The sequence below is a fragment of the Hirundo rustica genome, chromosome 2 (genome assembly GCF_015227805.2).
Source record: "Hirundo rustica isolate bHirRus1 chromosome 2, bHirRus1.pri.v3, whole genome shotgun sequence".
Taxonomy (NCBI): Eukaryota; Metazoa; Chordata; class Aves; order Passeriformes; family Hirundinidae; genus Hirundo; species Hirundo rustica.
In genome coordinates, this window is record NC_053451.1 from 25,986,374 (window position 1) to 26,128,876 (window position 142,503).

Sequence of the window (142,503 nt, forward strand, 5' to 3'; positions counted from 1 at the left end):
GATATCCATGTTCTACAGCTTGTCTGATTTGCCACCATTTGAGATACATCAACCTGTGACATCCCTCAGACACTTAGTACCATTCCATTCCATTCCATTCCATTCCATTCCATTCCATTCCATTCCATTCCATTCCACCCTTTTCTTTCAGGAAGCACTAGCAGGAGTGGTTTTCCCAGGAAGCTAATGGATTCTTCCACTTCTCATGAGTGACACTGTGCCACCAATTTATATGGGCCAGCAGTGTCCTTCTCTGGCATCAGACTGCGCTCACTCTTTCACACATCATGATTCAGGCCTGTGGGAGTGGCCACTGGCTTGCTGGCAAGCTCTGTCTTTATAGGTCCAGATCACATTTTCCTTCTTCTGTATCCTGTCCTGTGCTTTCTCGTTTTGCTCCTTAGTGCAGTCCCACAATACTTTCCTTGCTCTTGTGAACAATCACTGTCTCTGCTCTCCACTGGTTGCTGCCAAGAGCTGCTCTTTCCATGCTCTTTTGTCAAAACAAAACTGTTCTTCCCAAATTTAGGGTTATTTCTACTGTTCTTCAGTTTCTCCTTGTAGTTTGCTCTTGTGTCAGGCATTTACAATTAATTCACTAGGCAAAAAAGCCATTTTGGATATATTTAATTTTTATCTGTGCTTGTACTCCTTAGTGAGCCAATGCTTTTGAGTTTGAGAACCAGAGGATGAAGTAATAATACTTTTCTTGCTTTGTTGGCTAACTAAGACTTAGAAAAGCTCTGAGAAATTTGAATAAGCCAGTTCTTGGCGTAGGAGAGGCTGGAGTGGGCCACAGCCTCCTGAGATAGGTGGGCTAAATGTGCAGACAGAAAATGAGCTGCAAGTTCAGGATGCAAATTTATGGGAAAAAACTGAGTTCAGCTGAAATGGAAAAAAAGAAAAAAAAAGAAAAAAAGAAAAAAAAAAGAATAAAAGAAACAAAAGTGGAAGGTATATATATACCTCTGCTGAAGGGAGGTGAAGCCTTAGGGCTTACAGGCTGGCTGATAGGACTCTTGGATATGAGGGCAGGAGGTAACAGGCTGTAGGGAAGTACTTTCTTGTGAGAGAAATCTGCTAGCTTTCCCGGTTTAACCAATGGGAAAATATTATCTAAAGAGCAGTGAGCTCTGTTTGATGAGGGCCATCATAGGCATCATTTCAAGAAGAATCCTCACAAGCACTGTTAATTACCTATCCAAGCACAGTGACTCATATTTTTACACCTGAGTGAATAAAATTAATCTCAGATCTTAACATCTAAATAAAAGGGTCATTTATCTCCCACAGCAGCTAAGGCTAGAGAATTTATGGATGTACAGGAGCCCTGAAGATAAGGCCCTATTTGTTTCTCTGTTTTTGGGAAATTAACTATGGTCACCCAAACCAAGATGTTCTGTGCTCTGTTCCTATGGATATGATCTTGTAGTCCACAGCAATTTAGCCAAAATAGAGAAATCTACTACTCAGAATTTCTCTCAGACACCGAACATGCCAGTTTTCTTGTACTCCTATGTCACCTCATTATAGGATATTGATTTCCATCACCATGTATTTCAGAAAATTCCCTGGGTAATGCTCTGGTGATTTGCTCCAAACAGGGCACCTCAGTAATCTTTTGGCAGGCAGGAGAAACTGTCAGGCAAAACCCTGTCAACCCAACAGGCCAAATTCAGCCCACTGCCCAGTTCCAGGTCCTCTTGCAGTATCTCTGAGGTGGAATTGAGCTGGTTTTCATATTTGTTCAGAATGAAGTGAGATTCGGGATCATTTGCTTAACAATGCTGTATCACATGTTGCCACCTCTGGGTGTGATAGCCCAGTGAAAAAACATTGCAGCAATAGTGTTGCCCTCTAGCCCTGAGGATAACAAATACCCAGTTCTGCTGGGAGATAGATGCATTGGTAATTAGCAAATGTTTGAACATGCTGAACCCTGCCAACTTATACCAAACCTGATGCTGCACTTCTCATTTACATTTTACATCTATCCTTGCTGCTGATGAAGAGCCCTTAAGCATCTCTTACTGTATGATCAATGTCAGTAAAGCTGTGGTACTTCTCTTAAGCTACATCAGTTGACACAATATGGGAAAGGTAGTGAAGAGCTAGGAAGTTTGATATGAGCTCCTGGTGGACACTTAACAGAACCAGAGCCATTAATTCTGTCACAGGTTTTGGACTTGTTATACCGGGAAACAAATATCATGGGAGCTGGCCATGAGTACCAAACTTGTTTAAGCACCAAACACTATTCAAACTCTTGCAGGAGAACAGGAAGACTGAAAAGCAGACAGAGACACTGATGTTTAGGGAGGTGGTCGTTCTGGTCATATAAGGTCATAGAACATTCTGGTTAATCGAGTTAATAGAACAAATTTTATCTGAAACAATACTTGCCTTTAGACATGACACTGTTCTAGCAGTCCTGGAACTCAGCTCTTTCTGCATGTGTGATACAGTTCCCATCTGTTTCAACAATCCCACACAAGATAGCTGGACTCAGCCTTCTTAGGGCAATTTTGTCCCTCAGCTAGTGACATTAATCCAGTGTCACTGCCTTACACTCAGTGAGATGCAGGATACTCCTGGTGAATGACTAAGGTTCAGAGGAATAACCAGTGTGGTCAGGGAGATTACATTAGACCTGATCAAACTGCCATGAGATTACTTCTTATGTTGTCTTCTCAGTTTCTTCATTGCAAATCAGAGCAACTTTATCATTGCAGAAATATTCCACGTGACTTTTTACAGGGGTGCCTCAGAATAGGAGATGACTTTGTGCCTTCATCTTCCTTAAAGGCATCTAGAAAAAAATACTGTCAGAACTATAGTTCACCATCTCCAGCATCTTCTTGGCTTTCTGATTTGCTTCCTTTCTATGCTTCCTTGGGGACAGGTAAATAAACCTTTCTTTTAAAAGGATTTATTCAGAGAAGAAACCAGGAAATCTGTCATTTCTGAAAATAAGGATTTGGGCTGTAGGCCATCTTCAGGATTTGCAGAACTTCTCTGAATTTGATAATCCTCATGGGGTTTTTTGGGTTTTTTTTTGCTGAAGTTTGGATTGTTGTGTCAACTAGAGTAAGGGTCAATCTATGAAGTAACATTAGCTATCAATGGGGCCAATATCCTGTTTCAAATGTTTCACAAAACTCCAGGAAAGAGATCATGCACATGACTAATCTTTATGGAGTGTGACTACAGATCTGATCCTCCCTACCCACTCCTTAAAGTAGAGGCAGATTAACACCTTCTTGAGAGCTGGTCTCAAAGAAGCCCAACTTCAGACATCCATCAGTGCCCTGCTCTCTCCTGCCTCCCCCAACATCAGACAGGTACCATATTTAGAAAAGAATGATTGTAATTTTGCTATTTAAACTAGATACGGTTAACTTCAGGTGCTAGCAGCTACCAAATTTTCAAGTTGTCCACTGTTCCTGAGAGCAATTTTCAAGGTCATCTGAGTCCCCATGCTTTGAACATGAGCCATTTTCCTCATGTGACAGTGTCCTCACAATGAAGGTGTATCATCCTCACCATTCTTCACAAGCATCTTGGGAAGGGATCCCTAGGTACCAACTCCCATTTGCTGAGATGTGACTTCATGTGTGTCTAATGGAAGGAATAAAGATGAGCTATTTAGCAGGAGCCTTGGTGCTATTGACACGCCTGGAGTGGGATTAATCTCTGTTAACTTCTTATGTCCCCACTTCATCTGAGATAGTTCCTCCTGGCTCCCTTTACACTCAGCAGAGAAAAGAAGACACAATGATGATGTGACAGATCTTGCCTATTTTAGATATTTGTGGTAGAAGGAGGTGAAATACCAGAAGTTCCTGTTATTCCCCAGTAAGGGTTGTTCAGACCGATGACTGGAGATGGAGATGCTCAGCACTGATCACATAAATCCCACCCCCACCTTCCAGAAGAGACCCATGCAAGTCACACACATAGGTCTGGCCTTCTCCTGAACTGATATTCTGCACCTTGCACTTTGCTTCTCCATCCTGGGCCTATTCATTTTCAAATCAGTTCACAATGAAAAGGAGTTTCCATTTCCACTACAACTGACAGCAGCAGAAAAAATGGACACCCTTGCTGTAAGATTTCAGAGAGGCTCTAACCTGTCTCATTTTTGTATCAGCATCTCCCTACCAAAGTAATGGTCCAAACACCAACTTTTTTCCTGAGATGCTGTTGGGATCTTAAGCCAATATTTTGTCCTACATTTCCAAGACCCCTTTGTGGTTTCTTTGGTTATTTGGCATTTCCACAGGGACCTTCAGCAGATGGAGAGATGCAGTTTTTCTAAGTGTTGTACAGACATAGAAGTTCCTGCTGTGAAGGATTTCAGCAGTTTTGCTTCTGCCAGTCACCTCCAGGCTAGTGAGAATGTCCAGACAATGCACAGGTCCTCAGAGGTAAGCTGCATCCCCATAGGATGTCCAGAGGGTAGCTGCAATCTCTTGGTGGCATGGAGCTGGTGCTGGAGTTCTCAGATTATACCCACCCACCTGGGGTGGGGTGAGAAGCTCCGATCTCTGTTTAGAGCCCTTCTCACATCCTTCAGAGAGACTTTATTTGGCCTGATGGGCTGTGAGGAGGGGTTGGCTGTTGCAAGGGCAGAAGTGCACGAAGGCACATTTACCGCACTTCCATGGGCTTTCTCTTGGATCTGACCTGGTGTTTTTATACTTCTCTTCCCTGATCTCTCTCAGCCTCAGTCTCCACCCGGAGAACAAGACAGACTTGCAGGCAGTTTAAATGGTGGCTGCTCCACCCAAGGCAGTCCCCCAAAAATCACAGCAGCTGCAGACCCTCTTCTCACCTCTCCCTCTTTCCTTTCTTTCTCCTGATCTCTTCACTTCTTTGTCTCCCTCCTCCCCACTTTTTCTGTCTTTGTTTTTTTCCCCTGTTCCCTCATGATCCCCCTCCGCCTGTGTCTCTCAGTCCCTCTCCCCGGCTTGCTCTCTCTGGAGACAGGTCTAGTGGCCTGGTTGCCATCTGCTGCCTGGGCTGTTTTTTGTGTGAGTGCGTACGCGTATGCGCGCGCGCGGGTGCACGTGGGGCTTTTTTTATGAGGTTGAGATCAGATGGCATCTAATCGATCGTCATGGTCTCCATGGTTACCTGGGTGACAGAGTAGTTGGGAGAGACACATACTCCAGCCTGGGGCTGTCAGACCATTCCTGAGAGAAATAATACAAAAAAAAAAAAAAAAAAAAAAAAAAAAAAAAAAAAAGGAAGACTAAAAATCAAAGCTCTTCCATCACATTTTATGCATTTACATCTTCCTCAGATCCAGGAAAACGTAGCCTGCGCTTCTGTTTTACATTGTCACCCTTTGACTTGGCTCGAGGAAGAACAAAGCAGACTTGTTTTTCTTTCTGCATGGCACAGGCACAAAAGTGAACCACATCTTTGGGAGAAGCTTCCCTTTCCCCTTCTGCTTCTCTGAAAGGTTTGATATTTTACTTTTTTTTTTATGCCCCCCGGTCAATGTTGTAACTGTAATGATTATTTTTATTCTTCTAAATTGGTGAGTCTCTTGAATTGACTAAAGGCAATTTCCCAGGTATTCTCTGGGAAAAGAATTACAGTTTATTAGTATGAGCAGTATCTTTTTCTCCCTGGCGTAAGCCCCTAACACTAGACCATCTTCAGCTCTTGTTGTAAGAGATCAATCAATCTGTATATGATTCTATGTTTGAAAGCAAGTGGAGTGTGATCCTAAGGATGAATTATGGAATTGGAGTTTGTTGTCTTTAAAAGCAGATTGAGTTGGGCACAGCAACATCTCTGACCATGGTAATTAGTGTGTCAGGAGCATGGGAACTAAAACCACACAGTACAGAATATGAACCTGCATGAATCAGGGGAGGAGAAGGATACTGCTGCATTTCAAACAGTCTCATTGTGGCAGACACCCCTCAATAATCAAACAATTTCACAAAGTTTGCCTACAGTGCACCACCTAGGTACACCCTGTCTGGTTCCCTGATAGCCGTATTCTGCCTGGTGCAACACAAATTTGTGTTTGATTTGACCTCAGCATGGCCCCCAAAAGGCAATCAGGTTACATCTTCTGTTGTCTGGCTGCAGCCAAGGCATTAGCGCTCATCAAAGCTCACCCATTGCAGTGCTGGGGCAGCTGCTGCCTGGCCATGTTCCTGCTCATGGAACAGGGCTTTGGAAATGGCAAATGTAAACACAGGCAAAGGGAGATAATAGCAGCAATGAGCACGGCTGTGATGGGCTGGGAGGCTGGAGACACATCAGAGTTCTCTAGAGATCCAGAAGTGCTGACTGAATGCTGCTAACTATGAAATACATCAGATCAGAGCACAGCTTTGCTTTGCTGGACAAGCAAAGGTTTGAGAGCTGGATATGCCTTTACTTTTCCCCAGTTCTGAAATAAACTGACTTTTAGTTGGAGCCTGTGGTCTCGCTTTGCTTTTTTGCCTTCCTGGTAGAAGCACAAGGTGCCCAAGTTGGGTCACTCAGTTCAGGCTGCAGATAGGCACTGAGGGTGGCATTAAGTTGTCTAAGGGGTGTCATTGCAGGTGACATTCTATCCAGTGTGCATGCACCACCCCCAAAAGGCACAGGTCTTAAACTGTGCTTATGCATGATCTGCCAAACTCCGTTGTTTTAAAAAAAGATTACGCCTATTTGAATTCTGATTCTGCTCCCTCCCAGCAGCATAACATCCCTGCTTATAACCAGCAGGGTGGGAAATCCTCTGCTCTTCATTCCCTAATGTTAAATAACACAGGCCTCCTAGATTTTCATACTGTACAAACACAAACTAATTAAGGTCGTACAAATACATCCCAGGCAGAGAATGAGAATCTGCTCACTTGAGGGAAGACCGCTGGCTTCCACGTCCCAGGGAAAGCTCCCTCACAGTTTACATTGTTCTTTTTGCAAGGGATAATTTATGGTAAAGCCAGTTTCCACTGAAACAGCAGACGTGCACAGAGAGGGGAAAAAAATGTAAACACAACAGCATCTTTGTGAATGCAGCAAGGTGCTGGTGCCTGCCTCTGCATGCTCCATAATATATTAATACACACTGGCTGGCCAATCCCACTGGAGCATTCAATCATGCCACATTATAATAGAATTTAATGGAGTTGACAGCTAAGACCTAGTTGCTGGAGACATGTGAAAGACCTTTGCAATGAGGATAACAATTAATAAAGGAAAGCGCCATAGATTTTTGGAGAAGCTCATAAAAAAGTAAAATATCGACATTGATCACGGCATGCAAGGATATTAGACACGTAAATCGAGCTATTGCCTTTATTTATTTATTTGCACATCTTTAATATTATAGGCACAGGTTTCCCCAAGGCCAAAATGCAATTTCTCTCTCCATTTCTCAGCAGGAGCTTTTCATCTCCCTATTCACCAGGTTTTGAATTGCACATTTAATAAGCGATAAAGAATTCCTGTCTCTTTTCCTTGGGCTTTCAGCCCACAGTTTTTCCCTCTCTTCTGTCTTGTGATGGAAACAACAATTCCCTTTACCTGGCAGTAGGTTGATTAGGGATGTGGGGGTGGTGTAAAAGGGGACCTGGAGCCCCCAGTGAGTATCTGGACTTCAGTGTCTGCTGATGTGCTTTGTATGCCAGGATAAGGCAAAGAATGCATGGGATCAACATAAAAAGAGGGAGAAGAAGTCTACAACACTGTAAACCAGCATTTCCCCATCTGCCTCACCAGATATTTTTGGTAGGAGGAACAGCTAATGTCTTTCTTCACTGCTTTAATCCCTGTCTGGGGAGAGACACTCTTCACCCTTCATGGAATATTGTGGTCATTTTAAATAATCGGTTCTGTGGGTAAACTGCACCTAGCTCAATCCTCTCCCTGATGGAGGTGGCAAAAATTTCATCAGCCTGCAGCTGGGAGCATTGCTGGGCTCCCACAGGCTCAAATCTCTCTGGATTTCCTTGACTGTGCTCAGTTAACACACTCCTGAATCTGGCTGGCTCCTTGCCTCAGAGAAGTCCTGAACAGCATTTCCAAGAGTATTTAGGTGTGAATTGGTACCTGGTAGGATATCTAGAAACACACAGGCTCCTCACTGCTCCAAGCCCCTGATGCTCGCTGTCCCTGCATCTGTAAATGCCCGTGTAGCACTGGAAAGCTGCCCCCACAGAATGACAGCCTTCAGTTCCTTCTGGCTTCAACTTTACACCACTACAAGCCCACTCATCCCATTGGGCTTCCTCTTAACCTCCCCTGACGAACACCAAGGACAGGATCAGCCCCAAATGAACCCAAGCTTCTGGTAATTTAAAGGTCCAGCTTCCTTAAGTTAGACTAAGTGATCCTTGTGGGATCCTTCCAACTCAAGATTGCTTCATATGATTCTATGATTCTACGAGTCCAGCTGTGCAACCTCGCCTGCCCTGCAGCTTGGGGCATTGAGCTCACAACAAAGCCATTTGGAGCAGTCAGGAAAAAAACTGAGGGGTCAAATCCACCCCTGGTTTAGGACTGTAGAGACTGATGGTGTTATAAAAGGGATGACTTTAGCATCGTGTTTAGAAATTAAAAACAACTGAATGGATACTTGAATGTGCATGGTGCAATTGTAAAAAAAGGACTAAATAATTAGATGCTTCCATTTTACAACCAGCTGCAGTTGGTTAATTTCTTGTCAGGTAAATCAACCTTGTTTTTCTTTCACTTATCTATGCACAGATGTACTTCCTCCGGACAGGTGACGTCTTGCTTGGAACAAAAGAGGCCATTTGTCCACATCAGAGCAGCAGCGACTGCACCATGTCATCTCACGCTCTCCTCCAGCAAATTGAGTTTGTCAGTGCTCAGCCACGCAGCTGAGTGGAGTGCTGCGTGATGCCTCACCTCCCCTGGGAGAGAGAAGTTGGCATAAGCCATATCGTAATGGGATCCAGAAACAAAGAAGCGTGAATGAAGTGCTAATTGCATTCATAAAGACATTAACAAAGGAATTAAAATGGCAGAAGCTTCCTTTCCCCCTCAAGGTTCATATAAACAACCAAAACTATATTAATAATCACTGAGGTTTACACTACTTTGAAGGGATTATGTAGAGATAGGGCATCAGGGCTTAGAAAGACCATTTCAGTGGTGTTTTTTATGGGATTCTGTATCAGAAATGAGACACTCCACTGCTACCGCTTATCCAAATTTGTTCTTTTCTTTCTGTCTTTTCTCTTGTCCTCATGCTCCCTTCAAAGAACCGTAAGACTGCTCATCTTCCCCTGAAACTTTTAATATGTTGAAAAAATAATTACATCATATTAAAAACTATAATTTTTCCTAAAAATTCCCCAAAACAAAATGACCTGAGAAGTTTGGCCAATGGCACAATGGAATTTTCTTGTATAAAATGGCCTGAAACATCCTGTCTGGGTTTTAATCTCATTCAGTTCTGATAACCTTTTCATGGAAAAGGGGAAAAAAAGTAATGTTTTCTGCTTTTTTCTCAGTCAGTTTCTACATGATTTCATTCTTCCATTACAAAACTCTAGCACTCTGTTCTTATTTGCATTGCTACTACTGAGAAAAAAACATTTCCTGTTAAAATTCTCTCCAATCAATGGGGTCTTTTTTCCCCCATGAGAATAGTACTATTAATCTTGAACATTAAAAGAGCTCATTTCACAGATCCTAAATTCTGAGGCTACTTTAAATCACTTGTATCAGCAAAATGATAGCTCTCACTTTTTCAACTACTTAGCTGTATTTATCACACCTCTCCAACTCCTGCGCTCACCTCCTTTCCACCTGCTGATGTGGGTGTTGTGCTAGTGACAGCTACAGCTAAAGTCAGCTAAAGAGTTTGTTCTGTTCACTAGTTTTCAGTCACTCATAACTTTCTAGAATGTTTGTTCTGGAGGCTGCAATCTGCCAGTTTCTCATGACCACTCAAAGGCGGATTTCTCCAGGAAGGATGAGTCCAAGCCATTCAGCAGTTCTGAATGTCGCAGTATGAGACACTTCTGTCACCTTAGTGCTGAGGCTGAGGTGCCTGCAGAGGCACCATGCATGGAGAAGAGGACCCTGCACTGACACAGGGAGGTTGCCAGCCCTGTGTCTCTAGGAGTGCTCCATGCCCAGCTGAGACTCAGGACTTGTGAGTGCCAGGATTGGCATTTCCAGCTCTGGAGGGCAGAAGGCAGGGAGAAGTAGGGAGCACATCCAGGGAGATGAGATGGGATATGCCACAAACACCTGAAGGAATGAAGCTCAGAACTTCATGCATGTGGGAGGTGTGTGGGAGCTTGGGGATGGAGTTTCTGACTGGTGAAGGGGAAAGGCACTAACCAGTGGGGATGGGTTGTATAAGGTGGGACAGGGTAGGCTGAGAGAGCAGAGGGGCACAATCCTTCCAGTATTCTCTGCCCTTGGGAAGAGGGTCATCTCCAAGCAATGTTGGGACACGAGCAAACAAGAGAAGCCTTACCCAAAAACATTTTGAAATAAGAAAGAGAAGAAAATAAACCCCTTTGTGCTGCATGAAGTATAGAAGGAGAGTATATGCATCTGGCTAATACCCCAGCCCCTTTAAGGGATTTGAACCATTCAGGAAAGTATCCTTGTTTCAAGAGAATACCTCTTTCCATGGTGTGCCAGATTTGGGATCATTAGGACAATGAAGACTATTGGAGTTCAAGCACATACAATGGAGGGGTAGTTGGTATTAAATCCTAATTCTGAGGTGAATTTAAAGCCTGTAGAACCTCCGACACTAACGTGACATCTCCCGCTCCTCACTTCTCCATCTTTTCTTCCCTTTACTCCCAGACACAACAAATTCCCTCAGAAATACACTCGTAGCCCATCCTTTCTCCTTTGCCCCTGTCCTGTCCCCAACAAGGTCCTGCCAACACTTCAGTAGAACCTCCATCTGTGGGGCTCTCTTGGCACTACTGCACTGCATCAAGAACTCCTGAGGTCATGTGCTAAAAGCATGATGGAAGGAGTGATAAAAAGAGTTGGTGCTAGGATGAAGAATGAGCAATGCTCCCACATTAAATGTAAAAACTGAAATTAAAGCAATTTTTCATGTTACTGGAAAACTGGCTACCAGTTAGCAGCAGCAGAAATTTTCAGGAGGTGCTGGGAGTCAGGGTGGGGCTCCGCTATTCTTCTCATCTCAGTATCCCCAGTTCAGGAAGGAAACATATTCCTGGCTGTGATTTCAGTGCAGATGAGTGGAGTGCAAGGGCAGCCTCAGCCCAAATCTTGTTTCTGAATAAATGAAATGTATATCTTCCACGTTTTCAGCTGGGAGGGAGAAGCCTATCTCAGGAGTGATGGCAGGTGCTGCTGAGCTATTTCCATTTTCCAGCTCTACAACCTCAGGAACCTCTTTAATCCAAACCACCCGCCAAGCTCCATTCACTGGCCCTGAAGATCAGCCAGTGGATTTGGATTCATTTTTAAGGCTGTCTTTAATTTTTTTGAGGTATCTTGCTGGCAGATTTTTGGTCTCACCTGTGACTCAAGAAGAGATTTGCAAATCTCATTCTCACATTTTCAGTCATTTAAAGGGGCACATCACACCAAGAATTTAGGTTCTGCTTTCAATAGAGGAAACAGGGGGGTAAAGGTATATGAAAAGAAAACCAGGAGGTACAGAAATGCTTTGACAGATTTGTTAGAGATGAAAACATTCTTTATTTGATTTCTGCATTCCCCAGGGCAGTGAGGGGAACACATATGCAATTGCAGTGAACTAAAGTATGAAAATCAGAGAGCGAATTTGACAAGAAGCTCCACCAAATCCACCCAGAAGCTCAGTGAAGTGCAAAATGTAAAGCTAACAGAGGAAAGAGTGGTGTAACTCAGGGGCAGGATTTTGGTTACCGTGTTCTAAGGCCTTGACAACAGGAACGGGGATAAGAAAATACACAGAAGGTACAACCCAGTGTGATCTTACTTGGGGGTTATGCTCCACAGTGCTGACAGCTATTGAGAGATGTCAAAGGTAGACAGTAATTTTTTAGTCACTCATGCAATTTTTTAGTAAATTCTCAGAAGGAAATAGGCACACATGGACATGTGTGTGCTGCTACTGTCCAAGCGCCTTTTGGTGTCTAGCTTGCTGAAATGCTTTCAATTAAGGTTTGGAAACGGTTGCCTCAGTCAGCCTATGTGACACTTGCCAAAGACAAAATTAGTTTCAGTCATTGATGTTTTCCTTCCAAAAAACCAAAGCATCACTCTCCCTTTCTCCCTTTCCCTTTTATTGTGGGAGACTATTTCTCAGGTAGGTGTTTAGCAGACTTTTAATGTCATGGAAACTTCATCTGCAAATTTGTTAGAAACTCTTTAGTAAAGCAGCCTAGTAAAACAGATGATTAATATTGGTAAGCTCCTCATTTGCATATTAATTAGTCTCTGTACTCAACTAATTAAAACAGGCCTGCCTGTTTGTAGACTTTCTGAATTCCAGATTGTTGCTATTGCTCCCATGTAAGTGCATTTAGTGTGGCTAAGGCAAGCCCTTGATATTACAAACCAGGCACCCCAAGCAGCAGTAGCAATATTTTAAGACATTTAAGTCTATAAGGGAAGTACTTTCAGTGTTTTCTTTTCAAAAAAAAACAAAAACAAGACTGATGCTTGAAATGGCAGGATGTAATGACTAAGCAGTGCTTCTTCTTTCCTGTGATGCTCTTGCAGAGCAGGACAATTCCAAAAACCAGACAAATCCAAGGCCAGAGAGGGAACAGCATTGCAGGGCACAAAGAAGCCCAAGATGAGCTGCCCTTAAGCCTTGCGCTACTCACTTTTCTCCAGAGATGCAGCCTAAAATTAAGCTCAGGCTGATGACTCAAGACACAAAAATTCGTGGTTAATTCTGACCTGTGTTGCTCTGGCAAGAATTCTGTTCAGTCTTCCAAGGCCAGGGATGGAATTAGGACTTGGAGTCCTTGCATGTCAGCTGGATCTGCCCTTACAAGCCTAGTTCATGGCCCCACGTGCTCTGCAGAGATGCTGCAGCCAGGCACTGGTTGAACTTTTATAGATAAAGAGCTGAATTTTCCCCATTCCACACTTTCTTGCTGGCTGTGAGGATGGAACAACAAAGATATTCCCCTGTTGATTCCTTGCTTTCAAGCTTTAGCACACAAAATGCAGCCCTCCCATCAGCCACAAAGTCCTTTCCATCCTGGAACCAGACAGTGCTGCCCTCTCCAACAGAATCTTGCCTCCTCCTCCCTTTGCCTGCCTTGAGTAGACACCATTTCCTCCTCTGCCATCCAGGCCAACAGGCAGCCTCCTTGTGTTTCTCAGCCAACACACCCGCTGGTGGCCATGACACTCCTCTGTCTTCCTAGTTCTAACTCCTCCTGCTGTTCTTGCTTCTGGACCTTGGCTCTTTATCTTCTTCACCTTCTCATGCACCTAGTTTTTGTTCCTCCCAGCTGTTACCATTCCCCACTTTGCTATCCCCACAGTTGTGCTGGACTCCTGTAGAACTTCAGGGATTGAGGATAAAACACCCAGGGCTCAGAGACACTTTTGGATGTATATTTACTGCCATAAAATATTTTGCATGGCAGTGACAAGTAGGTTTTCTCAAACTGTCTGTGCACTGAGACTTTTCCTCACCCTAGCTGCCAATAGCAGTTTGACAGGTTTTATTATACTCCATTATTCACAACAAGCCAGGTCGCTGTGCCATATGCTGTCCAGTCCTGCTAAAGCTAACCATGTGCCCATGTTGGCTGCAAACCAAGGCTGGTTAAAACCTGCTCCTTTTTTGCATGCTATTTGTTTTGAAAGAATTGGAGACGGGCTTCATGTCAGATGTTCCAGGGCATCTTATCACACCACTTTGCTTACCCTCAGCAGCCTAAACACCAAAACAATTGGAGAGTCAGGGATCCTGGTATGGTTTGGACCTGGGGTTCTTCTAGAAACATGTGCTGTTCTGGAGCTGACGGAGTATGAGGCAAGAGAAGAGCCTTAAATGTCTCTGGGGCCACTGGCAGTGTGTTCAGCTTGGAGTGTGGCTTTAGATATGGCTTCATGCACTGCTTAGTAGGATCCACAGCAAAGAGAAGTGCAATGTTTCTAAGACTTAACCTGTGCTTCACCCAACAACAGCTGTTTTAGAGGCACTGCAGCTACAGCAGTCATTGTGTCTGCATGTGGCTGGACAGACTTCCTAGTGCATTCTTCAAAGCCCATCCTCCTCCAAGCCTGCAGTCACAGCTCCATGGCCCACACAACTTGCTGTTTCTTGCATTTTAGCTGCTTTTGTTGGTCTGTTTTGTTTGAATGTTTGCTGGCTTGCCAAACCCTGCAGTTACGAACACACAGCTCCACTGAGAAAGAACATTTATTGCTGCCTTTCAAGTCTGCCAGACCTTAGATCCCTCTCCTACTCATTGTTTGCACTGTTCTTGTTCTCAGATGGATGTTTTCCTTCCTCTTGATGCATCCATTTAGCTGATCCTTCTTGCTGTTCCCACAGCTTTTTCTTCCTAACTCCCCATCAAGTAAGCTGATGGCAGAGGCTACTTACAAGTTCACCCGTGTCTGGGCATAGCTCTTGTTTCTTTGGGTGTGCTGTCTGCTGGTTGTCTTGCATTGCCTTTGATGGTGTTTTCCATTTTGGGAAACGAGCAAAACCTCAAAGCTTTTGCAAAGTGGTACATTCCTGTCACTCTGATCCATGTCCATCACCAGCCTGTGATGTCTCTGATCACAATTACCAGGGACCCTTGTGGTGTGTGGCACTGTAAGGACCAAAGAGAAGTCTTACCTGCCCAACATTGTCCATTTAGCATCACTGTGATGGTACATGTGAATCACGGTGGCAGCCTCAGGCTGGAAACTGTCTCCCATTGCCCACAGTGAAAGCAGACTTAGGTCTGTACTGACAACATGAAGTGTGTTTGATTTTAATTATATAATCAGGTTTGCATTTGAAACGATGTGAGGCCTGATTCTTGCGTCTTCTCATAAGGTCCTTGATTTCCATCACATCCTTAATGTATCTCAGTTTCTAAGAGTTTGGCCATTTGCAGAAATTATCATTTTAATGCTGTGTAGGATCATGATTTGTACCAGATTGCATACTTTATTTTTGTTATACAGCCAGGGATCTTATTGCCACTGTATTTTTCTCTTCATGTTGTCATACAACATCTATAGATGTTCTTCATTGTTTTCTGGCTTTATAGTCAAGGCCGGCAAAACTCTCAGCTTCATTAGTCTCACAGATGGCACTAAGGGGTTACTATCTAAATTTATCTTAGTCTTGAAGGGCTTTCACCTTCTTGAAGTACTTTGGTAGAGAGCTGGATAAGATCTACAATAACCTCTTCATCCTCACTTATGACAAGGATGTTCTGGCATTCCACCATGATCCCATACAATAAACTCAGTACTAGCACTTCGCACAGCCTTTTTTAGGCTGTCTACCACAGGCCCAAGGTAAGCTCAGGGCACAGATGCTCAGATCTAGATTGAGCTGTACCTCTTCCTTATCCTGCCTTACTGGCGGTTTTCCAGACCTATATTGTAACTAGCTTTGTCTTAGTTCTGACTCCCTATCCTACAGCTTCTGACTGAGCTCTCTGACCTCACTTCATCTTGCCTAGGACAACTAGTGGACAGTCATTGCTCTGCCCTGCTCCAGAACTGTGAGACCGCATGGGTGAAGGTGCTGTTCTGCCTATGTTGAGGTCATCCCCAGCTTTCTGCCTGCCCTCCTTAGCAGAGCAGCCATCATGCTGCTCCTGGACTGGTATTGTGTTGGTGCTGCCAGGCACGCCCTGTTTGGTCAACTCCACAGCAATAAAAAGCAGCCAGCTTTCCAGTTATTATCAGGAGAAATGGCCCAACGTTGTTGTGGCAGATCTAGAGAGACAATTAAGTCATGATGCCTATAACCTTCAGGGAGATGTTGGCGCCCAGGTAACCTTGCTTTAGTACACTGCACACATCAGCACTGAAATTCTGCCTGCTGTTGTCTGCTCTTAACTCTTCTAAAGCATGTTTGTTGCTTTCTTAGAATCTTTCCTGAGATCGGGATGTGTTTAGCTGTTTCAGGCACATAATAGGTTGCTGTTTCTTGTACAGAATAATGCATTTTCTACTATGAATTGCATTTACCTTCCACTGGCCAGTGCATAATCAGCACACGGATGCATTTCTCCCAGCTCATTTTCCTGCTTATCATTTTTGTTAGTATTGCATGGCAGCTGGGTCAGCAGTCCAGCAGAAATCAAATTGGTCATTGATCCTAGAGCAGAGTCACTACAATGGTGGCTGAATGGCAGCCTTCAGAGATGTGCCTTGCATATGTGAATCTCCCTGGCTCTGTCACACTACAGAAATCCTTTGCACTGGAAGTCTGTGTCATGTACCCTACCATCCATTACACAGCTGTGCTTTCCTTCTGCAGAAGAGATCCCACTGGGAAGTGAAATGGTGCTGTTTCTCCAGCATCTTCCACACCTGCTCATGACCTGTATGTTATCCACCTTGTCTCTTGAATTGTTTCTGTGGGATGTGTCCTTGATTATGATTTATTATTTGGCTTTCCTGCTTCATGAAAACTGTTAGCTCTGGCAAATACACGTTCTTCTACATCAGCCATTGTTTTGATGCTGCTTTTTGTTCAGTTCAGCAGCCCATGCTACTCTTCCCCTGAGTTTTCCCTGGGTTTGTGTCTTTGGGCAAGCTGGAGTTCTCTCAGTCCACACATAGGATCACTTGCAGGGATTTTTAGTGTGGCTCTCTGAGAGTTTTGTTGTTGATGGTGTTTCTTCTCTGCTCATATTTTTAATGCATGGTATGTCTGTATAAGCACCAAAACATTGTAACTTCCCTAAAAGCAGCTCTCTCAGCTCGTATTGCACAGGGGTTACTGTACTCACCAAATATATTGCAGGTTTTCCCATATCATGGGGGTATGGGTGTGTTTACCCACAAGTGTATCTCACTCACTACTCAACCTTTTACTCCAGTGAGATGTGAAAGGGATAGTTCTGACTTCTCTGTCCATGTGTCCCATAACCAATGATGATAAAAAAATCAAAGCAAGAATACTTCCTTGCAGGCTAGAGCACATAATTTTGAGACTTGAAGCAGACTACCCCTGCACCATTTCTGCAAGTTGCTTTCTTTCCATGTAGTCTCTTTCTTGCTGTAGATCCCACAGGGCTGCAGTCATCCTCCTCTATATTGCCACAAGCTCACAGGGTAAGAACCAGAAAGGTTCCAGCTATAAAAGAGAAGTCTCCTTAGGGATGAAGACATCTTTTTACAAATAGCATTAAAATACATGTGCAAACTGACTTAGCAGTTCCTCCAATATTTCCTTCCCACTTCGACACAGACTGCTACATCAGAAAACATGTCTTTTGCTGGATCCTCAATATCACTCCAAATGCTGCCCAAGGAACTGTGAGCCCTCAGCCCCAAACAACAGATGGATAGGTTTCAAAGGCTGGAGTCTCCACTTTGTCTAGCAGCTATTTTATTAGTGCCAAACAGATGTGTGTGCAAATGCCTCCTGCTGGAAGCAATGCCTTTGATCCCTGATATCTAAACTATTCACTGGTGGAAGGAGTCAACAGCACAGGTTTAATAATGAGTTATTGTTACCCATTTCTTTCTTATTCCCTGGATCCTCTCCAAGATGAACCGATGGCTTTGGTAGAACACTTGACAGACAAAAATAAGACACTGGCAGCTTCTACAAAATACCCCAGGCTACAGAAACTGAAATCTTCAGCTTCTGCCCTTCAACCCTCAAGAAAGCAGGATGCAACACACTATTGTAAAAGAATCTGAAGATGATCTTGCTTATTAACAGACCACAGAAATGTGCCCTAAATCAAATTGATCTCTGACCTTTATCTGACCATAAATGCTGCCCCTCTTGCCCAGCCCTGGGAAACACCTTGAGGACTGGCATGATTGACCTTCCCTGCTTAGCCACCTGACACGGTGCAATTGTATGAGCTTACAGAGGATTCTCTGCATGTGACACAACTTCTAGGCCAGAAAGAAATGTCTGCTGTGCATTGCGTGACTCCAGAGTGGCAATTCAGACTTGGGAACTCCTACCTCTGTCTTGCTTTGACAAGTAATGTTACAGGGTGAGTGATCCAAAGAGCTTGCTGAGTCTCACATACAGGTCAGTGCCTTTGTTTAAACATTCAACACACTTCTTCCAACTGCCTGGCAAAAGGAATGTGTTTGGAGGTGTAAATGATTTTGACAATTCAAGTGTTGTGTGTTAATACACTGATCAAAACGCTGAGAATTTTTAGGTCAGGGCACATCTGTTCATCTCGGCGATCTTGTTAAGAGGTAAACCCTTATAGCCTGGGAGACACCGAGGAAGCATTGCAGGATTTCTCTGTCTGGCGGGATTCCTTTCCAGTATTAACTAGTGCTGGTTCATAACCACAGAAAGATTCCTGTCAGGGCCTTAAGCACTAAACAGAGACCTCAGCAGATCAGTGTTAAACCAAATGGGACCGAAAAGGCCAGAAGCGCCTCCACGCCGTTTCCCAGCCTCAGCACTGATGAATGGTGAAAGTCGACAACCATTCATCAACATGGCTAAATGAATGCAAGGAGTTTAGACAATGCTAAAAGAAGGAGCAGAGTCATGGGGCCAATCTGCAGAGCTATTCTTGCTTGTGTGAGCTTTGGGTCAGTTCCCTGCCTGTGCTGCCGACTCATTAGATAAATCTGGGCACTTTTGAGGCTAACAGGAGGTTTCCTGTTGTCTGACAGCAGTTTGGCTTTAAACCGTCATTGCCTTCCCTGCTTAGGAAATATGGATACTTCTGCTCACTAGGGAAGCTCCGTTTCAGCTTGCACCACCGAGGATGTAACAAAAAGCTAAATCTCCCTGCCTGGGTGCAATGCAGCTTGTCTATCAAGAAATATCCCTGAGAATAAACACTTCTGTTGAGTTGCTGCACTTCATTCCTAACAAAGCAGAACAATTTGCATTACAGCTCAGTTGTTTTAGAAGACAATGGGTGAAATCTGGAGCTTGACACTTGGCTTTCACTCAGTCTGTCTTCTGTGGGACTATTGCCAGCTAAAGAAGAGACAGAAGACAGTGTAAGATGCAGTAGTACCCACAGTGCATTTTTATAGTGCTGTTTGTCCAAAGTCTGCAGAGTGAGTATATTTATAAACTCAGGTAAAGCTCAGGGAAATCAGTTGAAATCTTTGCATTGACCTTAAGTAACTTTTGGATCAGTGACAAAATAAGGAAATATGCAGGTTCTGGAAAATCCTGGCATTAGGATGAATACTCTGGTTCCTCTTGGAGGGTAGGGGGAGGAATGGAGGCACAGAGGTGAAATGGCATGTCTGGTAATGCTTGGATAATCTGAGACTGACACAAGGGAAATGCATAGATCTTAGAAGTACTGAGCATGGTGTGAGGATGTTCAGTTGATGTAAAATGGGATAAACTTCAAAATGCAAATTCAAATTTCTTGAAGAAACTTTTTGATCTAAAAAAATCCCAATGTCTCATATGGATTTGGTGCAGCATGAATTAAGGAAAAAATTCTCTTAATTGTATCTAAAAATCTCTCTTGACTATTCTCTCTTCCATTTCTGCCTTTATCCTCCTTTGGTGTCATTGAAGCTGTTATGTCTTATTTACAGATAACTGGAAAAGGAACATAAATGATCCCAACTTGAACTCCAAAGAAATCAGCAATTTATGAGTGTTTTTAAAATATTCTTGCTTGGAGGCATTACTGATGGATGGACGGATGGATGGGGTGGCAAAAGGTACACTCTGACACATGGGGTGAAAATATCTTAGATCTGGCCCCAGATTTTCCTGGTTTAGAGAAAAACTAAATCCTCAAACCTAAAATCTAGGAACTGACTTCCTTGAGTGTTTTGTTTTCTGTATAAGATTGACCTGCCTCTGATCGCAGCTCTCAACTGACTCAATTGACAAGTCTTTATTGACTTTCAAATAGCTGAAAATATAGATCCTTGTCTGAGTTATGGAGTGTTGTTCCTTCTTTTGGTATTAGGAATATAACTTAACTGGTAATATAATTTAGGTGGTCATGATGGGCCAGAACATGACAGAGAACACAGGACTCTGGTCACATGACTAAAATTACAGTGAGTTTTGAAGAAGAGGGTGTTGCATTTTACCTCAAGTGTTGCATTGCCTTTCCTGGGAGGTGTTTCATCCATGCTGGCTGATTGCTAGGTTTCGTGTCCTCCCCATGGGCAAATCTGTGGTTCTCACCTCTTGATTATTTGCTTGTAGGTTTAGCAGTGCATCTCTGCCAAAAAAAGAAAAAGTCTAAATTTCCATTTTCGCTTTTTCCCTTTCAGTCTACATAGACGTAGATGTAACTTTTCTCACTTAACTTCTTTCTGTTGATTTCTTTATTAGCAAGTATTGAACTATAGAGAAGTTTGTACTGAAGTCCATATGGCACATATGATAAAGTTGTTTCAAGTGGCACTGTGGACTAATCACTTCCCAACTGTTCTCCACTCACGAAGAGCAAAAGCAGCTCTGCCTGTATTCTTAGCAAATCTTTCCTTGCTTTTATTGGCAATGCTTCTGTTTTGGCAGCAACCTGTCAAGTTTAGAGCTGGCAACCACAGTTTTTTCGCATTCTCAGATGAAACGTAGGCAACATGTTTTCGATGAAAACACCCTTCCTACTCTTCATTAGTGCTTCCAACATTATTGTTCTTGGTACAGAAAGCAAACATTGGTAGCTTTCCCTCTCCCAGCACTGTAACTTGAATGGAACAGGGCTGAACTGACATGAAGTTTTTGAAGTTTGTTCATTGAAGAAACAACAATGAAAGTCCCGCTTAGCAAGGCCAGAATGGCTGAGTCTGTTATGTAAGTGCATACCAAGTCTAAGAGTTGTAAGCTGGTTTTGAATGAACTTCCAGGTCCACAGAGTGCCATGCAGAAACACTTGATTCAGAGTACTGGAAATATTATAGTGTGTTAGCTTCACTGCACCATGCTCCATTCATGTCCCATGCATCTCTTTCAGCTTCAGAAACTGATCCTTAGAAACATATTTCACAGGAAGCAGAGCAAGTCAAGTCCAAGAAGTTGGGTTTCTTTTTCCACTTAGTATAAAAAACGTGGCACACATCTGAAGCATCAACAGGATCAGGATACTCTTTGACAGAGAAATGAGCTTGTCCCTACAATCTTTGTTTAAAACCCATCTGGCTCCCAGTGCATCTCACAAATTATTTAAAATCCAAATCCCTGTAGGGACTTTTATTTTATCCTCCTAGATCTCTGTTGTCCTAGTGTGTCTACTCTTGCTGTGAATTTTCTACCTTTGGTCCCCTCCTTGCAAGAATGTTGCCAGCCCTGTCTTTGCAAAAAGACCTAGGATAACGGCAGTCCACTTCATAGCCGTATCTGAAAAAAGATCTCATAACATCTTCCAGCAGTGCTGCTGATTCCTTGTGCACCTCACAGAGCTTACAAAAATCAGCTTTGCTCACAGCCTCCATTTCCCTAAGACTCCTAAAACTGACTTTTGAATTCTTGCTCCACTCTAGCCCCTAAGGCATCTGGTAATTTAGGGTAGGATTCAGTTCCCCATACTCACACATGAGGATTTAAAAAATGAACTGGGAGGCAGTGAGGAAGTTAATCTCTGCTGAGAAGCTTGGAGCCCTTTCTCTCGCCCACCCTAGGGTTAGGATGGATATCCCAGCCCCAGTGAAGAGTAACGCAGCTGTTCACACTTGTGCTTCCTTTATCCCTCCAAATGGAGCCTTTGCCCCCTCGACACAACGCAGTTCAGTGACTGCAATCATTATAGGCGTTGGAAATAGGGCCTGAGACTTCTGCAAACTCCTGCCTCAGGTGTCGTGACCAACGAACCGATCAAAAATGCCAGCTCCTCTTAGAATGCCATCCCTGAATTCATACCCCACGGCAGATCTGTCACACAGTAGCCAAACATGTTAATACAGCTGAAGCCTTTAGGTATACTTGTACCCTCAAAACTCAGCGGAGTTGCTGTCATTCTCCAACTGTTCAGTGGCCTAGATGAAATTAGTCAGAAGTCTAAGTGCAGCTGCTAATAAAGACACTGTATTTCCACCTCAGAAAAAGCACCATCTCCCTTTGCTACCAGATGTCCTTTGTGGCAGCTTGAGTCAATGATGAGCTAAGTGATGGAGAATGAACTCAGTCTCCAAGAGGAGTCCTCAGGCCCTGAACGTCAGTCGTGGAAACTGCAGAAGGGAAGTTCTCTATTGCTGCTCACTACAGGGGCTTGGAGTTGATGTCAGCTCCTACTGATGTTGTTTGTCACCAGAATCTAATATAGTTGCTTGTGTGAGCTGTCTCCTGCTCAGGAAACTTCTTTCCTTGGCTCCACACAGCTCTCCTGGAGATCAGGCTGTGGGTGGATCAGCAGAGCAATCCCATCAAGAATTGCAGGGTCTGAGGCCAACTGACAAGTACAGCTTGTGGATAAGCAGATTTTGGGGAGAAGAAATGTGTATCCTACCTTCCCTGCCTGCTTGTTACTACCAGAAAGAATTAGACTGGGAGACCAAACTCAGCTGGATGGATTGTTCTCACAGGCCAGAGTTCCCACAGAAGGAGGAAATCGAGCAGGAACATTGCCTGAAACCTTTTCTGAGTAGTCTGTAAATACAAAGGTTCTGCACAGCTTGAATTCAGCACCACCGCCACCTTTGACAGCAAAAGTGCTCTCCAGCTTTTACTACATTTATATCAACAGTCCTAAATCAGATTGCTTCAAACGGCCAGCTCTGGACTAAAAGTAGTGCTTTGGGATCTGGTTACAGAAAATCACACACCTGAGAACCTTTTATGTACTTTTTCCCTGCATTTCCAGCTGAGGAGCTTTCCCAGGTAGTTCTTCCTCTGTGCACTGTCCCAAAAGAATAGCAGATATAACAAAGGAGACAATCTCAGAGAGTTGGGGCTGTTCAGCCTGGAGAGGAGAACGCTTTGGGGAGACCTTAGAGCACCTTCCAGTACTTGATGAAGGGAGCCTAAAAGAGAGCTGGAAAAGGTCTTTTCACAAGGGCATGCAGTGAAAAGCTAAGGGAGAATGGCTTCAGACTGAAAGAAGAGAGATTTAGATTGGATATTAGGAAGCAATTCTTTACTCTCAGGGTGGTGAGGCACAGGAACAGCTTGCCCAGAGAAGCTGTGGATGCCCCATCCCTGGAAGTTTTCAAGGTCGGGTTGGGTGAAGCTCTGAGCACCCTGGTCTAGCAGAAGACCATGACTGGGAGGGTTGGAACTAGGTGATTTCTAAGGTCCTTTCCAACCCAAACCATTCTATGAGTCTGTGAAAGTCTACAGAACTACAGGTGGCATGGAAGATGCAAAATTTCCTCCAATTTCTCCAAATGAAGAACAAGGCATTTGGCAGGTGGCGGGTGTCAGGACAACAACAGGAGGTCCTCTTTCAAAGAACATGCAGTTACACAGTAGAAATCCTTGCTACAAGACACAGTGAACAAAAGAGTGGACAGGACTTCCAAAGGGAACTGGACAATGGAAGAGAACCTATCCAGACCTACTAGCCATGAAGGCATCGGCTGTGGCTGAACCAGCCACACCCTGCAAGAAGACTGGGAAAGGGGTCTGGGAAATCTTGGAGTTTACTTTCCACTTTCCCTATAGTCTTCCCTTGATATCTGCAACTCATCAGTGGTAGAGACAGGACTGATTTTTGTTGAGACATCTATATGAGGTGCATACTAATGATACTGGCAAGGGTCAGTGGGACTGGTCAGGTCTTAGAACGAGCTTGTTTCAAAGTCAGACAGCCCACCCTGGCCAGCATAGGTAGCGTGGGCTTTCCCTGTGGCCATAAAACACTTACAGGAACTGAAGTGCAGACATCAATGGCCTTTGACTCTGGATTGAAGAAGGCATCCAAACCCACCCCCACAGAGCTGTGTAACAACTTTTACTGAAGTCCACCCAGGACAGCAACGTGACGTTTTGGAGAGGCATCCACATTTCCAACAGACCTACAGAGTATAGAAACTCTCCTGGAATGAATGCAGCAGAGTCACCAAGTTTGTTCAGGGAATCATCCACAAATTTTCAGGATAGAAACACTAGTAGAAATAAGATCTCCCTTTCCTTTATCATACAAATCCAGAAAGACTGGAAATGTGGTTGCCTCATGCTGAATGTGTTTTGAATTCCTCTAGAATGCATTGATTCAGAAGATCATGTATTTTTAATGTGGAGAAATCCTTCTCTATTTGGAGGACAAGGATGACTCTCAGATTTTAGCATCATCCAGATTTTCTAAAAAGTCTTTGAGTTTGCTGCATGAGACTTGGATTCTACCATTTCAGTTTCCTAGAAGAATTTCTCCTATTCAGCCTACGCTAACTCAAGACAAATTTGCTTCTGTGCTGCAGTCCAGAGACTTAAAAATGTATGGAACTGCCACATGCATTTACCTCCAGGAATTCAGCTATGTGATTTAGACTTGGGGAGGGTCTCACTCTGCCCTTCTCCTAGGTTTTGCCAACATACACAAATTTTGCAGCTACTCTGTACCTATTATGGCAATTTAAAACACCCCTAGAAAATGTCTAGAAAATGTGACCATCATGGCCAAGAGACAATATACAGGTAAGACTGGTACTTATCACTGACATGCTGAGGAAGTCAACCCTTTGTAGAGCAGCTGCTGCTCTCACCTCTGGTAGAAAAATGTTCTTTGGCTTTTGTTGTATATTACAGCTCCACGCTGGCATAGTGTAATGCAGTGATGGGCACAGTGACTAATAGTCGTAGCAATTAAGAACTAGATCTTTACAAGTCTGAATGGCAAATTTGCATATCTTTTGCCAGAAACATCCGAAGAGACCGCTTTCATATTCTGACAAAGATTAATCCAGGCTACAGCATCCAACCCCAGATTTCAGCCGTGCCTTATTTAAATAGCACATTTAAGCGGCAAGATGTGCAAGTTGCTGTCATGCCCTATGCTTCAGGAGACACGCCAAGAGGGCTGATGCTCGAGTGCCGCCCTGCATAAGCGGCTTGCACGGCACTAATTAGCAGCGCTCCCAAGCCCCGCGCAGCGCGGCGCGGCCCCTCCGCGCCCCTCCGCGCCTTCTCCCGGCGCCGCAGCGCTCGGCCGCCCCCTGCGGGCCCCCGCCGGCGCCGCAGCCGCTCTTTGTTCCCGGCGCGCAGGGAACCTCCGCCAGCTGGTCATTTATTGATGGGTTTTGTCCCGTCCTGAAAAGAGATTTAGGCATCTTCCTCGCTTCCTGCCTTCTGTTGGGCGGAAGGGTTCCGCCCTCCCGTTTGTTTCACCCGCGTCGGGCCAGAGTTGGGGGCCGGCAGGGAGCATCTGACTACAGAGCGGCTCGCTTTTTGCCTTCTTCCCACCCTGCCCTTTTTCCCTAAGTGCCAGTTGCCGAGGGTTGCCCAGCAGAAACACGAGAAACGTGGCACCAGGGTAGGTTAAGATTGGATATTAGGAAAAATATCTTCACTGAAAGGGTGGTCAGACATTGGAATAGGCTGCGCAGGGACCTGGAAGTGTTCAAAACAATCTAGAAGTGGCACTTGGGGACAGGGCCTTGTGGTGAAGACAGTGGTGCTAATGGTTGGACTCAATGATCTTAGAGGTCTTTTCCAACCTTAACAGTTCTACGATGCTATGAAACTGTGCCCTGTGTGTCATTTTTTTACCCACAAATGAACTGCGAGGTTGGAACACAAGGATGACTTGAAACCTCCTTTTCCCTTGGGTAATGGGAAGCACCCGGGATTCTCTTTTTCCATTGCCTAGCTACATAAGTTTCAAAAGTCTTCTTTGCTGCAAAGACACTGATTGTGTCACTGTCCCTTCCCTGGTATTACTGAGTGAGGGTTTTCCCTTGCAGACATCTTTTGTAGATGCTCAACAAGATCACTTTGAGAACTACAGTTCTTTGGAGAAACAAAGTCCACAAGACTTTTGTGTCTTTGTGTCTTGGGAACACCCCCAAGGTACAAATCTGTTTGCTGCAGAAATGCCCTACTACTACCTATAAAAACCTCTTTGTGGAATTCCGGTGATTCACATAATGAGTATCTCCCACCTCCCATGTCTAGAGCTAAATATACAGAATCCCATCCTCCATGGCTGCTTCCTCTGTTTTGTGCAGAAGCCTAAGGTACATCTACACAGTTCCTTAGATCATACTTTGGATAGCCCTGAGCTAGTGCCAGCCAGAGCCTGGCAGTCCATACAGCACAGTGTGTGCCTGCCCATCAAGTCCAGAAAGCACAGCTCCATCAGACTTTCCATGGTGCTACCAAGTGCTCCTAGGTCTCCAAACTTTGGATAATATTGACTATTAGCTTCTACCTTATACTCAGCAGGACTTGCCTGGTGTCAGGCTGTCTTCCCACCTTCCTTTTTGAGGGCCGTTCCTAAATTATCGCACTTCTTTTGCAAGAGAAGGACAAGAACAAAGGCTTATTTTTCAGCTTGGAGTTGCTGTTTAAAGATAAGTTACTCCTGTGATAACCTGCAGCAGTGGTGATTAAGAAATTTAATGGGGGGGTCAAACATACTGAGCAGAATACCAGTACAGCACTACCTGGCACACCTGGGATAGAAATGGCTTCTGAAATCCATGAGGTTATCCTTACTTTTTGCATTTTGAGGAAATTGTGAAAAAGCTATCACTTGCCGAATGCCCCCTCTGCCTCCAAATCCAGAGTGCTGTTGCCTCTGCCAGACAAACCACCTGTAAGTGCTTCTGCTTACTTCTGTGGGATCTTCACCAGTCTCCAGAGCAAGAGACATGGTCCAAACAAATCTTTTGCATGCTGGTGATATGGCAGAGAATGAATGGTGTAAATGTCAAGATTATGAGCAGTACTGCAGCCAAATGATGACTGCTTGGAAAGTAAAGAGCCTACAGAGAACACATGGGTTCTCTCAAAGGCAGTGTGGCTCAACTGTTCAAGAGAGCCATTTAGAGGTACGTGCATTCACCTCTCTGTTCAACATTGTTATCTCTGTCCCAGTCACTGCTGGGAGGCCACAGAGGCCAATCCTGCTTAAGGCTACCCTGTTTTACTTTTTTTTTTTTTTTTTAAATGTCTAAGATTTTAGTATGTTTAAGCACAGAGGCACGCTTCATAAACTCCTTTGCTCAACCTGAAACCCCTGACAGTGTTTGTGATGAAAGCAGAGCTCCCACCCCAGTAAGGACGTTGCAGGCAATGTCTAAGTGATGGGAAAATCAGTAGGATTGAGAGTTACAGAGGCTGCTGGCCAAGAAGGTGTTGATCACAGATGTGCACTTTGGGGCATGACCAGGGGAGACATCCTGAGAGCAACTATCCACTGCCAGATATACATGATATGTGAGCAAGCTCAGATTTCTCAGGAACCTGAACTGGATCTGTTTTGCAACAGACAACTGTCCATCTAGGAAGGGATAGGGAATCGGCTTTTAACATCATTCACAGTTCAGACAGAAATTCTGTATCCCCAAGCCTCATCTAAAATTGAAAAGTGCCTCCAAAGGAATTGTTTGTTGCTTTGTTTGCAAAAAGTGCAAACAACACATCAGAGAAGCAAAAATGCCTTGGTGGATTGTTTGGCTGCGCACTTAGTCAGGGTATATTGTAATGAGCCATATGCTAGCTTTGCATAGTATTATGGGGTAAGCCAGCTGCAACGAGCAGCTGATTAGTCTGGTTGGAAAAAAAATCTTCATTTTCTCTAACAGAGGGCCAGCAAAGGCAAGCATTCTGGCAGATACTGTCAACCCTCTGCTCCTGTCATCATGCTGTGGACCAGATGAAGTTAAGGGATCAAGACAACCTCTGCTTTATTGTCATCCTAGAGGAGGAACCCCTTCTTAGCCCTGGGCTTGTTTAATAGTAATGGGTTTTATGAACCACCACCTTTTTATATCCTTGTGGAAGAGATTTCCACCACTCTTCCCACAGCTGCCATTCTCACTGCCGCAGTCAGACCTCAGTCTTTTGCCATTGCGTGTTCAGCATTCAGCTCGGCTGATGTGGTGGAAGCCTCCTGTGAGATAGGGGGTGGAGGCCACAAGGGGATGGGAACCTGATGAAGTGCAAGATCACAAAAGTCACAACAGGACTGCAAATATCCTTTCTGGCCCAATTGCTATCTCCTGCTGTGGCCAAAAGTTAATGCCTACATAGGAGTATCACAAGAGAGCGTAAATATTTCCTTCAGATATCAGCTTTGAACAATTTGTCTCCTGGGGACTTTTCAGAGTCAGAGGTGTTTCCTTTTTGAGATAAACCTCAGAGGAATTTTGTACTTGTTAGTACCTGTTGGTCCTTCACTTGAACTCACTTAACCTTCTGTCATCTACAGCAGCCTGGCTACAGAGTTTCATATCTAACTCACAATATCCACTCATGGATGACCTGAAACTTCCTCCATCAGGAATAGAACTTCTTTAGATCTCATCTGTGCCAACGGCTGAATCAACAATTTGTGTGGACATCTTTGAAGGGGTAAGAAATCTCCAGCCAGAAGGTAGGAACATCAAAAGTTCTTTTAAGGTCTTTTTTAAAACGACTATTGCTTGAAAAACTACTGGCCATTAACAGAATCTACTACAAATGAATATAACAAAACTGAAAACACAACATCAGGGAACCAGAGTGAGCTTTTAGCTCTAAAGCTCTAAGATTTCTGATTTCACTTTTTTTGTTGTTTGTTTGGGTTTTTGGTTAGTTTTTGATTTTGGTGGTTTTGTTTGTTTGTTTGTTTGTTTCCCAGATAGGAACATAGCTTAAGCTTGTCCCTTTGCACTTACATATATGTAGTACTTTGAATGCTCTGGGTCATCATTACATACAGACAGAAAAGTGCAGAATGTATCTGGAACTATTATTTCAGAAAGGCTGAAAAAGAAGCCACACAGCTGTCTCAGTTTTGGGCTGCCCAGATGAATTTAATGTGTAAGCCTCTAATGGCAACAAACCCATGAAGCAGTAGTAACAGAGCGAGGGCTGGGAGCGATGTGGAAAAACCTAAGAGGCACCACATTTATGGCTGAGTAAGAAGCCTGATTTGCTCTCATTAAAAGAAAAAATCCCCACAGACAGGATTATTAAGAGTATTCTTATTTGACACGGTTATTAATAAGGAAGAGGAGGGGACAAATTGTACATTAGTGAACTTCACAGACAATAAGTCTCTGGGAATATCTGAGGGCTCCAGCAGGGACAGGTCATTGGCTAAGCTACTGTTGACTGAAACCTCTAAATATTGCATCCAATCCTCTCCAAAACCACTGAACTCCAAGGCCATTGGGACAGCGGCTTTTCATTGCCACTGAGGTTTCTTTAACTTGTCCCCATTGCCTCTTGTCCTGTTGGGAGGCAGCACTGAGAAGAGCCTGGGCTCCTCCTCTTCCTTCCTCTCCATCAGGTTATTTACACATATTGTGAAGTTCTTCCCTGAGCCTTCTAAACTTTAGGCTAGACAGTCCCAGCTTTAAGCCTTTCCTCACGCAACAGATGCTCCAGTCCCTTAATCACCTTCGTGGTTCTCTGCTGGACTGAGTTTGGGAAGCAGCACAAGAGGAGACAGCTCCATGACAGCCGTTTTCCCCAGGCACAGGGTATTGCTCCACGGTGTTGATATATGTAAGGCCAATGCTGTAACTTCACTATGGCTGGGACTGGAAGCTGCGGCGTTATCTCAGCAGAGGCGTGGCAGGAGCAGAGCAGAAGCATAATCTGGAAGGCAGCACCCCATGGATGTGAATACAGAAAGCTGACAGTTCTTAATTGCTGCCCATATAGCAGGCAGAGCATGGAGCTTGGGTGGCTGTAAGCAAGCAGGGAGCATGGGGAGGAAAACCCCCAGAGAGGAGTGCTGGAGGTCCCAAGTGACACAGAGTTGAGAAGTACCTGGGGAATGCAGGGTGCACACAGCAATTTGGGAAGCAGTACAGTCCTGACAGGGAGACACACACCACCTCCTTCCCGAGGGTCTGTTCACCTTTGCTCAAGAGTCAAGGAGGAGCTGGGTGTTGATGGTAAAGCTCCCTTGCTGGACAAGCTGGAATAAAGTTGTGGTTGCCACAGAGTGTGGCTGAACTGGCGAGAGTGGGAAGGATGCAGGGGAGATGAGTGCAGAGCTCCCAAACACAAGGACATGTCCTCCACATCTTATCTGAGCAATAAAATGAGACAAGTGCAGTTGGGTGAACAGCAGAAAGGTCCTGACATTTCAGAAATCCTTTGCTGTTTTGCCTTTAATCAATCTGTACTAAGCCTCAAATATGAAAAGAAGTGCTTAGAGCAAAGGTGAATTTCATTTTAAGAGTAAATTGCTTTGATGATTGTCGATTTGCCAAGATTTTTTCAGCACAGAAATGGTATTATTTCTCAGGCTCCTGGCATGGTCCTAAAGGTCACAGCTCACGACAACTCTCTTCCTTTCTATTGTTCATACAATAAAAGCTACAAGCATAAAGATGTTGCTGCTGCTTCTCGGTACCACTAGGTAAAAATAGTCTCAACAATCTAAGTTGTTTCGTGTTCCTGGAGCTTTACTGTAAAGGTGTAATGAAAATGGACCATGAAAGGTCATTGCCATTTTGCAAGATGACTATTTCACTTGTATTTATCTCCCTTCCCTTCTCTTTGCAGTAGAGTTCATGCTCCTTCCCAAACCAGTCCCATTACTTCTAAGTGAGAACTTCTACCCCATGTCCACACTGAAGGCTCTCAAAATTCTTTTCATAAAATACACTACAACGACAGTTTTGTGGACACTGGTGTAATGGAGAGATGCATGTCCTCACCAGGCATTAAATCAAGAACAGTAAGGTTTGTGTGGGTCCAGAACTGACCTCTAGTGGCACCTACATAATAGCCTTATGTCAGATTCGTTGGGGGTTTTTTGTGCCTTTTTTTTTTTTTTTTTGGTGTTTTTGTTTTGTTTTTTCCAACTATCGGCAAGTAGGCTATGAAGTATCATTACAGAATATTCCACAGCTGTGGCGTGTCACTATTTTGGGGTCCGCTGTGAACTGATGGAAGCAGCGTGCGCTGTGTGGGTACACTTCCCAGGCACAGAGCTAGCGGTGCAAACCCGCTGAGCGCACAGGGACTCCACTGCGCTTTGTTGGATGAAACCGGACGACGGGAGCCCAGCTGCTGCACGGACAATGCCATAAAACCCGGAACACCTCGCCAGCAAGGACCCAGCGCAGCCTTCTCGCTCTGCCCGCAGGGCCAGCGTGCTGCCCTGGTCTACCCAAGGGTCCAGAGGCAACACCTCTGTGCCCAGGTGTGACCCCAGGAAGCACATGTCCCCGGCACCTCGCAGCCACCTCCCTAGCGCCGAGCCCGCTCACTGTACGGGACCTGGCCGAGGCACCGAGGTGCAGCCTCCCTGACAGCGCCCTCACGCAGCCGTCACCCCGCCCAGCGCCCCACACACCCCATCCCAAACCACGGAATCCCGGGCCCTGCGCCTGCGCTGGGGCCCAGCGCGTTTCCGCTTTCCCGGCGGCCGCCCGGGAAGGAGAGAGGCGGCCGCATCACGGCAGCTCTCCCCGGAGCCTGCGCAAGAGCACTGCATCGCTCCTCCTGCCCTTCCCTCCTTCCCTCCTCCTCCTCCTCCCTCTCCTTCTGCTCCAGCTCCAGCACCGCGAGGGCCCGGCCGCCGCTCCGCGCCCCGCCCCGCCCCGGGGATGCGCTGCTCGGCGGCCGCTCGTAGGAGCTGCGCGGCGGGCGGGGAGCGGGATGGAGGTGGAGGAGGCATTCCCGCTGGTGGGGCAGATGGGCCCTTACCAGGTGTACCTGTGCGTCCTGCTGGCCGTGCTCCTGCAGGTGAGAGGCCGCCCTTCCTGCCCGCTCTTTTCCCCAAGGAGAAGCGGTGCGGGGAGGGGATGCTCTGGGTGCGGTGGACAGCCGTTCCCAAAGTGTTGGGTGCATGTCCCTGCGGTGAGTGCTGCCCGGTGCGAAAGCTGCTGTGGGAGGGCTTCTGCAGAGGGCTGCTGGTGGCACTAACAGGTCTTGCCCTCTGGGTCTGTCCTGCAGCACCGTGCTGCGCTCCTGGGACGCAGGTGAGGTGACCTCCGCCCAAAGGCATTGCTCAGTTCTGCGGAGTGACTTTGGGGCAAGCAGCTGATGCTCTCTGTGCCGCATTGCCTGAGCGCTTACACCTTTTGTCACTCGTGGAGCACATTAGGAGCTGGTCAGGTGAAGGGTTGGCTGAGATTAAACTGAGGTTTCCATGACCTGGACTGGAAGACATGGACTTCTGTAAGAGGCTCTGCTGGGAATCCTGTGCAACCTAGAGTTAGTGGGCTAGACTGGGAATTTCTAGGTTGCATGTGGCTTGATTGTCACTGATGAAGTGACAGGTGGCCCCTGCTACCTCTGTGTGCAGAAGCTCTCATGTAACCAGGTGACAAGTGATGATTGCTTGTGGTGCCTTGATTTGCCCCGACTTATCTGGTAGAATACGGGGCAGTGTCTCTCCACTAAGTATTTGGATGAGTCCCTACATTTTGGGCAGCCAGGTTTGTGAGATGAAAAGCTGGAACTCTCTTAAGTTTTGTGATAAAAGTGGAGTCCAAAGTAACAGTAGAGTGCTAGAAGGGAACACTCTTCTAATTCTCTAGAAGAGCTAGACTCTCTGGAGAGAGAGTTTCAGAGACTACATGAGCAAGTGATGTGCTCTGCAGCCATGTTTGTTGCTTTTCAATTTTGCTTCATCTTTCTGCATATTCCTGTGAGGACAGGGAAGGAAGACAAGAATAACATGTACTGTCACAGTCAGGTGTAGGACTGAAGTATGGCTTGAATGTGATAGAAGTCTGTTTTACCCCATGTTAGCGTCAAAAACTTCATTGTCATGAATTCAGCTAGGCTGGAAAGTGCTGGGTTACTTCTACTGTGGAAATTTAATAGTTGCAGAAAGGAATGTCCTTAAATGTCCTCTCTCCTCTGCTGACCCATGTTTTGTACTAATCAAAAACTTCCAGTCATGATCTGTGAGACTGAAGATGTCTTCTCCGGGCAACCCCTGCTTCCCCTAGGCTGACTGTAATACTAAGAAGCTGTATGAGATGACCAAAGAAAATTCAGACGCCCAGTCCTTTTACATGGGAACTCTATACTTGGTTGCAAAGTTGTGATGATAAACAGCAGAAGCTTTGTAGGTTTCTATTTCCTTGTACTGTTTTTTATCTTTTTAAATACTGATTTAGTTGATTAATTCCTTAAAATTAGGCATTGCTTGTTCTGCTCGCCAGCTGGCTAAAAAATGTATGTGTTCACTGAAGAATAAGAATTAAGTAAGCAATAGTTACTTCTTCCAGTGCTGGTCATGTTCTGGAATGAACTGCAAACCCTGACAAGTGCTCTGTGTTTCCAGAACTTTTAGTATAGGTCATCTGTTCTGTAATGTTTGTGTTCGTTTGTTTTGTTTTTAATGGATTAACTTGCATTTCTCATGGGAGAAGTAAACAGAAGGATCTTTGCAAATCCTGGAACTAATTCAGGATAACTAAGGAAGTAATGATAGCAGGTTTGCAGGTCTGATTTTTTTTCTTCTCATGTTATATTTAATTCTTGAACTGTGCCAATGAGTATCGTCCTCTGACTGGTAGGTTTTCTTTACTTCAGATCATGCAGGCACACGAGTCTGTAAGGGGTTTAGCTAAGAAGCTTGTTGCCTTTCAGTTCATGAGTAGATGTGGACTTACTCAGCTGGTTCCTGCTTGGGTGGTTGATTGCTTTTTGTGTTCCTTTATTGGTGCCAAGTTACATAATGTGTCACTGGGATGTGTGAGAGCAAGACTGAAGGCAGGTTCCACAGCTGGTGTTAGTCTTCTGTCTGGTTTATCATCAGCCTTTGGAGGATGGACCCAGAGGTAAGTAATGTCTCTTGTGTGTGTGATGTAGAATGTAGATGTAGGTAATTGTGGGCTCCAGTAGTAGATTAGATTACCATACGGCAGCAGAATGAGGACTCCTGGTAGTCTATATCACTGGCTGTGCCATGATTATTCCATTTTATTGCTAGTTTCCCTGTCCCTTTATATGTGCTCCCTCAGTTGGCCTATATTTTTGTGTTGGCCTGTTGGCATAAAAAATATTTCTACATTCTTAAAGGTAAGAATACCTGATGTGTGAAAAATGTTTGTCTGCTGTGTCAAGTCCCTTCATCTTTGTTGCCAATATCCAGAGCTTGGACTCTGTTCTTTCCCTTCCCAGTAAGATTCCCAGCTGGTGCACTTTCTTTCCTTGCAGGCTTTTATGCTTTTTCATCTCTGCATGTTACTAATCTCTGAGTTCCATACTTCATAAGCACTTTCCTTCATTCTAGTGTTGGGTTTTTTTACTATAAATTTCTACAGTAAGCTGCTTCCACCATGTAGCGTTAGTGATATGCCAGTGTATCTGGTGTCTGAATCCTAATTACAGACACAGTTTAGCTCACAGACCTTCTCTGAGTCAAGCTCTACCAAATACTTCTGTCTGTAGGGTTGAGACTTACTGACATTCTGGCAAAAACCTCCAGGTTGCTTGTAATTAGAAAAGTTTTTCTATGTTTTTAGTGTAAAACTAGATTAAGTCTAAGTCTTGTGGGCTCCTTCTTTCATCTTCCCTGATTTCTATTATTCCTCTGCTACCTGCTGCTGTTATTCATTAACCTCCTGAGCTGTTACTGTATCAAGGTATGCCTGGCTTATTCACTACCAAGTTAATAGGAATTTGGAAGATTTTTAGGCGTGTTCTGGAGTAATGGTTGCAGGCTTCATAATGGACCGACTACAGCTAATGCAGAAAAATGTTTTTGCAAATGACGTGGAATTACAGAAAGACCAGACTTACCTGGAGAATGTGAAAATGGACTAATGATGTGAAATAAGGGTTGGATTAGTCTTGCATTTCTAGTATATCTTTAAGAAAGTGAAAGAAAGAAACAAAGGGAGCTGATAACTGTTAAAATACTTAGGACTTTATTTTGAGCTAAAAGTAATTCGTTGATTCCTGTTCATTACTAGAAAGTTGTTGCAACTTTTTAAGATTATACAGAAGTATTATTAAAGAATACTCTTTTGGGGTTTGTTTAGTGTGTGTAGCAACATGAGACAAAATCCCACACCTTGATCAGACGCTTGAGAGCATACAAGCATACTTAAAAATAAAAAGTTTCTTTGTCTCACATATGTGGTTGAACAAGTCTGGCCTGTGCCGGTGAATCGGAGCTACAGGATTGCCCAAGCCCAAACTGAGAATGGAGATGTGCTCTTACTATATCTCTTCTGAAAGGCTTTTAAAAACATGGTAGAATTTAAAAGGGAGCTCTTGTTTGCGCACCTGAAAAAGGCTTTGCCTTAAGATGAGTAATGTGCATTGTACAGTAATACAGATAATGACCAAGGGTGGTTGTTCCCATCCATCTTAGGAACCCCTTACTAACTGAAAGGGGGATGTAAAAACAGTTAAGATAGTTACATCAAGTTGCTTGAATTATACCTTTGCCTTAAACTGATACAGTGCAGCAGTCATGAGCGGTGTTGCTAACATCACATTACTGTTGACAACAATATTGTATATGACTTCTGTCATTACAATATCCCAGTGCAGAAAGATGGTCTTTAATCATCCTATCTGCACAAATGTTTTGAGGGAAAGCACATTCTGAGGCATGTGGCTTAAGTGAGGCACGCTCATCCCAAATCTCTAGAAATAATTCAGAAGATACACTGTCTGTCTTCAGACAGGATGCAGATGTGATCCCCTATGTAGTCTTGCTTAACTGTTTCTTGGCATTTCTCATCTATGCCCTGTACATACTCTACCTTTTTTAATGGCATGAGACATCACTCTGCAGTTGCAGTGACAGTAATGAAATAATTTGTCGGTGAATCTTCTTTCAGTACTTAAAATTGCTTGAATCTTTTAAACTTTTCTTTGAACCAGCCAGAATTGATCGTACATTGAACAACTTATTCCCAGTCCTTGATGATGTATACTATATAGATTTTACCTTAATAGGAAGAGCAAAACAAATTGGAAATTTAATGATCAATTTAAAATTAGGAAAGGAGAGGGCTATTTCACAAATTGCATTACAAGTCTGGTATGGTGTGCTGCAGTTGTTCCAGGGGCATCATGACAAAGTTACTTGAGCTGTAACTTAGGCACAGCTCAAGTACAAGTGTCTGTAAGGTAAGTGAGCAAGGTGGCAGATAGAGAAAGGATTTTCAGAATTTCTGTGTAATCTTTTTTGAGTTTGATTACCTCAATGTTTGGGGTTTTTTCTGTATGTGGGAGAAGTATGAGTTTGAAGTCTCTCTGATTCTCAATAAAGCAGTTGCAGAATGTGCGTCAGACATGTGCAGCCACTTCCGTGGAGGAGAGGTTTCAAATGTGGCATGAATACAAATATAAAAAATAGGGACCTTTCTTAAGGAAAGCTTTGTATTCCAACATTTTTGTGCCTTGTGTCTTACTCAGAACATGCTTATGCTGAAGGGTGGTGTTGTTTTCCATGTAAATACGATGAAGGCTTTTAGAGTGTTTGCATCACTGAATATAAATCCTTGTTCTTGTATAGCATACTCCTGTTTGGGAGGACAAATAAATGAGGTGGGTATGAGTATGTAAGCTATTGATGCATAAAGATGTGCTGCTACTCATTTAGCTAAGAATGTTTCCGTCTGAAAGTTGATGGAACTTCTAAGTGAAGACAAATCCTGGCATTTACTTCAACTGGGTGGGGGAAATCTTTCAAGAAAAAAAGGTAGTTCTTTGTTCATATGTGACATTTGATTTCAGTGGTGCTAACCAACAATCCTTGGTCTCTTAATCCTTCTTTCAAATCCATGACTAACTTCCTTAAGAGAGATAATCACCTGCCTTTAATGATATTACATTTATAACCTTAAAAACATGAATGCAGCTGGTGCAGGCATTGTGGTATTTTCTGCAGAAAACCTGAAATAAGTCCTGGGCTGTGACATGCCTTATTAGTAGTGGGGTCCTTAACTCTCAGATATAGTGCAACAAGCATGAGTTTTGGGAGAGGCACAGAGCAGACATTCTGAAGACTTACCAGCAGAGGGAAGGTAGCAGAGTATTCTGCCTGTTAAAAACAACAACAACAACAACAAAAAACAACACCAAAAGCAAGTCAAAACCTAACTTTCTTTTTTTTTTTTTTTTTTTTTAAAGAAAGGAGGCTGCTTCATTTATAGAGTGGAATTGTGCTCTGGGGCTCTTTACTGGAGCTGTGGCTGAACGCCTTGATTTTTGCAAAGTCTTTTTAAGAAAGGGGAATGGAAGGTGCCTGCAGGCAGTGTGTCAGTAGTGATTGTCATCTTTGTATGGGTTGTGGGTAAAACATATGGGGAGATTTTTCAGATTATTAATAATGAAGTTGTTATTACATAGAATATTTGGTGCAGTGGGATGATATTTGGAGTCAGTGGGAGCTGAAGCAATCCCATCTTCTGCTATTTGCCTTTCAGCCTGGCAGACAACAATCCATCTAGCCAGTCTGTCCTCGGAGCACCCTTGAAGAGCAGCTTGGGAGTTAACAGGCATAATTCTACTGGGTAGCAAACACTAGGGGTTAAAAATATTTGTATTATGACACATTATCTCCCCTCCCTTCTTTCCTGCCCCTGTGTACACACAGTCTCTAACATCCCATGTTTTGTAGGCAATAAATTACCTGTGTTTTTCCACTAGCAATATTGAGGCACTCCTCACTGCCACGTCTCCATTTTAGAGGCTCTAAATGCCTTTCCTCTTGGGTGAGAGTGTTAGTAGGTGTGTAATTGAACTCAGAATAGTTGTTTCCCACTTGCATGAGATAGTTGCTCTTTATTTCTGATGCAGATAAAGTTTTATGTTCTCAAATGTCTTTGTTATTTTAACTGGAGTAGTTAATATAACTACTTCTTTATGATAGCACTTCTTGTGTATTGTTTGCATTAAGCAAAGCCTGTTTACTTTTTCCAAGTGTTAACCCAGCGGGACTGGAGTCCCTCTGGAGCAATAACATCTGTTTTCTAGGTCTTGTCTGTTTACAGTATGATCTCTGACTAAGTTGGCAGTTTAACCTGGTTAAACATTCCACTCACAGGGTCATTTTCCTAATCATGGTGGGCTCAGGGTGAAAGGGTGTTAAGAATTTGCCTTGGAGGGCTTGATGAAGGTTTTGAGATCCTCATATAAGGAAAGATGGAGAGGGTTGTGTGTATAGCTTACAAAACTTGGTGTGATGTTTAGTTACAGGTGTCTTAAAAATATACAAATACCAGAGTTCTTTAATATCTTTCAATTTGTAGACCTCTGACAGACATCTTCCCAAAGAGGTAACCCCTTTTACAGTAAATTTAAGAGTGCCATAATTCTTTGTAATAATTTGTAATTCTTTATTATTTTTCTGAGCAGTTTTAAGTAATACCTCAGGGAATTCTGAGGCCTGTAGGCTGTAAGCTGAAAATCAGTGGTTTAGCAAGTTCCACGATGAAACTGAAGAAACATATTTTTTCAGTTCTTGAGCATCATGTTGCCGTGAAATAGTAGTAAACAGAAGACATTTTTCAGTTTAAGAAACCCCATAAACAAAACACAAGTAGATCTAATTGCTTACCCTCAGACAGGTCCTTAGAATGAATAAATAAATGAAAGTAGCTTATAAAAATGTCAGCATTGTTATTTAGTCTGGATACTTAAAAACTTTGGAAGTAATCAGTAAATTACCAAGTTGAATGCTCTAGCCAAGAATATGCTTTGAACTGCCTCTCTGAGACCAAGATGCTCACCCAATATTCCTTGGCAGCGTCCCAAAATGTCAGGCAAAGGTGAAGACTTTGATCTCTTAAAATACTGCCTGTGACTCCGATAAGTTTGTAGCCAACACAGGCTGGAAAGTACAAGAGAAAGAGGGCAAACGTGAAACACAGACAAAAGAATAATCATGCTTGTGGAAGCAAGGCTAAACCCTGCCTGATACTTGTCAGCCCACAGTTCCTGCTTTTTTTTGCCAGCAGTCACTGACTTTTTTTCATGTCGCCCTATAATAATAGGGATTGGGATAGTCCACTCCTGGGCTGCTTTGCATTATATTCATAAACTGGAATAGGAATTTACAGCCCTTCTTTGCTTTATTATTTACCAAATCTTTTTCCTCGTAAGAAGAGTGGAGTGGCACTTTTGATGTGATATTGGTGAAACTATTTAGCTGGAATTTCACCGAGGAGTTGTGGCGCTTGATTGAGCATTAATGTAGTTTGACTTCCTCGAATATCCCTATTGAAGCAGAGGTTGTATTAATAGAGCTTTTTGTAAACAATATGTATTGCCTTGTTTCTTTAACTTACCAGTCCGTGAGCTTGCTTTTTGCCTTGTGTTTTTAAAGGCGGAAAAGTAACACTTCCAACTCCATTATATGTGTTCAGAGACTTGTCAGCCTGCAGTGTGAGCGAGGGTGCTGTGTTCCCATGGCCCTGTCAGGCACAGGTGTGTACATAGGAGTCACTTGGACGGATGTTGCAGAAGGCTTGGACAGTGAAGGTGTTTGCCCTTCACATGCCAGTGTTTGCCTGTGGAAAGTAAAGCAGCCCTTGTCTGAGCATGGCAGCGGTCACCTGACTCATGGGCGCCCAGGCTGAGCAGGAGCAACAAACCCTGCTGCTGCCACTGCCCACCAAAGTAACACTGAGCATGAAACACTGAGCTGAGAGGTGTGTGTTTGGATGTTTGGAACAGGAAGGGGAAGCTAGACAGGCATTTTCCACAAACCTGTAGGAGGAGAGGCTCTTAGAGTTGTGATCTGCTGTGCAGTGTTTGTCTTCATTGTAGATGTTAGAGAATTTCTACAATTAAGTTATGTAAGGTTTTGGACAGACTTTTTGCTGTGCATTCTGGAGGCCAGCAGTCTCCGGCTTAAAAACTCTAAGCTGTGTAGGTTTTCTCTGTTTCTCTGCAGAAACCCTAAGTTCTTTCAAAATATGTGTCCGCTCTGTCCATGGTAAGTCACAGGTGATAACCAACAATGGTTACATTCTGCGTGGGAAGTATTTCCTGTCAGAGTGCGTCTGGGCTTGCTAAGTGACTGAGATGTCATGCTCTTCTGCACATGGTGACTCTTCGTTTTAACTATGACAGCTTTTCCTTCTCTCTTACGGTGTTCCCCCTCTTACCGTGCCACCAGGAAGGGAAGGATACTTTCATAGAGGAATGTGTTGTCAGCAGCAAATAATTTTGCAGCAAGAAGACATTGTAGGGCTTTTCTGCATGGGAGTTATTGAGGAGAAAAAAAATATTATGATTTTAAAGCCAGATCACCCTTTGGAGATGACTTGGAGCAGATGAGATCATCAGATTTTCAAAAATGAGGCTGCCCTCCAGCTTTTCAGCTGCTTGTCATGGGTTCAGAAGAAATTACTCTAATCCTGAACTGTAACCATCTCTTTATCAAAAACTTCTACCAGAGCAAGGTCATTCATTGTTCTTCCTTAATTTGTCTTTCCTCAGGGTGCAGTTTTAAAGTTTCTGTACTGGGAAGGTCAAAAGTTACTGTCTTACTTGTTATTTAGTTCGGCAATGAGTGCTTCAGCTTGTCTAGAATGACCAGGCTAGTTGGGAACTGCTGATGAGCTGACTAAAAAAAGCTTGAAAGCGCCTTTTCCTAGAATTGAAGTCTTGCTTTTGTTTTTTCATTTGTGCTTCATAATGGGTAAATTATGAGGTCTGAAAGAGTTTCTTAAATTATTTTTGTATTCATTTTCGCTATACACAAATGAAACTTTAAATTCATTCTTCCTCTTCCTTGCTAGTCTTATTAGAGGTTCTACATCTTTCGTGGATGTAATTCATTATGAAAATGAACATCCAGAAAGCTGGTCAAGACATGGCAGGCACTTCTATTAATATTAATTTTAAATTAATTTCAAAATCTGTGGAATTTAGTGGAATAGCTTTAACTGGCTAACTAAAATCCCTTCTACGTAGCATGAGACGTGAAAGTTTACAGGTTATTAGGGCATTGCCTTTTAATAAATTCCCTTACATCACAGTCTTCTAATTTAGGCAGACTATATAAAATTTTAACCTAAAGAGAGTATTAACAAACAGGAGAAACCTCAGCTAGCAGAACTCTGAGCATCTCATCATCAGTGAGTGGAAGCTGGTGCCTTGTCCCCCCGTGGTTGGTATTCATCTTGATTAGTACAGATCAGTGCAGGGAGTTTGGTAGGGAACTGTTAACATCCATATAGAGCCAATTAAAAAGTTTTATGAACTGGAATTATATACTAAATGGCATTTATTTGACTTAACTTGGGTTATAGAACAAATGAAAAACAAAGCACTGTGTTTTGCTACAGTGCATATAATATAGCCATTTTATACAGTTGTTATATAACATTTCTATTTGATTTGTTACTGTTTTATGTTATTCACCAGTCTGCACAACTATGTTACTGTTAAGTGCAAGCTTTTAGAATTCTTAAGGGAGGAATCTTCAGGTTCATTAACAACTCTTTATTTAAATGATTTATTTTTATTTTTTTTTTGTAATTAGGTGTAGAGTTTCCTTTATCATGTTCTTAAAATCACTTCTAGAAAATGTTTCTGAGCTTCAGAATTGTCAGTGAATTTTGGGGGTTGTTTTGTGGGCTTTGTTTTGTTTCCTCAATGAAATTGAAATTAATAGGGTTTACTGTACCTCTTGCCCAAAACACAAGGCAGGTGCTCACTAGGAAGGAGGGGTCTGTGTCAGCAGTGACTCAGTGAACTTGAGTATAGAACAGTATTATTTGATAAGATTAAAACACATCTCCATCTTCATATTGTTTGCTGATTGCACAGATCAATTGAAAGTGTGTCTATCTTTGTGATATCCTTGGTTGCTGCACCCACTAGGATGCTAAAGGCTGATTGCTGGGGGTTTTTTATTGAAAAAAACCCTGTGCTGTTTCTCCATGTGCCTGCAATTGCATATTTTTCTATTCAGTTTTCTCTAGCTGGTTTCACCCCGTGCAAAAATGAAGTGTTGTGTTTTCCTTCTTGAAACCAAACACCTTGAAGACTTTGTTTCTTGATCTACTTCAAAAATATGTTTATTTCACAAGACAAAAGCAAGGATTTTATCACTTAGTCCTGACACATAATTGTCTGAGTGAGTCAAAGCAGAGGGATGCACCGCACATCATGACCTGTAATTCTCATTTCTCAGTAATTTCAAGATGTTCTTGAGAGTACTGTATCCACACATCCCTAGCAACATGGCCACTCAGCTTTTTAAAACCCTTTTTCCCATGTGATCTTAGTCATTGCTTTCTTTTCCAGGTGAGTTCTTTTACTTTACATTGCTGTTGATCTAGAAGTTGTTCTTTAGCTTAAATAATAAGAGTTAACTCTATTTTTCCAAATTTCTTCTGCTGTTTGATCATTTCAATGGAAAATGGACAGAGAATTATTAAAAAAAAAAAAAATCTACCTCCTGCCACTAAAGTAGCAGTTGATCATGTAGAATACAAAGAGGGGATGAGGGGAAAAATTGCTTTCAGGTAATAATTTGGGGCTCTGTTTTAGTTTAGTAATAATTCTCATTTAGATATGGGTGTAATTCCAGCTGTGTAGCTGTTATACAGAACAGAGCAGTGTTATTTGGTGTCACTTGCATCAGAATTCAGAGGTCCTCAGGCTGCTTTTTTGTACCTATGGTTCTCCCAGTTTTGCGAATTATTTGTGAAGCAGCCTTCTGAGAGCACTGTGGGGGCTTCCTGTGGGTACATTCTTCCCAAGAATATGGGGAGGAGATTCTGGGAGCAGAACAAGGACTGTTCAGGAGGTACCTAAGTAGGGTTTCAAGAATGGAAAGGCATCAGTGAGGGGGTTTTATGGAGGAAGGGTTTTGTTAGTTTTATCATGAACCACAGTGCCAAGTTACAGTTCCTCAGTGAGGGCTTGAGATGAAGCAGTTTTATTTGGAGAGTGTGAGAGGTTGTTACTAGCAGTGCCTTTTGTCTCTCTGAAGACTTTATGATCCATCTTCTCTTGCAGAATTTGTGCCACTTCTGTGTTCAAACAGCTCTCAAACCACAGGGTTTTAAGCTGTAGTTGTAATGTGACCTATGAAAGTTCTGAGCAAGCAGCAGCAAGCCAGCTGTGGACTAGACTTGAAATGCCTGGGTTTCCAGCAGTTTTATTTATTCTTTCTGAAGCAAAAGCAGCTGTTGATCACTATTTAGACCTTGTGTGTATCCGTAAATATGTAGGTATATAAAAAATACATGTGTGTGTTCGCATGGGTGTCTCTGTCTCTTCTAAGAGTAAAACAGGCCCACAGAAGGTAGAAAGCCAGCAAAGAATTCGTTTTGTCAAAACTGGGAAAGATTAGATATGAAACCACGAGGAGGAGATCTAGTCCAAATACCAAATTAGAGGAGTGAACAACACAGGTGGAAGGAGAGGATATAAGACAAATATACCTGCATTAAAGAATAGGGGTTTTCTTCTTAGTATGTCTAATAACTCTTCCTCCATCCATGATCTGTACCTGCTATGGATGGGAGTTTGGGGCTGTCTGACTGAGGGAAAGGTGTCAGGAGGGGAACTTTTCTCTCAGATACCCGACACATAAAAAGTGCAAGAACCACTTCGTTAAAGTTGTAGTTCTTCAGTGTGTGTTGTTTGGTAGACAGGGGCTATACATGACATCTCATAGTGGTAGAAGGCAAATATAAAAATAGGAATATTTTTAATACTGATTCAATCTGACTGTGGAGGAGACATTGCTTGGATTCAAGCTGAGCATCTCTGATGTTTTTTGTCTTTCATGCCAGCTCTACGTGGCCACAGAAGCCATCCTCATCGCATTGGTGGGTGCAACTCCTCCCTACCACTGGGATCTCCAAGGGCTCTCAGCTAACCAGAGCCATGGCAACCACTCAGTGAGCGAGCAGAGAGCTTTTGGGGAATGGCTTCTGACTGCCAATGGCAGCGAGGTGCATAAGCACATACACTTTGGCAGCAGCTTCACATCCATAGTCTCTGAGGTAAGTCCAAAATGTGTTTTGCAGCCTCATGTGTGAGTAGTAAATCTTACTGAGATGGTTTTGGGGGTGTCCTTGTACTGCATACTAATGCATGTTTTGATTAGAAAATGAAACCTGCTACTTCCAGTTAGAGCACAGGTAATGTGCTCATGTTTTTACTGGCAACAAAAGCTAGCTTTATATTGCTATGCAGATCTTGACCAATGTTCTGCTCCAAAACTTCCAACCTTTTATGTGGGGAGGTTACATATTGCATCCTGCAGCCTGGTTCCGCATTGGAGCTGGAATTGCAACAATCATTTTATTAATTTGCTCAAAATCCTTTATGGACTCTGAGCTCTTTCTGGCCATGCCCTTGCTGAGCTGCAGTGCATGTAATGCATTCATCATGCAGTTAGCAAGCACTTGAGGAACTGGAGAGGAAGTGGCTCCTGCACTCTTTCTAACTCCAGATACAAGAACACAGGCAGTGAGGAGTCAGGTGGACAGAGCAGCTCCCTCACATTCTATTCTGAAACAAGCTTTGGCTTCATTGTCTTGGCCTCTGTGTTTTTTAAGTGATTTCTTTATGGTCTAGCCACAGTCCCTACAGGAATGATTCCAGACTCTGCATTGATGTGTGCAACACCTGCCCTTCCTGGGTCTGTCAGTATCTGTTAATGTCAAATTGTTCTTTAAAAGAGCCCTGAGTGCATTGGTTACAAGGCCTGAATGTAGAGCTGAACTGGAGAGTCAAGTGTAGCACCACTTGATAGTTCATGGCTATTGTCCAGAGGTGTTAATGCTATCCAAATTACTTCTGTAAAGCAGTTTATTGGTTAGGAATATACTAATAAAAATGGCCAGCTTTGGAATTGTACCAAGCCATTGTGTACAAAAGGCATTGCTTCTTATTCTGGCAATAAAGAGGATATGAGTACTTATGATACCATTTAAATTAAAATTTTACTGGATGGTGGATTTCTTATGCATTATTTAAAACTCAGTAAGGTTTATTTCCACTGGGGTTTTTCTTTTTCTTTTCTTTTCTTTTTTTTTTTTTTTTTTAAACTTGCCTAAGAATCTTTTACTTTCTTAAACTTGACAAGTCAGACATGCTTGTAGACCCTAGCATGTGACATAGATGTTGTACAGATCTTTATACATTTTGGTTGCATAAATAAGAATTGCAGGTAAAGAACAAAGCCTGCTTGAGCAATAAAAAACCCTAAAAAACCTCCCCAACCAAAACAAGCAAAAAACCCCAACCCCAAGGCAACTTGTGTAGATTCTGCTTTCTAATTCTTTAGCATGTTTCAGTAGAGACCATTTGAATTAAATCTTCTTAGCTCTTCTGTTTCCCTCTATTGAAATACATTTTTTTTTAAATTTGTTAGTTGAGTATTTGGTATATTTGGAGATTATGTGCTAAGCACAAACATTTTGAGAGAGAACATATATAGCTGGAGAATATTTCACCACTAATTCATTATTAATCTAATTTCATGATTGATTGTAAAGAAGTTTTTTCCTACATATTTAAAGAGGGTATGTCAATGCTTAACCCTGCGGCATCGCTGATAACATGACTATTGCAAATTTACTCTGAAAAATATTCTGATGTAAAAAACTTGATTGTGAATAAGCATATATGTAGCATGTTTTTATGTAGAACAGAAAAGCCTTGAGCTCTCTAAAGGCTTAGACATTGAGATAAATTTTGAGAACCAATTTTGCTTTGCATCCAACCTATCCCCTAATCCCTGAATGATTCAGAAAGCATCTCATGTCAACAGCTTTCATGTTGGCAGCTTTTTAAATTTTTATACCAAAAGTTACTGCATGATTCTTGTAGCTGTTACAAAACAAACTGACCATGTTATTTCAGGATAAAATTAATCTCATGTGCAATTATTCTACAAATGTATTTTTCTGGGAATTGTTTTTAAAGTCTGCAGAAGCTTCAAAAGCTGATTTATGGTCATGTGATTGGTTTCAGTTGAATTTTGTCACTCTTGGCACTTTATGGGCGCATTTCCTACTATTATCAGTCACCACCTCCCTGTTAAAGTAACAATTCAAAATGAAGCAGATATAGAAAGTAAGCAAGTTATTTTCTTGGAGCTTATGAATGATGTTTTGTTAGCATCCTAATCTTTGTGAGGTTTAATTGCATGGCTCTGTTATCATGATGAGGTAGTTTATAACTGAGCTTTGAAATAATATAAGCTTTGCTAGAAAGGATATTTAATGAGATTTTGGTAGAGGAAGAGGAGATTATGAGGAGAAGATTAGAGAGTTATTGCAGGGATAATGACATAATCACCAGCTTACCAGCACAGGAAGAAGAGTTGGTTGTCACTAAAAGGAAACATTATCTCAAGGTGCAAGAGGAATAGAAAAAGAAAAGAACAGAAGACGTGGAGTGTTTAGAATACAAAAGGAAATAACTTTTGAACATTGAGATCATGGCATATTTTCATTCTGCATTTCTATGGGGCAAAGAATTTTGTCAGATTCAACTCGAGACAGTAAGTCTGTAAGAATCAAACATTTCAAGATCAGCTTTGTATTTGGAATTGAAAAGGACTGGAAATGACAAAGTACACTGTAAAAAAGATGAGAGTGTGCAGAAAACCTGACTAATCTGTGTAATGGTACCAAAGCATTGCTCAGGGACAAGACAGTTCATATACAGGAACATGTGCAGGACTATCTTCACACATAAACCACAACTATTTTTTCACTATGTGTGTTCTACACTCTGCAGTGACGCATTTCAGTAGGTAGAACTGAGTCTATTTAGGCTGACAGCTTTATGTGAAAGAAGGCAGAAAAAGGGAAAGTGGGAGAAAGCTGCAAAAATTAGAGTATTGCAAGGAATCTGTTCTTGATTTCAAAATCAAAGACTGCATTTGGTTTGGGAGAACTGCAATTGTTAGTATCCTGTGGTGAGTTTGGGAGAGAGCAGTAGGGACTGGTGATTTACTGAATATGATGCTTAAGAGATTTATGAAGAGTTTGATCTTCTTTAAAGTATGTAACATCCCCTCCAACTATTAGCTGTTGGTGAACTGTTCGGATTCTGATTAATTTACATTTTTGCTGGTTTATTGTTTCTGCTTTTTTCTTCCCTCTCCATCCAGTGGTTTTTAATTGGCAATACATCATACAAAGTCAGTGCTGCCAGTTCTTTCTACTTCAGTGGTGTGTTTGTTGGAGCCATCTCCTTTGGCCAGCTGTCCGATCGCTTCGGGAGGAAGAAAGTCTATCTCACAGGTAACCCCTCGACAGAGTGAATGACATGGAGGTGTCATGTCCCTGAGGATCAGTGGCAATGGCCCAGTTCCTGCTGAGAGCTTGATATGCAGCTGTAAATCATGTGCTTTGATTTTGTTTGTTTGTTTTGGCATTCCAATATGCTTGTGCCATAGAAGTTGAGACAAGGAATTAATATTTCGCTGTTCAGTCACCATTTGAATTTCTGCAAGGTGTTCTGGGTTTGTAAGTTGTGCCATGAAGGCTTCCACCCATGCAACATGGTGCTCATGGGATCTCTGCAAGTTGCAGTTAGTATTTTTAGTAGTTTTATAACAGCATTCTTACCTGCATAACCTGTTAGGAGTTTGTTGCACCTTTTATCCCGTCTGCATGATTTAAATTTTATGTATTTGTGATCCTCATACTGTTTTGAAGCTCATAAGCTTTCTAACTGTCCCTGGATCAAACAACATTTGAAATTGCATGTTTTGTGTACGTATAAAGTTGTGCGTCAGTGGATGAGCATGTAGAGTTTAAAGAAATGCTTTATGGTTTTTGGTTTTCTTTTAAGGAACAGCACTCATTCAAAGCACATAAAGGTGGGCCTGCTCTGCATGCAAACCCACCATGTATTGTCCCCTGGTGACATTTCTCTTCTCTGGTTTCTACACACTGCTCTCTAAAAAATGAGGAGAGATATTTGGTCATGTGTTTAACCTGTGGCTTCTGTATCAGGGATAAATATAAAGCCATTTTTAACGGGTCAGACAATGGTTCTGAGTGTCTAAAAATATTGTCTGCTATGAACTGAATTTAAAGGTTCAAACTGCAAACTGTGTATCAAAAAAATCACTCCTTCTGTGTCCCCTCCTTCTTGATATTGACTCTAGGTATTTAAATTTCTTTCCAGACCGGTGGTGGTGGTGTTGACTCTGCTGTCTTAGGACAGATGCCAGTGGGCATCAAGTAAGGATACTAGTAAACGCTTCTGTTTCTTTAGGTACCCTTATAAAATGAAACTTCTTGCCTTATTTTCCAGGTTTTGCACTTGACATCTTGTTTGCCGTTGCAAACGGATTCTCACCCTCGTATGAATTCTTTGCCGTTTCCCGATTCTTGGTAGGGATGATGAACGGTGGGATGTCACTGGTAGCCTTTGTTCTACTGAACGAGTGTGTGGGTACAGCCTACTGGGCATTAGCAGGTAAACTGCCTTTATTGTCAGAATTCATCGATTTCAATCTCACACACCACTTGAGGCACACAAACCAGTTGCAAATTTAGCTCCACTTGAGCATATCTGTGATCACAGTCTTTGAACTCCGCTTGTTTAATACGAACCTTGGGCAAGCAGGGTAGATGAGTTGGGGCCATTCAGGTCTCTGCATCACTCAGATTGACAAAGATCCAGCTGAAACATCTCGCATGAATGTTACCAGCTAAATACTCATCCGAGGTTTGTCACAACTGAGCTCTATTTATCAGAACGTTGGACTCTGCTAAACAGAGCCAAGTGTTTGTATGCTAAATATAGATTCTTTCCTTCCTGGCAGTTCTTAAAAAGAAACTCTTCTCAAAAGTGTTTTTATATTATAGGAGGATGAGAAAACTGTTGCTTATATGTCATTACAAAAGATGTCCCATATAGTAATTGCCTTTAGAATTTAGAAGATACAGACCCCGTAACTGTCCTGGTTGCTGGTGCTGGACCAATCCTTCAGAAATGTGTGTAACCTGTACTGCTACAGCTCTAGGGCCTGACTTACAAAGCCTAAGAAGTGCTATGCTGGGACTCTTTTAAAATAGGGTGTCTTACAGACCATGGGAGATACAAATGAAGAGTACATATTCCTAAAACTACCAGTTTTTCAATGTTTTGTAGTACTTATTTTTACACATAGAAAGGTGCATACTTACACTGTTTACATACACATTTGGAATTAGAAGACTTCATTGTTCACCAGGCTTTGCTGGGTGTGGAGGATGTAGAAGGGCACTTTTGGGACTTTTATTAGTCTTTGCAATTAGATGTAATACTTCAGCTCTGCATGAATGAAGGACAGGGTGTTCTTTGGTCAATTGCTGAATGAATTTTTACTAATGAAGGGTTAGCTCTAACTAGTGAGTCTGGTCCCATTTGTTGAGATTCACTAATGTTTCTTACTGAAGTGATAATGTTTTGTTTTGTTTTTAACTGTGTTAGGTTCTATTGGTGGCTTGTTCTTCGCTGTGGGAATTGCCCAGTATGCTTTATTAGGGTATTTCATTCGTTCCTGGAGGACTCTGGCTATTGTGGTTAATCTGGAAGGAGCAGTCGTCTTTCTCCTCTCTCTGTAAGTTGTTTTTCAAACCAAGTTTCATAAAGAAAGATGTCAAAAAGAAAAAAAAAATTCCAACAAACCAAGTACCCAAACTGCTAAGTCAATTGCCTTTCTAGGATGGCATGAAATGGTGTAAATAAGGTATTTCTCTCAACTTGTCAACTAGTACACGCCCTCCCCCTCACAAATAGTAGTGCAGCAATATTTGAGCCTCTAGGTCTACACTGTACTGTGTGTGCAGTATTACTGTAGATGGGAACAGTCTCTAGGATGGTGGAGAAGCAAATTCTGTTCTCCACCTGGTGTATGTAGATGACCTAAACTGGTCTGCTACGAGGCACTATAAATACATGTTAAAAAATACAGGAAGAGTTTCATATTTATGTAATAACATGACGCTTCTCTTGTGTTTACACAGAAGGAACAGCATCAGAATTGCTTTTCCTGTCTTAAAAGTGACACGTTTAAAAAAAAAAAGAGTAGCTTCTTTTAATTTTTCAAATGTGACCTTTTTGGAGCTAGTTGGGGCTTTGTGAGTTTCAGCACTGAAAGCTCTGTGATGCAGCATGGTCTTCTTTTCTTACATGCTTTCTGACAGCTAAATCTCAGTAACTAAAAGAGCAAAATTACTTTAGCTGCTGTTTAACCTAGAGGTCTTTGCCTTTCCAACATCTCTTTCACTTCAGTAACTCTTTGAATAAAGATTTTGCTCCTCAAAAAATCCCCACACCCTTTCAAAGGAAGCATCAGAACTCAGGGAAGGGTCTTTGAGGCTGTTCATGAGCTGAAAGGCAGAGATGACACTTTGGATATTTCAAAATCTTGTGGTGATAGGGACCCTTGGGAAAAAATTTTAACTTTCAGATTGGTAGATACAACTTTTTAAAATGAGTTATGCTTGTGACTTCAGAGCTGTGCTCAGAAGCCTATCTTTCCTGTAAGAAGAGGGTTTTTTTAAATTCCAAATTTCACACTGCCTTCCTGCCACGTTGCTTAAAAATTACTCAATGTAGAAAATACTATCAGATTTTTATCCTAGGGAAGAGAATATGTTTCTTTCTAAGCTTTTTTTTTTGTGTGTGTGCGTGAAAACACAGAATCACATTCTTTTAAACTTAGAGGAAAAATATAAGTTTTGGTCTGAGGCAAAAATCTTTAAAAGCTTCTGGCAAAAGGCTAAAGTTTAAATTAGTTCTGGAAACCTGAAAATAATAGATTTGTGTGCTAGACAATATTGGAGTGACAGACCTGTCAAGTGAACAGTGCACGTGAGGAGCATGACCTTTGCACAGTTTCTGCCTTCTTGTCTACAGGAGGGAGTTTGGCAAAAAGCTGAAAAATGGGAAGTGGAAGTTGGTCTTGTGGAAAATGAGAAATGGAACTATTGGGTCTTAAAAAAAGCATCCTTTGTTACTTGTAGTAATGTGTGCCTCCTTAATTCTGAATTCTCCAAAGACAGGATCCTAATTATACTGTGACTTGCAATGTTGTTCTTTCTATGTGTGTATATATGCATACACTTGGTGTCATTTCTTGGTACCTAAATTTCATAAGGCTTACGTTTCCTTTCATGCTTCGTTTCTGTTTCAGTAAGTGAATTTTATACCTGAAGGGTTGTTTGAGAACTCTTTTATTATACTGAAGGGCTTTTCAGCCTTATTCCTTTAGACACGTCCACCGTCATAGAGAAGAAAATCCCTAAAGGTGTCTGTGTGTGTGTGTTTCAGATTCATTCCTGAGTCCCCCCGCTGGCTCTATTCCCAGGGCCGTCTGAACGAGGCAGAAGATGCCCTCTACCTCATTGCAAAGAGGAACCGCAAGCAGAAATGCACTTTTTCATTAAAACTCCCAGCTGAGAGGAGCTCCAGAGAGGCTGGCAGCTTTCTGGACCTGTTCCGATACAGGATTCTCCTGGGGCGCACCTTGATCATGATGTTCACCTGGTACTGGAAATACTCGTTGTAGACCCAGCTGTGCTACTGGGACCTCTTGAAGTCTTTGAGAGAATATGACACTGAGAATTGCTTCATCCTACAGATTGTTAGGGACACTGTACCTAAAAAAGATCCTTTATAGTATTTAAGTATCTATTATGGTATTTCCTTAGTGCATTTCTAGCACAAAGCCGTTTTTGAGGCTTTTGTCCAGTTCTGAGGTGTTTTATCTCTGCATTTCTATCTTGTATTTTGAGTGTCAAAATGGTTGAGAACTGCCCCTTCTGTTCTGACCCACAAGGCTGCTGAGGTTAGTCACAGTGTCCTCCTCTTAGGCCCAGAGCTGTCAGTATCTCTTCACATGGATTATTCCTTGTTTTGTGTATAAGGAGCCCATTACCTTGTCTAATGAGCAGACATCATAGGCAACAGTTCTTTAAGAGAAAGTGCTGGCTGTTGCTGTAGTGAGGAGCAGGAGCCCATGATGCTCTCTCTAGTCACTAGCAGAAATTTAACTCCAAAAGTGCCTGGTTTTTTTCAGGTATCTTGCTAGCCCTGAGGTCTTTTGCTGCTACTTTAACAAAACCTTACGTGTGACATGGTATGCAGGTCCTCGGGCATTACTGCTCATATAGTTGCTTTTATAATGCATATATTTGGGAAAGATGTATCAATTAAGAATAAACCGAATGGTTTTGTCAGCATACAGCACTGAGCTGTTTTCCTGTTGCTTTTCCAAGGGCTTATTGCAGAATAAACAGTTGATTGTTCTGTTCCTTGAATGAGAATTGCTGATTTGCTGCAGAATGAATTAATGACCAGTTTCTTTCTTCTCTGTAAAGACAACTCCCCTTACAGGGGTTAACATGATGATAGGGTTACAAAAGGAAGGTTAAACGGAGGTGGAGAATGAATGAATAAAACTGGACCAGGGCATAGAAATTAAAAGAAGGTTGAAGTGTTTGAACTGCTTGAGAAATTTGGTTAACACACAACTGGAAAAAGTGTGAATGACAGCGTAACCTGATAAAAACAAAATGGGCAAAGACATTTCTGAAGTTAAATAATGTAGTCATAATTGTATTCTAACTTTATACTGATTTATGCATATTGTTGGTAAGTGTAGTCTCAAGTTTCACTCAGCAGTAAGTCAGGAATTGGGTCTTTGCTGAGACAAAAAGGTTTATTTGCCTGGAAGGCATCATATGCTTACAGAGAAACATTTTAGACCTATCTGCTGAAACACTAAATATAGTTTATAGTGTATTCTGCCAGACCAGTGCTTCGATTTGGCAGGCAGTGTGTCATCTCTGATTTCATTTTTTTTTTCCTCCTGTTTTTTGCAGGTTTGTGTGCAGCTTGGTTTACTACGGTCTTACCCTTAATGTGGGTGACTTAGGCGGAAGTATTTATGCCAATTTAGCCCTTTCAGGCTTGATAGAAATCCCAGCATACCCAATCTGTATTTACTTGATTAACCAAAAATGGTAAGTATGGAATTCATTAAGCCACTCAGGGTTTCCTCATGACTTTTCTCAAAGGTGGGTTTTCTGTGCATCACATCTCCTAGCTTATATCTGTTGTGTGGGGGTTCCCACTTCAGTGTGCAAGTGCCATTGATTTATCTCTGCTTCCAACAGCAGTTTAACTTGTTTTCAGTCTCTCCCCTAACGGTGAGCCGTCCCTGTGGCTGTGCGGGTGGGGTTGATGCGGCTCGGAGGAGCCTGTGCTGCTGCAGGCTAACACTAGATAGCGTCCTTCCCAGCGCTGCCCCGTGTTCCCATCCCTGCCCGGACGGAGCTATCCCGGCTCCGCTCCGCTGGCGCTGTCCTGCGCTCTCGTGCAGTAGCAGCACCTGTGTGAGCTGCTGCATGAGCAGAGCAGATGTTCAGCCTTTTCCTGAACCATGATACTCTATACAATGTTTCTCAGTAGAATTTCCTCCCAGTCTCTCCTCTGCATCTCCTGAGGAGGTTTATAAATGTCACGCACAGCGTGCAACCCCAAATCCTAGAAATGGCCAGCCGCTGGATAAAGTTGGCACTCATTTTGTTAAGCGTGCAGCAGAAGCTTGTTTAAAAACGGTGTGAGAGGAAGCGGTGGTGGGAGATGGTATTCAGAATTCCCAACTGCAAATAGAGAGTCAGTGTGAATTCAGAGGGTTCATTACTTTGCAACCCACAAACCTAGTGCAGAGTATAAACCTTTGTTATCTTTGCGTATCAGGTTTGGTCGGAAGCGAACGCTGAGTGCGTTTCTGTTCCTGGGAGGATTGGCTTGTCTTATTGTCATGTTTCTGCCTAAGAAGAGAGGCAAGTATTTTTCTGTTTCTGGAGTATGTGGTAAAAATTAGTAAAAGCAGCATCCTACAGTATAATAATTCGATGGCTGCTGGAAGATTAGGCTCATACCACATGTGAGTCTCAATTTTTGAAGCTGGAGAAGCCAACTCAATAAAAGAATAAGCAGTAACCTCCCTAAAACCCTAGAACAAACTAGGGTTAGTTAGGTTTGGATCTGAATTTTTGCCTTTGGATTCTTCCCTTTACTTCTATTCACATCAGTTGCTCCTTTCCAGTATATTTGACATAATCCCAATGAGTGATATTTCTTGTGGTATCTCCAATAGCTAGATGATAGGTTAGTGTAAGTAGCACCCGTGCAACTTGGATGTATCTCTCCAAGTGGAAGATCAGTGTCAGAAGATCTGAAGAACTGAGCAATGGAGCAAGTTTCCATCTTTGCCACAGAGCTGTGTAATGTTCAAGAGTAGTGTGGTTGTGGTATTAGTAATGTGGCCACATACAGCTCAGAGAGCATTCTGATAAATTTCTGAATTGGGGGATCTTTAAGAAATGTGAAATTAAACATCTTTTGTGTACAGATGCACTAATGTTAATTTTCAGATGACAGCAATTTTTCTTTTTAAAAACAGACAGATAAATTCACCTTGCTTGTAAGATCTATGAATGTATATTACCTTTCATAAAGTGAGAGAATGTTTCATATGCTTGAACAGTGATTCAAGAAACTAAACATCTATGACAGAGTACAGAATTTGCTCTAGATGGCAATAGGTCTAATAGGTAAAGCTTTTTTTTAAGGGGTGCAACTCAAGTTTTCAGAATTATTCCAGGTGCTAGAGCATGGAATGTTGGAAGTATTTGGGTTTGGCTGGTACCAGTCATCAAGTATTTTTTGCATATCATTCCACACATAAGATGTGAAAAGAAAGGACAGAACTGTGAGACCTGAGGAAATCAGCTGTGTACTGAACTGCCCAAGTCAGGCAAGGGTGAAGTGCCTTAGGAAGTGAAAGGGCTCACTGGCTGGAGGGAAGCACCTGTCTCCTTCACTGGGCATGAGCTCTGATTTGCCTGTTAAAAGCAAATAAGCACTGGCTGTTCTGACAAACTAAGCTGGATGGGAAATTTGGTATGATTCTTTACAGCATTTTCCTTTAAAAGTAGTAGAATACAGAAGAATACTGTCATACTATAGAAATTATAATGAATAGGACTCTTGTTAAATAAAAAAAAAAGTACTCATTTTGGAAAATGTATCTGTTATATTCTTCTTCAATTTTCTGATAGAATTAATTTAGTATTTAATTAGTGGTAGACCAAAAACGCTGAGTTGTAGCTTCAGCTTTTAGATTCTTCACTAGATTCCTTTTCACACCATACCACTGTGTGATTGAAATGATGAGAGGTGTATTGGAGTGCTCAAAAGCCTCACAAGGGTCACATCTTCTCTCTCAGATACTGGAGTGTTTGCAGTGGTGAATAGTCGCTCTCTGTCTTTGCTGGGAAAACTGACAATCAGTGCTGCTTTTAACATTGTCTACATCTACACATCAGAACTTTATCCCACAGTCATCAGGTAACACAAGTTCATTTTAAGTCATTTTACTGGTTCTCTTGCATGATCATATTTCATTTATCTTTTTTTTTTTTTTTCTATTAACTGTAGGGGTTTTTTTAATTTTTCAGTTACGTATGATGATTAGATGTAGTTTTACATCTGAAAATTTCTTCCCTTATCTTCTCACTCCCTCTTCCATCAAATTTGCAGTGTTCTCTTCAGCCTAACCATATTTTAATGTAACAGTAAAATAGACTTTTAGCTGCTTGGCCTGCTTACAACTCCCCTTGTACCAATGAGAATAACTATAGAGAATATATAACTAATGAGAATTGCTGATATTTCTTTTAATGAGTGCTTTATAAAACCAGACAGCTCTTATCATCATACATGCCTAACCTGGAGCATTGAAGATGACTGGTCAATAAGCTTTGTAAAAGTGACTTGATGCTTCAAAGGCTGTGTGTGAGCAACAGTAAGGTTTCACTCACTAGAGGCAGAAGTACCCACTGCTTGTGCTGACAGAGCAGACAGGAGCTTCTGCCATATGGGTGGATATGATGGTCAGCCACCAGTGAAACTATACCGTGGTGTTTTTTATGAGTGGGTACATCTGATGATAAGTAGGAGTTGAATAAATGTATTTGGCCAGAGTTTCAGACAGAGGCAAGATGCATGAACTGGAATCACACTTGTTTTGCCTATTTGTGGATGTAAAAACTCTGAATATAAAGGGGATTTTGCTCTGTTTTAATCATAAAAACATTTCATCCTCTCTTGGGATGCTTTCAGCTACATTTGACTTTTCTTTGCCAGTTAATGTGCTGAGGGTCATGACTGATGAGTCTTTTTCCTTGCGCAGTACCACTTTTCAAAAGATTAATTATGGTTTGTGTTTTTGTTTTTTGTTTTGAATAGGAATGTTGGAATGGGTGCCTGCTCCATGTTTTCCCGTGTTGGTGGAATCATTGCGCCTTTTGTCCCTTCATTGGTTTGTCTGAACTTCTGTTACGTATATTTTTGGTTGGTGGCTCTGGTGTATCAGAGGCTTACAGAGATAGGAATGTTTGGGAAAAATTTCATATATAAATTAAGATACATAAATTGCCTATCTTAACAGTATCATGGTAGGCCAAAGGCATTGCAGTATTGTCTGTGTGATTAGACAAAACCTGAGCATTATTTAATTTAGATGGTATTTTAGCTCTGTAGGAACTTTGGGACCTAGCTAGTGGACGTTAAAATATAATAATTTCAGATCACCAAGATGGTGATACAAATTTTAAACTCTGCACAAGCAATAGCAAAAGACCCGTGGGGGTAAAATAACTAATGCAAAATTAAGGATATGGGCTCAATAACTCATATTTTTGGGAAAAAAGTTTGTTTTGAAATGTCAGTGCACTTCATTAAATATCCATGAGTTATAAATACCAGCAAAGGAGTTCATCTTGGGGATGATACTGCTTCTTTCCCATGCTTAGAGTGTTACGTCTATGCAGGTAAAAAGTGTGCCAGTTTTTCCCAGCTGTTTGCTGAGGCCCAGTGACAATTCCTTTAATGTGACAGATTTCATCTCAGGTAATTTTCCTCTCTTCCATTTGCCATTTTGCATGTGAGGCAGAAGGTTAGCAAAAGGGCAGGTGAGCACAGGGATGCCTTTTAATCTGCAGAATGGAGCACTGGGCAGGTGAGAGCGTGAGCACCTCTGGGGAACAATAGGCAAAGCCAAGACTGCTGCCAGTCTACCAGGTGGATTTAATAGGCAGCTTTTATGTAGCAGTTGGGGCATCCATTATATTGTGGCTGCCAGAGATTTGATACTGCATGAGACACGAATCTTGGATCATAATGTTTTTGAAGGGGTTCCATGAAAATGAAAGTAGTTCTGGTTGAATAACAAATGAACCCTGACTTGAGAAAATAATCAATTATTTTTGTGTTTCATAATTTCTTCCAGTATTTTAGCCCATTTTCAGTGTGTTTTGTCTGGAGATCTTATAATAGTAACAATAGAAGTTAACTGCTGAGATGAGATGAAATGTTGGTCATTTATTTGATCACAGCCTGTAATTTTCCTCAATTCAGAATTGTTCTCTACAATGTGAGTTTTTGAAACAAACAGCTAAACTCTTTTCCCTTTTGTAAAATAAGCCTTCTTTACTGTGAAAACAGGGACAGGCATCAAGGAGGAATATAAACCTTGCTTGGGCTGTCACAGGTGATGCTGTGAATCTAAAGCTCAGTTGAAGCTAAAACTAGCAAGGAACATAAATAGGGATTCTGTCAGCTAAAGGAAATCCAGTGAAAATGCCTGTTGATGAATGGGATGGGCATCCTGTTGGTGGGTGACTAGGAATAAGCTGAAATACTTGTTCTTCAGTCTTGAGAGACTATGCTTGAGTCCTGTACTCTGCCTGTCAGCACAGCTGAGGAAGCAGAGGGCCAGCAAACAGTAGGAGCAGCAATAGGTTCAAGAACACTTACAGCTGAAAGATTTCCATTCCATGGGGTAAGATTCTGTAAGAATGATTGTGATAGTGAAGCAAGTGTTCATGATCTGTGATAAACCACTGTTGTAATGAAGGATTACTGGTAGGTGTGGGAGGAAAAAGGCTAATCCTGTGTATGTCCTCCATATCAGAAAGTGGAACCCAAGTATTACAGGCTGAGCACCTCTGACTCAGTCTGTGGCAGGAGTGAGCCATGACCTCCCAGAGTCTGTTTATAAGCATGTGAAGGCAGGAGAGGTAATTGGGATCAGTGAACATGGATTTATTAAGGACAATTCCTTCTCACCCAACTAGATTTGATTTGATAGTCAGCCATTTCATCATGGAAGGCAGTATGGATGAGGAGAGGGAGGAGAGCAGGGAAGGCTTTTGTAAGGCTCTTCACACTATCCCACGTGGTTAGCATGTGTTTATCACAGGTTTCGGCTTGGAGGTTAGATAGGAAATTTGGAAAATAATGTTTTTAGGAAGCTTAATGCAGCCTGGAACAATCTACTTGGAGGAGAAATCTCCATCCTTGGAGTCTTTTTGATATTTGATTATGTGAAGCAGTGATTGACCTGATCTAACTGGGGCTGTAATTGTGATTAGGGTAGGTTGGCCCAGATGATTTCAAGAGATCTCCAAGCAGCGTGTCTGTGTTTCTGCAGTATCTATTCCCTACTACAAAGGGATATTGCATTTGTTAAAATGTTATTAAAATGTTAAATGCATTAAAATGTATGTATGTTAGAGGCAATAATTGACTTCAAATTCAGCAGGTTTTTCTTTTAAAGTTCATGACAAAACCTGTGGGGTTCTAATAATTTTGACAAGATACAATTGACAATACTGGTAAAAAAAAAAACAAAAACAACCAACCAACCAAAAAAAGCCCCACAGCAGAAGGATTGGTGACTTCTGTGCTAAATAGGAACACAAACATTGCCAGGGGGAATGATTCTAAAGGCTAGGTCCTTTAATATGCAACATGAACTACAAGGAATCAATCTGAACCTAATTCTGTTATTTTTTTCCAGAAATCTGTACAGTGGTCTCTGCCTTACATTGTGTTTGGAGCAACTGGTCTGTTGTCTGGGCTCTTAAGCTTATTGTTGCCAGAGACCTTAAACAGCCCTTTGCTAGAAACTATTTCAGACCTGCAGGTGTGCTCCTACTGGAGGCTGGGTGATGAAGCCATGTCACTGCAAGCCCTAGATGGCTCACAGGTATGCTAATTCCTTTTTCCTAGTACTTTTCTGTTGTGTTTATTTCAGCTGTCAGCTTGAATCTGCCACTCTGAATAGATTAGGATAGTGGTTCTTGGCCTGTGGAGGATAGGCCCCAAGGAGAAGATAGTGTAGCAACCCTAGCATCACGTCTGAAATGTTTTCTGGAAATGTAGGGTGAAATATAGCTGGATTAATTCATCCCTTCAAGGCCACAAGCTTGCAACATTTCCCTTTGGGATAAAGTGATGTGTGTGCATCTCTAATCTCTGATGGCTGCAGTGTGCTTCAGCCAAAGCTGGACACTGAAGCTTGAGAAGCCTTAGATGTTAACAAACCCAGCCTGTTTGTGAAGGGCTGCTCTCAAAGGCAGCACACTGCTTCTGACCTGCCCCAGCTGTTCTGCAGTGCCAGTTACCAGGTCTGTCCTAGACAGGCTCTGAATGGGTTAAAGCCAGACTAACCTCTGCTCTCTCTCCCACTATTGACTGGGAGATGAGATTCATTGAAAACATTGGAACAAACTCATTGAAAACTCCCAAGTATAAGCATAAATAAATGTGGCAGCAGGATGTTTTTTCAGTGAGGTTTCCTTGAATTGTGTTTTTCAGATCACTTTATTTTGTTAAACTCCTGGACACCTCTCTAGGTGAAGGTTTTTTGACATGGTTACTTCTTTGTGAATGAAGTGGGATTAGAAAGAAGTAGCTAGAGAGCTGGGAGTGGGTGTTTGAATTTGGGTAAAGTTTTAAAGTTTAAATCCTGGTCCCAAAACTTTAAGTATAGAGGGACTTACAGAAACAGAATAAGTGGTCAGAGAACTTGAAGGAAAACTCATAACAAAAGATGTTAATTGCCCCATTAGGCTGAGATGAGACAGGATCCTTTTAACACCTTTATTTTCACGTGAATGGTCATTGGTTGAGCACACTGAGATTCACAGGTAGTCATACTTACTGTCACAGAAATTACATACTTCTAGAATAGGGACATTTGCTTCCTATCAGAAGCTTCAGTATGTTGCCTTGTTTGCCAAGTTTAGCTGTAATTGTTCTTGATAGGACGGCAGAGTTAATGACCCTTGAAGAAAGGCTGAGAAAGGCAGCCCTGTAGCCATGAATTTTATACTTCAGCTACTTTACCTGCTTAATTTATAAACATTTTCAACCAATGTGTTATGGCACCACATTCTTGCTGGCTACACAAATCCATCATATATGTTTACATCAGCTGTTATTTTGGTAATTACATTATTATTGCATCTTAACTGTGCAGATGGTTTACCAACGAAAGCAATTTTTGTAAGCAGTGCAGGTGTTACAGCAGAGGTGGGCAGTCACATTTTTATCTTCTTTAACCAACTACAGTCAGTATTACCCTTGGAGGTGACGAGTATTGTTTGTTAGTATTCCCACAAATTGGTTTGCTTACGTCAGTCCTCTCAGGTTTAAATCTTCTTTGCTTGTGCTTCTGTAGGCTTCTTTAAAATCCTGAACAGGACCCACAAAAGGGGGCGTTGTTCCAAATGTCCTTCAGGAACATTTTGCCCAGATGGATTAAAATTACGGAATCCGAATGAGAAAGTCATTGGTTCTGGCCTTAACTAATCCTGTAACTTCAGTGAGGTTATATCTGGAATGTCTGTGACGCATTAGGGATTTATTTTAAAGCTCACAAAGAAAATGCTGATAAAATGGAAAGCTGTTAAACATTAACCCTATTTGACAAGGCCATGAAAGGTCTTATGAAGCTGTTGTGAGAAAGATGTAGAATTTATTTGGCATACCCTGAATTCCCCCTGTGGAATCCATTGTCCTTCTGTACCATTTTCAAGATAACATGTGTTCTGATTGCCCACAACCGAGGTTTTCTTCCTGTTAACATACATGGATGTGATATTCAAGTTGGACAGCATCCAGTGATAGCCTGACTTTCCTCAAATAGTTTTAGAAGTCTAGAAAAAAAAGCCTTGCATGATTCCCTTTACATCTTCTGACAGGTCGCAGTGCTCAAACTGCTTGAAATTCCTTTGCAGTTAACACACATTGCTGTAGCAAAGCTCCTCTGAAGAGAGATCTAAAGCTACAGATTTTGCTTGCCTGGTACTGTCAGTCAGGAGCACTATTTCCATTTCTCTATTTTTCACCCTCTCTCTCACTGTTCTCAGCATATGACTAGACAGGCAGAGGTCTTGGGATGGATGCAAGCATACTGGGGAAAAAAAATCCTAAATAATCAAACTAGATGGAGTTTATACTATCAGGAGAACCTTTTTAACTGGAATCATTTTGTGTCAGTTCCATGGAAAAATGCTACACTGGCCAAATAAAAATCAATTAGCTGTAATTGTTGACTTTATTTGGGGTATGTGGTATAAATTAGGTTGTGGAAAGAACTCTGACTGGAGTATAGGTATGCCTATAATAGGGATTTTACCTTTGGAACATACAGCGTGGTAATGGTTTTTCCCTTTGCCATAACACTTCCATTTAGTATTGCAGGGGGAATCTTCTTAATTCAACTTGTACAGTAAAATGTCTGTGCTACCCAAGGAAAAGTGTTAATTTTGGATGGAAAAGCTTTACCTAAACAAGTAATATGTGTGTTCTGACTAGGCACCTTAGACTAAATTTAAGAAAATTTAGTAGATTACCACTTCAGAACCACTCTAGCCAATCTCTCCTGCCTGTATTCTCTAGCGTAGTGGTGGAGCAGAGAAAGTCCATCCACTACAACCATATGTCTTTTAAAGATGCTTTGAAGAACCAAGGATTTAAATCTGAATTCACATGTTGTCTTTTACGAAGTTTTAATACAGTGGTTTGACCTGTGTTTTTTTACTTTTTCTCTACCAGCATTCCATAGAAGTGTAATGGTTCACGCTCGTGTATGTTGATGTTGATTTAGTGGCTTCAGTCTAACTAATGGCTTTTTTTTTGCTTCTAGTCCGGAGACAAAGACAGCTCTACAGGGAGTGGAAGTGAAGATGAGGAGTTCTATGATGCTGATGAAGAGACTCACATGATCAAGTAATGAAAAGAAGAAACGCTGGCCTATTCTATGCGTCTTCTTGCCCACTCAGCCCAGCTGTATGACAAGTACTGGGGACCTTGCTTGCCAGGCAATGTAATTGAGCAAGTGCCTGTGTTTTTCCTTACTAGGAGAGGGATTTGAGTACTGTTCAGACTGATGACATCACTGATGCTCTCCATTCGAGGCAGCCATTCCAATTCTTGTGGTTCAGAATGACAGTGCATGGACTGCATTTGAAGCCAGGTGAGACAGCAAGAGTGGGATGATGTGTTTCAGAAGCCCAGGAAATAAACTAGGCTTGGACAGGTTTGGACAGATCATCAGTACACGTGTGTTCGTGTTTTGTTTTTAAGGTGGTGGATTTTGTTTCAGTACAAATTGGTAAACTTGGAAACAACCACTGTATTTTTCCATAAGGGCAAAAGTGGCCAGAGAATGTGCTGTGTGTTACTCCCATGGGAACAAATGGCTGAAATTGTATGTTAAAATGGCTTTTGTATATTCAGTAGAGGAGAGGCAGCTGTGAACAAAAGGTTTCTCTGTGTGCACACCTGTGCAGAGTTACAGGTGCAGCTGGTTAGTCATGAGCTGGGCTTTAACTTAGTGATAATTGGGAGGCTGAGAGGAAGGATTGCACAAAAGAGCAGCCACAAAGCCTGCGGACATAAGGAGCGTTACTGACTTTTTTTCCTTCTTTTCATACACAAGGCTTTTTCTTGGTCTCTCTTGTGCTTGTGTTTGCCACATGTTGCCCACATCTCAGCATGGCTGTTTACAGTCTTGCCTACTTTCACCTTCTCCTCACTCTGCCATAACTATTGAAGCTCAGCTACTTCTCTGTGGAGTGAAATAATTCTGTGATGGATATAATTTCCTGGGTGTAAGAAAGGTGAGGTATTTATCGTATACCGTGTGTGTGGTGTGTTAGAATGTATAGCTCACTTTTGTGGACCTATCTGGGTCTTTATTTCTGGAAGAGGCTTAAATCTGAAGTGGTGAAAGGAACTGTGGAGTGCTGTTATATTTTGGGTGTTAATGTCAGGAAGCTGGTGGTGTTTATTTTAAAATCTTCTGCATAGCTAAGGTTTTCATTTAAAAAGAAAGCAAATCTCTTTGGACTTTTTTGGTTACTTGATGCTTTTTAATCAGTGCTCAAGCACTTAGTTACTTGACCTTGTTAACGAAAACAACTTCACTTTCCTGTTTCACTGAACTTTCTGGAAGTGCTTCATTAGAGGGATATGGAATCCTGAAATATGAAACATGAACATGTGAAATGTTCCAACTGCAAAAATGAGGCCTTACAAAGATTCAGTTTTCTTGATGACATTGTTCTTCATCCTCTAATCTGTGGCTTTCTCTTTGTTAAGATTGGTTTCCATAAAATGTTCGTCTTCCTGCTTTGAGTTCCTAGCAAAGTGCCACACAATGGCAGCAAATATATTTCAAGCTCGCGAGCCATTTTTGCAGATCTTAGAATTATAAAAGGTTTAAAAATATCAAAAAGCTGCTGAATATTTCCTGGTTAAACTGGGAAGTTCCTTTACTTTGCAAGGAAGTGAAAGTAAACAGCATCTGAAGTTTGCAGGTAGCTGCTTGAACTTTGTTCACTGGGAGCTGTAATGCTGAGCAAAGTGCAGCTGCCCTGGTTGGTGCAGAGGGCAGCCCAGAGTCTGCAGTTTCACACATGCAGCATTCCAGTTGGGTCTGAACTTGATCCAGGTGTTGACTGTGAGCAAAGTTGGGAACTTCAGTCCCTATGGACAGTCTGTCAATATTGTTGTGATTTTTGCCTATTTTATGAGTGTCGCTGGAAGAATTCTCACTCATGGTCTTCACTATTTTTCCCCCCCCCCAGGCTACTGAGTAGTCGTTGTAGATGTGGCGTTTTTAAACCCAGCTGGGTAGCGTTTCTGCCTTATTTGGCCCTTTTGTGTGTAAGAAAATTTCACCAAATAAGGTACTCAGAAATAGCTGGAAAAGTTGAATCTATTCAAATGTTTTTAAATTATTTACTCACACTTTAATTTACGGACAGCTGGGAAAATGACTTTTTATTGCTGATGGCAAAGCAGCAGTAAGCCTGGCAGTATAAACATGTTGTCAAGGGCCAACAGTTGTTTTTCAGTGTTTGTTGCCTTTGTCCCTCTTTGGGTGTTGGGAGGCATAAGTCAGGAACTGTCATTATCTGCTCCTGGCAATCCTGTCTAATGCCACAAGAGCCTCAGTAGAATTTTCACTAACAGTAGGATGCTGTAATAGTTCTGGTGGAGAAGATTACTCTTTGCAGGACCTGAGCTAGATTTTGTGAGTCTTCAACTAAAAATTAAATTTACCTCTCCACTGATGCACTTTTATATCATTGGTACACGTATGTAAAATTACAAAAAACGGGAGTGAAGACAAAAATAGCTTTTTTTTTTTTTTTTTTTTTTTCATAGGAATTGCTGCTCTTTTTTTAACCTTAAATTTGTCTGTTTTCACCTTTGGAATTTGGAAGGGAATATTTAAAAAGGAATTTTAAATATCTTCCATTGTTACTTTCCCATATCAGTTAATTTAGAAAGTTTAGAGGAGAGAATTCCTGCAGGAGGAGCTTAGCAATGTAGCATCAGACTTTGCTCTCCAGCTTTGTGTTCTGAAGTTCAAATCCATCAGGTGCATTAAGTTCCTTTTCTGAGGCTGTTCATTTTTAGTATGAGCTGTCCTTCCGGTACAGGAACCTGTAGGATCACTTCTCACCCATGATGTGTAATGCTTTACAATATTGAGATAGTTGTATCTCAGTGTCTAAGTAGAAAGTTTGCCATAAGGAGGTACTGGAAAGCAGAGGATGCTGCAGCACTGGATACATCAGTTTCCTGCACGTTGTAGTGCTAGGAGTCTGAGGCCAAGGTTCTTACTGGGGTTTAGTGCAGGATGATAATCTTCTGCTGTGTTTTTTGCTAGAGTAGCCAGTACTGTTAGCTATTTTCATGTTGTGCAGGCACTAAGATACCACTTTTCCCAGGATGGAATTTCTTCTCTGGATTCCTTTGGCTGTGGTATTTTTATTTTTTCACGGGTATCTCACTTAGTGGGACTGTGCTAGAGAGAAGAGAGCCTTTCCTATGGTGCTGATTAGCCAGGTCTCAGCAGAATCCCAAACATGCCTCACCTACCTGGGGAGCTCACAAGTGATAAGGGAATACAGCTGAGAGTGAAGGAGAGTGGCAGGTCATGTGAGGCAGCTTGGAGGAGAATGAGCTGGATGAAGTGGAAAAAAAAAAAAGGGGATTCAGCTGAAACACTTTTGGGCAAGGGTAAGGGAAAGCACAAAATAGCAGCTGTTGGGTAGAAATACCCTTCTTGTTCCTTGTCTTGACTTGAAGCTTCTGCTTTCAGAGCTAATATTGGTTCCAGGATATCAGTTTCATAATTTCCTTTTTAATGTCTGCTGTCTCCAGCACTGTCTCGTCAGTGATGAAACATTTCTTTGGATCAAAATAAAATGTGGTCTGCCTCTTTTCTTTTGGACTCAGCTTCTTTATGAAATGCCATTGCACCAAAATAATTGAAATTGGAAAGCCCTGTTTTGGAGATTGTTGTATAACTGGTCATTATGGCTTAATTTGCCAGCTTTCCTTTAGGACAGGAATATTAGAATTATTTGTTGTGTTTGTTATACAACGTCTTGTGAAATTATACTTCAGCCTTCTAAAAGGATTTTGCTACGTGGCTCTTCTGGCTGAAGAGAATACAATACGTGATTAGACAGGCTGATTTTTTTTTTTTTTTTTTTTTTTTTTTTTTTAATTAATTTCTCCTGAAAACAAAGCTAGTTCTCTCTACTTAGGAATTGGGAAAGTGCTGTTCAGAGGCCCTTGACATACCAGAAACTTAGAAGCTCTGTGTTAAAGGAGAGCCAGGGATGACTGTGTGTTCAGGTCAGGATGCTGAGTGAAGAACCTCTCCAGAGACACCTAACTAGCATGGAGCAGGCTGTGGCTTGTTTCCACTGCAGTTACAGTCAAGGCTTTAAGGAGTCCCACGCCCATCAGCTCAAAGCGTGCAATCCATGCCAGCGTTTCCAAACTGTGTGCATGTTCTGGGGTTAGGAGGATCTCATTTACAGAACCATGGGGAATGCAGTTGAGTCATACTTTTTACAGTGTATTTCACCTAAGCATATAAAAGCATTTTGCAAGAGAATGTTTTTCTTGTACTGAGGAAAAGGGGAAAGTGAGGAATTTTTCCTGGAGTATGTTAAAGGGAACATTTGAGCTAAAACTTTTGTTCCTGAGTCTTCTGAATGCAGATAATAATCACTGCATGCAGATTGGGTTAGTATTTTGTTTTGGCTGGAGGTTGGTGTGCTGTTGATCCCTTTTCCCACCCTGAGAGCTTCTCTGGTACATGCTCTTTGACACAGCTGAATCTGTGACTGCAAACTGAGAGCCTTGCAGTAAAGATGTCAGAAAAGCCCAAGAGCAGTGCTATCATTTGATGGTGGAAGTTAGTCTGGCCTGACACAGTGCTTGTGTCAGAAATGTCTGTATTCAGCTGTTTACCAAACAGGAGACTTAGGATCTAGCTGTATTTTGAGTCTCATTCATTGTATCTTACTGCAAGATACATGTTAGAAAGACACCTACCTAAGAAAACCTCTCTGGCAGATCTAAATGTAGAATTGGAGGGTGAACAAGTTTAAACATAATTTTTCCACCCTGTGTATTTTAATATATTTTAATTTTATGTAGTCTGTTGTAGCCTTCAGATTTTCCAGATGCTACTTTTATTTAAGGTTAGTAGAGCTGGGTAAAACTTCTGCCCATATAGTCTGAATTTTCTCATCTTAACTTTGCTGCTATTCTTTGTTTCCATCATTCTGAAAAATGCTTCTGTATTGCCTAAGAGGGAACAGATTTATTGTTGTTGTTGTTCTATTTTGAAGTGCCTGTTTTATAAAAGTGGTCTTTAATTTCGTCAGTCAGTTTTATATGGGACTATGTGTAAAGTAGCATCATAGAATTGGATTATGTAAGTGCCAAAGACAGTTTTTGCTGGAAAGCAATAGTCAAAACTCGTTCCAGCTGCCTTCATTTAGAATTTATCCACGCAGCCTGCCAGAACTGGTATTTACAAGCATCCCTGAAACTATGGGGACAGAGAGTTACCTTTGTTTGCTTGTCTTTCGTTGCTCAGTTCACTTAAGTAGCTTTTGTTTCTGAAAAACCAAAATAATTAAATGAAGGATTGAAGTGTTCCTTTTGTAGAACATTTCAGAATTTATACCACATAGCCATTACAGAGAAATTGCAGAAGCTGTTTGATTCTGAGTTGCAAATGCCAAAGTTTACTCTAAGGCTGATAAAACTTGGTTAAAACCTGCATGCTGGAAGTTGTTAGTTCATTCATCAATCTTACAAATTAGCATTGCTAGTAAGCAGTTTGCCTGGAGCTTCATGTAATCTAGCAGGTTTTTTATTAAATGCACACTCTGTTTGAGGCCTTGCTAAATAATAATGTGTGGATTTTAAATCCCTATTACAGCTAATATTCACTGCAAGTCAGCCTTGTCATGGCTGCATGTCTATCAGCAAAAAAGCAGGTGGATAAAACCTTATGCAGCAAGGGCTGATTAGGCCCAGAAGAAAGATTATTTCTTTCAAGTCATTCTCTGCTGTGTGTACAGAATAAGGGGAGACCATGGGGTGTATACAGCAAGATTGCAGAATGGACTATGTTTAAATACTTGCCTGCGCTCATTCACTAAAGGTTTCTAGAGGAAATCTGTCTTTATCATGCATGTCACTGCTTCCCACCAACACATCTGAGATGCTCATATTATGCCTACTTCGTCAGGAGCCAGGCAAGAAGTATGTTGGTAAGAAAACCTTTGCCAGCGTTGAAAGTTGTATTTACTTAAAATATCCTGGGAGAGGTATCTGGTACATTATCTGGTACATCTGTCTTCAAACAAAACGTTTTTAAATTATGGAAGCCTGATTAGGAGACAGGCATTTCTGATGTTAGTCTGTAGGAAAAATCAGTTTTGCAGATACTGATGGGTATCTGCAAACTGGTATAGAGCAAACAACTGTCAGGTGATTTGTGATGAGAGTTGTATATGCTTTGATTTCAAGTATGCCTCTAAAATACTGGTTTCTAGTATTTGATCCCTTTCACTCTTCAAAATCCAACCCAAATTTTATTTTGTTCTTCTTATAGTTTGAGTAATGTGGAAGTGTGAAGTACATTTTTCATACGGATACTTTTATTGCACTACCTTTGCTTCCTGAATCAAATAGTATTTTGATTTTTTTAAGCTACCTCTTTTTTTTTTTTTTTTTTAATTGTCAGTTTTGTATTTAATAGATGTTGAGGAAACTACAGAATATTTCCTTTTTTTATTTGTGTGGGAATCCATGACTTAAAGTCCTCAAGTCATCCTTCCCTTTTAAAGATTTTGTCAAAGGCCTTTTACCTAAAACTTCCAAGGAGCATCATAATTACACAGTCAGAACATGGCTTTTCTGTATATATTGTTTGCCTTTAAAAGGGACAGAAAGCCCTTAAATTCATACTAATGTCAGCTGAAGACATGACTTTTCAGGGGCAGTAAGTTTTGAGTTGGTGGGGCTTTCATCTATTTAATTTATTGCCAGTTAGAGTTTTTTGGTACTGCTTTGGTATTGGAATTAAAAATAATGGAAACACTTAAGGAATATACTGCTGCTTTTCTCCAGACACTGGTCTTCCTTCTCTCTCCCCATGCCATCCTCCAATTCCTTGGCTGCTCAGTCCCTTCAGCAAGGCAACAGGCGGCACAGGAGACTGGGATCAGTCTGTTGTGCTTCTGTTTATTCACTCCTCTTTGTTTCTTGTTCCGCCGCTCTCTTGTGGGTTTCATCACCAGCCACAGTCCCTTTAGAGTTGTAGCTCCTTTTGAGTCTACTCTCAGCCTGTGCTGAGGCTGATTTTCCTTTGGTGTTTCTCCTGCTCAGCTCTCTCTCAGTTTCTCTCGTGCTGGCATGGGCTTATCCTTTTTTCTCATCCTGTTGTGGCACTATGATCTCTTTTTCTTGGCATTTACAGGACTATCGTAGGTCAAGTAACTGAAACTCCTAAGGACATAAACAGACATTTATAGCCAAGCTCTGTGTCTGTGTGCATTTACATCCTTGCTGATTTCAGAAGACAGAACTTAGGCCTCCTCTTGACCAGAGGACCAGCCAAAGGGGTAAACTATTTTTTTTTTTACTGCTCCACCTTTCATCATCATGAAAACAAATCACTGTGTAGTCTCTGTCCTGTAGAGTTCTGCATTGTTTTCTCATTCCTGTTTAATTTGAACTAACAATCAAAAGTCCTTGCCAGCTGAGAGCTGAGTAACAGGAAATTGGTAACGGGGCAGGGGGAGCAGATTCAGTTCAAAAATGAAGTTGTATATAGTTGATGTGTGTGTACTGTTGAGTATTTAACTTGGATTAATGGAATACTGAGTGTTAATGAGCCTTCCTGTGTTAAAATGAGGACTGATATATTGCAGAGGTACCTTCTCTTCTTTAACTGTATTAGTGTGCTGTTGTTAACTCAGAGCTGTACTGCTGGAAAGTCTGTAGAATACTTAATCTGAGAAGTCACAACTGAAGACAGCATAAGCTTTTCCACAGTAGACCTTTTATGGTGATATATTCATATGTTCTGTGAACAGCTGTTGGGTCCATCTTTTTAAGATGTTCTTTGCCATAGGTGAGGGGCCATGTTGAAAATGTTGAAATATTCAGAGTAATTGCACTTATCTATTCTGTTTTCTTAATGTATTTCCTATGCATACTGCCTTACCTGTATGTATTGTACTTCACTGGAGGTAGGAAAAGTAAATGTCAGGTTCTTAATTTCCAACATGTTAATGAGCTTTTAAAATAATTCTGTAATACTAAATATTTTCCAGTGATCTCTGTCTGCTAAGAGAGGGTGATGATGGGTAAACCCAGGTGAATTTAGTCAAAAGTTAATATTTGTGGTCTTAACTTTCTCTTTTAATTTCTGAATTATTTCAATAATTTTACATACCTCTTTTAAGAATTTTGTAGAGGCTAACCTATGTTAGTAAGACAACTTCTGGGTGATTTGTAACAGCTCTGATACTGCCTCTGACTCGTACAGTTCGTCCAATGTCTTTGTAACTTATTTTGTGCCTTTTCTTCCCCTGACACAAAATGTCTCAATAAAAACAAGTTCTTTTGCAACACCACAAATCTATTTTATTGCACTGATTTTTTTTTTTTTTTTTTTAACTTGCCTGACCCTTTTGTTTTGTTTTCTGGAGGGACATGAAGCTCTCAGAATAGAATAGATATTTCTAATGGACTCTGCAGAAGAAAATTGACAAGGTGGAAAGCAGGTCATTTTGGAAAAGGCAGTGCTACAAAGCGCCTGGGAAACTGGGACTGTCAGTACTAATCAATATATTCCACCATATCTATCACAAATCATTTCTAACAAAAACTGGCACCAGTGGAATGTGAGAATCAATTTACTACTGGCTTTAGTTCTGTTGATTGATGTTGAAAGACTGGAAACACTTGGGGGGGTTTAGCATAGCAAAATGTCCGTGGTGGTGTTACTAACACGTACTGGGGGAGTTCCCATGAGCTCTAGTTGTCTCTTAAACACCCCTTCTTAAAGTGGGATGCAAATGCACAAGGCCATAGTCCCTGTCCTCAGTGCTCCTGCCAAAACATCTCGTCAGGGAATGGCAGAATTTGGACATTTGTCTTCATTACCTGGCAATGAGGTAGTAAATAGCTTGACCGCATTTCCTGTCCCTTGTCCAGTGGCAAAGAAAATATTGTCAGAATCTGGACAAAGTGACTGTGGGGATTAGGGATCAGTGCTCTCTTCTAAACTGCCATTTGATTGTTTCCTCTGCCAGCCTTTGCTTTGTTAGAGAGCGGTTCATGGAGTCCCTGGTAGCAGAAACTGAATAACCCTGTGCTCCTGTGAATGCTGCTCTTCCCTCCTGACCCAAACTGGCCCTCTCCCCCAAGACAGCTGGCAGCATTATTCACCTCATTTCCCATTTGAAGCACATCTGCCCGTTTGCCTCCCTCCACGAAAACCCAAGGAGCAGAGAGATGGCTTGCTCCCTCATGCACTAGCCTGGCCAAGCAACCTGCTCTGCATATTCCCAGTGGTTTTATTCCACTATTGTTCCTCCTCCCCCTGCTCTGCTTTCAGTGCCCTTAATCTGCATTTAACTAGTTCTAGCCCTGGATCTCTGTCTCGTGGCCTGTCACTGCCTGGAGCAGATGCAGCACAAACGATTGACCCTCTCCCTTTGGCACTTTGGCTTTGACTGCACAAAACAGCCAATAAAGTGGAAAGGGCTGGGCAGCTCATTATGGGAATTAGCTTGATGCTGTATAGTTTTATGGGTCTGAGATGAAGGAGGAAGTGTTTGCTTAAGAACGAAATTGCTTGCTTGCTTTCTCCTGCTGCCAGCTCTTGAGGATGACAAAATTTCAGAAGTTTTAGACTAAAAGAATAGCATATGTATTAGCCAGACATAGCTTGGACTGGAGGCTGTTAGCTCATCTTCCAGTGGCTGAAGCTGGAGTGTGTAGCTGTGCAGGTCACTATCTGATCTGTCTAGAAATTCTCTGAAAAGATTTACCTGAAGCTTCTGCAGAGATTCTGACAAGGCTTGTTCTCACTAGTTTGCTGATTATTTTTGTCTGCTTTCTGGTACTTACATCCTAATTGTAATAAAACCCAAATTATTTCTCCCTTCTGCTGGAGCTCTCATTGTACAGTAATTGTTCCCTCATGGCAATTGTTTCCCTCTGGGCCCATGCATTGCAGAGTCACAGTGACTCTCCTTGACTTTCTTCCCACACAAAAATCTATTGGCAAAATCTTCCTTTGATCTTGCTTGCTTCTTCAGCTTCTCCTTTCCAGCCTCTCCACAGTGTCATGTTAGCCCTGGGACACAAAACAGTGTCCAGGTTGACATATCCTAAGGATCACCTGGGAAGTTTGGTATCTTTGACCTTTGTGTATAGAGTGGGAAGCTGAGGAGTTTGATCAGACAGCTTTTATAGTAGATTGGCAATACTGCTGAGCAAGATCATACAAAAACACATCTACTTTTCATGTGGTTCAGACAGAATGTGGTTGTCAGCTGCCTTTACTCTCTTAGGGGCTTTTTGTGGGTTTTTGGTTGGTTTGGGTGGGAGAGGATGGGGGTTTTGCGTCTTTCTTTTTTTTTTTTTAATCTCACCCTCTTTCCACACAAGTATTTCTTCCAGCACTCTAAAATAGCTCCCGTGGACCTGACCAAGCTTTTTTGGGCCTGGAGACCCTTCTCAGTTTCCTTGCTCAAGCTGACCTGTTTGTTCTGCAGTGATTGTACTTTGATCAAGACAAGGCGATAGATGTTACGGGTATGTAACTGTTATTGGCCTGTGTGATATATGAGATCTCGTTTCTAGCTCTGGCTCCAGTGAACTCTTGTACATTTTTTATTAGTCAGTGACTGGATGAAGCACATAAACAGGGATGCCAGTCTGAGTCTTCTCTCTCCCAAGTGAGTTTGTGTTGGAGTGACGATTCTCACTTGGCCCTGGTAATTTACTCAATTTGCTTCAAACTGCCGTGGACTCAAGCAATAAGTTCTGAATTGGGTCAATTTGGACACAACAGCAAAGTGTAAAAATAATACAAGCTAACATAGTGCTCTGAGAGCAGTCATGAAGAAGAATACCAGCTCCTGGAAATGCAGTGATCAAGTCTCATTCAGCCCTTCTTGTTGACAGAGCATCATTGTAAACATGCTTCTTGGTTTGGCTCTTTTAAATCTTGGGCTTGGTCTGTCTGTCCCAAGTTACTGTGCCTCTAGATTTAAAATCCTTTTATTAACACCTGAAAAGAACCAGCACACCTATGCTAAGATCAAAAGTGAGGCAGCTTTTTCTCACCCAAAAAGACTTCCTGCGCTAGAAGTTTTCCCAGTTGCACTGTGCTCTGCCAAAGGCATTTTTTCCAGATACTGTTTTTCTGACTGTGTGTTTAAATCACTGGTATCAAGTATTTCCTTTTTGGCATCCAGGCTATTTACCTAAGCATATAAATAAAAGTACTGGAAGGCTCTCATTTTTTTGGATGTTGGCTTGCAGGTAGGTTTTCAAGACGGTGGGACATCCTGATTGAGACAGTAGAATAGTAGTTGTAGTTTAATGATGGATAAAATATGGAGGAAAAATATCCTTACAAATGCTAGGAAATTGTCTAGTGGAATATTTTATGTTTAAATTATGATGCACTGAACTTACACTGTTTCAGTGAACTTTCAGAGGACAGTATGTGGATTCAGAACTCAAAATGCCAGATTTCCTGCCCGACATCTCAGTAAACTCTCCTGGAAGCGTCAGAGCTGATGCAGGCAGGGCTCCCAGCCTCCTGCTTCTCCTGCTGTCTTCTGAGCTGACCATTTTAAAATTGGAAATTTCCAGATCCTGAGCATGTCACCACACTGGGTCCCAGTGGTGTTGGCAATACTAGGAGCACTGCTGTATGATTTATGTTTGCTGCCCAGTGGCTTGATGCTTAACAGCAGCTGCAAAATGGACTGGATTCTGATGAATTTCCTCGTTGAGCCTGGTCGGTGGTGGGTAGCAGCATTATAATCTCAGCCTTTTTCAGAATTTCCCACATCCTCAGCTGGTGATCCTGGAGTGATCGTTTTCTTTGGAAATACGACACTGCAGTCTGAAAAGATTCAGGTTGTAAATAATTTTGGGTTTCAAATCTCTTCCCAGGTTAAGAGAGCTCATTTCTAGCAAAAGCTATCTGCCTTTTTCTGATGTGTCTGGTATGACCACAAATGGAAAAAAATATATCAGGTTTTTATAAACCACTGGACCTGATCCAATACTGTGCTTAGTTTGGAAAGGATATAAACCTTTAGCTTGCATGATATGAAGTGCAGGCCCAAGGCTAATGTGAGAACGTGTGGCAGTGAGAACAAGCAGCATAGGCATTCGGAGCATTTCTGAGCCTGCCAAGTATTGATTGGTAACGGGAGGGAATGACTGGAGAAGCATTTCAATTTGGCACCCATATGTGATTCTGGTGCTGTCACAGTGAATTAGTGGGACTTTCTTTTCCCTGTAGTCCATCCCAGGCTTTTGTCATTGAAGTATCCCCTTTGTAGTATCAACTTGTTAAAAGACAAAGTGGAAAAAAAACCCCCAAATAAATTCCCAGAACTTTTGCCCCCAAAAAGCCTGATTATGTTATGCTGCTATCCTCTGAATGGAGGCTGAACAGTACTAACGACTGTCACAGTATAAATGTTGTAGAGGATTCAAGGTACAATTACTCATTTTGCACAGTCACTTAATCCACTAATGGGGAGAAATGGGACAACAGTTTAAGAAGGCAAGAGAACTGTCAGAGATTATTAAATCTGTTGGGATCATTTGGTTTAGTAGTCTGTCTTGACCCAAGTACATGCTTCAGCTAATGCAACAGACTTAATGCCTCCGGTAATTAGAGCAAGAAGAGATGGGTCATCATTAGCAACTAGAAATTCAGAGTTGTGTTTCATCTGGAAGGCAGCATCTTCAACAGGGCTTATTTGTTGCCACTGCAGATCATCTGTGAGTCACAAGTGGTACATTGGACTGACTCATTTATGTGATTTAGCAGAGGCTTTTTAATACATGCTCACTGTTCCGTATGAATAGTTTTTCTAAATAGTTGCCCAACAGAAAAAGGCACAATATTGGACAACCCTGTGCTGTTAATACTACTGCTCTTATTTACAAGATGTTGGTGATTTCTTTATTGTTGTGCAGTTCACAGTTCAGATTACTTTTGATTGTAGGTTTGAAATGTCTTTGTCATATCTGTGAAACTGAAGAGTGAGGAAAGGAAAGCCAAGCAAGCATGGAAAGCATCAGTAATTGGCATTTTCAGAAGTTACAAGAGCCAATCTAATACCATTCAAGGCATATATTCACAGAATACTTTTACAAGGGTTTCACAGATCCAAAATCATACTCAATCCTGCCAACAGCATGAATGAAAATGATGTACTATGGATTCAGTGTTTTTGCAGATACTAGGAAATTCTAAATCCTCTTCAAAGAGTACTGATAAATAAATGAAGATGTTGGTACAAAGGAAATTAACCACAATTTGTGATGTGGGCACTGAAATAATATAAACAGGGTTATGAAATACAGCTGAGTCATTTCACATGACCTTATGCAGATCAGCAGGCATGGAACTGTGTCTTGAGAAGACCAAGGTATTGAAGTGTGGCTTGAAAATGCTTGAGAGAAACTGAATAAATCAATGGATGCTCATAAAGCAGAATTTGGGTGTCTGTGGTTGGCTAATTAAGTATGTGATGCTGAAAATCTCCTCAGGAACACCACCAAAGAGAGAAGAAAGGTTGCAGTGCTTCAGCAAGAACTGTCTGGAGAAACTGTCTCTCAAAAACATGCCCAGACCCCAGCGGGGGCTTAAGGCACTTGTAACAATCACTAGAAAACAAAGGGATTCAGAGGCATCAAAAAGACAGCTGTTCTCAGTGTGGATGGGAATCTCCTGAGACACAAGTATACTTGGGAGTTTAATTTTCCAATTTAATCAAGTTCAAAAGCTCAACAGTGCTCATGTCCATGATATCTGATGGATTGTGAGCTAACTAGAACGGAAGAGACCTTTTGTGGCTTTGTCATCCCATGGTGGCCTGGCTTCAGCAGAGTGCTTTTTATCTCCATGAAGCTATTGTGAGCTTTTCACAAAAGGATGGGTCATCTGGTCCAGCCTCCCTGCTCAAGCAGGGTCATCCCAGAGCACATGGCACAGGATTGCATACAGATAGTTGTGGAATATTTCCAGTGAGGGAGACTCCACAACCTCTCTGGGTAACTTGTTCCAGTGCTCAATCAGGGCCATGTTTAAGTTCTTTCTCATATTCAGATGGAACTTCCTGTGCATCAGTTTCTGCCCATTGCCTCTTGTCCTGGTGCTTGAAACCACTAAGAAGAGTCTGGCCTCATCCTCTTGATGCTCTCCTTCTTTCCTTCTGTGCTTCTCGAAGAGTGAGAAAAAAGAAATGGCCATTCCTCACTCCTTGCTCATGTGCCTGGGGAATTGAGTTGTTGTAGGCTCGGAGGAAATATTTTCTCAGGAGATTGTGTTTATCAGCCTTTGGAGCTTGGATCCATCTCAGATTTTCTCCACCTCAATATTACTTTATGCAAGCTCTGTCATGGTAGAATGTTCCTGAAAAGGACCAACCTGATGGAGGTTTGTCTGCAGTAACACTACATCAGCTCAAGTAGACCTCACTGGAGAAGCCTGAATTTTTCCCACTTTGTGTCTACATCTTTTATCTACGCAGATGTTCCGATTTCTGCACTGTCCCTTCTCTTGACTTCTTCCTTCCCATGCAGGTTTTTCCCTCATGGCCATTGTGTGCCTCTACTTTTCTGCTGTGTTCTGTGCTATCTGGTCCTCATATGACAAACACAAGTTCTTGTGAGGTCAAGACTGGCTGCTGCCTCCCATACCACTCTAACCTATATTTTGCTGGTAGTGTAAAATCCTTTATCAGTTGTAGTATTTACTGTCAGCCAAATAGCACCCTTCCAATCCTATAAATAGCATAGGTGCTAATGGATTGGATGAAAATAATGGATGGATTATAATAATAAGGATTATGAACATAAGGTATGTTATTATATAAAAGGAAAATGACCAAGAGCATTTCTTCTCTCTGCCAGCACCATGTCTCTGGACAGCTGTTGTGAGGAGAGACCTTATAGGTGCAAGAAAGAGACCATTAATCTCTCCTTGCTTCATAATACACAATGTCTGAGGTTCTGAGTATTAAAGTAGTGTGGGGTGGTGTCAAGAGTGTTGAGGAAGTTGTCTGCTGTATGTGCAGCTGACTGAGGGGGCACAAGGGACTTAATATTTAGGGGCATGCTTTTAATGGAATCTGACCATTTAAAAGGCTAATTCTCCTCTCTTGTACACTCTGCTTGGATATATTCCCATCCAACCTGCCCCTACAAATTTCATTCCAACCTATTGTTCCGGTTGTCTTCCTTCTTTCAGACCCTGCCTTTTATCTGGCTTCCCCTACAGAGCTCACATAAGCTGCTAGCCCCTCAGAGGAAAGGTAGCCAGTAAGTTTTGAAGTGAGCAACCAAGAAAATCTTTTTTAGTGCCCAATTCTAGTGGAAGCTGGTTTGGGAAGTAAATGCCTACATGTTTTTGTGAAGGAGTCCTCCAGTCCCTCAGCAAAAATGCAATGGCAGAGAAAGGTTTGCTCTGGAGGTGCTGGGGAAGCAAATGTCCTGTGGGTATTTGTGCTCCAATTAATTACTTAAGTTAATGTACTTCATATTTGACTTAATGAAGGATAACTAGCAACAACAGTGCCTGAGGTAGCTCCCAGTGTCCACCCAAGTGCTGCCTTTTGCCAGCTGCTGCAGAGGCAGTAAATTGGTCAAAGGGATGTCAAAGTTCATTTTCCAGGGGGAAATAGTGATGTTACTCAAAAGTGGAGTGTGCCTTCCTTAATAAGGAATGCTTAGCAGCATGGGATCTTATCTCTGTACTCTGTCACTCCCTTCCATGTGCTGATGTAACCTTCTTGCTAAAAGCCACCAAGCTTCACTGGATCAATGAGGCCTGATCAATTGTTTTTGCCTCTGAATCATCCATATGGGGTTGTTAGCTGAGCTGCTGGCAGAAAACGAGAGGCAGCTTTCTCTCTGTTTACTGTAAAGAAAGCGAAGCAAGCTACAGGAGGGGACAGGCTGCACAATATTTACTGTCAATACAGCTGGAGAGAGAGGAGATATAAGGAGAGGGGAGGAGAGGAGAGCAGGGGCTGCAGACTGCAACCCCAGTGAATGATCAGAGTGTAAAAATACCCATGCATTTTCAGAGGGAAAGAGAGTGGATTAGTCAACAAGGAATAACTGAGACCGTTTAAGAAAGGGTGTAGTGAGCCTAGCGAGGCAGGGATGTATTAGTGGCATGCAGAGTAATAATGCTGTGCATGAATGTACTGGAGCTGCACTGCAATCTGAAAAGCACTTCCAGATCTTCCCTGAGACAGAGCAGTTGCTGGGATGTTTTTGTGTATGCCTGCATGCGAGATCCACCATTTAAAAGTAATTAGATGAATAATAACAATTGAACTTAGAGAATAATATTTGGAGCTAGTTTTCCGAATGAGCTGGATGTCACCGTTGTAGCTCAGACCAGAAAAGGAAAATTATTAAAAATCTCCTCTTACTCATCCACAGAGGTATTAGGTGACCTGAGGTTCACAGGGCAGGAAGGCTCTGAGCAGCTCTCTCTGCGTGTTCTTCTACTTCCAGAGGCAGGTGAACGAGTGAAGAGCGAATTCACACTTTAAAGAGCAGCGAAAACCATCTTGCCATGAAACCATTCACAGATGAAGATGTAGAAATCTACATCCAGAGCAAGGTAAGACTTTATCTGACCAGATTTTCTGTCTCCCACACTAGGTGTTGATTCTGAAGGGTGCCAAATTTGACAGTTAGTTGCTCGCCTGCTGTCTTCATTTCTAAGATAAGATTGGGTGAAGTTTCATGAGAACTGTATTTCTAATGAGATTTCTAGGTTTCTGTTGCAGAATCTTATCTGCTGGTAGCCTAATTTTTCAAGGCGCTTGTCCTCTTCTTCTAGGTATCCTGAATTTTTGTTCCTGATCTGGAATTCCAGATGTGAGACTAGCTGTACTTGCCAGTATTTAAACCTAAGGAAAGGTCCTTGCCTCTCTCCCTGTCTGGTGGTCTTGGCTTGACTGAAACAAGACCGACACCAGGCATTGCCTCTAAGAAAGATGTTGGAACTGCAGAGGCAGACTAATATTGTTAGAATTCAGTCATCAGTCTATCACCTCAGCTTAGGATGCTTTTCCATATACCATGATTAAAATAACATGTCTCATTAGCACATGCAGACTGGAATCTCATTTTCTATTTTGTAAGATATTGCAGCACTCAATTTTTCCCCCATCATGAAATGAAATAAAACAGAATAAAATCCTCTGTGAAACAATACTGTTTAATAAAAGCTGTAAGTGAGCCATAACATTTTTTAAAGCTGACACGTTTCATGGCGGTACTTAGCAAGATCCTGCTTTATAGTCTGCTTTCCCCAACAAAATACCAAAGTGACAAAAAATTTCAAAATCAGGAAGTGTAAGGCTTTATTTTCTGTAAAGGATCACATATTCTAGTACAATGAAGGTGCTGGTAAGAAAGACTCTTCTCTATTTGTTTTCTCTATGGAAATGTTTTGGTGGCAAGTATGAGAGTTCTCATAGAAATATACCTTCTTCAGGCATGCAGTGTTGTGCACAGGAAAAGAGCTCCATGAGAATCTGTTCAGTGAGCTATAACAGCGAATGCTTCTCTGAAGATTTAAAAAGCAGAGCAACAAAGGAGGGAACAGAGGGAAGCCATGCACAGGAAGATGCTCATATGACAGCCTTTAGTACAAGGAACAGAAGCAGACTGTAGTTAAGTGAGGCTCATAGTTGCCAGTATTTTAGGTTATACTGAAAGTCTGTTTTCTAGCAGCTATCCAGCTCTGATGGATTCTTAGTTTCTGCCTGCTCCTGAGTCTCTTGTCCAAGAGATGCTGCCTAGCCTTCAGGCAGTTCATCTTGTCAAATGCCGCCTGTTTTTGGAAATAGGTCAACCACCTGGTGCAATGAATCTCTGTAATACCAGAGATTCCATCCTTAAGCCACTCATCAAAGTAAAAATTAGAATGCGTATGGAGTGGATGTGGCTGGCTAAATAAGTGAAAACCCAAAATGTTCTTAACAGTTCCTAATAAATCCCAATCCTGCTTCCTTTCCCCTTAATTAAACCTTATTGACCTCGTTATTCAGGTTTTGTGCATTTGTTTTGGCACAGTTCCCCAAGTTAAGACCTGGTAAAGGGAATGCCAGTTGCTACATAAGCTTTTGCTGTCCAGCAAAGACCTTACCATGTCTCTTCTCCCAACATGTCTGTGCTGGTGTTAGAAGTATCTGAGATAAATGCCTTGGCTCTTCAGACTCACATTCTGTTTTCTGATTTTTTGCCCTCCTTTCTGTAGGAAGGTTGTATTTTCCAACAGAATGATTAGGGAGCTAATTATGGTTAGCTAATTATAGTGAGCACACTGTCAGTCACATGCCCATTGTTTTTTTACCCTTGCTCCAGTGATGGGGAGTACACATTGAAAGAGGTGTTTAGTGGTGCTCTCTCAACTGTTTTCTTGAGTCTGTACTCTTATGAAGGCAGAATTAAATGGGGCCAGACTGGGTTGAATGGATTCTCCCTGGATACTGGAGGTGGCAAAAAATGTTTCCAGCAGGTGCCCCTTAGAGAGAGCAGAGCATGAGCAATGCACACAGGGGGCAGTCTACGTCTCTGTTTGACCTGACCTACTGTGCAATTGTACACTTTTTATGCTTTTCAGTTTCAAAAGTCTATTTTTTTTTTTTGTCTGAAAACTCTTAGAGTTGGACAACTTTCTCTGCTGCTCACCATTCACTTGCTGGGGAAACCATTAGGTTTCAATCTTGTTGAGAAAGACAAGCTTGTTGGACTGCTCTAAGGAGTTTCTCTGGATGAACAAAAAGAAGGTGGAGAAAATAGATACAGTATAGATACAGATGGAAAAGTGTGATAAATGAAAGCTGAGATGAGGAGGTGAAAATGAACATGGGCTAAAATCTTCCAGTGGTTGGTTTGGGGTTTTCTTAAGTATATGTAAGTAGCTAAAACTGCTCTTAGAGAAAAGGATGAATTGGAGTGAAGAGGAGGGTGAATTACTAAGGAAATTAAAGGGCATTATATAGACATAAAGGTGTTAAGATAGCAAAGAAACAGGATGTCAAGGGTGGATGAGAGCCCAGTGAAGGGAATATGGTGCTGCTGTCTGACATATTTCCCATTTTCAAAAGCTATTCAGGCTTAGTAAAAGTACTCTTTAACTTTGTCTGAGGGAGGAAGGAATTCAAACTCTGCTCATCTTCAAGTTCAGTATTAGTCAATTGCTGTTCATTGGGTAATGGATGTGAGGCAAGCACTAGGTCCCTTGCTGTGAAGAGGCAAATCTGTTTGTTCCCTTCCAGGGCCTGGTGACACATTTCAACACACCTGAGTGTTTTTGGCTGATTATTCAACATTTGACGTAAAGGTGTCCAGAAGGACTTTTAAAGAAGTACTTGTCAATAATATTTTTTAAAAGAGAAAAGAGCATTTTTTAGATGCTGAAGAAGATGCTCAGTAAGCAGGACACAGGAACTTCAGAAAGCCACAGGCTGGTTTGGGTCATAAGGCACCTTTAAAGATCATATAGTGCAATTTCCCTGCTGTGGACTGTGGCACCTTCCGCTAGAACAGGGCTCAAAGCCCCATCCAGCCTGGCCTTGACCACTTCCAGGGATGGAGCATCCACAGCTTCTCTGGGCAGCCTGTGCCAGGGCCCCACCACCCTCACAATACAGAATTTTTAACTTATGCTTTTGCTTCCTTTTGGTCTTTGGTAATAACAAAAGACTGTGGCAATTATGTTTGACTGTGGCAATTATGCTTCATCATTCACTTTAGCCAAGTGATGAACACTGTTTCTGATTTTTTTTTCTTGCCTGCAAACAATAAGATTTAGTAGAATGAAATGAGAAAAAAGAAGGCTCAAGAAGAAAGCAAAAGCTGCAACCAAATGAGATGAAGAATAGGATCCAAAAAAGAACAGTAAATGGTCTTATTTGCCTCAACCTTATGGTCGTATAAGTAATGAAAAATATGTTCATGAACTTCATTAACAGTAGCTGAATCTCCTCTACTTTGGTAAATGTGTAAGGATATTTGGGAAATATTAAATGTCCTTCACTAACATGGTTCCTTCATGTTCCTGCTGTTGAATCCCCTTGTTCAGATTGTGACAGTCTGCGTATGCCTCTTGAGATTCAGACATTTCATTGAAATAATTTTCAATAATTCATTATGCTACTACTTCTTGAATTGAAGAGCTACCCTTTAAGCCACACAAACACCTAATTTCCAACTGGACCAGCTTTGGAAAGATGCTTTCACACTGGGAGTAGAATCTGATCTGTACTTCAGCCATAAAGACAGTGTGGATACTTTTGTTGTATAAGGTAGGCATCTAAATGATGCCACATGCATCTACCACCTGACTAATGGACAGATCTGTAACTCTTGATGTCCTGTCAGTTCTTGCAATGAAACATATCTTGGCTTTGAGAATGGCTACCGTATGCAGGGGAGTGACTGGTATTCTGCATCAAATGGATAAAGAATTGAGACTGCAGCTGGAGTCGATAACAAATTTATCCGTGTAATGAACTCCTTCCCTTCCATCCAGTGGTGTTGGCATGGAAATATCAATTAATGCTCAGTAGTCTCGAATATTGACCCTTTGGTGTTCACAGCTCTGTCTCATGGTAAATGGGTTGCAATACACAGGGAACAATTTTTATTCCCAGTGCAGCACAGGCACAAATGTTTCAGGATGCTTTAAGCTGATTCGTCTGCTTCTCACTGGAGACAAAGACTGCAATTACCTGTAACATGAAGTGTCTTTCCTGGAACTGACAGGTGGAACGGCGGCATTACCTGGTTTCCAAAGCGGTGGAGGAGGTGCAGAAAATCATCCAGCAGCTGACCGCAGAGATCAGCTACAAGGCCGTGCGATTCCAGGCTATCTCCAACTCTGGCATTCACAATGAGAACATTAAGGTATGGACAAAAGCTCTAATGCACTCTCTGGCAGCCTGTAGGCATCCACAAAGTGATTTCTCCATTATCTAAGTGTTTGTATGGGCAGGTACCTCACCCAAAACACCACAGACGATGTTCTGACACTTCATGGTGGAGTTCTAGTGGCTGGGTCACTGGCACTCACTCATGGACATCTCACAGCCAGAGGAGCATTGAGGAGAGATGGGTAAATCAGGCAGAGCTTCTTCTTACAGCTGCTGTGTTTACAAAGAACATCTATTGCCAGAGCTGTCAATCCACAAGCAGGAGCCAAAGCTCTTTGGGAGACAGAAAGAAAAACTTATGCAGCGGTATCGTAAGAAAAAATACTCACGCCTTCATGAGCTATGACTCATATTTTCACAGGTGGAAAAGCCATCAACTCACTTAAAAGAAAGAAAAAAATTAAAAGTCCTTCTTGTGCTATGAACATTAGAAAACTCCTTCTGAAAAATATGTTTTATCTTTGTCATGGATCAGAACTTCTTTTTTATCGGGGGGGAAAAAATGCTTATTAGTGGGAGAAGTGATATGCTTCCCCATTTTAGGCCTTCAGACATGAAAATAATAATGCCCTGTCCTAGATATGACAGAAGAAGGCTGCTTATTTCTTGTGACTCCATTACACAAAAGTAACCAGTAAAGACACAAGAAACAATCACAACAATAGCAACGTCAGATGAAAATATTTTTTTTCATCTGAACTAGTTGAAATACTAATGTCAACCATTATACTAAACCACAGTGATCTACAGATCAAAACATGGCAAATACATAAACATATGAGGCAACTTTTGCAGCTCTCTGGGACTGAAAGGGAGGAAGTCTTTGTATGAAGCTGCTGGAAGGGTATGGAGGTGGAAGCAAATATAACCACCCAGTCTGAAATGTGGCTATTGCCCTGGGGATAAAGACATTCAGATTCATAGCTTTTCTGCAATTTTGTGTATCCCAGGGCATGTCGTCTTGTCAACAAGTATGGTCACAGTGATGTAAAACAGTGCCGAATCCTGGTCCACAAGTTCCTTAGTGCCAGGATCTGCCGGCCACCTCTTGTGCTGGAACAAACCTGCTTGGCTAATGAGGTCTGACAGGACCAGGGTCAGGGTAAAATTCTTGCTCTGGAAAGCACAGCAGAACAAAACCACCAAGGCAATCTATTATGAGCAGTAACCTGGTGTTAGAGTATGCAGAGCCGAACAAATTCTGCTTGAAAGAAATCCTCAAAATCTATTTCTTTATAAGGGGCAGATCTGTTGTTCATGCTTAACTGGATCCAGTGTTACAAATCTGTGGAATTAACACTAGGAAGACCTGACTAACTGTCCTGTACATATTGGGCAGCAAAGAATGGGTTGGTGAGAAATTATTTTGGTTTGGGCTGTCTACTTCCAAAAATTGGAAACTTTAATACTGTTGCTGACATACTTCAACGCAGGGGAGACTTGTGTCCAGGGAAAGTCAATGTATTCATTATTCTGTGTTTAATTTTGCAACTCTTTTTTTCTGTCAGTTAAATCTAAGTGATTTTTCAGAACTTTCAGCTTCTGGCTAAAAGGAATCAATTTAACATGGTGTGCAATCTAGATTTGTTGAGAAGTGTCAAGCTCCCTTCTAAATATGAAGGGTTGAGTGGAAAACAGTTAATAGAAGTCTTTAGGTATTCAGTGTTTTCCTGTGACCCACACAGCAAAAAGTCAAGCTTTAATGAAAAACCTGAATTAAAATTCAGATAAAAAAAATGATTAGTTAATTTTTAAAAGTTCTAAATTCTGTTGTTGTTGTTGTGGCCCACCATTTTTGGAGCTGTCAACTGTGCAGGGCTGATGTAAAAGCTGTGGAAGCTTCAGTAAGATTATAATGAAGAGGTCCAGACTAATCACTGGTACTGCGCTGCCCTGTGGCATTGCCAAGGGTTTAATCAAGGTGGGGGCAATGGGGGGATTTTCCTTTAACAAACTCCAAGCATCCAAGGAAGCTTGCAGCTTTGCTCTGTGTAAGAATGACCTAGCACATGCCTTTCTCTCTGTTCTGTGTACTTCTTGCCTTCCTTTCTGCTTCTCTCAGGATCAGCCAGCTTTACTGGCCAAGTGGTCAGCTATGCTTCGGAGGAAGCGCCCATTCCACCCATCCATCCAGGTACAAAGCCTTCCTGGTGCCTGACAATCCCTGTGCTTGCTTCCTCCTTGCACACCTTCTTCTCCAGACAACTTCACCTACCAAACTGATCCTTCCGTGCCTTCCATGACCTTTTTCTTTTTTTTTTTTAAAAGCATAATTATTTTCTTTCTAACCTAATGTTTCTGCCTCCCTGGACAGCCTGGCCAGGTTCACGAGAATGAGGTTGTATTTAATTTGCCCAGCATACTCTAGACAGGATTTTAATACAGCAGAACTGGCCACAAGTTATATACCCCCCAGAACTGGAGACTCTTGCTCAAGCCAGGGCTTTCTGCATGTGAGACCATTGTGTGACAGAGCACAGGTGTGGGACTGGGATTTGTTTAGGCCAAGAGGACACCAACTGCCCAGCTTTACAGTGCTGTTCCCAGCCTTGTGTATTCTGTTGTTTTCTGGTAAGTCCCAGGCGGAGGATGCTTGTGACTTGTATTTGCAGGCACTCAGATAACGTGCAGCTCTTCCCTTTACAATCTATTGGGTGCCAGTGCATACAAAACAGCATTTTGTTATGGGGGAATGGTTGTTTACCTACAAATGTGGCTGAGGCAGTGAAAGGAGCAGTAACTGCATGATGGCCATTGTATTTTTTCCTTATGGAGCCTACTACTCTGTTTAGCTGCCCACAGGATTTCTCAGCTCCAGCAAACCTGATGTGTGCAGGTCAGCTTGATCTGCAATGTCATCCTTTCAGCATCCTCCTGCCTTTATGGTTTATGTTTGACAAAAGAGCAGCTTCCTGGGGTTTTCTTTGCTGTTTCTGTGCTTCTGGCTGGCCATCTTTTGTTTTCCAAATCTCTTGCCAGGGTGCAGAGAAGACCAGCTGCTCCCTGTGAGAGAAAGAGAGAGACAGGAGGTGAGCGCAGCAAGGCAGGCCCTGCCCTATGGTCCCTGAGTGAGACAGACACAAGGAGGGCAGCTGGGTCAGCCAAGGGTCTGGATCATCAGGAAAGTCAGCTGCTAAGTGAGGTCTGAGGTCAAGCCACTCCCCCACTCACTGGAGCCCAGGGCTAACCTGAAATGGGGGTCCCAGACCCATGGGCAGAAGGTGTGGGTAGAAGTCCCAGAAAGGCTGCTTAGGGACAATAAAGCCTGTTAGTGCCCTCAGGGCTCTGGCACCTCTGTGGTAATACTTTAAATCAGCTGAGCTGAGGAAGGCTACCAGAGTGTTTTGGATTATTACAGGAGAGTGACAAGCGTGGTTCGTTCACCGTGGGTGTAACCACCTCGCAGCAGTGGCTGTCACTTCACATCCTGCTCATGCAGCAGCTTCACCTTACTTATGCCAGTGTAAGTTAGGCTTGGTAGCAAGTGGACTTGAAAAGCTCGTGAGCCAACATGGTAAAAATCTGAAGGAATTTGAACACCCCTTCTGGAGCCAAAACTACCAGATGCTTCCAAGGTAGCACTTGGACATGTCTGGCTATGCCCTGGGCCAGACAGATGATGTTTTGTGGTATTTGTGATATACCTTATTCTTTCCTTGCAAATACGGTCTCAGAACTGGTTTTTATTGGAATATGGTTATTCCCCAAGTGAGGCAAATTAACTGGCTTGCAAACAAGTCTGTTTAAGGCTTCCTTGTCCATTAGTTGCTGCCTCCATCCTTACACTGTTTCTGTCACCCTCATCAGGAGATGCAGCTCCATACATTACAGCTGGCCAAGACCTAGACTTATTTCTGAGAGTGATACTGCCTCTGTAGGATCAGGCATGTCACTTGCCTTATGTGTCTGCCCCTTTAGAGGCCAGTCAGAGTGAAGCACTTGTACAATTAATGGGCCATAGCCTTGTTTTGCTGATGTCTGTAGTGGACTTTGAAAGGGATCAGAAAGGTGCACATTTTGCCATAGTTATTACTAGTATTGGACTCTGGGCTTATCTCAAGTAACAATTCCAAGATAATGACTAGCACTATTTGGGTTTCCCTTGGCTGGATCTCAAAACATATTCTCTTATGCCCTCCTGCTCCTTGGAAGCTGCTGGTTATTACATGTCATGCAATTGCATACTAGAAATAACAAGAAAAGGCAGAAAGCATGGCAGGTGTGGCAAATCAGCCAGGGAGCTCTTACCTTCTAAGTGCTTCACATCAGGGGCCTTCTAAGACAATTTCCTTTTAGTCTGCATGCCTCCAAGGTAATCCTTAGACAGGTCCTGGCTGTGTTCAGTTAGTCCCATCATATCATGGTTTTTCCTTCTTTTCAAAGCCCCCAGTTGCACCTAGTTCTTCCTCAACCCTGTTTTCCTTACTTTAGCTCATGGATCTGCCCTTGTCTCCTCTCTCAATCTCTCTGAACTCTCCTAGGTCTTAGCACCCAGCCAGTTCCTGATCACAGTTCCTCTGCGCGGCCTGACCGGTTACAGGGAATGCCAGGTACGGCACTGGCGCTATTACACCGTGCATGGAGCCAAGCTCCTCTCCTCCGTGAGGGACCCTGAGGAATTGCATCAGTGGCTGGAGGTGGAGCAGTTCTCAAAAAGCCTTCAGCAGTGGCATGAAGAGGATGTGAACATCGAAGGTGATCTGGTTCCAGCCAAGGTCCTTATCGTCTTCCGGGAGCTGGTGGAGAAGTCGATTGTCTCCTGTAACCTCTCCAGTGAGTTTGGTGGGGACAGGTGTAAGGGAAACCATCACACACACAAAGTGTTTGGCTTGCGTGGTCAGCAGCTGAGCAAAACCGTCCAAAACCAGGAAGCCTTCAAGCGATTGCAGTGACATACACAGACCTGCACTGAAGATAGAATTCAGTAGTTCTTGGGCTCTGTGAATCCAGGATGTTCCTTCTTTCTTAGGAATTTGGGTAGGGTCTCCAGCAACATCACCCTCGCAGTTCAACTAAGAGGCAGCCCAGATTTTTAGAACATTTATGAATTTGGTGGAAAAAAATCTTTACTGCAGCACCTGCAATATATTTGGATTATCAAGGAAGGTAGTATGGGAAAATTGGATACCAGAAAGATGCCTAAGTGTGAGGAGAACGTGTTTGAAGATATTTCTAGGGCACATGATGCTCTGGGGAAACCGTGGCTGCCCATGGCTGCCCATGGCTTTCCAGCATGGGATGGTGGGAACTAAGTAGAAGGACTTCTACTGAAACAAAATATGTTTGACGAGTGCTCTTTTCCCCAGTGTCCAGGCTACTCCTGTGGTGGCTCTTCCCTAGCATGTTTCCAGAATGACTTTACTCATCAATAGCCTAATAAGTCTTCTGTATTTCAGAGCAATAGAAGCTATTTCCACTCATCTGATTGCACTCTCAATTGTAGTCACAGAAGGCAAAAAAAAAGGTGTTAAAGTTTAAGCTCTGCTAGATAATGGCATTTTTTTTCAGGAAATACTTGTTATCATAGGAATGGAAAGGTGGATAGGAATGAAATTTCACCATCGAGGCTCACAAGAAAGACCAGCTGGAATGGGCTTGCTTCTGAGGCTTTACTTATGTGAAAGTTATTGTGTTGGGCAGCAGTCACATCAAGTTTTTGAGTAAAAGTTGAGTGTTGCAGGAACGGTACTTGCAAGGACCCCAGTGAGTGATGTTTGGGTTGATGATTCTGATGCCTTTTTTGTAAGGTCCACTGGGAGGAGATGAGCTAAGATGAAGTCAGGAGAAGCAATTACCATTTTTGTTTGTTTTTGTGAAGGATGGACTTCCTTCATCCCACAGTATGGCTGAAGTTACAGAAAAACTTCACTGATTTCTCTGCTTCCCTGTTAATTCTTTCAGCACTAGCAAAATCAGTTTTTGAGGTGTCTCACTTTTCCTAAGTGGAAAAATAGGTATAAGCATTGCAATGCTTTTGGAAATGCCACGAATATATTTACATACTGACACAGCTGTTGCTCTAACACTTTTCAGCTGCTAGGGGTCCTTATTGGGAGCTTGGGAAAACAGTTCCTGTTTTGATGTGAGGCTTGGCTCAGCAGGGAAATAGCACATAGATGTTCTGGTTGGGATGGACTCTACTCTTTGCAAGGTTATTCGTGCCATGCATTGCTCCTTAGCCCATGCTAATCAAAATGAGGTGGGATAACACACTGCTCATTAAACTGCATGTGTTCATCTGCTCAGGCTTTCACTTCAGTGGGTTAGAGGATGAACATGTAATTGGCTCAGATGGCAGAGCTGATCCTGCCAGAGTGACTGGGACAGAAACTTCTTCCATAAGCTCAACTGCACCAAAAAGAAACATCCCACAAAGTCCATTAGCTGCAGCTTTCTTTCCTTTCTGTACTCTTAAATCGTGTTGTTCCTGGAGATGAGCCACTCTTCTTTCACACTGAGGAAACTTCTTTACTCCAAATCACCTTGGAACTAACTCTTCCTAACACTCAACACTTGCAGTGATGTAGCAGTCAGCCTTTTCTGCGTGACTGCTCTGCACAACATACTGTAAATTCTGGTATTGTCTTCTGTGCAAGTGCATCTCCAGAAACAAACCTTACAGACACCCCACAGCACATTCTGAATTGTGACTGGGATACACAAAGGAATCACACGGAGTCAAGAGATCTTCGCAGGGCAGAGAGTTCCTCCGAGCCAGTTCAAGGCTGAGCCAAGGTGGAGAACAAGGCGGAGAGCCCCTCTGCCTGTTTATTTCTTACTTTTTATACATTTGTGGGTCTGGCTGTGGATTGGCTTCTGGAGTTTTCACCCCTCAGCCGAATGGCCAGACCAACTGTCAGTTACAATTGTTTTCAGGTTAGAAATATGTAAACAAAGGACAGAGAATGAAAAACAAAGGATTTGTTTATGTTACATGTGTGAGAAAAAGTGAAAACTGCTCCTAATATTGTACAGTAGCTAAAAAGTCTGACTCCATTTTACAAACAATCAAAAGGCTTTAAAAAACTCAGAAAAACCAGGGTGACACTGAATGACTGGCAATGGTAAGTGTGATCTGGCAAGAGTCTGATCTCAGGTTCTCTGAAGGAAGAAGGACATCTTTTGATAGGAAGTGGTTCATCTGCTCTCCAATCCGCAGTGATCTCCTTATAGTGTGCCATTAGAAATGTGAGGTTGCACCACTTGTCTAGCTTTATTTTTTAAAGCTGCTCCTACGGTTTAAGAGGACCCACAAAGAAAAAGGAAAAAAAAAAAACCATGATAATTGAATGTAAAGTTAAGAACTTTGTTCTTTCATCTTCCTGTTCTCATTCCCCAGGATGGACTTGTATAGATTCGGGTTTTTCTTATATTCTTCATGTGTTATTGAAAAGAAGGTGTTAAGACAGACCAATAGAAATGCAACATCCTAGACAACCTCTTGCTTGGCTTATGGAAAAGGACTTTTTTATTCTATATTTTCTTTTCTTCTTCTTTCACAGGTAAAGTGACAGTGCTGGAGAGCTTCAGCTCAGTGGTTCGGGTGGCTGTGGAGACATCAGAATCCCAGGTTGAGGTGGAGCTGGTCCCTGCTGTGGAGATTCCAACTTGCTGGCCCGAGAAAGCCCGGTGGCCTCGTTGCCTTAAGCGTTGGCCTTCTCAGGAAAAAGTGCAATGCATCAAGGTAAACAGCGTGAAAAACACCCTTCCTTAACTCTGGGATGGAATTTACCTCTTAGGTGTCTGAGAGGGTTTTCCCAAAGGAAGAGCTGCATGGTGGTGGCAGTAGGGTTAGAAGATGTACTCTCTAAAGAGAGATGTTTCAAAATATGCTGTCAGATTTTTTTTTTTGGATTTTGTTTTCCCCCCTTACAGTGGTGAATTCTATAGAAAAAATCTGAGCTAACTTTTTATTGCGTGACTCTCTAGCAAACAGTTCTGCCTGCATCACGCAGCTCTGACGTGCATCATTCTTGCTCTGCCTCACATAAGAGTTCAGCAAATGGGCTGCTGTCTTGCAGTTTTCCCTCCAGCTCAATCCCATCTTTCCCTACAACACTCAAGGCTGGATTCTGGCACTTCAGGTCAGCCCCAGCTGCCATGTTCCTGCAGGTCCCATTCCACCTTCCAGTCCTGCTCCCCTCTAATGCAACACCTCCTGCTCCACAGCACAGTGCCTGCAGAGCTGCACCTCTGCTTTAGTGGCACTGCTGGTACTGTGCCTGATGGCTCTAGAACAGGATGTCCCTGCGGTAACTGATACCAGCACACAGGGAAACAATGCGAAAAGCGTGTTTATTCAGCTAGGAATTAAGATGGGAGCACGCCTCATGTTTGCTGCCTCTGCTAACCCTGTTTAGAAAAGGCCTTGAGAGATGTCACACATGCTTTTGTAACCTCCCTCTGCATTGCTGGGGGAAGTTTGCCTCTGATCTGCTGTCACACTTCCCCCATTGTTCACAGTCGCTGGGTTTCGACCTCCTGGCCCGCTCTAATTACCACTGGCAGCTGTGCTTCTCCCGTGCTGAGCACATCCTCATGGAGGGACTTGATGAAGATGGTGGTTGTCGCATGAAGTGCTTCAGGGTCATGAGGCAGATGAAGGAAGATGTCTGGTGTGCTGGAAATAAGCCTGTCATCACAGCTTATCACCTTCAGGTAGGCATCGCCCTGATACCAACATACAGTCGCGGGATCTGTTGCAGTGGCTTCCATCCAGCAACGTCAGAATGTTGTGGTGTAAATCAGCGTAGCATCTGTGTAACTTCTAAGGTAGCTGTCAAAACTGCTGTACCTTTTCATTGCTTTTTGGTGGCAAGGAGTTCACTAAATATGTGTTCCAAACTTCAATAAGAAACTAAGGCCCGTAGGAACATTATGATTGCAGCAACATAAATAGAGTAGAGGCTCCTGCCCTGTTTTGACTTCACATTGTACTGTTGTCTGTGCTTGCACCCTTATGTCCTGCTTCTTGGCTATCCCAGCCATCTATATCCATCTGTCTTTCTGGTGGAAGATGGTGCTTTTTTCCTTTGTGGATATGCACCAAACAAAGCTGTCTCAGGTAAGCATTGTAAATGAATTAGGTGCAAACTACAGTTCTGCTGGTGTTTCACCGGGGGTAGGAAGGGAAGAAAGTGTTAAAGGGGTGGTGGCATCCTCCCTGCACCTATTTCAGAGTTCAAGGTGGCTTCAAATGAGATTTGTGAAGAAGAGGGAGAAGACTCTGCTATGACTGTGTCCCCACATCTGACAGCTGCAGACACCAGTGGGCCACAGGCGGCACCATTTGTTAGATTATAGATTAAAAATCCTGTTTTCATCCTCTTGGAGTTGCCAGGGAGAGGCAGTATTTTTCCCACCTTGAAGCCTCAAGCCATTAGGTTCCTACAGCAGTTACTGATCTTTTGGTTTCCAAAACCAGATGCAATGCTAAGATTTCTCCCAAAGAAAAAGCTGGTGACTACAATCAAATCCTGTTACAGTCATGGCACTACTCTAAGTCAAGATGGAGTAATAAAAAAATTGATGAGGCTGATTATAGCTTAGCTGAATGCAAAACTCCTCAGTGCCTGTAAGAACAACCTGGTGGGAAAACTGTCATATATAAGACAAAGTGGAAAACCATTTAACCATTAGGAATAATGTTTTTCCCTGGCTCAAGGAGCAGATGTGCAAGAAGTGCTATGGCATGGATCAAAGTAAGAAACTATTTAGAAGCTCTTCAGTTCTTTACTATAACTGTACTTCTGGCTTTTATGACACAAGAGGATTGGTTTACGAGACAGAAAGAACTTTTCAAATTTACTCACATTAAAAAGAAAAGAAAAATGAGAGAAACAGTCAGTGGATAAACCAGCAGTTGAGCAGAGGCTTAGTGTTAGGTTTCTTCACATTCTCAGGTTCCCCATCAGAGGTATCCAATAATTAGGATTAAACAAGACCCTCTATGACTGCGGAAATCTGCATCCCAGAAGCTCTGAAAGCCAGAGAGGACCATGTAACTGCCCTTCTTTTGCTTACCTGCATAGGAATGAAGTTTGAGATCTGGAATTTCAACAGGATCTAGGTACATTCTGGAAGCCAGCTCTACGCTGTTGGTAGAAAGCTGGCAGTGAGGGACATAAATGCTGGGGATAGATCACTTGTTTGGGCACCTGACTGAAAAAGCAGAGCAGTTTTCCTTGCCTCCAGAAACTTCATTGCAACTGCTGCCTGCTGAAGTAGTTGTAGTATGTCAGAATGTAACTGCTCTGCAAGTCTTCGAGGAGCAGCTCTCAGAGAGTTATAGCTTGAATTCCTTGCTATGTCTTTGTTCCCTGGTGGCATTTAAGAAAAGGCTTTGTGGTTATTGCAGCTGTGAACAAAAAAAAATTTCACATTTAAAAAACTGTTTGAGGAGAAATTTGTCAGCAGTACAACTGTAGACTAAATTCTACCTGTGTAGAAACAGACAAGTTGAAGAACAAGTTGAAGTTCTGCCACCTCTCAGAATGTCTGTGAGTCTCTTTTTGGGTAGCTGAATTTGCAAAATAAAATTGGGATTCAGAGGACAGTTAAGGGACTTAGCAGAATTACTGAACACAAGATAGGTGATTTTGTACTTTAAAAAGTTATTTCAGGCTGACCAAGGCATTCAGTATGGCCTTTTTCATACAGTAGGTCCAAGTTCCTTGAGAAAATTCCTCACAGTCATGGGAAAGTCTGAGAAAATGCAACATGGGCAGTGTAAAAAAAAATACTGTAAGAACAATAATCATATGCATTTTGCTATTTTAACTATGTATTTCTCAAATGTTAAATTGCATAAAATAGTTTTGGAGGAATAGAACATAAGACATGCAGTAAGTATCATGTGTCAGAAAAAAACAGGCAGCATTTGACCAGAAAGCAATCCTTGCACCTGCAATAGCTTCTTGGAATCTCAGTCTGTTTAGGATGCGGATCTTTGTGTATCTTCAGCACAAATACAGCTGAAGGTAACAAACAATTATATTAATCTCATTATGTTCTGTCCCTCCTTGCATCTACTGGCTTCTACCCTTGTATTATAGGCCATTTTCTACAGCCTAAAACGCCTGACATTTCTACAGAGGCTCCTGCTGGAGGATGGCAAATAGGCCAAGATTATTTTAACAAGATCATTTTCCTTGGGCTCCTGGCTCAGTCAGGGGAGAGTGGTTCCTCTGGGGAAGAGATCCTAACCAGGCACCTCCGAGCTGCTCTTCGTGGTCCCCAGAGGAGACCTTAGCTGGGATCCCTCCACTGAAACGTTAACACAGGGAGGTAGCAGCGCGAGTCTCTGTGTTTTCCAAGGCTGTCAACCATTCACCAGCACTAAAAGTGCCTTTGTAAGCTGTGTGAGCCCTCGACAGAACCTCTAACACATCTTCTCTCCCATCTGCTTCTTGCAGACAGTGCTATTCTGGACGTGTGAAAAATACCCACGCACCAAGGATTGGCGCTGCTTCTCTGAAGCCTTTCTGAGGCTGGTACAGAAGCTGCACAAGTGCGTAAGCCAACACTTCCTCAAGCATTACTTTCTCAAGAACACCAACCTGCTCAAATATGCCAACACCAGTGACCTGGACCTGGTGGCCAGCAAGCTCGCAGTCTTCTTGGAGAACCCCGTTTTCTGCCTGGACTAAGGCAGGCAAAGGTCTCGCCCCAACCCTGAGTCAATCCCGCAGCTCCACTCCCCACCTGTGGCTGCTCTCTGTGTCCTTCCAGTAGATGTTGCAGCTGGCTCTGTGAGACAGTTGGCACATGCAGCGCGAAAGAGAAGTGTCGAGCTGGCAGCGGTGGGCTGTGAAAACTGATGGGAGGTCTCACTTGATGCCCAGCTGATCTAATTTGCTTTCAACAGTGACAGTCTGCCTGGAAGCCGCAGCCAGTGAAACCCAACTTTGTGTGTCAGTCAGAGCAGGCAACTGCCTTGTTCTGTGTCTCCAGTCTTGTGGCGCCTAAGCTGAAAGGCAGCGCAAAGGAGTCTCGCTCTGCTGCCTCTGTAACCGGGCGCGTGTATTGTTGCCGTCGCCTTTCTCACAAGGACAGCAGGTTTAATTGCCTGCTTAGCTCACAGGCCAGCTCTGCAGAGGGGCAGAGGAGCATTTCTGAGGTGTTCTGAGGCTGGAAGCTTTCTCAGAGGAAATTCAATTGAGTGAGATCCTGCTCCGGTAGGACCCAGTAGGAATTTAACCATACTGCTACTGTTGAAGAGCTCAAAGGAAGCAAGAAGAGGAACAGTGGGTTTTGCCCATTCATTTTTCTCTCCTCCACTTACATTTTTCTTCCAATTGCTTCAAGTATGTCTTTTTGGTGTTTGCCTTTGCCAGTTGTGTTAATGCTATACAGTTAGGGGGCTTTGGCAGGGCAGATTTCACTCCCACCCCTGGCTCTATCCAGCACGCTGGACGAGGAGCAGGTCTTTCTCTAGTTGTTAGCACCCACGTATTTTTGGGTGCAGTGCAGAAGGAGAATATTTTTCAAAGGCTCTTAGCTCCAAGGCCACCAGTGCTTTTAATTTTGTGGATGTTTCAAAAGAAAATGGATTTTAGTATTTCAAAAGAACAGAGCTTTAGAAATAATATAGAGAATTCCGGGTTTAATGTTATTAAATTACTGAGACTAAATTACTGAGACTAACCCAAGATAGGGGGGATTTGGGGTTTGGTTTGGTGGGTGTATTTTTGCCACATCTGTGCAGGAAAGTAAGTCCTTTGCCAAGGGGGCTGGCAGAGGTGGGATTGGCATCCGGCGCTGCGGGGAGCCGCACGAAGCGCATCCGCGGTGCGGCGTCTCCCCGCCGAGGCAGATTGCGGTACAGCCACGCGTCTCCAGCACAGCCTCTGCCTCTGGAGCAGGCTGGCTGCTACAGCTTTTGAGCTGAGTAGATATGGGTCAGGAAGGATCCCGGCTGTATGGTCCTGTGTCTCCTTCATCAGATCTCACCATGTACAGACCTGATCCAACCACGTCAACTGGCACCCTCTTTGCTGAGATCCTCGGAATCGACTCTCCAAGTCGCCTTTCCACATGGGTAACTGCGTTGTGTGGAACAGTTTTGAACAATTGACTTCTCTTGCTAAACCTTTGTTCTCCCTAAATGGGACACAAGTGTCAGTTTCATGATGACACCTCCTGTTCAAGTTTGGCTTTCCTGTTTCCTGTGAGCTGAGCTGTCTCAGTAAAGCGCAAGAAGATGCCAATCTGCCAGGCAGAGTCAGGCAGCTGTGGCTATGAAGTAGTGTCTCCTGTTTCATCTTGGTTTTGTCTTGTGGTTGAAGGGCTGGCTTCTGAAGTTAGAGGAGAGCAAAAACAGTTCAAACTGAGGACAGTGCAAAACATTCAGAGCTGTTAGTCCCAAATTTGATATTTTACTGCTCAGATGTATGGTACTTTGGGGATTTAGTTGTGGCTTTTGAAGAATTTATCTCCCTTTATGGCTGGGTGAAAAAAAAAATGTTTTGGTGGTGATACCTTAACTTGGATGTGGCTGTGTATCAGAGTCCTCAGCTGCTGGGGTTCGCAGCCTGCTGTGAAGGGTCACCATGGGCATGCACCGTGTGCTGCACAGCCGTGACGTGGAATGTTCCGCTGCTCTGCCAGAGTGGCAGCCTCTTACAGCCAGGAATAACTCAGCAAAGCCAGGAAATAAGAACAGAATGATGGACCCCTGCTTTGAGCCAAGTCTCATCAGTTTTTGCTCGATTTTCTTCTTGTTTACACAAGCAAATGCTGCTGCAGGAAGTATCCTTGTCACCACTGAGACGTGGAAGGTACATTACTATTGACCACAAAGACACAGGAACAGTCCCACAGCTTTTTCTCCTGGACAGCAAGATGTGACACAGCTGGCCACTGGCAAAGGGAAAAGGCTTTGAGGAAAGGACTAACATGTTCAGGGAAGCGGTTGAATGCAAGAATTAATTCCTTTCAGAGACATCTTTGAGATACTATCTTCCATCATCTCGTGCAAGTCTGCTTGGGCATGTGGGGTTTTGGTGTGAGGCAGTTTTTTGTGATTGTGGGCGAGTTGTTCAGGAGGTCTCTTATTAAAAAAAAACAAACTTGCCAAATATATTTATCGCATTTCTTACTCCAGTAAACTTTCTGCAAATAGCTTTTCACTCATATACCAAACTTGACTGCAAAATCATGGCCTCATCCCGAGACTTTCCTCCAAAAAGAGATACCACATTGTGTTTTGGCTACACAATAAGTTTCATATTTATAATGTTTCTTTTTTAAAAGTGACCATCTGGACAAATACAGACTTTCTTGCAACAGGTTTAATCAGAAGTTCTTTGTTCAGCACACCTGGAAGGAATGTGATGAGCGTTTTCTCTCCTTCTCTTTTTCATTGCTTTTATGAGTATTTCTTGCATTCTCAGCCCTCACCACAGTCAGCATCGCTCTGTCTGCCAGAAATTTCAATTGAAGGTGTTGCTCTGCCATATAAAAGCGTACAAAACTCATGACGTTTTTAGTATTTTTACACAGCCTGCCTTCTAGTCACTAGAGGGCATTGTCTCTCTGAAGCACAAACACCCATCCAGGATCTTGCTCTTAAAATCGGCATCTTGTTATCATCATCGAGCTGAGACGAATGAGCTCGATTAATTTAATGCTGAATTCTGTTGCCAAAAAGGAGAGAAGAGGCCATGGGAGAGCTTTCTAATAAATAGCAAGGCTTGGGTAAAAAGCCTCTAAACCCTGGAAGCCACTCTAAGAGCCAGAATATGGATTTATTGTATCTGATAGTCTTGCAGTAATTCCCAATAGCCTTCGATTGGGAAAGCACCAGCAAGCAAAGTGCAAGCAGGGTTCTGGGAAGGAGGGAACTTGCAGGAATAGCCACTCCCCTGCTCCATTAGGGTCCTGCCCTTCCTCCATGGGGCTAGGCCATGACTCCCATGTGTACCTACCCCTCAGGCTCCTCTGTCTCCCTCTTTTTTCCTCCCTCCTCCAGGCAAAAAGCAAAGCAGTTCTCGGAACAAGTTTTCTGATGCCACCCCTTTGGCTCTGGTGGGAATGGTCATTTTTCAGTGCACATCAACTCTCTTAGTTCATAGGACCCAGGTGTACACAGAGGCCATTACAGACCATCTACTCACCCTCACTTACACTCCATCTTTAGTTTGAAATGGTGCCCAGCAATGCAGTTAGATCACCTTGCAAACTGTATTCCTAGTGGGAGCAGCCTGGCCTCTCTGAGCAAAGCTGGGATAGGGACAGTGACAGGCAGGGTAATTCTGACTTCACACTAAATATTTTTCTGCTTACTGATGCTAGGACTTGTGTTTTTGAGGAGAAACATATTTTTTATTATTATACCTCACCCCCAACACTCATCTGAGGGCCTTGCAATGTGACATGAGATAATGACACAGCAGCCAGTGCTCAAATCCTGGTAAGAGATCCCACTCACCCTATCAGGCCAACCTGTGCCATTACTGTAGGAGGCTGTGGTGCCCTTGACCCCTTCGAGGTCTGACTTCTCTGGCTGGAATAATACACATAATTTCAAAGGAAATAAAACAGCTGCAGGTAGCAAATGTATTTTAGCCTGTTTTGACCCAGACCATTGCAGCACAAAGAAATGGACAACACTTTCATCATGTTGCATGTACCTGTCAGTTCTGCTCCAAGCAACATCTTTGAATTGAAAGAAAGGACAGACAGGATCAGCACCTGGCTCTGAAAACATCTCCTGGATGGGTGATGAGAAATGCACAGATGCCACCAGAGACTAAGCCTATGGAGAGTGCAGAATGTATTTTTCACAGGAAAGATTGCCTAATTTACCATTAGCATTTTCACAAATACAAATTACAAGGAAATGCATTAAGGAAAGAATTAATCAGATTCAAAGGCTTTGTAGCAATTAGAAAAAAGAATGGCATCTTCCTGGGCTCCCCTGGGTGGTGGTAATTACCAGCTGCACAACTGTGGCTTGTGCCACAAAGATTTCTGGACTAAAAATCTTAATATCTTTTCATTTCCATTCTTAGAGAAGCCACTCTTGGAATCAGGCAGCAACACAGGCCAGCAGCTCTGAAAAGCATGAACTGAGCCTGCTTCAGCCTGGGAGGACACCACTTTACGTGCAGGGTGATCCAAAGCCTGATCCCAAGCCATGGCTCAGTTACATCTGGCCCAGCACATTTTTCCTGTTGCCTTGGAGGAGGTGGGTACCATTTGTTATCCAGCAACTTGAACAGCCAAACCTCTTGTGCCACGACTGCAGGCAACCTTACTCCCATCTGCTTCTGCAGCACATCCCAGCAGCAGAGGGCAGGCCACAGCCCCTTTTGGTGACAGTGTTGTCACCAGCACAGCTGGGGGACCCGAAGGGCAGGGCTGCATGCACTGCAGCTCCAGGAAGCCAGCTAATGCATTCCAAGGAAAAAGTCTGCTTAATTCAGGAGAGCTTAAGAAAGTCCAGTTTCAAGTTAGCAATGAACCAAAACAAAAATGCGGCTCAGAGGAAAATTTTAAAAATCCATGGTAAAAATTACTAAGGAAATGAACATCAATGTTGAATTCCTGGGATCCCATTTTTAAAGGGTCAGGTAGCTGGGAGGAATATCATCAGCCACCAAACCCATCTGCTGCTCTTCGTGGTCCTTTCCCCCAAATTAACCAAGAGCTGTGTCAAAGGTAGGTAGATACTCTGCCCTTGGCTCCCGAGGCAGGCAGATTATCTCAGACCCACACAGATCATTAGGAGCTTTCATTGAACTTTCAGCCTAGATGTGTTCACAGCCAGTGCAGTCTGGTTTGTACCAGAGCAAGCTGCTGCTCACCCTCCATGGGGTTTGCTGTCTGTGCAACCATCACAAGGGTAATCATAAGCTCCCTTGCCTTTAGCTGAGCGTGACTAGATGTGCCAAACTCTGTGGTCTCTTTTTCTCTGATAAAACCTCTGTTCTAGGCTTGATCTACACTGAGCGTAATTCATCTCTGCACAGATAACTAGGGTGGTTTGCAGCCTTCCAGATGGAGTCTCATCAGCATCTCCTGTAATGGCATGTCACATTGATAATACTGATCCATGCAGTATAACCCCCTGTGCTGAAGAGGAAAGAACGCACAGAGGTCAAGTTCCCTTAAAGAAACAAGTGCAGCTTCAAAGGAGGAGCAACTATCATCAATGATTTCCTTGGCAAACCAGGTTAGGCTGGTTGAAAGGCTTGCTGTAGTCTGGTTGTCTTGGAAGTGAACCATATTCCTGAGGCCATGGGCCAACAGCTTCATCATCTCCATAAGACCTGAACTCAGGCCAAAATCAATGAGTTTTCTCCAGCCTGTTCCTCTCTGCCTTCCCCAGACAACAATCAGCTCTGGCCTGTAATTCTCCCACACTTTTTCCCCTTGAGTTAATGGTAGACACCCTTCCTCCTTGTAACACGTGTCCAGTTTTTACCACTAAGCTGAAGAGTTTGGCTGTTTTCTAGCTATGTCATTAAAATGCCATGGACTGGAGAAGCAACAGATCAGTGACCAGAGCTAATAGCAGCAAAAAGGATTAAATGAACAATGGCTCTTGAGCATAATTTATGAATGCCATTAGCCACTGAGAGGGAATTATGTTTTGGCTGCAATTCTGAGGGGGAAGGGTGGGTCTTATCTAGGCAGGAAGGAAAAAAGTGCCTGATTGCATTTGTATTAACAAACAACTATATTGATTTGCCATGTGATATATCTTGGTTTTTTCTGTTTATACCAAAGCCAAACTTGGTCTTTGGTATTTTCTCTATCTCATATTCAGACCCTCACGGCCAGACAGCGTTGTGGTCACATCTCACAGCTGCCAAGTCATGGAGCATCTGCCACCCTGCCTGATAGAGCACAGTTCTCCATCAAAACTCTTGCAGAAAGGCAGGTCTTCTCCTCTTAGAGAGGAGACACAACATTAGTTGCATGAGTGTTTCCTTGTGGCCCATGCTCCGCATCCTGGGGGTGGGACCGAGCAAGCAATGCCTTTGTCTGCAGTGTGTCTTCTGGCTTTCATTTGATAACCAACAAGCATCTCATCACTTAGCTTGGCAACTGGGGCCATTTGTTAGAGTGTGATATGAAGGGTCATAATCAGAATAAACCTCAGGATCATATTGTAGAGACAGAGATTAGACTGGAGAATAAGTTGAATTTTGTGTGACAATGCAGAGTTGCCTCTGCTTGGGGTGGTCAGGAGGGTTAAGAGCGATTACGGAGGCTCGAGCCTGAGAGGATTTGTTTCGATGTCTCCCTGCTCAGTTTTGAGCAGAGGGGTTTTAGCACCCACTTTGAAATAGAGAGCAGCCCTGCAGCCACCAGCCCCTCACTGCTTTCCTTTCCCAAATGAGGGCCTGAAGACAAGGCTTGCATGGGAAGGGGAGGCTCAGCAGGTGTAAATGATGCCAGAAGCCAAAGCTGCATGTGCACTGAAGCGTATTTCTGGGAGGGGATTGCCCTTGGCAATAGCCACTTAGTTATCATTGTCTCTGTGCTGGAGGCCCAGGTCCTCGACTTGAACTGCTGTTCCCTGGGTCTTTCCTGTTCTGGTGCATTTAGCCCAGCATCTTATGAGTCCTCCAGCAATCTGGGGACAGGAGGCACCCTTCAAAAGTCAGCAGGAACTCCACAGTGAGAATATACATCTTAGGTCTTCTTGTGATCTCCTCTGAGCTGGTTTGGCTAGTATTAGAAGTAGCAGTAAGAGAAAAGTTGGCAGGTAGGGAAAGGCAGCATACAGATGGATTTCTGGCATCTGTGCCACCAGAGAGAAATGACCACAGGTCAGGGCAGCTCAGTCTCCGTTGTGAGCCCATTTAACAGACAAGTCTCAGGAAAGACCCCAGGTGCCACCAGCTTTAGAATCAAATTCAGACCTCTGCAGCTCTCCCCACGGACACTACGTAGCCACAGGATCGCATGCACATCCCATCATGCACAATGAAAACAGTGGGAACTTATAAATACACTCATTTTCAAAAATGGTGTCTAGGCCTAGTCCTATCCCAAGTGAAGCAAACAGATGTCAAAAAAGAGGAGATAAAAATGAGTACATAAATTTTTTACAACTGTACCTAAGACCATTGTAAATTCTGTTCCCGCACTCCCTCTGTTACTTGTTCTGGAGATATACTTAATGAATAATATATTCTCTCACTGGCTTGATCTTTTGCTCAGATACTGTACCCTCTTTCTTCTCTTTTGTCTGCCCTCTGTTCCCCGGAGACCAAGTACTTTAGGGCAGGAGCCTGGCATACAAAGATCTTCAGTTTCTTTGTGCTTCCTGAAACTTAACACAATGCAAACCCTTAGCAAAACCTCAGAGTAACAAAGGAGATGCTGATCTGAACAGCTGGAAAGACAACAGAGTGTTTCCAGCCACCCAAGATGTTAACTCCTGGGGTGGTAAGGAGGTACTTGGGGAGGAGCAGATGGATGAGTGTTCCTTGCAGTGCCACAGCCATGCAGATTGCTAATGACATCCCCTGGTTTAGGATGATGAAGTGGCAGCATTCAGGGGATGGCAGTGCCAGATGCTCGGTGTATGGCTTGGGGGAACTCACACCCAATATTAACGACCAAAAAAAGACGGCAGCAGACTGTCTTCCCCTCCTGGTGCCTGACAGAGACTGCAGAAGGGCACTCGCACAGTGGGAAAGCACACACCTAGCCGTGCCACTCCTCAGCCTTGCAGCAGGGTGAAGTGATTCTCTCTGCTCCCTCGGGGCCAGACGCGGTCCTGAGCTCTTCCTGGGACTTCTGCACAGCATGGTGACTCTGGCCAAGCGCCTGGACCCACGAGGAGCCAGGGAAGCTGCTCAGGAGGCAGAGCCTTTTGACGACACTCGGAGGATTTCTGCTCAGCCTACAGCCATGGTGGGAGTGGGGCAGGGGCAGAAATCCTGCTCTGGCTGGCCAAGCCCACCTTGGGTGTAGTTCCAGCTCGAGACAGCGTTGTACAGGATGGCAGCAGCTGTGTGCCCCCAGAAGCTGCTCCCCCTCTGGCTCCGCATGCTCCCAAAAGCATCCCTGATGATGAAAGAGGCTGCTTCCAGCAATGGCACCTCGAGTCATGATGAAGGTTTTAATAAGTGGTGATGATCATATGCAATATGCATACAACAGATATTCTATAATGTATGCACCAATCTAGCCAGACTTGGGCTGTATTTTCCTGCATCACTCTCTAGAGGTACATGGGCACCATCAGTTTGGGGCAGAGCCCAAGCTCGCTCTGCCTGTGCTTCCAGCTGGAACTGAAGGCAGCTGCCCCTGTAAGTACAGTGCAAAATGAGCTGCCCAGAGGAGCAGACTGGGCAAATGTTGTCCTCCTGTCACCCTGGTGACCCTGGTCAGCTAAGGTAGCCTGTGCTCAGGCTCTGTCCTTGTGTCAAAGGCTCCTAAATGCAGCGATCCTGCTCTAGCCCCCGTGCAGGGAGGCCCCAGTCCTTATTGTGCCTCTTGGAGCTGCTGTAACATAAGAACTGGTTTGGAACTATTTTCAATTAGGTTCCTCCAGGCACTGAGAGAGGGGAATCTGAAGCACAGTGGTGAGACATCAGAGCTGACAGAGTCAAACCACAGGATACATATGGAGTTGGGACCTATAGCAAGGGAACACCTAAAAACATAAGTACCAACCCTCTGGCAAATTGAAATATTCAAGAGCTGTTAAAGAAACCTCAAAAGAGGATCAAAGACCTAAGATGATCACTGCTCTTCCTGCTGCATGTGAGACAGCCACATGGCAAACTGGACTGATGGAGGTTGGGATGTGGCAGAGGTCAGGATGTGGGGATAGCTGGGATTTGGAGGTGGCAGCAGCCTCATCATGTTGCCTGGGCAAAGCCCCTTAATGTAATCCCAGCATAGAGAGGCTGTAGCAACTGGTTGCTTTCATTTGCTAGGATTTAACAATGGAAAGTTTTTCCATTCAAAGTGGAGGACTACTTCCCTGTTTGTGTTGCAGTACTTAACACTCCCCTTTTGCTTAAGAAACCACAGCAAAGTCTGCTTTTGGTGTTGTAAAATTTAATCCCTTTGAACCTTCAACCTACAGTCAAAACAAGAAAATAGTAAACAACTTTTCAACAAATAGTCACTGTTTATATCCAAGATATATGCAATTTGTTAAAAACATGCTATCATCTGAACCAGTGTTTGCTTCCTGTGCTCTGTGTAGCACTTGGTCAGTGAATAGGAGGGCACTGGGAGCTTGAGGTGTTTTTCTAAACAGGAAACAGATCAGAAAACAAATAGCAGTTTTGGCAATACTGAGTAGTTGTTGAAAAATGGCCTAAGGCAATCTGGGAGAGCCCTGGGACTCATATCTGTTTTACCCAGGGCACTTCAGGCATAGCTCCTTGAGAGGCTGGTCAGGTACCCACAAAATTGCTGTGCTAAACTTTCACTGAAATTTCACTCGAAACTCATGGGTGTCAACAGGGACATCCCTTAGTCCACACAGAGACTGATCTGGTGTGTGACCAGTAAAAAAGGAAAACTGTAATATGTGCCCAAGTCTAGGGCTTAGCAGGGAGAACACCAATGTCAGCCCAGCAAGCACCTTGTAATGCTGACAGCAGAGCTGTGTGAGAGCAATACAATGGTTCTAACCTACATACACTCAACAGCTCAATCTAAACCCCATTCTATTAGAGGCTGCAGTTCAAGCTTAGCTTTTATTGATATATTTTTTTCCAGTGGTCTGCTCTTACAGGCTGGAAAAGCCTGGTAAAATAAAGTGCAGGTGCTGGGGTCTCATTTGAAACACTTGTAAGACAGACACATGGTAATGCTTTGAAAGATGACCATTGAAATCAACAGGACTCCCTCTTTTTCTTCCTTCAAGTTATCCCTGTGACATCCTCAGAAGTACCTTCAGACTCTCCCTGGCCTGGGCAAGACATGAACCAAACCCACATCAGTCCATCTTGAGAACCTGGAAGAACTGGGTAACACCTGGGCTGGATTTTGCAGGATTTTTAAGGTGAGGGATCTGAGGTTTTCCTTCCAAGTACGACCTTTGGCACAGGTAGAACTGTGCACCATTTTGGGAGGAGGGAGGGAGGTGTGATTGTGGTGGTGCGTATTCCAGGCTTCTCCTTACTTGTACTGGTGCAAAGGCCAAAAGGATGGCCTGTACTTTTCCAAGCAGAGGGTGGTGTACACGCCTGGACCCAGCTCTCCCAGCCTTCTGGCCTGACTCCTTAACGTGTGCTGGGCTGTGAAAGTCATCTGTGATTGCCTGGCTGCTCTACAGGCAGAAAAGCTGCTGCTGCTGCTGCTAGTGAGGCTGTGCTGTTTTCCTCTTTGTTGATATTTGATATCATTAATGGTAGGGTTTCCTTTCTGTTTGTTTGCTTGTTTAAATCCTTCTTGGTGATTATAGAGCCTCTCTTGCCAAATTGCAGTGCTCCATCTGCATGTTTTTGTGTGCCTTGGGTGTAAATATTGTTTACAGTAGTTTCTGGCTGTAAATGCAAGATTTGTCATGAGGAGAGCATTTTTTATGCCACTGCCTTGGCCTCTGTTTGAAAAATGGTCCCTGCAACAGGGCAGGACTGACTGGCAAGGTCGTATTCCTCAGACTGGCCAGAAATAGCAATATTTGCAGTAATTCTGTTCCTCTGGCTTGGGCAGGAAGCTGTACGAGTATCTGGACTACTGACAGTATCTGCCCAGAAACACAGGGGCAGGGTGTGAGTGGATGCTGTCTCACTGTCCTGCTGCTGGGAGGCGACACTTCTCTGCCCTCCTTTCTGCTGTCTGATCCAGCCAGCTCAGCTGGAGCCCTGCCACGGATTGTCTGTGTCTCAGCTCCACAAAAACGCCAGCTGTATTTGGGAACAATTCCTCCACTGCAGCTGCATTGGGGGCATTTATTTTGCCCCCATCAGGGGCAGGGCTCCACTGCAGCCCTGCTGCTGGCGTCTGGTTGCTCTGGTGCCCATCAGGGTGACGGTGGGTGTGCAGCTTCAAGCTCTGTTCACAGCCTTCCAGGGAGAACCCTTCTTGCCCTCCTCCCGTGCTCCTGAGCTGGTAGGTTCTGGTGTGTGCGTGTCCTACATCCAGTGCGTGCCAGCTGGTCCCCTCTAGAGTGCCACAGTGCTGTCCCCCTGCTTCTTCCCCTGGAAGAGCTGCGAGTGCTGGGGAGAAGGGGCTGGGAGCTCCAGGTTGCCTTGGTGTGACAGGGAAGAAGGTGCCACCAAGGGTGCTGCTCTGTTCACTTATTTTACTCGTGTGTTCCTGTATCTGCTGCAAGCAGCCCCCAGCTCCCCAAGCCCTGCGCCACAGTCCCTGTGCAAGCTTTTCCTCTGGCTGCAGTGGCTAGAGAAAAGACGGGGACGGAGGAGAAGCAGGATAACGGGAGGCACTAAAGTGGCTGTAATACTAAAAACGTCTTTGTGGCAGAGAGGCGCTGGGGAGGGCTGGGGGCTGTCGCAGAGGATGGTCTGAGGGATGTGGAGGGAGCCCGAGGGATCCCTTTTCCCGGCAGGAATTCCAGCAGGAATTCCGCCTGCGGGAGCTCGGCGGCCGCTGGAGAGCAGTGCAGCCCCGCCATCCGCCCGCGGCCGGGCTCCGGCACCCGCTGGGCCCCCCCTCGCTCCCGGCTCGGGTCCCCGCTCTAAAGCCATCGAGGTAGCCATGTAAGTCTTCTTTCCCCCCCAAACCTGATGTGGTCCTCTGTGAGGCACGCCTCGGGAACACGCCCCACTCGTGGGGAGGGGCAGAAGGAGCTGGGGCAGATAGAGCTAATCCTCCAACCCGTTTTAAGCAGGGGGCTCCTGGATTTGGGACAGTCCAGCATCAGAGCCATCCCTGGCAAGGCAGTAGGTACCAACTCTTCCTGGGCAGAAGCCAGGGTAGGTCATGCCTGCACCCCTGGGCAGAGTTTGTTCACACAGTCAGGTAGTGCAGAGCATCGCTTCAGACATGGGCACCTCCTTATAAATTTTCCTAAAAAGTTTCTCATGCGATTTAATTTCATCTGAAGGTGCACAGTGGTTTGGGATTTTTGTTCTCACCTGCTCTGATCCAGGCCTAAGTTCTTCTCTGCATTAACTATGCCAGCATGACTGAGCAGGCCCTCCCTGGGCAGCAAATGTGCCCATTGCTCCATTGCCTGCCCCGTGTCCCTCCTCGGCCCTAGCCTGGGCCAAGAACATTATGTACCTGCTGCTGGGTGGTGCTTGTCTGTGACTCTGCTGCACTGGTATGTTCCTCAAGCCAACACCAAAAGTTGTCCATTTTCTCTTTTTTTTTCCCTTTTAAATGAATGCACTAGATTTATTAAGTAATGGAAACTTTCCATTCCAAATGACTCGAGTTACACTGGAAACTGAAATACTTAAATATTTCTCATCAGCCCTTTGCACAGCTCCCTCTTGTTCCCTCTCTCTGGAAGGGCTTTTATACCCACAGATGAACTGAGACCACTCACTGCCCCCCTGCCTCACCAGACCACGGTGCAGACTCCAGGCTGCTGAGCACAGCAGCCCCCTTGCTGGGATCGAGGTGCCCTCGGGCAGCATGGGGTCCAGGGGTAGCCAGGCACTTTGGATGCAGTGCCTAGTCCCAAAGCCAGACTTTCAGCCTGTGGTGACTGCATGTGCCTCCTTAACAGGCTGGCAGTCAGATCCACTGGGTCCAAATTCCTTCCCACCCGCCCAGATACCAGCTCAGGAAGGCAGTGGGTGCTGTGCCAGCCCGAAGGAAAGTCCAGGCACGCGGGTAGCTGGCATGGGGGATGGGGTTGTCCTTTAATTGCTTAGCATGGTGCTTCTACGCTCCCACTCTGATTTGGGGCACCTCATGGCTCCTCTGGTCACACACAGCAGTCCAAGAAAGTCAGGGTGATACTGCATAGAAACTGTAGGCAGTAACTTGGATCTGCTTTGAGCTTCGTGCATCTCAAAAAGCTTGTCTCTAAATGGAGTTATTTCGGAGCACAGGAAAAGCACTCACGCTTCCTTACCACACATGGTGTTACTTAGGCAGAGTAGTTATCATGCAAATACCACTTGCATCCAAATTAATTGCTGGGCAAGGGCATGCCCTGTGTCAGCAAGTCAGCCCTACCCTGGGTTATGTGATTTTTGAAGACAGAGCTTCCTGGGACAGGCAGCCAGGGCACAAAGAGCATTGGGCTGTTGGTGTGACTCCCTGCTGGCACTCAACGCAGCTTGGCTCAGCCCTGGGGACAGCACCTGTGCCCTGTCAGCATTCCCCGTCCCTGCCACCATCCCAAACCTGCAGCAGCCCCTGGGTGCAGCTGGAAAGGGGTGGCCCGAGCAGGGATGCCTCTCCTCCTGCGCACCCCCTGCAGCACAGCAGCCAGCCCTGTCTAGTGTGTAAGGGCTTGGGGTATGGGGAATAGGATTCCAAGAGGGCCTGGCCCCTCCAAGTGCCTCCCAGACAAAAGAGTCACAGGAAAAATCGTGCTCCCCTGCTCTGGAGAGGACCTCTTGTGAGCATGATGGTGTGCCCCTGGAACACGTCTTCTGTCCCACGAGGCAGATTTCCAGTACCTAAAGGAGGCCTACAGGAAAGAGGAAGAGAATTATTTGCAAGGGTATATAGTGATAGGACAAGGGTAATGGCTTCAAACTGAAACAGGGTAGGTTGAGATTAGATACTAGGAAGCAATTCTTCACTCTGATGATTGTGGGGCACTGGCACAGCTTGCCCAGAGAAACTGTGGATGCTTCCTCCCCGGAAATGTTCAAGCCCTGGCTGGATTTGAGCAAACTGGTCTAGTGGAAGGTGTCCCTGGCCGTGGCGGGGGGCTTGGAACCAGATGATCTTCAGGGTGCCTTCCACCCCAAGCCATTCTACGTGTCCCCATGTCATGGGCAGGTGCTTTCAGAGCCCTGAGGCCCGCAGAGGAGAAGCACGGCTCCGCTGCAGCCCGCGGCCGAGGATGGTCGGTGCAGCTGAGGCAGCCGCGGGGAGCCCGGCGGGTTCGGCCTTGTCCCGGTGTGACCACATGAGTTGTTCTGGAATTATAACATGAGTCACGTCACCCCGCTTCTCTGAAGCACAGCGGCCGGCGTTGGGCAGCCAGGGCGAGGCTGCATCGCTGAGCAGCCGAGTGCTAAGTGCAGCGGGCCGTCAGCTCCTGTTGGCAGCAGGAGCGCTGCTGCAGTCAAATCCCTACGGCCGTGGGCTGCGTGGGAGCAGGAGCAGGGGCTGGAGCCGTGCCGCAGCAGGAACTGCATCGGAGCGGCGTGCTGCCTGCTGCAGCGCGGCTGGAGGCTTGGCTCTGCCCGAGAGGTTAAAACAATCCCTCCCTGTGCTCCGGGGGGGGGTTGGCTTTCCACTGTGACAAACGTCGGCTCGGACGGGAGATTTCTGAGCGAAGTGCTGCTTTGCCGCAGTTCCACAGGCGGTGGGGAGAGCGAGCGCTGGTGATTTATCTCCTACCCCCTCCCCTTCTGAGCCCAGGCTCTGTGGATGCCGTTCGCTGACTTCCCCTTCCTCTGCACCCAGACCTTCTTCTGCATCCTGCTGGGGCTTTATTTGCATTACAGCGTTTAAATCTGGGTAGTTTCCCTCTTGATAGAATTAGTTTAAAAACCCCAAACGACCCCAAACTCTTCAATTTCAGCTGGTTAGTACATCAAACCTGTATCAACCATCACAGTTATTTGTAAATCGCTTCTAGGGTTTTCATTATAAATATTACCACTCGAAGCCTGAAAGAGAGGATGAGAGACCCTGCTTTTCATCTTAAACGCAATAGAAACCTTGATTTTTCTGCACAGGTGGCTGCACTGGGCAGCACTGAAGAACACCCACAGTTACTAGTTATTCCAGTAAAGCTCCTATTCTCATTTAAAAATAATAAAGCAACTTTCCAAGCCTGGGCTGTGTGTGGGGGAAAGTGTGAAAAATGAACCTACAAGCCTCACATTTTTCATACTAAGCAGCAAATAAACCCCCTACAGATTAATTTTAAAATGAAATCTCAGCTTTTTTTTTTTTTTTAATCCACCTTCATGACGCTTCAAAATTTCACATATGGGGTTTTTTTATTAGATATTTTTTCTCCTTCCTGCCTCCACCCCACCCTGAAAGCTGGGAAGCTGGCAATAAAAAGGCAGCCATTAATCCACCCATCAAGTGGTTCTGAAAATGTGACCTGTGGCCATGTTGCCGAGATGGATGGTGGTGCCAGGCTGGCTGTGTACATAGCCAGGGAGGAGCCTTCTATATTTAAAAGGCTCATATGGTGGTCAGAGCAGAAAATAAGACAAGTGAGTCTGTTAATTAGGAATAGAAACCCTCAGTCCCTGCAGCTCTGGTACACATCACACTTTCTTCCAGCCCTTGATTTCCTCTCCACCCTGGTTATTCCACCTTTCTTGTTTGTCTTATATTTGATTATGAGGTCTTGGAGCAAAGGCTTCCTTGTCGCAGCAGAGCAGAGTTGTGAGCTGTAATGGCCTTTCCTGCACCTCAGGTCACCTAACGAATTACTCAGTGCTTGATTCCTGACTCACGTGGATGGAGAGCTCAGAAGAGTGTCCGGAAAGCTCTGGTCAGCTCCCTCTCCCTAAGGGCAGCTTCCCAGGGGATCTCATCCACTAATTTTTTAAACAGATAAAAGTTGACTCTGCTCCGTGAGACCCTTGTTCCTCAAGATCTTGAACTCATCCAGGGCCTGGCTGCTACAGTCTGGACAGCCTCTTGACTTCTCTGATGAGCTCATCAGCACCAGGTCCAGCAACACTTCTCTGGCTGCTTTGTCCAATGCCTGGACCAGTAGGTTGTCCTCTAGGTGCTCCAGGAGTCTCCTGGATTGTTCTCAGCCAGCTGTACTGCCAGCAGATATCTGGATGGTTGAAAGCCTCCATCTGGATGAAAATGTGTGGGTGTGAGGGGCTTCTGTAGCTGAAGCAAGAAGCCTTAACAACCGGTCAGGCACCTGGAGCAGACCCCACCCACAATCTGTCCTTTGGTGGTCCCATCCTCAGTTTTCATCCACAAGTTCCCAACCTGTCTGTGGCTGTTTCTCAGAGGCATTTCTCCACAATCCACCCATTCTTTAACCTAGAGCACAACAAGCCTCCCTCCTTCGCAGCCTATCTCTTCTGGAAAGCTCGTAGCCCTCAGTTGTGGAATTCCAGTTGTGCTACTCATCCCACCATGTTTCTGGGATAGCAATTAGGTAACAGTTTTCTAACTGTGCCATGGTTTCCAGCTCCTCTTGCTTGTTTCCCATGCTATGTGCATTGGTGTAGAGACACTTCAGCAGGGCTATTGCCCTCCTTACCTTTTGGGAAGAACCCTCTCCAACTCCTTTGGGATGATTGACAGGTATTTCCTTGCTGCTTCCTAAAGTGTTGGTGTTTCATGATTCCTCTCTGACACGCCGATAAACGAATTTTGTAATTTGTGGCTCCATGTGAGACTTTTTTAGTCATATTAAAATTTGGGACAGCAAGCATTGCTGTGCTGTGTTTGGCCTGGTGTTCAAAGCAGGAAGTGCCTGAGGTCTCGGAAACCCAGTTTCCACAAATCCAGACTAATTTTGGCAAATTCAGGGTGCTTGGAAACAACAGCCAACTCTTATATGACCTTAATCACGTGTAAGTGTGCACAGGGAACAGGTGAGACAGGAAAAGGTTGTTTTGGGCTCATCCAGAAAAAGCAAAGGATGGATTGTGAATATTCTCAGAGAATGGGGTGGGAGGGAGTATCTCTCCATCACAGGCTCACTGTAATACTGCAAAATGCTGCAAAGGACTACCAAACCCAGTCATTCCCTGGGGCAATAATGGTCTGTACCACACTCACTCCAGCTGCCTGGGTTTGCTCCACAGCTGAGAAACCATTCTGTGGCAATCAGGTGGTTTTCCATTAGAGGTCCATTATATTTAATATCATCCATCCATAAAGCTCTCTGCTTCACCTGCAGCCTTAAGAGATCTCCTTAATAATTCAGTGCCTTTAGATACACACAATAACAATTTGGCTCCTTTCAGTGGGGATTTTATCTCCCAAGCAGCAAGCAGAGGTCCCTCGGTGTGGTAATGCTGCCCTTTTCCCTCCAGGATTGGCTTCCCTCAGCAGATACTGGCAGCAGAAATGCAGCTTTCCCTTGGCGCTGGAGAGCTGCCATGCCCATCTGCCTTCCTGGAAAAGCCAATTTTAGCAAAGCTGTAGCCCTCCAAAATTGCTGTCTTGCTGTGATTGCTGGTGGAATCCAACCTGGGACATCCCAGGGCTTCCCAACAACAGCTGAAGTAGGGCTGTGCCGTTAGCCTGGGCTCCCCATGGCTGGTGGTGCCGAGCTGATTTATCAGCTGTTGTTCCCTCTGTCCCACAGCTGCTCCTGGCTGTGCCAGGGCCTGGAGTGAAAGAGCCTGCTGTTCCCCACAAGGGGTACAGTCTTGCCAGGTACACCATGTCCTTATTAAGGGAGGGCTGCTTATCTCCCAACCTGTGATTGCAGGGTTCCCTTTGTTATGTCTCCATTACAAAGCAGCCAGGGACAGAGCCTGGGCGCAGGGAGCATGGGGGTGCACACCCCCCCACTCCTTCCGTGCAGCTGGCCAAGGGCTGGGAGACCTGCACACCCCGCGTGCCAGCCTTCTGCCCTGAAACACTGTCATCTGAGGAAATTTAATTAGACAGCAAGGAACAAGCGGAAGGCATGAGGAGTTAAATGGGTAGTTGAGGGAAATAAATGAGATTTATTTTATTTTTTTTTAACCTTCTCCCATGGGAACTGAAGATGTCCCCTCCTGCTGCTGTACCTGAGAGTACTGGCAGCTGCAGGCATCCCTCTCTAGACCTTTATCTGTGACTGCACTGATTTTTTGAAATTTCTCTTAACTATCCATATACCCTCCCCCAGCAGTAGGAAGCCAAGAGGATGAGAGGGAGTAGAGTTGTCTCTGCCCAAGGGCTCGTGGCTCTTCTTTGCAAGGTAACTTGGAGTCAGACCACCTGGCCCAGAAAACATCACATCCCTATGTCAGGGACATCCACCTGCAGCCCCCATTTTCATTTCAGTTAAGATTTTGGAGGGGAGTCTCTTTGTCAAGAGAGTTCCTGGGAGCTCACTTCTGCAGGTGGGGTTTGCTCTTGGTGTGTTCGCTCAGGCCTCACTGAGCTGGGTGGTGGGGACAAAGCCTAGGCTTGCTGGCTGGGTGATGTGGCTCTGGTGGCTGTGACATCATGGAGGATGTGTCACAATGGGAGAAGTCACCAGGGGCATCAGTTGGCAGACCCAGCTCCGCCACGGCTGCACTCATGTAGGACTTGGGTGTTGGTGAGTGCTCATGCAGGGAGAAGGCTAAGCTGGATCGAGGATGGGGCAGATGCCAGGGGATTGTGAAACAGAGAGAGACCTGAGCCCCTCAGAACAGGGCACTACCACCCTTGGGTCTAGGGGCAGAGAGGCTCGGGGCTCCCAGAGATGGCAGGTGGCTAGAGAGGCTTTGGGAATGTGCTGGGTGCCCCCATCTCCTTACTCTCTCCCACGCAGACCTGATGAGCCCCCTTTCCTCCAGGCCATGGCTGCGTCAAATGCTCTCCTCCTAGCTTCGTTGGCCAGAGAGATCATCCAGCCTGGCCAGAAGAAACATCACCACATCAGCAAAGCCATGGCCAAACAGATGCTGGAGCGTGAGATGTATCTGCACCAGGAGTTGATTCAGTTGCTGCAGGAGATCAAGAACAGCAAGAATGCAGAGGAAGCGTGGCTCTTTTCTGGGTGGCTGTTTTGGACTGCTGCAGTTGGCCTGGTTCTGCTTGCTGTCATCTGCTGGCTGGCCAGGCGGAGAAGGAAGCGCCAGGCATCCCCTCAATCGTTTAGAGTCTTCTGGCCTGATCTCCCAGAAGACATCGCTAAGATTGATATTGGATTAAGTGTTTATGAGAACAACCGTGCAAGGCGCAACAACTTGGCCTTGGATTTTCCCAGTTCTTAAGTTTGTCTAGGTTGTCTGGATGGCATCCCTTGCATCCACTGTGTCAACTGCTTCATTATGTTTTCATATAGGACTAAGGGAGTCCTATTAAAATTTGGGAAAGCAAGCCCTGCTGTGTTGGTTTTGGCCCGGTATTCAAAGCAGGACTTGCGTCGGTAACTTCTGCTGCAGTAGTTTTCCATTGAGCCTGGGTATTTTCCAGAAAGTGAGACAGAAATGTTGACATCTTCCAGGACGCCCCCTAGTCATCAGCTGGTACAGCTGACTCATCCTGTGCCTGCCTCTGTGCCTCTTCCTGTCTCCCCACCCCTGCATCTCCCTGCACATGTGTACGCTGCCGGCATTGCCGCTGCTCCAGGGTGGCTCTGACCACTTGCGTGGCACGTGCCATGCGAGAAGCAAGAGCCAACCTGCTGCATCCCTCCTCCCAGCTACATCTCCAGAAACCTCCAGTCCCTCCTCTTCCAGGGTTTCTCACCTGACCTCTCTGCTTCTTGTAATTTGGCCCTTCAAGGTCCTCTGCCCTCTTCAAAGCCCACAGCAGTCACGGTTCCCTCTCCCTTTGCAAACTCTTTTGGAAAGTCTCAACATGCCCTTGCTGCAGCATCCTCCCTCTGCACCACCACACCCGTGGACGCAGCACAGAATCTCCTCATGCAGGTGGCAGTTCAACTGGTGTGATGTGGTGGCCAGTGTGTAGGGGACAAATTTTTAAGCAAGGCTCTGAGCAGGTATTTCCAAGCTATGTCACGCAGGGCCAGCTGCCCTTTTTCTGAGGGAGGGGTATAACGTTACTCCTATTTTAAACAGCCTTAATTGCACGACCTGCATTTTTGTGAAACTGGAGGATTTTTGCCTTGAGTCTGCCTTTTCAAAATGCCTTGCAGCCCTCCCCGTTTGCCTGAGCTCTGATGTGCACTCTGCCCCCTGGCCTTGACCCTCATTGGCCCAAGAGGCAGCTGCCTTGGTTCATACTTGTCCTTTCTTGTCTTGGACGATGAAGGAGAGCCCTTCACCTCCAGCTTGGTGGCTGGCAGGCACTAGGTCGTTATCATAGTGAGCAGGCTTATCTGAGGATCTTTCCCATGAGAGCAATGCAACACAGCAACAAGAAGCTGGGTTGTCCCCTAGGCCTTTTCCAATAGCCCTTTCGCTCCCCTGCACTTCCCCCGTCCCTCCTCCTCTTCCCTGTCCTTTGTGTTGGCTCTCAGCCGGTGCAATCCCGGCCAAGTTGGGCGCACGGGGCCTGGATGCACGTGCCTGTCCTGTTTACCAGGATAAAAAGGGCCAGTGGAGGGAGATGCAAGCAGAGACGCAGGCAGGCGCTGGAAGGGAGAGGCACACGAGCGTAACTGAGCAGAAAAACACAGATGGACGTGGATGTGCAGGCAGCCCTGGGCAACCTGAGCCTTTACTGAGAGCAAGACAAGCAGGCAGGGCTGCACGTGCAGGCAGGCACATGGGGACAGGACACTGGCACATGTCGAGGAGGAGACAGACAAGCAGAGAAATACCAGGCAGGTAATGAGGGACCAGGGCAGGAGGAGCTGCAGAGGCCTGAGGTGAGGGGAAGCAGCAGGAGGTGTTGTGCAGGGCATGTGCCCTGGTGTGTGCCACAGCCCCTCTTCCCAGGAGAAGGGGTGAGCAGCTGGATGAGTCTGGCCTTCTCTCTCCTCTCTCCTCTCTCCTCTCTCCTCTCTCCTCTCTCCTCTCTCCTCTCTCCTCTCTCCTCTCTCCTCTCTCCTCTCTCCTCTCTCCTCTCTCCTCTCTCCTCTCTCCTCTCTCCTCTCTTCTCTCTCCTCTCTCCTCTCTGGCTGGATCCAGACCGTAGGGAGCAGCTGCTTTCAGTGCTGGGACCCCACCTGGAGCAGTTATCCTCATTTATAGACAGTTTCCTGCCCTTGGCTGCCTCTCAGACTTGTAGGGAAAATTACGGTGAAGGAAGTTTCTTGAATGTTGCGTGATGACCTCCAAAAGAAATGTGGGCTCATTAATGCCACCGTGCATAATGAGCAGAGAAAGTAAAATCCTTTCTCAGTCAGGAAACTTTGAGACTGTCTCCTGGCTGGAATACTTGCTTGGCAGCTCCAGCCTCTCGCTATAGACTTGACACAAATAATCCTTTTCCTCTTGGCTCCTTGATCTCCCTGACCTGTCTCCCCTCCCTGCACCAAGGAGAACAATAAAGTTCCAGTCTTCAACAAGAGGGTTTATGGAGCTCCCTTGCAGCAGGGGCTCCAGACCATGTGAGAGGTGCCCTGCCCAGAGCCTGCCTCACACACCTCCTCCTCCTCTTCCTCCTCTTGCTGCTCTGGCACTGCAGATGGGAAACCAAATCCCCGTCACTCGCTCTGAGCCACCAGAGTCTGCTGCAGGTCACTTCCTGGAGACAATGGCTTTATTCCTTGGACCACTGGACGGCTTTTGGCACGGGAGCCAAATCAGTGAATGGAAATCTCCTCCCTGCGAGCTGCAGTGACATCCTGCTATTGTTGGCACCCCTTGGCAGGTTTGTTCAGCTGCTTTGTACCAGTTGACATCTCCGGGCTTTCATCAGTGCATCAGCATCGCCCTAAGGCACACGGGCTTCCTGACCAATTGCCCGAGGAAAGCCCTCTTCTCCTGTTTACGGTCAGGATGCGAAAGTAAAGGAAGCTGAAAGGCTACCCAGGAATCCACTCCAGGCTTTAATCATCACTGTCACTGCTAGAAGACGTGGGGAATGTTGAAAAATAATCACCATGCTGTGTAATAGGATGCAGATGTTCAGGTTGTGATCTGTGCAGACACTGTGACCTGCTGGCTACTGGAAGACAAACCCTAATCAAAACTCTGGAACTGAAAAAAAAAATCTTCCCTCAAGTTTCCAAGAAATCTGGAAGACCTTTGTGTGTGATTAGCAGAAGTACAATGGCTCTGAACGCAGCTTCGGTTAGGCAAGGAGGGATCTCTCTCTCGACAGCACAAGAGAGCAGCATAGGGCAGACAGGGTTTAACTGTGTCTGGAGCTGGTTTGGAAAGGCCCTTGCCAGACAAGAAAATTAAAATTACAAGTGTCTTGCAAGCTGCAGGGTATGAAGGTACGTACACACGTGTATGCATCCAATATGCGTGCACTCACACCTCCCTGGGGAGGACTGTGGGCTGAGGAAGGCCTTTCCTTTCCGTTCCTGGCTGGCCACATTTGGCCCATGCTGCTCTTTCCCACACAGGAGCTGGCTGGCTGCTAGTTGCCAGGCAAAATTGTGCAGACCTCCTTCAGCTGTCTTGATGGATTTTCCTGTAGCTACAAGAGTGCTGGCACGGGAGAAGAGGTCCAACTGCAGCCAGTTGTGCCATCCATCCCAGTCTCCTTCTCCCCTCTCCTCCATCCCTTGGCACATCCAGAGGCATCTATGCTGGGGACTGCTGAGCCACTGTGGGCATCAATGCTCTCAGAAGAGGAAGAGGAGGCAGAGAGATGAGGGGATCAGAACTGCATCTTCCCATGGTACCCAGTTTCCCAGAAATGAGCTCTGCACTGGCCAAAAATATCAGCCAAGCAGCACAGACACTCTCCCTTCCACACACACCTCATTGGTGCAGACAGTTACGGCAAATCCCAAAATAGCAGAGTAAGATAAATACAGAGAAAACGGTTTACAAATTTCCGAGAGGGTGACAAACAGCAGTGCTCGCTAAGGAGGGGAGCTCTTTTTAATTCAAGGGCTTTTTCTTTCTGAAGATCCTTTCCCCAGACAGAATAAAAGATAAGGTGCTTTTCAAGAAAAGTGCCCTCTAACCTGAAGACTGACTGATAGGAAGTGATGGTGGGGGATGCACTGAAGCAGAGAGGAAATTTTTGGCAAATACATGACTGCAAGGCAGAGAATAGCCTGAGCCTCAAGTTTACTTTTTCACAGCTCCAGTACTTTCTGCCTGCTTAAAGCCTGAGAGAGTAGCTATTTAGGAAGCATGTAGGAAAATAAGTATGTGATGTAACTGGATCTGGGAAGCAAGCTGCCTGCTTTTTCACCCAGCTCTGCTGAATGCTTCCTGCATTGCCTAGCTTCAATGTGCTTGCATGGATGCAGATCATGGTACCAATTTCACTGAAGCACATTCACCTGCCATTTAAAGGCAGCAGCTCATGGAAAACCTTCCCACAGTGCAAATGACCTAATTTAAAATCAGAATTTTTGATCGTACCTGCTCCTCGTGCCATACCTGATGAGGATGAGGAGAACCTACGGCCACACGTTGCCTGCTGAGGATGCACCATCCTCTGCCAGCGCTCCCAGGAGGCACAGGGGTGCCACTGAGGTTAGGCTGAGGAGTGAAAGGGACTGGACACCTTCCTCATTTTACTGTCAAATAGGCATCGGGTGCTTGTGAACACCCCAGCAGAGAAACCGGCACTCCTTCCTGAGCTCCTGCACTTCCCGTGGTGGCAGGGGCACTAGGACAGCGGCTGCTGCAACGTGTGGAGGGCAGCCCAGGGGATGCTCGCCCGGCTGAGCTGCAGCTGGGCTTTCAAACCAGACTGGGAGCACTGGGAGTAACGGAGACCCTGCCGGTGCCCCTTTCTGAAAGGAGCATTGTTATTCCACGGAAATGACCTTTGGAGTGCAAATGTCTTTATTTAAAATGAAGCAAAACCAACCCTAACTGCTCTTTAGGCAAAAACAAATTAGCTGTTATTGCTGCACAGCTTTAAATACACTGTGGTGATCTTCCGCACTTCTCAGTGTCTGCCTGGTCAGAGAATACACGGTGCTGCCTTAACTCCCAGCTCCTGCCGCTCCCACGCAGGTGAGAATGGCAGGAAAACCGTCAGGTCTCCTCCCGCGCCTCGTATTTAGTTTCACCTCAGTGAAAAGACCTTAAAATGACCAGAAGAGAAGGAAAGCAGTTGGGTTGGCTTAAAACTGTTGATCAGGAAGCAAAAACCACTGCAAGTCTGAGGGATATTATTTTATATTTTAAAAAAAACCAAAACACTGTTGGTTCGCCAGGGCTCTCTTCTTTCTACTGTCCCTGCCAGGAGTTGATGGTTTTTTCCAATCATCTCCCTTTGCTGTCACTTCAGCAGAAGTTTGCAGGAGCTCTGCTTTATCTGCCTCTTGGCTGGGTGGTGAAAATGAGCTGTAAAAAGCAAATTTGGAAATCAGTTCCTCTGGCTGCACGACTAGTTTGTTTTCTTTTAAAAGCACCAAACTCTTACTTGGACTTTTATGTCCAGAGAGAGTGCAGCACAAAGACTTTCCCAGCCAAGTTTGTGATAGCAAAAATGGTGTGTGCTCATATTCCTCCTCTACCTCCCTCCTCTTTTACAGCCCCAGCCAAACATGGCTTGTGCTAAAAGTTTGTGACCCTTGCATGGTATTTTCTGAGCCTTTTCATGTGCCAAACCCAGAGACTGTTTCCAAACAAACTTCAATTTTCCATTGGGAGCTAGATAATCACAGTGCAGAGGAGGACACTAAAACCAGAGCTCGTGCTCTGGAGTTGCGTATTTCCGTAGCATCCTTCATCCGGGAAAATTCCAGAAGCCTGCTGAAGGGTGCTAGCTGTGAGAGGCGAGCGGCCAAGCAACCTGCTCGGCTGGAGGAACACTGGGATTTGATGGGCTGGTTTAGGAGGCAGGAGGGGGCTGTCCCGGGCAGCCGGGGGAGGAGGGCTGACCCGGGGAAGGGAGCCTGGTGTGACCGTGCGCTGCGGTGCGAGCGCGGAGCGACCCAGGCGTCCCGTGCCAGCGCTGGGGAGCAAAGCCCCCGTCCCTTGGTACTGCCAGCGTCTGCCCCTGGGGCTTCTGCCCGCCCTCGGGGCGCCTGTCGAGGGGGAGCTGTGTGCAGGGGCGCAGAGCAGGCAGGAGGGCTCTGCCCCAGCCCCTGCGCGACCCTGCGTCCATGGCAGGAGACTTCCCGGCCTGGGCAGACACGCTGTCTCCTCTCTCTAATTGCAGCCTTGCGCCTGGCCCAGAGCGGGAGCTGGCTCCTTCCCCTCCATCGCATTGTCTCTTCCCACAGCCCAGCTCCCACGGGGCTCACAGCTTTTCCTCTCCGGCTCGCAGCCCAGCTCTCTCACTGGCTCTGCCTTGCCCCTCGCATCTCGGCGTCATCTGCTCTCCCTTCCCCCTCCTATTCATTCAGATTTCCCTTTCTTTAGCCGCCGCCTTATTGTGCTCCCCTGGATCATCTTTTGCACGGAAGTCCAAAAAGCAGCGGGGCTGCACCGTGGAGACACAAAGGTGGGCTGCCTGCTCCGGAGGCTTCCATCCATCCCCTTCACCTTGTCGTCCGTGCTGCTGGGCTGCAGAGGTCCTGGCTGTGCCTGCCTGCTGGGGATGACAGGGGCCAGAGCCCAGCTGGACAATGGCAGCGCTGTGCTGGAGAAAGCAGCTCTGTCCAGCTGCCACAGCGGTCCGCATCCGCTGAGCACAGGGCAGGGGAAGGGTGTCCATGCCCCTGCATGCCCCTCAGTGAGCAAAATCAGGGAGAAGATGGAGGGACTGATGCCTGAGAGCAGCCTCACCCCACTCTCCCACACACTGGGAAGGCTGATGCAGGGACTAGGGTGGCTCTGCTTTCACCAGGCACTGGCTGGGTCACACAGAGCTTGGAGCTTTGCTGTGCTGCAGACTCCCAGGGGAGCCTGGGGCAGGTCCCTTGGGCCACGCCGGTGCTTTGTGATCCCTGCAAGGCATCCCTGCCTAGGCCAGCTGCACACCTGGGTCCCTGCACCTCCTCACTGGAGGTGTGGGCTGGGAGCCCAGGCATGGAGCCACACTGGTGTGCCCCAGTCCCGGACCAGCACTGCTCACAGGGCCATGAGATGCATCAGTTCAGGGGTCTCTGAGGCAGCCCCATGCTCTGTGGGTCAGGAAGACCCACAGACTCTCCCCATGTCCCTTGCCCAGGTGGTACTGCGGGGACGGTAACACAGCTCTGCTTATGGGAGCCATCAGACAGACCTGCTTCGGACCCTGGATGCACTTCTAGCACTAATCCATCAGCAGCACCTCGCACAGCAATGAGTTACCAAAAGGAGTGATTGCAGCATCACACCACCCCTGAAGAGGGCAGGAAGAGGGAGCTCCATCTGCAAGCCAGAGAGGAAAGCTTCTAGTCACAATGTGGTGGCAGTAGGGGCTGGCTATTTTGCTCCATGGCCTTCCTGAAGCCCTGAGAGGGACAGGAGTGGAGAGCAAAGCCCACATGAAGGCATTGCTATATGCCTCACCTAGAGAAAGAAGAGGCAGCTCTTTCCAGGCTCACCAGTGCACTGCCTGCCAGCCTCAGTGGGGAAGAACTCACAGCTTGCTTCCTTCTGAGCTGTCTCTAATATGTAGTTTGTGCTGAGACAGATGCAACCTTGACCAGAGACTTTCCCATCAGAGCTATAAACCCCCTTTGAACCCTGGCCTGGAAAACACACATTTCTGTTTCTTCCCCTAAGGTTGCCACCATAAAAGGAACCACAAAGGGCTCTCCAAGCCCATGGCAAGAATGAAGGGTCTGTCTGGGTTTCCCTCCATGCCACAGTTCCTTCCACACACATTTGCGCACATACATGCCATGGGCAACATCCCTATTAGAAAGCCTCCCTGCAAGACTTCTTTTAGCTCTTAGAAAAAGAGAGCATTTCCTTTGCCCCAGTTCATGCACTGAACTGAAACTGGGACTTCCTGCTTCTGTCCTGCAGAGATTAGAAGATCAGGCTGGGAGTTAGGGACCAGGAGGAAGCTGGGGGTCCTGGGTGTTCCACCCTATCCATGGGGGCTGTGGTGGAGCCACCCCCTTGCAGCTGCAGGTATGTGGGGAAGCTCCCTCATACTGGGACATCCCAGGGCCACTCCTTCCTTTGGCCTCATCGAGATGGGTCCAAATTCATCTGGCTTCACAGCAGCAGAGCTAGGAAAGGTCTGAGCAAGTGCCAGGCTGCAAGGCAGTCACTTTATGATGGGGACACCTGAAAAGCCTGGTTCCTCAGCTCCTCTGTCTGGGACAAAAGCCCTGAAACAATAGCCTGGCTTCCCAGCAGCCGGTGAGCCATAGGATGCCGTGTGCTGAGGTCGCCAAGCCCGCAAGGATTAATGACAGCTAGAGGAAACCGCTCTCCGGACGCCTTGCCGTGGGATTTGGCAATACAATAGCCAGAAGGAGCATGCAGGCTCCTCCACTTTTTCTCAGGGCCTAGGTAAATAATCCCCTTCCATGGGAGTTGTATGGATTCCCATAAAGCTGAATAATAGAAGCAGTTCCCAGGCTTATGGTTAACAATAATTTTTTCCAGGCCACATAATTATTATTATTTTGAGAGTCAGGAACCTGGGAGAGAATGCACAGACAGTATTTTCCCAATCAGCTCACGGTGAGCATTTTGATTTCACTGAGAAAGAGAGAGCTTGTGGAACAGTAAGTACCCCTTGAGCCTCAGGAAAGGAGCACAGTGGGTGCTCTCATGCTTGTGGACCCACCGCCCCCTGCACTAGCCAAGACTCAGAGCTGAGAGCACATGACAGAAACCACATCTCCACAGCTCATGAATTTGTCTCCGGGTCTTGGATGCCACAAAAATGCTTTGGAAATTGCTGCAGGGCAGAGCAAAGAAGGGAGAGAGGAAGGAATGTGCTTAATCAGGCAGGGGAAAGCAAGGCAACTTCTTGCAAGAGTTAGAAAGGAACAGGGTGCAAGACCTTCTGCAGCCAAAATCCAAATATTTTGCATGGTTCATGCAGGAGAATGCAGCAAGAAACTGGTGGGCATTTGTTCACAGCTGAACTGGCAGCGTTGGAAGCCAGGTGTCTGTGGATGAGGGTGGGAGGGCAGCTCCATGGAGCTGGCAACTTGGGGGCTTTCAGCAGGGAGAAAAGAAGGACAGGAATACCAGCAACTCCGGCACGGGTGGGTGGTGCCGAGCACCGGTTAGATCCCACTTCTTGGTTAATTCCAAATTAATTTGCATGGCTGGAGAAAAAAAACACGCTGTGGGCAAAATCCTGCCTTTACAGGTTGGAGCAGCTGCCCCAGCAGCAGGGGTGAGATCAGCCTCAGACTTCACTGAGGAGACAGGACAGCTCGAGCCTGTACAGCCCCACCACACAGCGCAGCACGTGCCAGTGCAAGGAAACAGGATCCATGCCCTGCTGCTCACACGTGCCAGAGCCGGTGTGCCTCAGCCAAACCCTGCCCTTGGGAGCAGCGGGGCCCAGCTGGTGGAGGAGCCAGGCATGGCATGGCATGGCATGGTATGGCATGGCATGGCATGGCACACTTAGCAGGGCAAGAGGTGGCGGGCTGCACCCTGTGGGAATGCCCAGCATCTTCCCAGCTCTGCCTCAGGAGCCTCCTGTCTTTGCATGTTCCAGGGTAGAATTCAGTGGACATGTGGCTGATTTGACAGCTTTGAACACAAAAAGGTGATATCTCAAATATGTTCACAAGGGTGAACAGCATCTGCACAGGCCTCCTGTCTACTGGCTTTTCAGGTTCAGACTGCTGCTTTTTCCAGGAGTGTCTTCACCTTGTTGTCCAGATATGTCCACCCTCTGTGGCAGAGATGGTCTGGGAGAACAACAGCAAGGAGGGAGACAGTCACTGGAGTGGGGGTTGGAGCTAGATGATCTTTAAGGTCCCTTCCAATCCAAACCGTTCTGTGATTCTGTGACATGTATATCTCCTCTCTCCCAAGCTTCTCATGGGACATGGAGCTCACCTCAGCAACTGGAGCCTCCCACTTGTATCTCCTTTCACGTGCCCCTGCCAGGAGGGTTTTACCTCCTGCATATTGCATAAGTGCTTTCCAGTGCCAGCACCAGTTTTGTCTGCTCAGGTTACAGGAGGTTTGCAGGAGCCATTTGAAATACAGGAGCAGCAATTAAAGGGCCCAGGCCGCAGCTCCAGAGGGTCTACTTGGCCAGCTAAATGTGGAGCCTGGTACGTGCTGGGCTTGCAGAGGAATTCATGTTCTTGGAGAGTTAAAGCAAGACCAGGAATGGTTACTTTTAGCAGGTCTTTTAGAGGTGCAGGCAACCAAGGCAGTGCCTTGCCTGAGGCTACCCTGGCAGGGTGTGCACACAGCCTCCCCTCTGGCATCGGGAGTCCCAGCTTCGGGAGCCTGCTTTTGGCTGCCATCTGGTTTCAAGGCAGTTCATGATACCCATGGTTCTCAGAGAAATGCTGTGGGGTGAAGAAATGTTGGCTTTTCTCTTTCCAGGTCTGAGTAAAGGGTCCTCCAGCTTCAAAATTTTTCTTGCAAGCAAGCACATGATTGTTCTGAGGCTTTGGGAGCTGCGATTCCCTCAGCCACTGCAGCTCTGCCAGTGAAGGGGGAGCCAAGTTCAGGGGTTTACCTTGTGCCCACTGCCAGTCAAATCCGTAAAAATAAACCCCTTTTCCCTGTATTCAGTTCTAGGACAGATCAGTTGTCGTGGGTCCTGTGGGTGAGATTGTGGTTTAAAAGGGAAGCTTCTCTACGCAGACCTTCTCCAGGGACTTTCCTGGCACTGTGCCCTCTGTAAACCTTTCTCCGCAGCCCGTGACGCTGTCATGGGAATGGGCACTTGAAGTCGCCAGACTGTTGGTGTGGAGCACGGATAACCCCTTGTCCTCTGGCTCTCCTGCTGCCCGGGGATGGACAGAGGCAGGTGGTGCGGGAGACGTGCCAGGAGGGAAGGGTGAAGCAGATTTCCCCAGGGACTCTTGGTGTGCCTGAGCCCGACGCTGCACGCTTTGCCTCGGGGAGGTAGGGTGCAGCCCAGAGGGTGGCAGAACAACCCTTCCCCACGGCAGTTCCTTTGCAGGACGGGACGTGCCCGGACCACTCACTCCTCGGACGTTCAGCCGAGGCAGCCAGAAGAGGGCCAGTGTTGGACCAGGTGGCAAGGGGCCGGTTCCTCTAGGGGAGGGAGATGCCGATGAGATTCATCTTCTGCCACAGGTGGTTTGGAGGTGGTGCTGCAGGAGGCCAGCACCCTCTATACAGTTGGAGCTCTGAGGTCAATACTCTCCAGGACACTCGGCCCCTCTGAGCAGCCAGAGGCTGCTCCCAGCAGCTCAGATGACAATGATCTCCTTGCCGCCTTCAACTGCTGCTGTACTTGAGCCAGTGTATCTGTTGACAATACGCTGTGGGGAGAGCTGAGGTGCTTTTAGAAATGTCTCTTCAGGGCCAGCCTGTGAGTGATATAATCCCTTAGCACCCTGTCAAAGCACCAGCACAAGCATTAGCTCAGCACCCTGAGAGGCAGTGGTGGTGGGATGCGGGAGAGAAGGTGACACAGGGAGGGAAAAGACAGAGAAGGAGGTGAGTGTAAGGATGGAGACTATAACCTGACCTTCTTGAGTTAGTCTTTTCGACAGTACTCCCCTGCTGTAGCACTTACAGTGAGAGAACCCACTTATATTTTGTTTCTGTTCTGGTTCTCTCTTTGGGCTTGACAGAAAGAAAAAAAAAAAAAAAAGAAAAAAAAGAACCAAAAAAAAAAAAACCCACCCAAAAAAACAAACCAGCAGATGCAATGGAAAAATGAAGTGAGAACAGCAATCCTCCCAGGTCACCCTCTTTTTCCTTTCCACTGTGCTTGCCAAGCACAACCCATTCCAGTCTCTGCTGACAACGCTCCGTGCTGCAATATGGCAATATGGCGCGTTCCAGCCCTCCGGGGCATGAACTGAAAGGGAAACTCCTGGCAGCCCCCAGGAAGTGCAGCAGTGAGGAACTCACGTAACCTCCACGAGGCTCCTACCCCGCCACAAAAGCTGCGCAGTGTCACTCTCCTGAGATGTGTGCGGCAGGGAACTTCCTAAGAGTTGCAAAGGACCTAGGAAGACACCATGAGCAAAGGCCCAGCTACTTCCCTGAGTGCGTGAGAAATGGCAGGGCAGCCTGTGATGAGGCTGCTGACAAGCCCCAGGGGGGTTATAGACCAGTCTGTCACTGCTAATCAAAAAAGACTTTTTTTTTTTTTTTCCCCTCTGCCTGTGTACAGCCCCATTCCACTGAACTGCTTGTTTTTAGGTCTGTCCCAAAGAAGAGCTCCGAAATACAAAATGCTCCCCGGGAGCGTAAGCCAAGGCAGATGCCTGATCCCTTGGTTTTGAAGAGCCTAACTCTGAATTCTCTTCAGCAAAGTGTCCTTTGACCTGGGGCCTGCAGACCCTCTATTCTGAAAGGTAATTAAGGAGAGCAAGCCTTTTGCTGGCCACTTTAAATTCACTGTATGGGGCCTGCGTCTTGAAAGGGAGAAAATCATAGGGAGATCTATAATCAAAGAAATTGAAAGCCACCAGTCCAAGAAACTGGAGGCACTTACAGGAGAGATTGCTGTGCTGGCTGTGGTTTATCTTTTTGTTCCCACAGGACAAGTTTTGCCTGCACTTAGAAAGCACTGCAGGACCCGGTTCCTCTCACAGTCCTCCCTTAAGCATTGACTACGGAATAAATAGAGGATGTTTTCCTTCCCTGAATATCTATTTCCTTCCTAAATAAACCATGGGTGAGTCTGTTCGGGTTTTTTGAGTTTTTGGTTTGTTGTTGGGTTTTTTAATGGAAGGAAGACAAACCAATAGGGTTCTTACAAAGATTTTAATAGCTGTATTTGGCTCCTCAGCACCACGAGGAATGGGAAGATCACTGAACACAGAATAAGACCTTGGGATCAGCCAACTCATCCTCCTCTCCAAGGCAGGATTAACTAAACCTAGCCCATACCTGAGAGATGCTTTTTGACATGTATTTAACAACCCTACCACCCTCCAGCCAACTCAGGAAGTGATTCACTCACCTTATTATTTAGAGAATATTAATGGTATTGATGTGGGTCTTCTTAGTGTGTTTAAGGCACTTGAGTTTGGTTTTTCCCCTGTGGGAAAAGAGAACAGGTTCTTTTTTTTCGCTTGCCTTTTTTGCAGCGACCTTTCACCTGATTGAAGCCTGCTGCAGTGGCTCCTCACAGTCTGCTCCAGGTTGGGTGAAAACACAGCCCATGCTTTCTCACCTCCCACCTCAGACAGAGTGGGGGAGGCAGCTGAGCAACCCTTTGTGCAATTCTCTCACTGTCTGTGATGGTGGTGATACAGAGGGAGTGGATAAAACCAGAATTGGTCAAAAGCCATCTACACTGTCCACTCAGGGAGCTCAGCTGAGAGCAGTTCACGTGCAACAGCACCGAGGTGCCTTCTTCAAACCATCCAAAGGCCTGAAGCTGTGATTCTGCAAAACTGCCCTCAATCCTCATGAGTCACTGGACAAAGGAGCTGCTAGATTTGGACTCTGTTACCTGGTCTGATCCCTCTGCTGATATGAACCCTGGGATCTCTTCTGCTCTGACTCTTAACCTCTTACACCACTGAGCTTCCAGGGAGGCTTGGACTGAGACCCAAACACCCATTCTGCGTGGGCAAGTTCAGGGACAGGTTTTTGCAAGCTGGTCTTTGCTTCACCCATGGACAATTTTCATTTGGATGGTTTTCCTCCAGCCTCATCTGTTGTTGCGGCCTCACAGGAACAGTTCACGGCTTGTTCTTGCCTCCTACTCCTTGACCCGCCAAAGTCCCATCCCTGTTGCAAACACCACAGCCCTGGAGCAGCCAGGTACAGTATTCCCCCTGTGGTACTGGAAAATCAATCCTTTTCATCCACAGAGAACTAGAACTGCACTTAACTATTTTCTGAGTTAGCCCCACTCTTGAAGCCAGTGAAATATCAGGATTTGGTCCATGATTTCTGCAAGGCTGTGCTATGGTAAACTTAGGCCAATCCCTTCTGTGTAGATGAGGCCAAACTCTGTTTATGACAGGACATTTTTCCATATCTAATCCATTGCACAGGCACACTTCCTACCTTTATTTTAATTGTCTAACCCTCTTACACTTAAAACCCAGGTCACCCTAACAATATTGCAGTGGAGTGCAATATTGTCTTGCTGTATTCAGCAAGACAAGATCATGTTTGCAGGTAACATTTTAACAGCTCTCCTTAGCGCTGAAGTCTGGGGCATTTTTAGGTGCTGGGGAGGTTCTTCCTGCTCTACAAAGCCAGTACGAGACCCCTGCCCTGGGGCTTTTGCTGGGATACAGCTGTCATTGCACAGGAGAACGTTGTGATGTGCTCATTGAGGCTTTCGAGAGCAGGTGAGCGCTTTGCACCACCACTGCAAGTCTGTGCTGCAGGCCAGGGCGCACCTCATGCTGGTGGCCGGGTGCCATCTCCCAGTGGCAGTTTTTGGTTGTTCACTGACGTGGGGCCACGCTGTGCTCACCAACCAGCAGAGCAGTGCCTCTGGCAGCTCGGCATTACTGTGCTCAGCGCTGAACAGCTTCGCCTCCATCCCCAGAGCAACTCTGCCACTGACCTTGGAGATGTGGGCAGGGCAACCTCACGGGTCCCCACTCATGCGTGCAAAGGAAACATCCTCAAAATCATAAATGCTCACTTATCCCTTCTGTTGAGGGCACAACTCAGACTCCTGCCCTGAGATAGGAGTTTTCCAGTGGAGATGTGTGCAAAGAGATCTGGGCCTATGGAAACTCCTGTGATGGGTTTGCTTTCTACATGGGGTGGAAAAAGCCACATCTTATGAGTCACACCTCTATTGCAGAAATGCAGATGCCACTACAAACTCTCCTGATGTACAGAGACCAAACACTGCCTGTCTTGTTAGGTTCCCAGCTCCAAATGACGAATTTTGAAGCTCCTGGCAGAATTTATTCTGAATTCACATTCTAGAAGAGCAGAAACTGCTCATGCATTCCCTTATTCCAGAAAAGGCTGAGAAAAACCCCTGGATGGTGACCTAGCCTTTAAGGTGCTACTTTTGTTCAAAGGGTTTCTTACACTGAAATTTTGGTGCTTGCTTAGCTGCTTTGAGCAGCGTGAAAATGTGGAATTATGTGGATGTCAGAAAACCATGATGAGGATCGTCCACTTGGGAGATTTTAGGGACCTAATTCCTTTGGCTGTGTGCATTATGCTGGTGTGACTAAACAGACAATAGCTATGACCACCTATGACATGCCATTCCTTAGCTAATACCGTGCAAAGATTGCTCGTTGTGGGCAATACCCTGTTTTGGTGTCTCTGGCCTGCATCAGCTGTAGCTTCCTCAGACTGCAATCAATTCCCAAGATTGCACAAAGGTTATGGACTGCCTCCAGACTTCCAGTTTGAGAGCACTGCTGTGTGCAGGGGTATAGTAATAGCTAACCTATATAATTACATCTGATTGCATTCACATCAGGGACTTCAGGACCTTCGCTACATCTGCTACCAGTCAGGGCTGTGCAAAAGCAGGATCTTTGTTTACTGAGCTGTGTCAGCAAGCCCCTGCTGTGCTGTACATGGAGGAGCTGAATTAAACTACAACTGGTAGCTGCTGTAAAGCTCCTCATGTTTTGCTGTACAACATAGCAGCGAGCTACATCGAGAAGGAGTCTTTTAATACAGACTTTGGGAGAGAGTGGCCAGCCAAGAGAATTTTGAAGCTGGCAGCTTGTGATCTTTCTGCATAAAGAAAGGACAAGGTTTGATGACAGCAAAGCCCAACAACTCTTTGTATCCTGCCCGGTCCTTCCTGCCTATGGACACCTTGCTAGCTTCACTACCTGCTCGGGGAAGCAGGCTCCCAGCAAAGAGAGTCCAGAGAGCCTTCCTCCACCCTGCCCAGTCCCACGTCACTCAGCCTGACCAGCCCCATCAGGATCCCAATGGCTCTGGAGATGGGCAAGACAGAAACACTAAAATTCTACTGAAGTAGAAATGCCAGACATCTCTTTCTTTTTTTTTCTACAGCGAACGGGTAGAATCCAGCCTTTATCATTTGCTTATGCATGAGGGATGGTTAGGACAGGGCAAAGCCGGGAGGCTGGGCAGCCCAGGTGTAATGGAGATGCCTGTTGTGCTAACACAGAGCCCTGCACACACGGTGCCATTTGTTGTGCTGCTGTTTGGCCGGGCTCCTGCAGCTCAGCCGGTCACGCAACAACCTCTCGCTCTCATTAATGCCAGATTGGGTTCCTGCCGCCGCTCCCCCGCTGCTTTTAATTATGTGGCCACCAGCCAAGGACGGCTGGGGAAAACCCTACCCCTCAGTTTGGGTGTCAGCTGATCCTGACGAAAACATATGGCCCTTGGAGAGGGGAGAGGGCATAAAGGAAAATAACAGAAATGGGAACAATTCACCGGAGAAAAAGGACGAAGGTCAGAGGTTAAAAGTGCAAGAATAGGGAACCAGGAGGGGACACGGAGCAGAGCCCCACCATTTCTGCCCACCTCTCCCTACGAGCATACAAAGTGCAGGGAGAGAAATAGCCACTGCAGTGCCCTCTCTTCACCCTCCTTCTCCTGGGGCTGCAGTCTGACCAAGGTGAAGAGGAGGCTGCCAAGGTCTTGTGGCACAGTGGGCCTGGAGGTGGAGAAGGCGCTGGTCCAAAGGCAGTGAGAAAAATACGCAGCCCTTGGGGAAGATGGGAGAGGCAGCGGGGCATGCCAGGTGCACGTGTCCCAGGTTCTGTCTCACGCTGCAGAAGGGATTTGTGTCCAGGAACCCCATAAACCATGCTGTGACCCTGCCTGTACCTGCTGATTCTGCAGGGTGTGGAGTTGGCCCGTGGAACTATCAGTCCCACTGGTGTCCTTCAACATCTTCTGCGGGTAAGGGTTTACTCCACTTAGGGGTTGGAGAAAGGAAGCGAGTAGAGGCTAATCACTTGTAGTTCATGACACCTGCCAGGACTGTTCTCTGGACAACTTGGGTGTCTCTGCCACTTGGACAGAAGATGTGGAAGGTATACAATGGGGACTGATGAAGGGCAGCTCCCCCCTGCCTCTTGGTGGTTGCAGGAGAGCTGGCTGCTGCAAGCTGGAAAGAAATCAGTAGCAGAGACAGTCCTGGGCACCACGGTGTCCTGGGATAGCACAGAGCATAAGCAAAGGGACACACGTGGCTGCTGCTCTGAGCCGCACTGATGTGGCCAAGGGTCTCCACGTGCCCCAGGTCCGCACTTCAGCGCATGCCAGAAGCAGCACCGCCAAGCCCCCCTTCTCAGCAGCCCCCTAACCTCGCTGCACGGAGAGGCAGTGGTGCCTGGCAATTCAGAAATCCCAGTCTGGCAAGGCCAGCCCAGGGGAACTTGCTGTACTAGGATATAGCATCAGTACTGGGTGATATTTTCAGGGCCAATGACAGCTGTGTTCCCAGACTTTCAGACACAAGGTCAGTCTGACCCTGGTACTCCTTCCTATTGCCCAGCCCCAGGCAGTTCCCCACACAGGCCCTCTGAATTGCTTTCCAGCCTCCAAAGAATCTAAAAAATCCCTTAAAAGTCCCTTAAAATCTCTACTGTCTGCACACAGGGTCCTGGGAAGGAGGCAGGCCACCTGAATGACAGGACAGTGGTGGGCTGACCATCACCAGCTGCCAGATGCCCACTCAGCCACTCTCATTCCTCCCACCTCAATAGGTCAGGGGAGAAAAAAGTCCCCTTGTGGTCAAGATAATAGCAGTTTAACAAGAAAAGCAAAAGCTGCGCATGGAAGCAAAGCAAAACAAGGAATTCATTCACCACTTCTCTTTCGAGAGGCAGATGCACTACACAGGCTGCTGTGAAAAAGTTAACTTCCTAACTCCATTCCTGACAGACCTAGCACAGATACAGATGTGTCTTGTGTATTTTGTGTACACACTTGCAAGTGCTCACCTTTTTTTCTTTTTTTTTTTTTTTATTTTTCACACTCCTCTCACTTGGACCTGGGTCTGTCTCCTAAGCGACACCCAGTTCTTAAATACCAGCTCCATAATCTGTACGACGAAGGAACCATCCTCAGATATCCTCAAGAGCCTGAGGAGTGCTCCCACCCACAAATGCCCATTTCCCCTGTGCACGTTACCACAAACACCTGCAAATGAGCCATTACACAGTCCTGTGCTCATGCACACCCATTTGTTCCTACCACAAAAACAGCTCCGGACATGAAGCTGAACCTCTGTGCTGGTAAGCTACTTAGCAACACGAACTCTTAACATAAATTAGGCTGACTGCACCGGTGAGCAGCTCTTACAATAAAAATCACATTACCTTCCCCTCTGGCTTCCCATCCAGACAATGTGGCAGCCTGGGAGTCATGTTAGGTCAAGAGATGTAGAAGCCTGAACTAGCTGCAGCTGCCTCAAACAGCTCTGGAAGGATCTTTTCCTCTTTGTTCATTTTTGATCCTGTTTTAATAGGCAAGAGTAACTGGTTTAAAGCAGCACACAGAGTCCCTGGGAAACCCACGGCTAGAGCAGACACTTGGCTTTGTCCGGTGCCTGGGCACCTCATGCAGAATGGGGACTTTGTATTTGCTTTTAGAAGATAACCGATTCATATAGGAGGTTCATGAATATTCAGCTTGTGCTTAGGGTTGGGGAGAACAATCCCTAAAACAAAGAGGCAAATTCTTTTACCCTTCATTTGGGGGAATGTGTTTTTCAGCCTAAGGGCTGCAAGTAGCCTGCGATCCCTTTCTGCGCAGGATCCATTAATGACCGGTGTTTTTCCAAGCCTGAGCATGCATCGCTGCTGAAAAATAGATGTAGCCAGCGAGGGCTTGGGGTTAATGTTTCTGGATGAAGGAGAATTTGGAGGTGAGTCCAAGGGCGTAAGGAGCCAGGCTGAAGTCAGTCAATCTTGCTGTCGTGGCCTCTGTGGCTTTGTCCCTTTTCTGTGGCCGTACCTGCCCTGGGAATCTGTAGCAGAGAAATCTCCCAGCCGTGGGGAGGCATGTGGACATGTCTTTTGCTGCAGATACTCCTCTGTGCAATGAAAAACAACCAGTGAAGATTCTGTCTTCTCCAAAGAAGTTTGTCTGCTATTCCCAAAGTTGCATTTAGCCTCCTCCCTCACTTTCCTTGCACAGCACACATTTTAGTGCTTAGGGACCCCGTCTAGGTGCGGTAACAAACTACTCACACATGATGATTGTCACTTGTTTGTCTATGTGCAATGCCCCCCGCATGCTTTGTGAACTGTTCCCCCCAGGCAACACGCAGCTGATGAGCAGGAGTTTGCCATACCACAGTGACCTGGGAGCATTTCTAGGCTCTTGGATGCATACTTCTCCACAAAAAACACTTGTTAGTGTTGTTAACAGGAATGTCCAAGTGAAACAGGCTTTCCTTGAAAAAGCGAAATAAGCTTTCCTATTCAAAGCGCTCCTTTGCAGTATGACTGTACCCACACTTGGGTTGTTGCTGCTCTGAGTGAGTGCTGTCTTCCCTCCCCTTCCCAACCCCCTTCCAAAATGATTACACTGGTAATACTTTTAAATACAGCCTTGTTTTCCCTGTCTTCGTCCTCATGGGAACTCTCCTGTAAGTGCTCCGTGTTTTCCAACCAAAGCAGCAGAACAAGTTGGGTGACCACCGTGTGACTGATCACCACCCTGCCATGAGGAAGACAAACAGTCAGGGCTGGAGCTGGGCAAAGTGGGCACTGTTTGCACCAAATGAAGGGGGTGTTACTTTTGTGGATCTCTGGCCTGGTCCCAAAACTGTTCCAGCGGTGCCAGGTGAAGTTGGCTGCTAACTGAGTGCATCAGTGCTACCAGGCACCTGCCTGGAGCTGTGTGTGCTGGGAAAGAGCCTCTGTGTGACCTCGCATCTTTTCCCACTCACCATGTGGAAATGTGTGCAACTCCAGCTCCTGTTGGAGCCCTCCTCCACGCTTCCACCTGCTGCCTTTCTTTTGCAAGCATGTCTGTGTGCTCCTTTCTCCCCTTCCAGCTTTTACCTCAGGACCTCCATTTTTTCCCTTCTGTTCAGCTCCTGATTTTCCATGCCACCCCCTGCTGCAACCCTTCATTCCCCCTGCCTCCCTCCAGCCTCGTCCTTCCCTCTATCACCATTCCTCTTCTGTTTTTCCCCAGGTGAGAGGCTGCTCGAGCTGTCCACCTGCTGAGCAGGGGGGAGGAACAGGGATTGAGGAGGGGCAGCAGGACCTGGAGCAGCAGAGCTCCTTTAGCCCCCAGCGGTGATGGAGAGGGCTGTCAACCTTATTGTCCTGTTGGCATGGCAAAGGTGGGAGGAAGGAGGCAGGGGATGGGGGGGGAGGGGGGAAAGGGATTTGAAACTTCAACTGCCCCTTTGTGTTTTCACCTCCTCCAGTTTATCTGGTGCCCTGTGGAATTTATGATCCTCCCCCCTGCAAAGAGCTGTTGTATTTCAGGCCACAGAGTGCCTTCCAGCGGGGTGATAGACCAGCTAGCCTGCTCTTTAACAACCTCAAAGGGCATAATGAGCAAAGCCAAACTTTCTCCCAGCAACAGTTTTAGGAAGACTGATTATCTCTCTTTTGCAAGTGGGAAAACAGTGTCAATCCATCCCAAATCCCCGTGGTGGAGCTGAGCGATGGATACAGCCCATGATTTATATGCTATTCTAAGGCTGCTAACAATTCTTTTCCTTTCTCCCTCTCCATGCTCAGCTGGACATTTGCCCAACTCAGGGAGAATAAGAAGACAGATCCTTGACATTTGAAGAGGCAGAGAACAGGTAAAGCAGAGGAGAACGGCAGCAAATAGAGGAGTCAGGCAGAAAACTTCCACCTCAGCAGCAGGAGTTGCCATCCAGGTACTGCTTTTCAGGCACCCCAGAAGAAGGACTTCAGGAGTCTCAGCCTCATCTGTTTCTCACCTCATTGCTTTGGTGCTTTCCTTTTTCGAAGGGGACAGGAGGAATGTTTTGGGAGGATGCAGCCCATGTGACAGGCAACTGGAGAGCCACAGCAGCTCTGCCGGTGACGGATTATACGAACAGAGCAGCCTTTCAGCGGTGCTCCGGTGCTGGCAAGGGGCTAGCAAGGGATCCATCACACCCCAAACCTGTGTGACAGGCTGACCTGTGTCAGGTCACTGTTCAGGGTCCACCCTTCCCTCTCCTCCCACAGCAAGTTCACTGTGGGATGGGCTCCAGGTCAGCCCTGGCAGCAGACTCCTGAGCACCTGTGGCTTTTTCTGATTAAGGGGCACACAGCTAAGAGGCACTGGCAATCAGAGATAAGCTCCAGCACTGGGAGCACTTCTGACAGCTCCCTAGCATGGCAGGGGAGACAGATGAGTTCAGAGATGTGGATTTCACAAACCCTGTACAAGGCTTGAGGCGCACAGCTCTGGAGGATGGAGCTGAGCCCTGAGCCCCTGGGGATGTGGCAGGCTGGCCAGGAGTCCCGAGGAAGGTGCTGATGCAGACACCTGCACACTGAGTGAAGCACCAAGCGCCCCAGCTCCTGCAGCGAGTGCACAGTAGCACGTGTTCCTGGTGGCTCCATGCCCTTTGCCAGCTCCTCAGCCAGGGCTGGAAGGACACAGACCTCAGACAAGCAGGGTGCCTGGCAGGTGTTGCTTTCTCCAAACATCACCAGCCCAGTCTGAGTCTGCTTTGCCTGCGCCTGGGGTGGCTGTACCGCAGCAGCGGCACAAAATGCAGCTGCACCAGCGCTGCTGTGTGCAGCCTGAAGGCCCTTTGCTTCCACAGGTCACCCCAGACACCCTGCAACCCTCCCTTTCTGTATGCAGCCTGAGGGCCCATCAATCCACCCCTCCTCTCTGCCTGGGCACGTCCCGTGCCTTCAGGCTGGGGTAGGAAGCTACGAGACTGTTAACTCGCTCCTCCCTGTCCCAAGAGATAAATACACAGATGCATTCCAGCCAGGCAAAGCCTCCTGCCAGCTGAGATCCACACTGCCTGCTTCACAGGAGTGGTCTGCTCTGTGTATTACCTGGCACTCCAGATGTGTGAGTCTTCCTCCTGGATGCTAAACTTCAGAGGTCAAGCTGCTCCCCGTGAGATTCAGCTCTTGCTGTCGCTTTCTTACACGTGCCCTCTCCGGTTCTCAGTTGCTATGACAGGGACACACAATATGGAAACTTACTTCATTTGCGTTTATTTTTGTATTTATAATTACAAAACGTGGAAGGCCTGTTCTTCCATGATCTCTGATGCAGTAGCACTGACATCCTCTCAGTGGGATTTGCAACGGGATAGGCTGGTGGGCTGCACGTTTATTGGATCGATTTCAGCTCGCCTTCCTCACGGCTCTGCCACGGCTTCTCTGGTTACCGCAGGTGGGTACTGCTGAAATCCAGAGCAGTAATGCACACCGTGCCTTCTGCTCTCCTTGCCGGTGGGACAGGGAGAAGGAATGCCACCTGGAAAGGCTCCTCCACCTCTGCTGTCATAGAGAAGTCACGCAGGCCTCGGTGCTGAGACCTGCAACTCAATCTGTGGACGTGACCTTTTGGTAAATCAAGCTGAGTGTCCCAAGTTTCTAGTTCTTGTGCATTATTGATGTCTTGCTCAGGAATTAATGTGGGTCAGGCTCTGCTTATGGGCCCATGTGTGCATTTCAAGTCTAAGCTCATCCAGAGTTCAGAGACGGCTAAAGGCAGGATTTTGGCTCAGTCTTTTTTTTAAAAAGACTCTGTGAAGTAATGACCCAGTGACAAGTATCCTCTTTGATTTTGTTTCTATTCCCTCACCAGGGAAATTGTTCACTTAGGGCCACAGCGAGTTTTACGTCGGGGCCAGGATTCAGACTCATGTTTGCACTGTGTCAGGATAAAGGCTTGGAGAGGTGAGCAAAAATTTTAAGAGAAAGCAGCAAGATGGGCAGAGGGCTCAGAAAACATGACCTCCGAGGAAGATGTGGTAGACTCCATCATGTTTTCCTCTAGGCACAGCCATAAAAGTTGTGATGCATCATTCTCCATCTCCATGGATGCAAGGCGGGCCTGACTTGATTTATAATCAAGGCATAGGGGCAGCATTTTTAAGGATTGCTAGTCTTCCAGTAAGTACCCACAGACAGTGCTGCTGGGCTAGCACCCATCCATCTTTAGAAACCTGTCTCCCAGCTGGGGGAGGGTGAGGGATGCTGCCTCAGAGCAAGGAGAGGCTTAGATCACCATGAGCTAATCGCTGAGGCAATTGGGCATGGCCCGTGGCCTTTTTGGAGGAAGGCTTTTAGGAATGCGTTCTATCAGCAGCCCCTTCACTCAGCTGGGTGGGGCTGGCTGAAAAGAGCCGGAGATCTCCCTGCTAAGCTGCAGGAGAAAATGCGGAGGGCACCTTGCGTAGGAGCGCATGGCGCAGTGGGCAACTACTGCACATCTGTCCTAAGTTTTCCACTTAGGATATAGCTGGACTTTCCCAGGCTGCTTGATGAATCCTCGTCAATTAGTACATGGCGTTTGAGAGTTAAGTGTGGCTAGAAGCAGGGCAATGCCTGAGGAATTTACAGCTTGAGCTCCTTCACAGTTCAGGCCTAAACCCTGCCCTTTGGATCAAACTTTTCTTTCTCTTTCAGACTTCGGGTAGAAATCTAGTCTTGCAACCCAGCTGGTGTAAAGGTCTGGTAAAAGCGAGTTACATTGCATCTACGCAGTGCAAAGCACAAAATTAGGTTCAGTACTTGGGTGACCTTTTTTTATTACACTAACAATGTTCCTTCAAGGCATTCCCTTTTATAGCGGCAAACCCAGTTCCTACTCATTAACTCAGATGGATTGACAGCAAGGAGCTTGGCTTTCCTGTCCCAAGCACATCAGACAAACAAAAAATAATCCTGCATCAACAGAGACACGAGCACTGTGTGCCAACAGGAACCAGAGGTGTAACCCACGGTTGTTTTCCTCCCCGGCCGTCCCTGACCATTACATTTGCTAGCAGCATCGCATCTGCAAGGGACATTTTGCAATTTACTGTCCTGTTCCTGAGCAGAGAAATGAGGCTCCACATGGCAAAACAGGACAGTGGAAATTTAAAGGGTTAACAGCACAAGATTGCACCTGGCCGGGTCCCTCTGCAGTCCTGAAGACTTTCAGGTGAAGAAAGGGAGCTGACATCTTTTAGCTGTATTCTAGCTCGCCACACCTGCCTCATGGCGCCCTGCCTGGTGGCACCCTCCCCATAGCTGATGGCACACGCCCTTCCTTTTTTTTTTTTTTTTTTTTTTTTTCCTTGCCATATTTTAGGCTGATTTCTGGACTGCTAGATATCTACAGAGCATGAAGGCACCTGTGTTTTGCTCTCAAGGACTCTGGAAGTGCTGCTAGATTCTAGCTGACTGCCCGCCCCCCCCGCCCCGCTGCCTGTGTTGGCAATATTAACAAAAAGTTATTTCCAAAACTGAAGTGAAGAGCCAACTCCCTGATTGGGAGAGCAGTGAAAAAAAAACCTCACTCCTCTTTTACCCACACTTTTTTTTTCCTTTTTTTCACCCCCTCCTACTTCTCAGGGGGTTATACCCTTTTATCACCATGCCTGTTCTCTGTCTGCTGGGAGAGGCAAAAACCCCAGCATGACAAACCCATCTTTCTCAGGGTGGAAGCTCTCCCAAAAGCCTCAGCACACTGGTGAAATCCTGTACCTCAGAGAACCACCCACCTCACTCATGCTAAAACCATTTCTTGGAAGATCACATAAAACAATCTGTTACGCAACTCTCAGAACATCAAATAACCCCCTTATTTATAGTATATACACTTGCAACAATAAACCTCCCTTTTGAACTGCATTGGTCAATATAGATTTAATAGGCTTTTCCTATTGCAGTCAACATATCTCAATTTGTTGTTTAAGCACTCAGTGCTTTGGCTAGAGAGGAGCTGGTTGTGTGACTTCCTTTAGGATTAGGTGATTAGGTTTGCAAAAACTTCTCTGGTGCAGTTCTCTGGGAAGTGGTACTGCTCCAGTTTTTTCAATGCCAGCTTCTTGCTCCATACGTTCAGCCTACATCTGGAAGCCTATGTTTTGAGTTTGGAAGCATACCTGGAAAATGTTGCCCCAAAAGTTAAAGAAGAGGATAAAGGCTATTTTTCGTCAAGCTGCTAAGCAAGATTAAAAAAGTATCTGTAACATTTGAAAGGCCCTTTCTGCAGTCGGTCCAGCCTATAAAGGCCAGCAGCAGAGCACCACCCACTTGCAAACAATCCCCTCCATGCCCATCACAGCTCCTTTGTCAGTCAGCAGAAATAATGCCTTTCTGCAGTGCCCTGGGCACTCCATCAGCTCCAGAAGCCACAGACATCTCTAAGCTCCCTCCCCAATGGCCAGGAGAGCCAGAGAGGCTCAAGCTGTGTGACGGATGCTGGGCAGGTGCAGTGCCCAGGCCATCCCAGTCCTGCTGGCCAGTGTGGAGGTTTTGGCTTCTCCATCATCCAGCTTCACAGAATCACAGATACGCTGAGTTGGAAGGGACCCACAAGGATCATGGACTCCAACTCCTGGCCCAGCAGAGGACACCCCAAGAGCCACACCGTGTGCCTGAGAGCATTGACCAAACACTTCTTGAACTCTGTCAGGCTTGGTGCTGTGACCACTTCCTTGGGGAGTCTGTTCCAGTGCTCAGCCACCTTCAGGGTGAAGAACATTTTCCAAATATCTAACCTAAACCTCTCCTGAGTCAGCTTCAGGCCATTCCCGGGGGCCCTGTCACTGGTCACCGCAGAGAAGAGATCAGTGCTCCTTGTTGCAGTGACCAAACCCGCACACGATATTCCAGCTCAGCCCCCTGTTGTTTCAGCTAGAGAAGAGCCGAACCCCTCTAGACCTTCCCCAGTCTTTTCCATCTCTTTGTTGCTGTTGACTTCCTCGGGGCAAGGAAATACTTTCTTTTCCGCCTCGGTAGGACGCTTAGCGAATGATTTGCATACTTTTATGGGCGGTGCGAGCCCTTGCCTGGAGATGCAGGAAAAGAGGATTGCATGGGTGTGACATGCATTAGCTCTTCAGAATGTACCTCGGGGAGGCTGTCTGGTGAGTTAGGCAATACGCTTGGAGAGGTTTGTGTGCACACTGTAAGTGTAATAAGCTTCAAAGAATGAAGGCAAGGCTGGCGGTGTTTGTTAGTGTTGTCTTCCCACTCACCGGGGCATAAATAAGAGAAGGGAAGCTCCCTCTGTTTATGCAGGAACTGGAAGCTTTCTCGTCTGTCCGCTGGGATAGGCTGGAGATTACTCAGGCTGTTTTCTTCACCACCTCATTGCAATATCTACATATTTCTATGTGTTTACTTCAGTGATGCCTTAGTCTCAAAATTTCCAGGTGTAGGTATTCCAGAAGAGCTATCCAAGCAAACCTTCCTTGTGGGAGTACTGCTTTTGCTGCCTCAAGAGAGTTCTCTTGGTTTAGCTGATTTCGACAAGCGAAACAAAAATGATTACATATTGGCAAAAAGACTTCAAAGTGGATTCAACTGCATTGCACTAAGGTCCTTGTCATTATGGAAATTTCAACTGCTCTGCCAAACGGGGGGGGAAAAAAGTTGGTTTTTTTAAAAGAAAAAGTTAAAAAAAAAAAAAAAAAGCGCTGTTCCTTAACAATATTGTTATTCTGGCACAAAAAAGCCTGTCAAAGGCATGCCTTAAAATTAGTTTTCCCAGAGATTCACTGAATTCATGATTATCCTCCCCCACTAAACATTTCCAATTTAAGTGAAGACCAGGCTTGAAACAAGATAATGCATCCAGCAGTCCATCTCAACATTCATATATATATATATATATATATATATGAGAACAAGATCTGAACTCTGACACAGCCCTCAAACGAAAATAAATTCCTCAGGCTTTTTAAAAGTGAGAAAATTCAGCTTTGAAAATGCTGGGTTTGGTTGAGGTTTGGGGTTGTTTGTTTTTATCTGCAAGAGAGGAATCTGCTGGATTTGAGCACTAGATCAGAAGATCTTGAGGCTTAAGGGTGGATCTCAATTATCCAGCCCAGGTCTATCACTAACCATAATGGGCTTTTTCGCATCGTTTCTTGAGGAACATGCCCATGCAGACAATAGCTATGCGCCGGCAAGCCAAGGTCTAAATGTATCTAAATACCACACAATCATTAAAAAAAAAACCACGCCGAGGGATGGGGAGCTGGGCTGCTGTACTGCTTGTACTTGGCAGATACCTGTGCACAGAGCAGAGCGGTGTCACGGGAGGAGCAAAGCACGTCCTCCTGGGACACGCTGCTCCTCGGAGCTGCTGCCCCGCTCTGCCGTCTCCGCTGTAATTGCTTCTTGGAGTGCTGGATGCTAACGCCACGGCCCCAGGGAATGCTGTGCTGGATGCTAACGCCACGGCCCCAGGGAATGCTGCTTTTTGGGCAGCCTGTGGGAAAGAACAAAGCGGACCGCAGGAGAGCGCCTGGAGCAAAGCGCACGGGTGGAGACATCTCGCACTTCATCAGGGGAAAACCCAAGCTCCGAGTGAGCAGGTTGACCGCAATTTCGGGTGCTGTTAACAAAACCTTTAAGTTCCTGGTAAACATACGTGTATCATGACAGTAAATCTGCCCTCGCCCAAAAGCAGGCAGTGCCAGAAGGACATGGGAAAGGAGCATCAGCGTTCCGGTGAAGAGCTGATGATATCCCGCTAAACAGAGGCTGGGCTTTCAGGTTTGCCTGGAACTGTGCGATCCTAATCAGAACGCGGGCAGACTTTCGCCATGAACTTTCCGAAGAGCTGAGCCGAGACGAGTTTTTGTGCAATTCACTGCCCCTAACTTTAGCTTATTGAAAAGTTTAGGTCTTTGAACGGGGCCAGAGTTAGTGGGGAAACATGGGGTGTCCCAGAGCGAGACCTCACTTTAGAATCAGTGGTGGGCATCAATAGAACGAGCTGCTCTTTGGAGAGGTGCTCTCGAGTGAGTTTGGAAATCGCACACATGCAGCCCTGGCCCCTTTGTGCTGCGTTTCTCTCTCCCTCCTGTACTATGTAGGCAATGACATGATGAGGCTTTTAGTACGGGATTACAAATGGACAGTCGGTTTGCCAGCTGGGCAAATCCACGAGTGGCTAATGCAGCGCATCAGAGCAGCTGGGAGAGCACAAGTGAGCTCTCAGAAGGGTGTACCACATGCACTTCTTCTTACTCATGGCAAACGGGCAGCATCCCGTCCTCAGCCTTGGGCAGCCACAGGAACGGATGCTTTATAATCCACATGATCTTCCCTGGCAATAATTTGTTCCCATGTGCGTGGTGTGTGCCTCTATCGGCTGCCAGCTTGTACTTTTGCTAATTCGATCAAACACAGGACCAATTTTCCCTAATCTGGGTGTAATCCCTCAGACAAAGGTATCACTGCCTCTGGTCGATGTGCAACTCTTATCTAGGGCAGCCAGGAGAGTGTGACAGCGGCATGATAGTCTGCCTGGTACAATGGGTGCCTCCAGGATGAAAGGACTTGCCACCCTGTTCCCTTCAGACGCACAGAGGGACCGCTGAGGTGCCTTGATGGTGCAGGGGAGCGCCTGGAGCAGCCTGAAAGTTGTAACTCACCAGCGTATCAGGATTTGTCACTTGGAGCGGCCCTACAGACAGAGGGCTGTAAATCCCCTTGGCCTGCAAAGCCCTCCAAGGCCAGAGAGGGTGGAAGAAGCAATGGACAGCAACCTCCCCAGCCCTTGCCCTTGGCACCTTGGCACGGACTACGTGACCTGCAGGCCCAGGCGAGAAAACGCAGGTCCTTCTCTGGTTTTAGCCTGTGCCATCAGTGTTCTGCAG

At 45.1% G+C, this 142,503-nt stretch overlaps 2 protein-coding genes and 1 long non-coding RNA gene across 8 annotated transcripts; all 3 read left to right on the top strand.

The window, feature by feature from the left end:
- The first annotated feature begins 31,770 nt into the window (after positions 1–31,770).
- Positions 31,771–70,424, top strand: SLC22A15 (solute carrier family 22 member 15). Of its 3 annotated transcripts, XR_005699490.1 has the most exons (14): positions 31,771–31,891; positions 43,885–44,097; positions 47,223–47,355; positions 48,377–48,541; positions 49,541–49,670; positions 51,386–51,601; positions 52,939–53,079; positions 53,819–53,904; positions 55,354–55,474; positions 56,375–56,447; positions 58,989–59,177; positions 62,124–62,206; positions 62,339–62,453; positions 69,288–70,424. XR_005699490.1 is itself a non-coding variant. In XM_040056007.2 (13 exons), exons 1-13 carry the CDS (start codon positions 31,805–31,807, stop codon positions 62,349–62,351), a joined length of 1,650 nt encoding a protein of 549 aa, XP_039911941.1. In that variant the 5' UTR covers positions 31,771–31,804; the 3' UTR covers positions 62,352–62,478. The 3 variants fall into 3 exon arrangements, 2 of the variants coding, with proteins under 2 accessions (XP_039911941.1, XP_039911942.1); XM_040056007.2 differs by lacking the exon at positions 69,288–70,424 and having other exon boundaries at positions 62,339–62,478; XM_040056008.1 differs by lacking the exons at positions 62,339–62,453; positions 69,288–70,424 and having other exon boundaries at positions 62,124–62,216.
- On the top strand, positions 62,964–99,396 carry MAB21L3 (mab-21 like 3). 4 transcript variants are annotated; one of them, XR_009207558.1, is made up of 9 exons: positions 62,964–63,099; positions 78,611–78,719; positions 82,880–83,020; positions 85,109–85,180; positions 87,528–87,819; positions 90,549–90,730; positions 91,510–91,704; positions 94,461–95,351; positions 99,060–99,396. XR_009207558.1 is itself a non-coding variant. In XM_058419376.1 (8 exons), the coding sequence occupies exons 2-8, from the start codon at positions 78,672–78,674 to the stop codon at positions 94,692–94,694; spliced, it is 1,164 nt and encodes a 387-aa protein (XP_058275359.1). In that variant the 5' UTR covers positions 62,964–63,099; positions 78,611–78,671; the 3' UTR covers positions 94,695–99,021. The 4 variants fall into 4 exon arrangements, 2 of the variants coding, with proteins under 2 accessions (XP_058275359.1, XP_058275360.1); XR_009207557.1 differs by lacking the exon at positions 99,060–99,396 and adding an exon at positions 95,991–99,021; XM_058419376.1 differs by lacking the exon at positions 99,060–99,396 and having other exon boundaries at positions 94,461–99,021.
- A 5,796-nt stretch (positions 99,397–105,192) lies between these two features.
- LOC120749292 (uncharacterized) lies at positions 105,193–114,093 on the top strand. The gene is made up of 2 exons (XR_005699606.1): positions 105,193–105,382; positions 113,568–114,093. It is a non-coding gene; the product is annotated as an uncharacterized LOC120749292 (long non-coding RNA).
- The last annotated feature ends 28,410 nt before the right edge of the window (positions 114,094–142,503 follow it).

Excerpts from the sequence above, each read along its gene's own strand:
- SLC22A15 (XM_040056007.2), top strand. The coding sequence starts at position 31,805 with ATGGAGGTGGAGGAGGCATTCCCGCTGGTGGGGCAGATGGGCCCTTAC. Across the intron at positions 53,905-55,353 it reads GTTTCTGCCTAAGAAGAGAG|ATACTGGAGTGTTTGCAGTG; the intron begins GCAAGTATTTTT and ends CTTCTCTCTCAG. Across the intron at positions 55,475-56,374 it reads CTTTATCCCACAGTCATCAG|GAATGTTGGAATGGGTGCCT; the intron begins GTAACACAAGTT and ends TGTTTTGAATAG.
- MAB21L3 (XM_058419376.1), top strand. The coding sequence starts at position 78,672 with ATGAAACCATTCACAGATGAAGATGTAGAAATCTACATCCAGAGCAAG. Across the intron at positions 85,181-87,527 it reads CATTCCACCCATCCATCCAG|GTCTTAGCACCCAGCCAGTT; the intron begins GTACAAAGCCTT and ends GAACTCTCCTAG. Across the intron at positions 90,731-91,509 it reads AAAAAGTGCAATGCATCAAG|TCGCTGGGTTTCGACCTCCT; the intron begins GTAAACAGCGTG and ends CATTGTTCACAG.